At 37.3% G+C, this 109868-nt stretch overlaps 6 protein-coding genes across 19 annotated transcripts; 4 read left to right on the top strand and 2 right to left on the bottom strand.

The window, feature by feature from the left end:
• The first annotated feature begins 3687 nt into the window (after window positions 1-3687).
• Window positions 3688-41370, top strand: LOC306855746 (myomegalin-like). 11 transcript variants are annotated; one of them, XM_079394584.1, is made up of 51 exons: window positions 3688-4068; window positions 7102-7160; window positions 7586-7650; window positions 10781-10891; window positions 11019-11095; window positions 11608-11722; window positions 11806-11987; window positions 12078-12219; window positions 12547-12600; window positions 14856-14990; window positions 15460-15579; window positions 15966-16058; window positions 16628-16846; window positions 17345-17515; window positions 17583-17693; window positions 17894-18031; window positions 18149-18328; window positions 18410-18604; window positions 18728-18919; window positions 19075-19207; window positions 19384-19523; window positions 19609-19725; window positions 19909-20055; window positions 20137-20249; window positions 20344-20483; window positions 22014-22145; window positions 22229-22338; window positions 22417-22548; window positions 23110-23172; window positions 23298-23479; window positions 23560-23989; window positions 24727-26293; window positions 27064-27168; window positions 27680-28076; window positions 28177-28397; window positions 28527-28584; window positions 28795-28935; window positions 29776-29966; window positions 32324-32602; window positions 32689-32814; window positions 32912-33025; window positions 33105-33231; window positions 34963-35084; window positions 35177-35377; window positions 35903-35962; window positions 36600-36790; window positions 36888-37019; window positions 38945-39083; window positions 39163-39209; window positions 40196-40241; window positions 40669-41370. In XM_079394584.1, exons 1-51 carry the CDS (start codon window positions 4016-4018, stop codon window positions 40782-40784), a joined length of 8631 nt encoding a protein of 2876 aa, XP_079250710.1. In that variant the 5' UTR covers window positions 3688-4015; the 3' UTR covers window positions 40785-41370. The 11 variants fall into 11 exon arrangements, with proteins under 11 accessions (XP_079250710.1, XP_079250706.1, XP_079250705.1 ...); XM_079394586.1 differs by lacking the exon at window positions 3688-4068 and adding an exon at window positions 5129-5257; XM_079394580.1 differs by lacking the exon at window positions 28795-28935.
• Window positions 41371-41669: 299 nt separating this feature from the next.
• Window positions 41670-63224, bottom strand: LOC306855747 (nucleoporin NUP188-like). 3 transcript variants are annotated; one of them, XM_079394591.1, is made up of 44 exons: window positions 63142-63224; window positions 62518-62572; window positions 62216-62289; window positions 61606-61690; window positions 61285-61365; window positions 60349-60393; window positions 60171-60263; window positions 59560-59679; window positions 59274-59485; window positions 59072-59186; window positions 58286-58486; window positions 58110-58199; window positions 57926-57991; window positions 57702-57821; window positions 55275-55401; window positions 54992-55165; window positions 53918-54044; window positions 53747-53834; window positions 53590-53666; window positions 53364-53478; window positions 52572-52692; window positions 52407-52473; window positions 52194-52319; window positions 51976-52109; window positions 51717-51823; window positions 49810-50016; window positions 49551-49720; window positions 48986-49055; window positions 48838-48905; window positions 48460-48655; window positions 48303-48380; window positions 47623-47708; window positions 46861-47006; window positions 46603-46772; window positions 45968-46168; window positions 45216-45308; window positions 44727-44879; window positions 44262-44399; window positions 43507-43581; window positions 43218-43424; window positions 43016-43147; window positions 42886-42938; window positions 42671-42800; window positions 41670-42266 (listed from the first exon to the last, which is right to left on the bottom strand). In XM_079394591.1, exons 1-44 carry the CDS (start codon window positions 63165-63167, stop codon window positions 42087-42089), a joined length of 5199 nt encoding a protein of 1732 aa, XP_079250717.1. In that variant the 5' UTR covers window positions 63168-63224; the 3' UTR covers window positions 41670-42086. The 3 variants fall into 3 exon arrangements, with proteins under 3 accessions (XP_079250717.1, XP_079250715.1, XP_079250716.1); XM_079394589.1 differs by having other exon boundaries at window positions 48460-48688; window positions 63142-63187; XM_079394590.1 differs by having other exon boundaries at window positions 48823-48905; window positions 63142-63187.
• A 1313-nt stretch (window positions 63225-64537) lies between these two features.
• On the top strand, window positions 64538-66688 carry LOC306855750 (dolichol kinase-like). Its single transcript, XM_079394594.1, has one exon. The coding sequence runs from the start codon at window positions 64975-64977 to the stop codon at window positions 66547-66549; it is 1575 nt and encodes a 524-aa protein (XP_079250720.1). The 5' UTR covers window positions 64538-64974; the 3' UTR covers window positions 66550-66688.
• An 8586-nt stretch (window positions 66689-75274) lies between these two features.
• On the bottom strand, window positions 75275-95818 carry LOC306855749 (volume-regulated anion channel subunit LRRC8A-like). 2 transcript variants are annotated; one of them, XR_013782956.1, is made up of 8 exons: window positions 95701-95807; window positions 86520-87219; window positions 84729-85337; window positions 81765-82097; window positions 80547-80717; window positions 79914-80219; window positions 76689-77168; window positions 75283-76579 (listed from the first exon to the last, which is right to left on the bottom strand). XR_013782956.1 is itself a non-coding variant. In XM_079394593.1 (7 exons), exons 2-7 carry the CDS (start codon window positions 87207-87209, stop codon window positions 76893-76895), a joined length of 2385 nt encoding a protein of 794 aa, XP_079250719.1. In that variant the 5' UTR covers window positions 87210-87219; window positions 95701-95818; the 3' UTR covers window positions 75275-76892. The 2 variants fall into 2 exon arrangements, 1 of the variants encoding a protein (XP_079250719.1); XM_079394593.1 differs by having other exon boundaries at window positions 75275-77168; window positions 95701-95818.
• Window positions 95819-98314: 2496 nt separating this feature from the next.
• On the top strand, window positions 98315-101616 carry dnlz (DNL-type zinc finger). The gene is made up of 3 exons (XM_079395128.1): window positions 98315-98715; window positions 98814-98953; window positions 101342-101616. The coding sequence occupies exons 1-3, from the start codon at window positions 98434-98436 to the stop codon at window positions 101496-101498; spliced, it is 579 nt and encodes a 192-aa protein (XP_079251254.1). The 5' UTR covers window positions 98315-98433; the 3' UTR covers window positions 101499-101616.
• Window positions 101617-102237: 621 nt separating this feature from the next.
• uck1 (uridine-cytidine kinase 1) lies at window positions 102238-107991 on the top strand. The gene is made up of 7 exons (XM_079395127.1): window positions 102238-102664; window positions 104966-105125; window positions 105244-105340; window positions 105459-105601; window positions 106437-106531; window positions 106628-106676; window positions 106771-107991. The coding sequence occupies exons 1-7, from the start codon at window positions 102575-102577 to the stop codon at window positions 106968-106970; spliced, it is 834 nt and encodes a 277-aa protein (XP_079251253.1). The 5' UTR covers window positions 102238-102574; the 3' UTR covers window positions 106971-107991.
• The last annotated feature ends 1877 nt before the right edge of the window (window positions 107992-109868 follow it).

A 109868-nucleotide genomic window follows, 5' to 3' on the forward strand; every position in this document is an offset into this window, starting at 1 on the left:
TCAGACCACAAATAGTTATCATTGCAGCCTGGAGACCTACAAGTGGGAGGAGCTCATGCTGCAAGTAGGCGGGATTTCATCTTAGTTTTAAAAATGATATAACTATAACGCATTTTCATAGTATTTTAAATTGAAATTGATAGTTTTGTCATCGTGTATCCAATATCATTCACTGTCAGCACTGAAATCACATCTTTACACTTTGCCATTGCCTACTCTTGATGGTGTCATTTTAAATCCTTTAACTGTAATGTAATTCAAGCGTATTTCTGGATACATTACATTTTACATGTACAATTCTTCTACAGTAGCTTACCAAGGAACATATTAAAGTGAGATGCAGTTGCACTCGAGAGGTAAATGTATGACACATAAAGAAAATATTGCTGTTACCATCCACCTGTACTGCACATTTTTTTATTTTGCATATTTTTAAAAACTAACTAATGTTCTTCAGAACATGTTACACAACTCCATGAATTAATTTGAAATATCAGGGTGGGTAAATTATTTTATTTCTGATTAATAAAATTATGTACAATCATTCGTTCAGCACAATAGGCTTGCATGCAGTGGTCATTTTATGCATTTAAATGGTTTCATTTTCATTTGTTCTTAACAAATAAAAGAATAGCTACATATATAGAACATATTTTCTAGTAATATGAGTGGAGGTATGTCAGCTGTATTTATATCCGTGAGTTGATTGGCTTAATTGCATGCCACTTGTGTTTCATTAGGCTAAGTATCTGACGTGCTCCTCCCGAACTTTGTTAATAAAACATCATTTTGCAGGAGGTGTGAATGGTGTTTTTTCAAACCTACAATAGAACTCATTAAGATTGTCTAGTGGCCTGACTGAGCTGTCTGAGTTTTGCAGTGAACCATGGTTTGTCGTTGTTATAAGTTAGATAGTCCTGGTAGGAATGCACATATCCTCACAGAAACTGATATAAGATGTTACAGTCTCTGTGAGCTCGTCCAGATCATCAGCAGCTTCAAAAACAGTCCAATCAGTGAGGTCAAAACAGGCTTGTAAGACCCGCTCTGTCTCATTAGTCCATCTCTTTACAGTCCTTAATACAGGTTTAACAGATTTAAGTTTCTGCCTGTAGGTTGGAATAAGATGAACCAAACAGTGATCAGAGAGTCCTAAAGTTGCTCGTGGAACAGAGTGATATGTGTCCTTTATTGTTGTGTAACAGTGATCCAATATATTACTGTCTCTGGTGGGCCAGGTCATGTTTGTAAATGAGAAGTGGTTCTCAAACAGTTTACCTGGATAAATAAAGGTTAAATAAAAAAATAAAAAAAAAACATGTAACATGCTGTCTGTATTTTGGCAGTTCGCGGGAGAGATTTGCTTTATTAAAGTCCCCGAGAATGATTAAAACAGAGTCCGGGTGTTGTTGTTCACTCTCTGTGATCAGATCAGCGAGTTTCTGTAGAGCTGTGCTCACGTGCGCTTGCGGTGGAATGTAAACACTCACGAGAATGAACGAGCAGAACTCCCGCGGCGAGTAGAAAGGTAAAACTGATAGAAAACAGTAAAACTGCTAAAAAATTTGGGACCAAAAATTATTCAGACACTTATCACAGTTTATTTGCTAGATAAACTACAGTTTAGATTTAAATTGTAATAAAATATGACAAGAACTCAGAGTTAAACTGTGTCAGAACAAATTCAGCTTGATAATGTCAGATAATTTTGATAGAAAGGTATGGATTACAATAACCAAATATTGTATGACAATATACACAACTATCAATACTTTGTTGACCAATTACCAAGCAATGCTTAATTTCGTTCAGTCTGTGGTGTAAAAAGGTCGCATAAAGAAAAAACACTTAAGCAAAACATGGCCAGGTCAAAGTGTCTGAATAATTTTTGGTCCCAAATGTTTATCAGTTTTACTGGTAGTCCGCTATATGAAGAATTTTTGGGTATAATATGTCACAGTTTACTTTATTTTGTTATGCTCACTTACATAAATGACCCATAGTGTCCTGCACCCACTAGTACAAAAAAAATCTAAAATTAGATCTGGTGTCTGAATAATTTTTGGTTTGACTGTGGATTAATTCTTGTTAAAACTACAAAGTAATTCAGTCAAGAGCAGTGAGTGGTTTTCTTTCTTTCATTTTCTTGGATTGACATTAAGGACACAGACAGCAGCTAATAAATTAGGCGTGGTCACTTTAAGAGACAGTGCATCCAATATAATGACGCACATCCGATTTCTTTCTCCACTGTTTACTTTCACTCTAGATATATCCGACAGTTTTTTTTCGAGAATACTCTCCAAGATGGGTATTTTGACATAATTTTGTATTTGTCGGTACAAGAGAACGAAGAGGCAAATTCGGTGTTCAAGCGCTTTGAGACGCGTGTCTCTGCATGTGTTGAATTGGGCTCTTTCACATCTTTTTCTTTTTGCAAGTTTAAAATGCGATTTGTATTTGTTCGTTCAGGTGCAGTTGAGCTTTTCCACGTCTTGTGTTTGAATGCTTTAAAACTCTTTTGAATGTTTAAATTGACAAGCCTTGAAAACACGTGCAAATTATAAGCTTTCGTGACGATGCGCAGCAGTGGCCCATCAACTGTCCTGAGCGTCTTTTTAGGCTGGTCTCAGCCAGTCGGTTGAGATCGCCGAGGGGCCCCCCTCAGCCGAGGGCCCCTATAATCGTCACCATCTTTCACCCCCCTAGCGACGGCCCTGTCCAGACCGCAGTTCACTGTTGTTCTACTGCGCTTGTTTGACTAGCGCCTGGGGCTGAGGTGAAGTTAAAGTGCACGTCTGAAAAAAAAAAGTCTTCTGTTTGATGTGGTCATAGAGAGATATGGCGGTTCTGCGTCTTAATAAATGCATTTCTTGTCAAGAAAAAAAGGGACAAAAATTGCAGTTTTGAGTGCGGTGGCCAAAGGGGTCCCCTGGCTCCACCCCTAGCTGCTACCCATCTCTATAGATATATAACGTATGGCACTTAAAAAAAAAAGGTTAAAGAATGTCTTACATTTTTTACTTTTTTTTTTTTTGTCGTTTTCCTTTAACCTAAGCATTTCTTCTGTAAACAAGGAAAACATCCTTTGCTATTAAACCTCATCTATATTTAGTGTATTTAGTGTCTCCAGCAGATGGCAGTAGATAGTCTATTTACAAGCAAGATATTTACTGTTACAGTTGCTAATATGAAAGTTGCATCATGCTAATAAAAATTATTAATAACATAGATGAAACAGACTCATAACCTTTTTTAACGTTTACAATATTTTCTGTACTGTTATTGCTCTTAAATTAGAATTACAATAAATGTGTGATATTCACATCATTTTTAAATCTCCATTAATGTGATTAATGTTAAACTCACTCATAAATGAGTTTAAAATTATTCAGAATCTTATTCATTTAAAATCAAATTCAAATAATATCTTATTAATAAATGATTTAACGGTTATTTCAATACATAATTCGACAGGTTTTCACATTTCATTTCTGAGTTACTGTTCGGGCGGATTACAAATATGTAAATCAATTTTCCTGCTTTGTTTACAGCCTGACGCCCACAATTGACTTGACAGCCAATAGGAGTGAAGCAGAGGCGGGCTAATCGAGCTCTTCTGTCCAATCATCTTGCACGCCTCAGAAACGCAGCGCACTCATCGCCACGAAATCTTTTTTAATATTCACAAAATAAACCCTCACTATTGGAAGGTTACCAGGCAATATCAGCATAATTAATGAATATTTGTAAGTTTCCCCGTAGGATTCAATAATAACTAATAAATACCGTATTCATAAGCTAAGCGTTCTCCACAGTGGAGTTTCAAGAACTCCTTACATTTTGCGCGTGCTCGCACGGTGACGTCACGGATTTTAAAATGGCGGTTCCAACGTCTGCTTTGAAATTACATTCATAATCTACCGCTCACAGTTCAAAAATAATACAACGGGCATCATGTTTTGAGAGAAATATTGTTCACAGATAAAACAAAACACTCTTATTTCGAGCCAGAATGGATTCTGTGGTCGGAGAGGATCAAACGCTGCCGTTTGACATCAATCTGAGGTGAAGCGCATTATTTTTTTAATTTCTGTCAGGTTAGCGTTAGCATGTTAGCACGACGGGAAAAAATGTTTAAAATAATTGCGAAAACAGTTCCTACCAAATGTTTTAAATCTGTTATTCATCATTAGAATTTAAAAATGTTTAGTGGTAATCCACTCGACAGATAGAACTATAGAGATGAGCTAACGTTAGAATTACAGCACGTTAAACTATTCTCCGAAGTCGTTAAGATAAATAATTGTTTTAGATTTTCATTTAACCTTTATCATGATTTATGTGGTGAATGGGGTGCTTTCATTCTGTATTATCTCAGAAATTATGCATTTGTTGCTTTTATGTCTTACACTTTCATCCGTCTGACAGCTTGTATTAGTTGGTTTCAATTCATAAGTAAATGCACTTAATATTTTTCATTAATATGTTCTGTTTGTATTGAATCTAAAAAAGCCTGAATCCAGCTTTTGTGGTTAATATATTGTTTATTTATTTTATTTAGTCATTTAGCAGACGCTTTTATCCAAAGCGATTTACAAATGAGGATTATTATTATTATTGTTGATCATGTGTGTGGAGTTTAAGCTTGAATCTCACAGCCTTCGTGTTAAAAACAAAGTTAAATATAGCATCTGGGCACACGAGGCTGTTTTTGACATTGATCTGACTCCTGAACGTAGTAAACAATGTTTGAGGAAAATATTTTGGAGAGTCAATACATTCACAAACCGTGATCTGACAGGGATCATTAAATAATTATAATGTAATGAATTAATAACATTTTGTATGCAGTGCATTAAATATAGCCGTCTGCATTAAAGTGGATGTGTCATGCATTAAAATAGATGTATATTTGCATTAATCAAAAGTGCAGTTAATTAAGTCAAATTCAAGCAGACTTGAAGAGTTAGTTTCTTAGAGCAATGCATTAATTGCACAGAAAGCATTAAACGCATTGCATTCAGTTTCAGTTTCTAAAGTGGCTTTAGTTGTGTTGTTGAGTAATACTGACAGAAAGAGAGAGAGAGAGTCTCTAGCTGCTGTTATGTGTTGATCATGCGTTGTCATAGTAGAAAACACATTACTTCCTCCCTGAAACGGCACATAGCGGAATAGCGCTCCTGTTTATTATCTGACGCATTGATCTCTATATTTTACCTTTCTTTGGCCATGTGAACATGAAGGACTGATGTAGGTAGGTTGTAACTCCGTTACACCTGTGCTGCTTGTGTATAGAGTTAGTGCTGTAGATGTGCAGCTGTGTATTTGTAGTAGATCACTGCTTTTTTTCAGACTTTTTGGCAAGTTCAGCAGCAGGTCTCTAATGGGCAGGAGTTGAAGGACTCTTGAGTTTGATGGTCAAGTTTGAGACCGTCTGTGCTGTCCTGATGGTCGTGTCATTGCAGTGTCACCTTTATAAAGCAGGTGGTGAGCCTGTGGGGAAACACAAGACGAAAGCTGATAGCAGTCAGCTGCTTGATTCTCTGACATCTGAGAGGAGCTTTTAAGCAATTTAAATACAATTCTGAGACTAACTTGTATGTGAACCCATAAGACAGTTATATAATAGTTTGTGTGTGTCTTCCTGTGGCTAGCACAATGCTAAAGGTGCAGGAGAACGTGAGAAGAGGAAGTTGTTTGGCTGTGATGTGTTGAAGGCGTTGTATCTGTTTGGCTTCATCCATCCTGCTCAAAATACAGTAGATTAAAATAAACAGATGAACAATAGTGGTGTTGAGAGACACTGTTTACATTGTTATTGAGCATAGTTGCACCTGCTGTTGTCTCATGAATGCTATATGTATATTATGGTAGTTGTATTTTTAGGCTGCATTTTTGTAAACACACGTAGGATGTAGTGGTCATTTGGGAGTTGTGTTGGGTTTTTTCAATGGCTGATTTGAGAGGAAATAACTAGAGATCTAAACTAGAAATCAATCAGTAACCAGTCTCTAGATCTTAAAATAACACTTAAACTCAAAATATTTATATTGGTCAATATCTATTTTGAACACGATTAAACATTTTTGTTACTTGATCATTTCAGCTAGTTGCCGGTGCAACATTTAGTTAAACTTATAGCCTACTAAAATTGAAATAAATTTAATAAACTGTATAGCCATAAAAACTAATAAAGCTGAAATTTCAATGAAAATAGAAAATGTAAGATGAAAAATTAATTCAAAATATGAGTTCTTCAATCTAGTATTTGAAAAACAAACAAGCAAGGTTAATTTTTATGATATTTAAATTACATAATCCAATTTATTAGTAATAAGAAATCAAATGTATGAATTAAAATGAATGAATGCGTTCTTTTTTTATTCGGGATATTATCTTACTCTTTTAAATTATTTCAAAATAGGCTAATCATATGCATTGTTAGGCTAATTTACAAGTTAGATTTAGAAAATTATATACTTTCAAATGCAAGTATTTGAAATACTTTCAAATAAAATGACATAAATCAGCAAATGCCACTCATTTCAAATATCGGCCTATAAATTGGTCCGGTTGAGAGATTGGATGTATAAGAAATAAGATGCATCAGATGCTTAGACCTGCGAGGCTGTACTGTTTGACAGCTGCTCAGTCTTATGTAAGTCCAGTGTTCTGGGATTGAACGTGTTAGGAAGCCAAGAGTTACAGCAAATACACACAAACACAACATAAACATGCTTTTACATTCACATTAGTTTCTGACAGCCTGCTTACATCATGCTCTCGCTTGTAGCCAGTGCTGCACTTTAAAACGGTAATGAAAGCACACACACACTTTATTTCTGCTCCTGCCTTGAGGTTAGGTTATGAAAAGCATCCACAGACATATGCATTGTCCGTCCTCTCAGTGTTTGTGTGTGGCGTGCTTCCATGAGCTGGATTGTAAAACAGAATAGACGCTGTAGTGTTGAGTGTGACTGCTGGATATTTGCACCTGCTTCGTGGATGAACGCTGACAGTTTTGTGGCTTTGTTGTGGTTGCAGTGTATTTGCCTTTCTGTTTTGCTTTTTTTTAAATGTATGTTTAAACTGTTGCAGTATTTCCAGACTGCCAGAGTCTCTGAACAGCGGCAACTTCAGCATGGACGACATGACAGGTACAAACACCCTCATGTCTTATAATGTAATCTGTAAACAGAAAACACAAATGAGAAATTGGTGCTTTTTAACTGTTTTGCAGATTCTTTTAAGGACGTAGATCTGTGTACTTTAGCACATTTAGGACTTTAGCCTCTGTTGAATCATCGAGACTGTTTATGACTGTAAAAGAACATGATGAAAAGACCATTATTTTGTTCTTCCATCCTTTACCTTTAACTCTGTAATGAAGATACACAGTCTGACACACTTGTTGTATTTCTCTCTGATGTCTGTCCTTACGTATCAAACCACATGGTCTTAATCAGATTTTCATCAAAGCCTCGAAGGGTCAAATGAAAATAAGTGAGACAATGATCATTTCTGGAGTGAACAGAAGTGTGTTTGTTGTTCATTTGTTCATCTGTTGTCTTGTCGTCTGCAGCGTCTCTGTTTCCAGGGCAGAGGATGTCTCCAGCCAAAGCTCTGACCATGAAAGATTATGAGAACGTAAGTACAACAATATTAAAATGTTTGCTTTTGTTTGTTTTCTTATAATGATAGAGAGAGAAAGTTGGTGAACTTTTTAGGCAGCCGTTTTAGGCAGCTGTGCATATGATGCCTAAATGCTGTCTTGGTAGGCAGCTCACTAGGTGTCGAAACATTCTGAAATGTGAAACATTATTTTGAACAAGTTTTTCTTTTCATAGCAGACAGTACTGTTTAGGGCTGCAGCTAATGATTATTTTTATTGTTGACTAATCTATCGATTATATTTTCGATTAGTCGGCTAATCTATCGATTATTTTTCAATTAATCTATTTATTATTTTCTTATCAGTTGATGAATTGTTTAATTACTACCAATACAGTAACTTCTGCTATTAATCTTAATATTGTATTAAAACGTTTTCTCATAATTAATACTTTACAAAAATAAATAATAACAACAGCAAAAAAAGAAAGAAAATAATAACAATAAAGAAAAATAATAACAAGAAAAGAGAGAAAAAGAAAGAAATAATAATAACAATAAATGATTAATAAAAATGAAAAAGAAAATAAAAAAAAATAAGAAAAAGAAAAATAATAGCATTAATTAATAAAAAAGAAAGAAAGGAAGCAAGAAAGAAATAGGCTAACAATAACAAGAAAGAAAGAGATGAACAATAGAAATGCACATTATGGCTCCATTCACAGTTGCTGTTAGGGACTGACAGCAGTTGCTTACAGGTGAGAGACTTGAAATGTTTTATTTATTCAGCAGATTAAAACATCTGCTTGAATACATATCTGTATGAATGAACAGCTGAATCACAACCACATTCAAGAATCAAAAATGGCATCATAACACTGGGAAGTTTTATCACAGTTGACAGCCCGTTTTTAATAAATGAGCCCAGTCGAGGCTTGTCCCATCCAACACACAGTTAAACAACTAACAACGACTTTAAATGCTTTGTTAGCGAGTGCAGGGTGCGTGTTTGGCGCGCGCGTCTCAAAGAGCTCGCGCGATCGCGCCCACGGCACTGACAGCAGCTCTGGTGGATCTTAAGATGAACGCGAATAATTTGTCCGTCTCTGTGAGTGCATGAAACCCGTCATGATTATATAGGCAACTTGATGTCCCGTGGTGTCCCGTTCATTCAGTGCAGCTTTGAATGCGGTTGTGAATCCTGACAATGTAAAGGCGTCAGTTCGGCTATATGCGGTTCTGACTGTCGTATAATAATAATGCTCTATGAACGCAACTCTATGAAGTGATATTGCCATACTAGCCTTTACCTTCTGCTCTAGAGTCTTGTTTTGTGTTAAACATGGCAGAAAAACAGTCTCAAGTAGGGATAACTGCAGGCTTGCGCAATGGGCGTGGCTAAAGGTGCTAATCGACGTATTTTCATAATCAACTTAATCGATGACGTCGACGATTCACTGCAGCCCTAGTACTGTTTATGCAAAAACAAAGCAACACGCGTAGATTTCCTTGATTTCACTTTGTATGTAAACTCCTATCTTTCAGCACGTCAGTTGATTTATCCAAATCTGAACATTTCTAAATCGCATTTGAACATAGTTTTCTTTGCTTTTTGTTTATTGATTTGGAACTAAACCCTTTTGATTATGAGCTAATAAAGAAAGAAATTTGAATAAACCTTAAATTTTAGATTACAGGAATAATTTACCCAAAAATTAAAATGTGAAAAATGTAAATTTACTCATCCCCAGGCCATCCAAGACATGGATGGGGTTGTTTCTGCATTGGAAGAGATTTGGAGAAATGTAGCATTGCATCACTTGCTCACCAATGGATCCTCAGCAGTGAATGGGTGCCGTCAGAATGAGAGTCCAAACAGCTGATAAAAACATTGCAATAATCCACAAGTAATCCACACCACTCCAGTCCATTCAAATCAAAAGCTGTGTGTTTGTAGGAAAGAAATCCATCATTAAGCCATCACTTCTAGTCAAAACATGAGTCTGTAATCCATAACACTTCCTTCAGTAAAAAAGTCCATCTCCTGTTGTTCTCTCACATCACCATTAGAACTGTTTTGGAGCCTGGCTGAGACCTGATGGTTCTTGATCTGTATATATTTCTCTACTGATTCAGACAAGACAATTTTCACTGGAGGAAGTGTGATAATGGACTCGGACTAAAGTTAAAAACATTGATGGATTGGAATCTCGATTACTTGTGGATTATTGTTATGTAATTATCAGCTGTTTGGACTCATTCTGACGGCACCCATTCACTGCAAAGGATTCTTTGCCAAGTAAGTGATATAATGCTAAATTTCTTCAAATCTGTTTTGATGAAGAAACCAACTAATCTGATTTTGAGTATATTTTCAGCAAATTATTTTGAACTTCATTTTAAGAGGTCAGTATGCAACTAATATGGTTTCTTTGGCGGTAATGATATTCTGGTATGGAATATCTGCCTTTCCATTTAAGGAAAACTGTTTATTTCTTTGTACTAAGATAAAGATCTGTGTGCATTCCTGTGGCTGTGTGTGTCTGAATGAGAGAAAGTGTGTTTGTGTGCTGTAGAAACACATAGATCTTTCAAAGCAAGGTACAACTGCCCATCACTGTGGTATTTGTGGTTATTCCACATTCTCTTGTTCTATTTGTACATCTTTCTTCCCTTCCCCCTCTTTCTGCCCCAGATGTTGAAGTGAAAAACGCTTGGAGTACAATGACGCACAGTTCACTGCCCTGCCAGTCTCTCTCTCTCTCTCTCTCTCTCTCTCTCACACACACACACACACACACACACACACACACACACATTCATGCCAACCCTCATTACTGACCCACACACAGCCTGTTATAGTCTTTCCTTATGTTTATTCATGAATGAGCTTGAATATTGTAATATGGAAGAACTGCACATTCAGAAACATTTCAGTATGAAGGAAAGTTCAGCCAAAATGAAGGTTTTCAGCCTGGTTTTGAGAACTAGATCATTTGTAAGATCTGACTCAAAAGAATCACTTGCTCGTGAATCGGAACTTTCATGAATGTCACAGGAAAACTACTATTTTTTTGTGAAAAACCATATAAATTTTCTTCTTGTTTGTATTGTCTGTGTGTAAATAAGGAATATTTTGTGAATAATTTCTATGGTTCCCCTGCAGCAAATCACAGCTCTGAAGAAGGAAAACTTCAACCTGAAGCTCAGGATCTATTTTCTGGAAGAACGTGTGCAGCAGAAATGTGACGACTCCACCGAGGACATTTACAAAACGGTGACTGACACACACTGTCACATGCAAACACACGTGACACAGTTCATCCCTTCATATTAAAGCAAGCAGTTGATTTGTGTTTGTTTATCTCAGTTTTTTATTGTAAGTAACTTGTCTGTTTGTGTAGAACATTGAGCTGAAAGTGGAGGTGGAGTCAATGAAACGAGACCTGACTGAGAAACAAGAACTGCTTGTGTCCGCATCGTAAGTCCTGCCCACTTGTTTACTTCCTATTTTTACTAATTTATCATTGGTACGACATGATAGAGCATCAAGTGATAAATCCTGTTTCTTCCTTGTTCATCTTGAGGATTGTTTGCTGAAACGGTTGCTACATTTTCTCTCTTGATTTTTGTTTTTATCTGTTTCTGTTTGACAGTTTTACAGTGTAGCTCCACCCATAGTCAAATTTGATTGGTCCAAAATTAAATTCCACATAGCCATTAAACATCAGATTGTTCTGATTGACTGTGAATTCATTACCTAGTTGTAACTTTTTGCTTTAAGTGGGACAGAAAAATCACAGTTAAAAAAAAAATTATCTATTTTTTTCATTAATTTCAGTCTATTTTACAGATATGGCTTATAATATTGAAAAATAACTGGACCTGGTTATTACTCATTTGTGCTTTCAGGTGAAATATTTAAAATTGAACACATGTAGAAGGCAATAGATATAAGACATGGATCTAAATGGTGTGTATTTGTTTGTGTAGGAAAGCTTTAGAGAGTTTAGCGAGTCGAGGTGTTGATGATGGCAGAGAGAAAATGCAGAGAGAAATGGATTCACTCAGACAAGCTTTCAGCACGCGGATTCAAGAACTCGAGGAGGTAAAACAAAGCCAACAATGTTTATAACAAATGCTTGGGAATGTGTCCTCCGTCTTTAGTCATTGCTTTCTCTTTCTCTTAAGTCTCTGCAAGCCGCCCAAGAGGAGCTGGAAAGCATGGCCACCATTGCTGAACAGGAGAAGCTGAAGAATTTTGGATTGGAGAAAGAGCTGCAAGCTTCCAAACAATCAGGACCCTCAGCTGATTCAGGCTCCACCCCTGAACGGATCAGAGAGCTCCAGCAGGCCCTTCAGGAAAAGGAGAGGTGATTCAGAAAGAAATTCAATTACTGAAACATCAGTTTACATTTAAAAAAGTGTAACTATTAACATATCCCATGATATGATTTCCAAAGTGCTATTGAGCAGCTGCAGGTGTCACTCAAGAATCAAGAGGCCATGATTGGAGAGCTTCGGAGCAATGACCCAAATCAGCCAATGGCAGAGCAGATGGCACAGCTGAAATCCCTTATTGGCCAAAAAGACAGTCAGCAACAGGTTAGTCTTTTAAGGCTTCTTTACACAGCTGAGTTATGGCTGCTCTGTGCCTGCTCAAAATTCCTAATGCTGCATAAAAGACAGTTTAACTTCAGGCTCTAGTATAAAAGTATACAGTTGACATTGCTGTGTAAATGCATTTATTCCATCTCATTACACAGTCTGTCTAAAGACCCCTAATTTCCAATTCAGAAGTGCTTCTGTGCTACTTTTGCTTTGTAAATTTGGCATTAGTTTTGGAAAGCACAACAGCTTTCATACATCAAGGTTAATGCTATCTGTAACGCACATGAACAAACTCAGAGTAATGTTTTGTTTATTTTACAGGCTCTTAGGGAAGAACTAGACCGTGGGAGAGAAAATGCAGAAAGAGACAAAGAGGTAAGCAGACAGCTGGTCACATTGGGTTACCAGAATATTCCTCTTTGTGAGTACTTTTAAAGAGTAAAATTTGCTTGTAAAGCAAGCCAGCATGATGATAACGGCCTGTGTGATTCATTGGGCGGCTTTTCCCTACATGACAGAAAATTGTTGTAAAGTGAGAAAGGGGCTTGAAGCAATTGAAAGCTGATTCATCCATTCCAGCAGCATTAAAATTTCTGGGTTTTTCTTTGTGCACTCATAAGCATAATAGTTTAAATCTGTTCATCAATCTGATGCACCCTAAGTAATCCCTGTAAAATTATCAGTAAAAGTCCTATATCGTAACTAAAAATGACAGGAAAGCCAAAGAGTGTGAGAAACTGGATTAGCAGATTGACAGCAGTCTGTGACTGTGGCAAATGGAAATCAAACATTACAAGTTTGGAAAGTTGTGTGCATTTGTTTGGGTTCAGTTTTTGAAACTTTTGATGTTAGGATATTCTGGGTGTTTGACATGCTAGTTTCTGAGGTTTGTAAGTGATTTTTATGTGGTTGTTATGTGTTCTGGCCAATGTGAAGAGTCCACTCTAAAATTTCTGATATTCTGCTCTGTAGATATGGCTGAGGTCCCTCCTTCAGTGCTAATCTGTGAGATTTTCAGGTGAACAGAGATGTGCAATCTAAGATATTATTCATGTCTATAGCAAAATCATTGTGGCACTAGTTATGCATCAAAGATTAATAGTTGGTGTTTGGGGGTTTGTTCAGATCGTCAGAAATATACTGTTTCACGCATATGTTCCGTGCATAAGAGTGACCTGCAACATCCTCAGTCAAGACACAGCGGGAGCATCAGTGGCCCAAATACAACTCTTCTCATCGGATGCCTGCTGAGCTGAGTGGATTACTGTGTATGTGTGTGTGTGTTAGCAGACGTTGCGCACATCACCCAAAGGATTTCCTGTGTGTGTTTGTGGATTAAAGGGTTTAAATCTACGTGTGGGCAGAGCGTAGTCAGTTCAGATTCAGTGCACAGCAAGACGGGCAGAAAGACACACAGGCAGATGCATAGCAAGATAGCATGCGTACAGATCAGAAAATTGTAGTGTCGTCTGGTGAACATGCGTGACCCATGCCGTGTATGTGACGTGTGTGTGCAGGGCAGTCAGTGTCGCTGGTTGTTCAGCACATGTGGCCGTCTGAGGTTGGCAGTCATCCTTTCTCATGTGTTGGGCTTGGAGTTGCAACGAGATGGCTGCAGCGAGTTTCTCTGTGGAAAATGCGTGTTTTTACTCGAGCGCATCGTGCAATGTGATGTCGCCATTAGACAGCTGCAGGAAACACACGCTGCTCAGCTGCAACGGATGCAGAACGAGAGAGATGGACTGAAAGCGCAAATCACAAACAAATACAGACAACATAACCTGACTAAACTAGGTGGAAACGTACCTCTTAAACTGGAAGTTCAGACTGGAGCAAGCTTAAATACTCCAAAACAGCTGCAATGCATTCGACGACCTCAGCCAGTTCAACCAAAGCAGCAACAAACACGGATTGCCAGCATCCAGGACACTCTAGGAAGAAGTCAAGGGCTTGTTTCTGTGAATTCAGGTGGTGACAGCCAACGGGAGAAGTTTAAAGGTCGATTGAGGAGGTGTGTTAGTCTTGAGCCGCTTAGTAAAACAGATCGTTCTCACCGTTCAAAATTACATCCTTCTTCACGTCTAAGTTCAAAAACCGCTGGTGCACCGTTAACTCGACCTCGCTCTCTTAGTCGAGACTATTTGGACGTCGTAAATAAGAAGAGCGCTTTGATTTCACGGTCAACTTCCCTCCAATCGGTGGCCCTGGAGCAGTATGACCACGCCCTCATCAGTGCATCACCCCTCAGACAGACACGCCCACTGAGAGGCTCCACCCCCATAACCGTAGAAACGACCTTGCTGGTGTGTGATATATTGCAGCTCTTGAAGAGTGTGCAAGGAGTGCGGCCTGTCCCACAATGCAACCGTAGCAAGATTCCAGTATTAAAAAATCCAAGTTATTTACATGGAAACGCCCACAGTGGCGTGTCTTGGAAATTGAGGCTGGAGAGTAGTCTGAGAGAGTTGGAGGAGGATTTTAATGATGAATACACGCCTGTTAAACAGGAGGTACACCGCTTATACACAGATTTTGATGGCTCTCTGCCTTCTCAAATTATACCTAGGATGTTAGGGCATTGCTTAACAGTTTTTAGCAGCAAATTAAATGCATGTTTTTGTTTGTTGCAGGTGTTTGTTGAAAGGCAGAATGAACTGAGCAGATTGGAGCAGAAAACCAGACAGCTGACTGAAGAACTGAACACAGCCAAGAGCAGCAACCAGACCCTCAAACACACACTAGAAGAAACCGAGAGAGAAAAGAAGGTAAATACTCTGCAGACAAACCCTCTCTGCATATAAGCAAACTCTGCCAGGGTTTTTATTGTTAACTTAAATTTAAAACCATAAAAAACATTTTCCTTACTTGAAATACTATAATTAAATCATATTTAACTGATATATAACATATTAAAAACTTGACATTTATTTCAGCTAGTTTCCTTTTCATTTAGTTTAATTCGATGTACTAAAATAACAAAAACTAAAGCTGAAATAAAAATGAATAAATTAATAAAAAAAACACAACAAAGGTACTAAAACCTTAAACCAAAATGAAAACAGAAAATTAGAAAATCTCAATAATACTAAAATAACCAAAATTACATTACCCTCTTTAACATTGCCAGTAATAATTTTAGAAATTGGTTTCATGCATACATGATTTCTAAGCAGACAATTGTCATTGAATTAACAGCATTGTGTTAAAGTCTTATTGGGTTCCTCTGTGTTTTAGGCTCTTTCTGATGAGCTGCAGGACAGAGAGATTGAACTGTCTGCAGAGAAGAAGAACTCTCTGAAACGAGACAAAACCATCCAGGGCTTCAGTCTGGTTCTCAAAGAGAAGGAGAAAGAGGTATGATCCAGTCAAGCATTGAAACTGATTGATTTCTACTTTTCTTTTTTTCTATAAACAAAATAGAGAAAAAAACAAGTAGGGATATTCAGAGGAAAATGAAACAAGTACATAAATAAAAATGACAATTTATATAAAAATGTTTCTATATGCCAGATTTTTTTTACTTTTTTTAATTGGAGATTTTATCGAACTAATGATAATAGAAACACAAATCTGTTGGGTTTAAATTTAAGCAATCTTTCTTTAATGTGGTATTTACTTGACAATGGTTTTATAATGTATATGAAAACTTTTCACTAAAAACTAGAATGCAAAACTAGAACAAAAACTACTATAAAATGTGGTTTACCTGTATTTTTTCTTCTTTATTTCTGTCTCTTCAGATTGAGGATCTATCTGGTGATCTTGAGGAGAAAGATCAGGCTCTGGCTAAGGCTCGAGAGGCCCTTCATAAAGCCAAACTACAGAAATATCAGGTATGTGTGATTGTGCAATTTTCAGTGGTGAGTTCGAACAGATTGACAGCTGGAGCTACTTAGTTGCTCTTCATCACTAATATGTGACCCTGGACCACAAAACCAGTCTTAAGTGTCAATTTTTCGAAATTGAGATGTATACATCATCTGGAAGCTGAAGAAATAAGCTTTCCATTGATGTATGGTTTGTTAGGATCGGACAATATTTGGCCGAGATACAACTATTTGACAATCTGGAATCTGAGGGTGAAAAAAAAAAAATCTAAATATTGAGAAAATCGCCTTTAAAGTTGTCCAAATGTATATTACTAATAAACAATGAAGTTTTTTTTTTTATATTTACGGTAAGAAATTTACACTATCTTCATGGAACATGATGTTTACTTAACATCCTAATGATTTTTGGCATAAAAGAAAAATCTGTAATTTTGACCTATACAATGTATTTTTGGCTATTGCTACAAATATACCCCAGCGACTTATGACTGGTTTTGTGCTCCAGGGTCACATATAGTAGGTGGGTGAAGGAGTTGTGTAATGTGTGCATTATGTTCTTCCGTGTGTTCCAGGGGGCTGAAGACCAGCAGTCTCTTCTCCTGGAGCAGCAGGCTGAATTATCGCGGCTCCAGGCAGAGGCTCACTCCTTGCTGCTGGAAGCCCAGAGGCTGCAGCGTGTGCTCGGCACCAGAGATTCAGAACTGTCCCTTCTTCAGCAGGCCAAACTAGAACTGGAACAAGAGCTGGAGCAACTACAGCAACAGAAGAAGAAGGGAGACAAGACCATTAACGTGAGTAGCACAGACACACATGCTGAAACTTTACTTTACTTTACTTTTGTCATTTAGCAGACGCTTTTGTCCAAAGCGACTTACAAATAAGAAAAAGTAACTAAAACTAAAAAGTTACAACTCTATAAATACTATCTACCCACATATTTAAGAAAATAAAGAAATTAAATAAAATTAACACATGCATATAACAACAACATTTCAATAATAAACATATCAATGAAAAAATTAAATAAAAAGCTACTACTATCCCTTGCCGGTGTCCCTGCCCGGTGGAGTCGCACGGTAGAGTCGATGGTCTTTACACTCTTTGGTCTTCACACTAAGAGGGCTAAAAAAAGCATTGCGATAAACAACAGTATTTAACTAACTACTTATGTCATTACAAAGAAAAATGACATGTGACATAAATTAAAATGCTCAGATGAACCAAATGTTGAAATAATCATTTTTAATAATTTTCTTTTTTTTTTTTTTACTTTCGTTTGTTTACTGCAGGATCTTCAGAACCAGTTGAAGAAGGTAAATGGCGCTCTTGCTGACAGAGAGAACGCTCTAGAACAGCAGCGTCTAGAACAGCAAGAACAAAACCGCGCTGCTGAACAAAAACTACAGAACGCCATAGAACGACTCACAGCTAGCCTGAATCATAAAGACCAGCAGCTGCAGGTATGCACACACACACACAGAGCTAACACACAACACCTCTCTGCTCGCTCATTCCTGTTTTTTTCAGGACTATATGAACATGGTTAAAGACCTGGAGAAGAACAGAACTCAAGAGGACGGTGATCCCATGGTGGGTAAACTGAGAGCACGACTGAAGGAGAAAGAGAAAGCACTTGAGGTTTGTGGCTCTTCCTTTGTATTTATATACATCTTAAAGATACAATACCAGAAACAACCTGCTTAATTTAGATGATTCCAGGTGTTAATGATTTGTCTTTCTCTGTTTGTGTCAGCAGAATGATGAGAGCAGTTGTCAGTCCAGATATCATAAATATTAATCACTTGAGATTTTTTGTGTGCTTTATTGTCTGCGAGTAGAAAGCTTTGGATGAGAAGTTTGCAGCCGTGGATGAGAAAGAAAATGAGATCCATTTGCTACAACTGAGCTTGAGAGAGAAAGAAAGAGATGTGGAGCGTCTTAACAACCTTCTCTCACACAACGAGGAGACTATCAATGTAAGAGTGTGTTTGTGTGATATAGAGAGATTTTGCATTGGTAGATGTTTCATTTCTTCAGAGGTTTCTTAGTTGCCAATGTAGAATCAGATGCTAATGGTTTCTCTTTTTGTGTAGAGTTTTGATGCTCTCATAAAGGAAAGAGATCTTGAGCTGCAGCAGCTGTTGAACTCGCTGAAGAATCTTCAGAGGTGTAAAGACGAGACTGAGCAAAACCTTCAGAGGGTTCTGAGAGAGAAGGACGCCATTATACAGCACTTACAGCAAGCACTGGACAACAAAACGAGAGACATGGAGGTACAACACACACCCAAGTTTTTGGTGCAGACACGAGTCAGAATTTGGTTAGTGTGAAGGCATTTTTTCCTCACTTTCCAGGAGATGGCCAATAGGGTCCTAAACCAGTCAGAGTGTCAGGGTCGTGACATCGCAGAGCAGATGAGTCAGAGGTTAAAGGTCACAGAGGCGATGCTGTCAGAGACGGTGAAGGACAGAGAGAGGCTAGTGACCGAGAACCAAACTGCTGTAGAAAATCTGCTGGCCACAATCGGCAGCAAAGACCAGCTTCTGAAGGTATTTAATACCAGTGTTATTTCACTATCATTGAGATTTGATGCACTTGTACATTAATGCTTGATATGTGTACTTATAAGCATAGTTTCCAAAGCCTCAGAAATGTCGGTTTTGTGTTTGTAGGAGAGTGCGGAGCGTCACGTACAGGCTCTGAATGATCGTGCTGGAGAATTGCAGGATCTTGGTAAGGAGCTGGCAGACACACAGCTGCAGCTCAGAAACGCACAGAGACTGAACAATACAGCAACACAGGATGGTCACCTAGAGACCGCTGAACTTTGTGCAATGTTGGCGGAAAAGGATGCCCTCATCAATGTGAGACTTTGACCATTAAAGTTTGACCCTTTTTTCACACTTAAATCAATTGCTCAGTCCAGAACTGGAATTGCTTTAGTGTGCAAAAAACCTCCATAAGACAGTCGTTTTGTGGTAAGTAAATGGCAAACAATGTTCTTCTGTTGGTTTTATAGAAGCTGCTAGACCGTGGACAGCAGAAAGATCGCATCCTGTTGGAAATGAAGACAAGTGAAGCTCTTCCTCCTCAGGTGCTGGAACTCAGACAGACCATTGAGGTGCTGCAGGAGAAACTTGAGGAGAGAGAAGGTGAGAGTGTGTTTATAAGAATATAACAAATTTATAGTAATGGTCCACATATAGGCAGATAACGGTGATATTTCTTTAAAAACGGGTATTGTCAGAAATATACTATGCCTCACTTAAATTCAACTTAAATTATATCTAGACATAACATTTGTGTGTGTGTGTGTGTGTGTTTGTAGCTGAACTAAGCGTGCGAAACAGTGAGGAAACTCTAGAAATAACAACAGTCAGTAAGAAATCAGCAGTGGTTTTGAAGAAAGAGCTCACACAGAAAACAGAAGCTCTGAATGCCGCTCTGAAGAGAGAGAACCAGCTCAAGGTCTTTCATTTGAGATCTTAATGAATTTGTTTTTTTGTGTTTCAGCATTTGAAGTTTTTAAAATAATTGTGTGTGTTTGTGACAGATTTCTCTAGCAGAACTTCAGTCAACAGTTTCAGAACTAGAGACACGATTAGAGGGACAGACGGCCAATATCGAGTCCCTTACATCAACACTCAACACTAAAGAAGAAATCATTACTGTGAGTATAAATGCCACCATTTTTTATTTATTTATTGAAAGTAATTAATACTTTTATTCAGCAAGGATGCATTAAATTGATCAAAAGTGACAATAAAATATTAAACTTTCAAGCCACACCTTGCATGAGCTCTGAGGTAGGGTTACAGTATATGCTTCAGTCTTATTTTGTGGTTCTTTGCAGGAGCTGCACCAGCGTTTGTCTCAAAGAGGGGACTGCCAACTTCCTCTGACCCGGGATCAAGCGTCCCAGCCAGGTGAAAGTGAATGCAGCATTTCCTCTCTCCCTCAGAGAGAAAGAACCATCATTGGAGGAGATCGCCAACAACAGGTACATGTGAACACATGCATGCATTCTTTAAGCTGATACATGTTAGCATCTCTAATGTTGAATGTCTTTCTTATTTTGTAGGATGTTGCATCTTTGTCTGATCTACTGACTGAGCAGACAGAGTTAAACCGAGCTCTGAGAGCTGAGCAACATCTTTACTCTGACCTCATCAGAGCCTTCAAAGAGCGTGACAGGTGTGTGTGTGTGACACTTAAAAGGTAGAATCTGTTGTAATGTGATGTTAAACACTTGAGACCTATATTTTAATGATGCTTTGTTTTGTTTCAGTGTTGAGAGGCTGCAGGCACTGCAGCTGGAGCTCACAGCTGTATCACTCCTCAGACAGCAGCTGGAAAGTGGAGTCCAGATGAACACAGAGCTGAGAGATCAGCTACAGAAAGAGATCCAGAGAGCCAAACAGAGAGAAGGTGCAGTACAGACAGAGAGTGCAGAAAATCAATCAGATGTCACGCTCTAATCTCCCAAAATCCCAAAAGAACATTTTAGTTTGTTCAAGCCAGTAACGATGCAGGGCTGAAGCTAGTTCAAATCAGGTTGTTGATATTCTGGATGGCTCTTAGTAATATCAGCCCTGTATCTGGTGTAAAGCAGGACATAGTAACTTTGTGTTGATGTAACCAGATAATGATGTAACCAGCTTTTACATCATTATCATTGTTCATCCCCACATGCTTTTTTTATTTATAAGAAAGCTTGCATTTATCTTTATTCTGACTTGCATGTGTGTTTGTTCTGTTTTCTTTTGTGTTGTTCTGAAATTTTCTGCCATTCTTGTTCGTCGTCTTTTTTTCTGTCTGTTTTCTGTTCTGTTCATTCATTCCTCTGTGATTATTTGTTTATAGATAAAATATTCTTTGTAATAAAGTGTTTTAAATTTCTGTGTGGCTCATCAGCACTAAAACACTAATAATACATCTCATCCCACCCTGCCTTGTACACACATTCCTTCACTTATTCAGCCTGTTTATTTCTGTCTGTGCATACCTATGAAAACCTTTCCAATCCATTAACCTTCACAATGGTCACAAGATCCACATATGCTCACCATTTTTTAAGTTCAGTGCTTGTACATGAATGCAGAAGAGATGGATCAGACAGTTTCCAAATACACTGACTGCTGAAAATGAAATGCATTCTGTCTGTGTTTCTGCTCCATTTAACCATAATCCTCTAGTGTCCATCTGCTCTGTGGGATTGTGGCTGTGGAGATGCCCTTTCCAGCCATCAGAAGCGAAAATAAAAACCTATAACCTGCAATATTTGACTGTTATTTCAGTGCTATATATATATAGAGAAAGAGATTTTAAATTGGGTTCTAATTAGAGTTAATTAGCTTCTAGTTCAACTTAGTACTTCAACCTAAACTTTTGTCAACGTTTATAATTATGTAAAATATAATTTATTTTTTAATAGTTATATTTTCTTTTTTAATCTTTAATTGTTTTAATTACTCGGGAGCGGAGCGGTTCAAGAGAAACTTATTTATTTGATAATTTAACTTTTATTCCCACTTCAGAACTTTTGAATTTAATTGAATGTGATTCTATTTGCCATCTTTCTGTGCACACTCACAAAACAAAACAAATGTACCTGATTAACTTTCCTTTTAACATTCTCATTAACTTCCTACTCGTGTCTTCCTATGGCTCTCGCTTTCACCACTTAGTTGTCTGTATGTCTCAGTTGTCTGTATAAGTCTGTTGAAACTTACTTGACATAGCATTTAGTGTGTATTCTATGGTACAAATTTGGTTTATGTCATATACTGATTATGCACCCATCCACTTCTTATTATTATAATTTCTTGTGTTTTCTCAGGCTTTCTTTAAAGACTAAAAAAGGAAATAAGCAGAGAACAAAGTTAAAGTTTTACATGCATATATATTGAATGTGTTTGCTGTGTTACTAACTGCATGAGTATACATGTGTGTGTGCAGGTTCAAACCCTTCAGAGTTAGAGAGCATGCGTGATGCACTAGAGGAAGCCCAACGCTGGAACGCCTCTTTGCAAGCCAGATTGGGACAGATCCAGAACCGGGGAGGAGGGGTTGGACAAGCCAATGATTCTAGTACGTTCACGTATCATTTGTCCATTCTTAATTAAATTAAATTATTTTAGTTAATTTGACTTTAATTAATCTGATGATTTTAGTGGACACGCTGAGTTTGATTGGTGATCAGACATCCTATATGAGTATATGTGTTGGCGAAGGGCCAGCGGAGGAGCTCCAGCACTTGACCTTTGAACAGCTCAGAATAAAGGTGAGTGCCTAATCGCCAAGTGCTATGTCATTTTTGTCAAAATAAATTTAACGATTTACATTTTCCTCTTATTTTCAGGTTTTAGAGCTTCAGGCTGTCAATGCCGAACTGCAGAAGAAGCTGCTTCTGATGGAGAAAGACATTGTGGGTAAAGATCCAGTAGACTCTCAGAAAGAACCAGACCTCATCAACCTCTCAACTCCAATCAAGGTATTAAAGGTCACAGTGAAATCTTTTCTTAGAAATATTATTACTTTTATGTCTTATGTAAGGTTTTTGGAATACATTTGTGCAAAGCTGACATTTGGTTTGATGCCTATGTAAAACGGGCCCAATTTCTTACCTTCTTTTAACCTCTTGACCTTTAACCTCAGACCTTCTGATTTTGTGCTTTTGTGTTCTGTTTACGATTGACCTCTTGTCTGTAGTTGAGTTTCTAGTTTACTAACATTAGTTAGCAGTAGGTTGGACCTTCTCTTGAAGTCTGTTTCTGTAACATGTTTGTCTACTGAATGAGTGGTTATGTATGTTTCTGCGTTGTTGTTTTTTTCTTTCTTTTTTTCCTCCCTCTAGTTTTCTCTCTCTCTGTCTCTCTCTTCCGTCCCTGCTAACCCCTGTTATCTCCTCTCTCTGTCTTTCTGACTTATTTTCTTACCCATGATCACCTGCAGCCGCCCATCCTACCGTTACTGTGTGCTTTCTTTATATTCTGTTCCATTATGGCATTTTGTGTTGTTAAGTCATGTGTCACCAAACATGCCATTACTGTAGCAAATACCGACACCGCAGAAACCAACTTCTGAAGATGTGACACTAATGCCTCCAAACATGAAGGTAAGAGAAATGGAAATAGATCAGTCAATTTTGTAAAAAATATACTGTAATCTTGAAGTTTCAATCTGGAGACCACGGTAGTCTTGTTTTGGTATTTACTGTTGTCCCATGTGTTGATCTCTAAGGAGAGATGTGATGAAGGAGATCACTCACCAGAGGATGTTGGTGAGAGTAATCAACCATCACAGACTCAAAGACAGCAAACTGGAGTAAAACTCACATCCAGATTCCTTAGGGATGAATCAGAAAAAGCAGAACTCCGATCACTTCTCTCAGATTGTGGAGCGGAGTCAGTCTCTCAACTCCGGTATGTTTAAGATAGCTAGGTATCCACATTGTAGCATTGATTGTATGTCAAATCAAACTTTTAACTGCTGCAATTTGTAGGGAGCAAGTGGCCAAACTCCGCTTGGAAGCGTCTGAACTCCGTGGATTTTTGAAGGAGGAAAATGCCACTGAGTCCAAAGAAAGCGCAGAGAGTTCTGGAGAAAGCGACAGCCATGGAGACTTACACCAAACCGTGAAGGTGCTCCGCTCAGAAGCGAGAGGTCACCGAAAGATAATTCGACTGCTAAAAGAGCAGTTACAGCGGAACTCTGTCTCAGATGCTAGAAGTCAGCTTGACCTTAAGATGATGGCCAGCAATATGGAACAACTGCAGACAAACCATGAAGATCTGCAGAGACACACCAGCACACTGGAGAAAGAGAACAAACCAAGAGAAAGGAAAGAAATGGAGGAGAGATATGAGAGAAGGCGGCAGGGTCAAAGCACCAAATCCAGCAAGAATCAAAAGCAGCACATGACCAGACATGCAGTGAGTATCAGTCGCATATGCTGCTGGAAAAGATAGAAAGTCTAGCATAATGGTTGGTAACGGTTATGGGTTCAAACCTACCAAGAAGCAATTATGCCCGAATCTTCAACTTCTAAAGCAACCTGGAGTTAGGTGCCATGTTCAAAGACTCAATAGTGGCTCATTGCGTGCAAGAATTGAACGAGCAACCATCCAATTACCAACCCTATTATCCCAGGGTTGCCCAGTCCTGTTTCTGGAGATCTACCTTCCTAAAAAGTTCAGCTCCAACCCTGATTAAACATACTTGAACTGGCTAAGTAGGATCTTCAGAAGCACTTGATAATTACACATAGGTGTTTTGGGAGCAGGGTTGGAACTGAGCTCTTCAGGTTGGTAGATCTTTAGAAACATGATTAGTTAACCCTGCTTTATCCAGTAGGGCTAGGTTGACATTACTGAATTCTAGATCTTGATTTTAATTAACTGATAACTATTCTTTTCCTTAAGAAGAATTGACATGATTGACCTGATATATACCCAAATTAATCTATGCCAAATCAAATCAAGAGCTTTTGAATCAAAATTAAATCTATTCATGAAATACCCAGCCCTATTATCCAGTACGACACATCACCCCTTCTTCCCACTTCTTCTTGCCTTTAGTGTGAAGATGCATCCAAACCTGTCTTTACTGCTTCTTTGTCTTTTCCGAAGATGTATAAGCCGTAAAATAATCCAAATGTAATTTGTTTTAGGCATATGTAAAGTCTCGGCTACCAGTACCTGTGAGGCCCAGTAAGAGTTCTGGGCAGAGTTCAGAAGATCTGAGTGATCTGAATTCAGGCCACATTCACCCCAGAAACAAAGACTACCTGGCTGGGGTAGAAGAGTCTGATTACAGCACAGATAGCAAGATGTCTTCGAGATCAGCTCAGCACGGACACCTCGAATTAGACCATGTTAAAGATGCTATGCTGAGTCCAACTGCTGGGACAAAACAAGACACTAACATCAACCAGAATCTGGAATCTGAGCTAATGGCTCAATTAGAGTTGCTGAATCAAGAATGCCAAGAGAAGGAGGAGCTAATCTCCCGCCTGAGGGAACAGGTCCAGGAATGGGATGAGCTGCAGGCGGAGCTACAGGAGAAGGACAAGCACAACCGAGAGTACCTGGAAGCCCTACAAGTGGCAGAGTCTACTATTGCGTACCTCACCGCATGCAGTTTGGATTCGGAGTGTGGAATCGGTGAAACAGGAGATGTAACCTTGCAGCAACGTTGTGCAGATCTTCAGAAGGCTGTTGAGGAGAAAGACCGACTCAACGCTCAGCTCTTGGACTGCTTGAACTCTGCGGAATCTGCCATTGCATTGCTCCGAAATGTAGACAGTGCAAGCAGCCAAATGGATATTGGGCAAGAAGACCCAAAAGCACTTTGTGAGAGGCTTGAGGACTTGATTGGACAGATCAGAATTTCTCAGCTAAGTGATGGAAGGTCAAAAGACTGTCACAGCCCAGAGGTTGGCCCAACACTAGGACCTGATTCTGAGCTACAGCGGCAGGTGAACTCACTGCAGGAGTCGCTGTTGCAGCAGTGCAAGATGAATGCAGAGCTGCAGGAGAAGCTCTGGACTTCAGAAGCAGCTGTTAAAAAGTTAAATTCAGCTGTCAGTGCCAAGCGCAACTGCGCACCCACTGGTCTGGAGGGGAATTACACTCCTGGACCAGAAGGAAAGGTCCTGTCGTTGCAGCAGTTGACGGACTGTCTATCTGAGTGCATAATAGCTGCTGAAGGTGCGGTCAAGTCTCTCGCAGACGTTTGCTCCAAACCAAACCAGTCTCATGAGGAGATCTTGTCCAGTCCAGAGTTAAAGAAATGGTTGGAGAGGCTGCAGCATGCTCTGCTGGAGAGAGAGTCTCTGGAGGACCCAGTCTGCACTGAGAGGCACCAACAAAAGACAAGCACGCCAATTCAGAACCCCGAGAGTTCTAAACCAGAACGGCAACAGAACATTCGGGAGCCTGTGACCTCACAACAGAATCTTCATAAGAACCTCTTGATGCTTCTTCAGATTTATACTGAGCGTGCTCAGAAAATGAGCAAACTTAAGGAAGCTGTTAGTGGGTGTGGCCAAAATGGAGGAGGTGGAGATGCACCTGGAAATGAAACTCTGGAGAGGAACGGCCAAATCGAAAGTTTGCAGAAGGCCCTGAAGGAGAAGCAGAAGGCATGTCGGAAATTAGAGGAGAAACTGGCGATCGCTCAGTCTGTCATCGCTGTGCATGGCTCAAACAAGGAGAAACAGTCTGATCAACGCAAAGGTGAGAGTAAACACTGCTCAAACTAGCTCTTTTTAATGCACAAAGACACTTTTGTGTGTGTGTATGGCGCATGTGATTGTACATTATTTCACCTCAGTGTTTATGTCTGGTATTAAATTTTAATCTGTATAGAATCAGCTACATATTGGCTCAAGGGTCTGGGACCTACGTACTTGTAAAGCCTGAAATATAAAATAATGAAATATGTTAGAGTATCATATTTGATACATCAGGCTTTTATGACTCGTATTGTATTATATAGTGAGAAAATGGAGCTCATACTTGTGACAATTCAAAGAAGTTTATAGTTACATGGCTATTAATTTCTGGTAGCTTGTAAATCAGTGAGATCTTTATAACAGTATAGCAGATACTTACATAAAATGATAAAAATATAACGTCACTCTATACCTCCCAGTAATATGACATGGTAAAATGCGTTTAAATGCTTTGTTTCATGATCGAAGCTCTGTAGTTTCAAAATTTATAATGCAATGCAATACAGTGATAAATGAGAGATGAACAAATAAACATTCCTCAAAAGCCTGATGGATCATATCTGATACATTTAAACATGATTTTCATCTCAAAATATTGCTTACAATATAAAAAGTTATTCTTATGTTTACTTTATAAAAGCACTTTATAACAAGTTGCCCAATACCGACCAAATCTGAAGTGCCTTTCAGATTTATTGCGGTACTATGACAGGCCTGTTGCTTGTTTTTCTGGTTGGGGATGCCGTTCTCAACCCTGCCTGTCTGCTCTAGCACCCCCTAGTGAACGGAATGATAAAGGGGTGCAAGTGGAGGTGCAGGACCTCGGGTATGAAACGAGTGGAAGAAGTGAGACGGAGGTGGAGGGCAGTAGCACAGGTAGACAGGGGAAAAACACTTCTTTTTAATAAGACTGCATGTGAGGGTTTCTGCATGGAAAGACAATTTCAGACTCTCCTATCTCCATTGATGATCCATGCAAACTGCTACTGACTGCATGATCATAATAAACAGAAATATTTCACCCAGAATTGAAAATACTTCCATTAAATCACACTGTTCCAAGCTTGTATAACTTTTTACACCACTTAACACCAAAGTTTAACAGAATGATGGTGCTGTTTTTTTTTCCTGTGGGTAAAAATCACGAGGGAGCGTAAACAAATTTTGGGTGCACTTATCCTTTAACACTGGTTATGTGCTTGTCAGCATGTATTTGTGTGTGCTCAGTTTGTTTTAACATGGTTTGCATCACTTCCACTGCATGACCAAACCATCCCTGTAACTAATGTGGCATCTTTGAGAACTGTAACCACCATTGCTGTAATTAACTTAAATCCACCTTTTTATGTCTTTGTGTTTTCTTTGTCCTTTGTGTGTTTGATATCAGATGTGGACGGTGTTTTGCGGTTGGTTCCCACTCTGTCTCCTGTCCTCATGGGCAATCAGGACCGATTTTCACCTGACACTACCGCATCCAGCCCCTCGTATCCCAGCTCTCCTGGCCTGAGCTCCCCTCGAGTCTCTTACTCTCAAGCCGACCCCACCCTGCACATCCAGCAGCTCAGGTCACAGATCGAAGGACAGCACAAAGTCATCCAAAACCTCCAGAGGCAGCTGCGTAAGAAGTCTTTGTCGTCTGAGCACCTGAGTGTGACCTCTGACCCCACAGCAGGTGAAGAGGAGGAGGAAATGAAGATGATGAAGGCTCAAATCACCCAGCTGAGCACTGAGCTAGAAAGAGAGAGAACCCTGAACAGAAGCAGCCAAGCAGGCTCTCCCTCCAGGTAGCTTTCATAACCATCATCATGATCATCATCAACAAAGGTATACTTCATCTTGTGGCTTTTTTATTAAATGTAATCCTCTCTCTCTCTTTCTCGACAGGATTGAGTCTCTGGTCCAGTCTCAGGCCCGGGAGTTGTGTGAGCTGCGGGAACAGATCCGTGTGTCTCGTGGTTTGGGTGTGGAACAGCGTAAACAGCTGCTGGAGCTCAGGGGAGCTCTAGAGGAGTTACTTCAGCCTAATAACATGCACTCCGCTCAGGGAACCCAGCTTAGAGAGAAGCTGGATCACAGCCTGAACCTGCTGGAGAAACTGGAGCAGGGTAAATATACACCAACACGCAGAGAAACCACTAATGAAGAATTGTAGAGATGGGAAAATTTGAAGCAGAGGCAGTAGTAGCCATAAATAAACAAATTTGGAAGTATATGTAATTTCTCTTATCCTTTAGTTTCTACAGGAGGGTCTGGTATGGATAATGAAGAAGCGGAGTCAGAGATGAAGCTCAGGTGAGAACAACTTTTTGCTTCATTTCTGCTAAGACCGATGCACCGTTATCTCACAAATACTGAAATCTCAAGTATGTAATAGAGAAGAAATGGAATGGAACACCGCATTCGTATGCATGGTTACGCTGGTGTACACTTGAGTCTGTAGCTACTATTAGCCATTAATCCAGCTGGTGTTTGATGGTGTAGTTTTTGGCTTCCTCCCGACAGTGATTGTGAGTGGCTGTGTGAGGAGCTGCAGTACCTGCGCTCTCAGCTAGAGGGCGACAGAGAACAGCAGCAGATACAGATGGTTTATATGTGCAGGCAGAATCAGAATCTTGCCATTAGCACACAGCATTACATTGACCTGTGAGTGCTGCCTGCAAGGGCGCGTGTGCAGTGGAGTGTATTTCTTATCTCTACAATGAAAGTCTTTCTTAGAGTCAATTAGGTTTTAGTTTTTGTGTTGAATTTTCTCTTTGGGTGACAGTCTTAATGCCCAGATTCAGGCACATCCCAATTCATAGACTATCAATATTATATAGTATGAAAGATAATGATTAATGTGTCACAAATTACACTGCTACTTTTTTTCCAAAAGAAATGTATGTAAAAAAAAAAAAAACTTTGTGAGCAGAAGAGACTTCTTTAACAAACATTAAAAAAATACTGACTGTTAAAACTTTAAAGGATAGTGTTTATTTTTTTGGAGATTTTTAAAGTTTGGAGAGTTTTAAAGTATAGGATTTAGCCTAAAGGCTGGAATACACTACACGACTTCGGACTCTAGGCATCATTCACTTACCGACTTTAAAGTTGTTCCGATCACAACGAACTCACGCAGAAACGTGCGCCGTGTTGCTAGGAGACGCATGACAAATGAAAACATATGTGTTCTAAAATTGGCTGAAAATATCAAACGTTTGATATCCTCCGACTGGATAGAATCAAAGTCTGAAGAGTCTGTGACCATCATACACTACGTAACTTTCTGTGGAATCTGTCAGCTGTAATCTGCAGACTGGCTCTGACTTTCCTTCAGTTCAGACTGGAAAATATCGTGTAGTGTTTTCCAGGCTTTACTCTTTTACTTCCTAATTTCCTTATTATCATGTGTGTTGTTGTGGTATTGTTGATTTGTTTTATCGTGTCCCTCTGATTGTTTCCAGATAGTTTTGTTCTCTCTGTAATTGTTTGTGTGTGTGACAGACTCTCTTCAGAGCTACAGGAGAAAGACCGGCTCATTCATTCTCTGCAACATCAACTGCGAATGCAAGTTCCCAGAATGCACCAGCACTCCGACTCCGAGATGAGTGATAGGCTGTCCAACGATGGCATAACCTCCTTCCACGATAGCCCTCCTGCTGTCCGCAAACAGACCCCCAACAGACCTCATACAGGTAACACATCAGGTGTAAGTTTGTTTCTAAATGTGTCTGATTGTATCTCAGCTAGCACATCAGAATGCCAAATTAGAACCGAGCGTGTGTGAACATCCTTCCAATAAAGTTGTTCAGTGTTTTATCAACCTGAAACGGACTCCTTGTTAAAGATGAATGTAATCTCAGTTCAAGGCGGAACACCTTTTTAAATTAAGCTGAATTATTTATCCAGTTAATCTTCACATGGGGCTCTTGTTGATTTGCCAGTGACCTCTTGACCTGGAGAGATATGCAGGTCAAATGAGTTTTGGTATTTAGTGCCATTTGGTATTTAAGCCTTGTGCCATCTCTCACTGTCTCGCAGTTTCAATGCTTATGTAATATTATTCTATGTAAACTAACTGTCCAGTTCTGCATTTAAGTGATGCTGATGCCTTGTTTTATAGGTTAGGTTTAAGTAGCAGCGGTTGATGTTGTATTAGTATTATTTATGTACTGTTACATTATTTATTAGTGTTTTTAATTGGATTTATTTTTGTCTTAGTCATTTTCTATGTATGTCTTTTTTTTTCTTTTTTTTTGAAATACAGTATGTATTTCGATTATTTTTTTATTTTCTTTTTTTATTACCAGTGTTATTTTAGTATTATTTCAACTCTTAGATTTATTAATATTTTCAATTACCTTTTATTTTATACTTTCGGTTTTCATTTTAGTAATATTTTTGTGCTTTTGTCTTTTTTTTTTTTTTTTATTAAGCTTATTTTTTAGTAATTATAGTGACAGTGATATTTTGGTCACTCTTATAATATTAATATTTTGTATTTATTTTACGAATACAATTTTAGTAGTTTATTTTAGTATTTTAGGTTTTTTATTTTAGTAATGTTATGTGCTTTTGTTGTTTTTCACATTTCTATTTAGGTTTTATTTATTTTTGTTTTGAGTAATTTTAGTACTTAAACTTATTTCAGTCCGTTGCCATAGAAAGTTTAGTTTAAGTTTCTAATTTTAAGTTTTAAATTCTGCTTGTTGGTGTGATGCATAATTACAATATTACAGCGAAACATTTTTATTATTTATCACGGATTGTGTCTATTGAGGTGTTTTAGTGAACCTATGTTTGCTGTCTTGATTAAATATTTGTTTATCTATTTTTGTTAATCTGTGGTCCTGACGATTTGAGTATTTGAGTCGTGTAGTGAAACGGCAGGAGCTGAGGCTGGTGTCCGGTTACTGGCTCTTACAGATGCATTATTCAGTATGCACTGTTATCTCCTCTGCCCTCCTGAGAGCCGTTAAGAGCCCTGAGCCGGTGTGTTGCTGATTTGTTGAGTGTTTAGTATCATGGGAATGGATAGATTTTGCTCTTCACTAAAAACATTGGCACAAGATGCTGGATTAACTCTCATAGCACTACACTAGCAAACAGAAGGAATTTGTTACTCCTGATGTCTCTTCAGAACGCTCTGGTTCAGGTTACCCAGCATCTCGGACACAATAGATCAACAGATTGGAGATATATTGTGAACGCCTGATGAACTACACCGTATTTGCAGGTTATTTAGTCCTAACGCTCTTAGAGGCGAGAGTGTCTCATGTTAATTGTCGTTTAGACAGGGTAGATGTTTGTGAGAATGTTACAGCTGTGCTAAACCTTCTACTGGATTGAAACTATACTGAGATCTGGCGTTATAGTGAGATCAGGTCTAGGTTAACAGTAGCTCGGCTCTGGACATGAGTGAACAAATTGTGCTCCATAAAGCCTCCAAAGAGGAAGGTAAAAATCTAGCATTTATGTCCAGTTCTGCGTCTAAATCCTGCTGATGCCTTGCTGTCTTGAATTATAGGTTAGGCTTAAATAACAGAAGTTGATGTTTGAACCAGTGTTATTTTAGCATTATGTATGTACTATTACAATATCTGTATTAGCTTTTATTTGTGTATTTTAAATTCTAATATTTGTAATGTAGATATCTGAAGGAACATGTGACACTGAAGACTGGAGTAATGATGCTGAAAATTCAACTGTGATCACCTCAGTAAATTACATTTTAAAATATATTCAACTGTAATTTTAAATTGTAGTAAGATTTCACAATATTACTGTTTCTACTGTATTTAAATAAATGCAGCCTTGGTGAGTAGAAGAGACCTCAAACAGTTGAACGCTGATGTGTCTAATATTTAATGCAATACAATTGAATGACGGCAAAGTAGACATACACAAAATTTATGAAATGCTAATAGCATGTTTTTGTACTCAAAATTCACCAGAAATAATGGAGAACACAAGTTATGTGCAAAATTACTTTACGGCTCATGCCTATTCTTGTATGCAGTTGTAAACGAGTCTTTCTTATCGCTTCTTGCAGGGCTGAGGGGAACCAATGGCGATGCATTTTCAAATACGAGGCTGGATTTTGGGGGCGTGTCTGTTGAAGGGGGCATGGACGATGATGGGGAGGGGAGTGTCCAAATGCTAGAGAGGGAGAATGGCCATCTGCAGGAGCAGCTGAGAAGCAGCGAGGAACTGAACGCTACACTTCGTAGTGAACTGGACCTCACTCGATCTATCCTGAAGCACAACCCACAGACCGAAGACAAGCAGCCAGAGCAGCAGAACACGTCAGCGAGCAAGACCATCAACTCAGGTAGAGTTTGAGAGCTATAACGTTATAGTATGCAAGTAGCTGCAGCAACTTCATCCACATACTTATTTTCCTACTTTCTCTCTTAGATCTGTTAGCGGAACACCTGCAGGAGATCCGAGCATTGCGTCTGCGTCTTGAAGAGACGATTAGAACCAACGAGAGACTGCGAGAACAGTTAGAAAGAAAGTTACAGGAAGCTGAAAAAGACTCAGGTGAACACAAACTCGTATGCATTAATTTCATGTTTAAGTGGTTTACAACGCTCTTCAGATCACTCAATATGTGGGTGTTTGTTTATGTGATCAACAGCCACCAACATCTTCATCGCTGGTCCTGAGGATCAGGCTCACATCAGCAGTGAACTTCGCTTTCTTCTTGCCCAAAACCACACACTCAAAGAGCAGCTCAACCAGGGAGCACGAGGTAACATGGGCTCTATACTGTTAAAACCACTTCTAGATATGATCTGTTAGCTGTTGTCACAGTTATGTGTTTCAAATAGATAAACAGAAGGAGAACGACCGCCTGAGGGAGACTTTGGCCCGACGAACCGCTAAACTAGAGCTGAGCAGAAAAGAGTGTGAAACACTGAAACGGGAGAAAATGCAATTACAGGACAACCTGTACAGGTAACACGCATACAGCACATCCATCTACAGGAAAATGTGTTTCTTATAAAAGAGATTAGCTGCAGATACACAGTGATAATGTCATTCTCAGAGGGCCTGTGTAATGAGTTGCTTTAATTATTGCAATTATTTGTAATACAGGATTTAAATGTGCAATTGGCTAATGAGTTTTATGTTACACAAACACTCATTATGTCGTCCCTGAATTTTTTAGTTGTTGTACATCAGTGCTTCCTACTTCTCCATTTACATTTACAAATGAGTATCTTTAACTAGGAACAACTAGTTAATATTTAAATGGTTTTAAAACTTACAAACATTTTAGCTCAGCATTTCTCACCTGCTAAATGCCAGTTTTGAGTCTGATTTGATTTTCTGAGTGGTTCCGTTGTTAATGCAGTAAGCTTTGTGACTGAATCAGTAAGTGATGCAGAAAATGTTCTGATTCTGTGAGACAGTTGTTACTGCAGTAATCATTCTGAATGATTCAGGGAAGTGATTTAATTGTTGATGCAGAAATCATTCTGACCAATCCAGTTGTTATATTTTAATGCAGTAGACCTAGTGAGTGACCCTAACCCTAATGCAAATAATCGTTCTGACTGATTCAGTAAATGATTGTTTTTAATGTCGTAATATTTCTGACTAATTCAGTAAGCGATCAGTTATTAATACAGTGATCTTTCTGACTGATTCAGTAAGTGATTCAGTGATTAATGCAGTGTTTCTGACTGATTCAGTAAGCGATTCAGTTATTAATGCAATAATCGTTCTGACTGATTCAGTAAGTGATTCAGTGATTAATGCAGTGTTTCTGACTGATTCAGTAAGCGATTCAGGTATTAATGCAATATTCGTTCTGACTGATTCAGTTATTAATGCAGTGTTTCTGACTGAATCAGTAAGCGATTCAGTTATTAATGCAATAATCTTTCTGACTGATTCAGTAAGTGATTCAGTTATTAATGCAGTGTTTCTGACTGAATCAGTAAGCGATTCAGTTATTAATGCAATCATTTTTCTTACTGATTCAGTAAGTGATTCAGTTATTAATGCAGTGTTTCTGACTGAATCAGTAAGCGATTCAGTTATTAATGCAATAATTTTTCTGACTGATTCAGTAAGCGATCAGTTATTAATACAGTGATCTTTCTGACTGATTTAGTAAGTGATTGTTTTTGACGCAGTAATCTTTCTGACTGATTCAGTGAGTCATTCAGTTGTTGATGCAGTAATTGATTCTGTGAGCCAGTTGTTCAGTGAGTGAGTGAATTAATGCAATTCAAGTCTGATTCAGTCAGTTACAGACTGATTCAATCTGCAATTCAGTTGTTGATGTAGTAATCCTTCTGACTTTTTGGTTAAGCAGTAAGCATTTTGATCAATTCATTGAGTCAGTTAATTCAGTAATTGTGACTGATTCCGTAAGTAGTTCATTTGTTAATGCAGTAATCATTTTGACTCAATCAGTAAATTATTATTTTTTTTTTATGCAGTAATTGTTTGCACTCATTCACTGAGTGAGTTGGTTGTCCTACAAATTCAAATCTATTTGATTCAGACTAATTTGCAAATTAGTGTGACTGATTCAAATAAAAAGAATCATCTAAAAAGAACAATTTGTTTGACATCGAACATAGTTGCTGTTGCACTGTATTTTAGTTTTGCATGCAACCAGTGAGGACAACATAAAGTTATTTTGTGCATGCACTGATGTGTGTGTGGTTTCAGGTTGCAGTGTGAGAACAGTCATCAGAGGCAGCAGTTGTGTGATACCCAGCAGCTCTTGCAGTCTGTGCGTGTGGAGCTGCAGGTGCATGAGCACACAAAGAACTCGACACACACTCACACAGGTGCGTACACACACACACACACATGCTCGTGATGCCTGAACATGCTGTCGAGGGAGGTTTGAGACACTGCTGATATCCGTGTGTGTGTTCAGGTGAGGGTCGTGGCTCTGGATCTGAGAGCGGTTCAGCGGCGGATCTGAGCGAGCTGTTGTCTGAGATCAGACAGCTGCGTGTTCAGCTGGAGAGAAGCATCCAGATCAACACCACACTGAGACAGAGACTGGAACAACAGCTGCTGACCCGCACCGACCCCAGATCAACCATCAACATCAACTACCTGCTGTCCAAAACAGGTACACACACACAAAGTGTCTTTATTTGAGATGCATTAATTATTGCAGAGCAATTTTGTTAAAACCTTAAATCTGAGAAGTTAGTGATTTTTAAACCAATGTAACACATTTTCCGCTTTTTCTATTGTTCTGTCATTCTTTCAATCTATTTTTCGTTCGTTTTTTTCTTTTCCATTTTTTCTGTCATTCTTTTCCATTTATTTTTCGTTTTCTTTCTTTCTGTGTGGTTTTGTTCTTACTTTACTTTTTCTTTTTTGTTCATTCTCTCTTTCTGTCATTCTTTTTTTTTGGTCTATCTTTTGTTCTCTTGGTTGTTTTCTTTCGCTCGGTCTTTCATTCGTTCTTCTTTTTGTTAATTTTTCCTTTTTTGTTCTTTCAATCTTTCCTTTTCTTTTTGTTCTTCTGTTCGTTCTTTCATTTTTTTTTTTTTCTTTTTTTTAATCTTTCTTTTGATCGGTCTTGTTCTTTTTGGTCATTCTTTCTTTTGACATATCTTTTTATGTCTTTCACATTTCTTTTTCTCAGATGAAGTTGGTAAATCAGATGTTCTTCACTTGCATACAGATGTGTCCAATGCTGCACATGGTATGCATCTTTGGCCTTTTCTGTTGTTTGTATGATTATAAAGATATTGGTCAGTTTATGGACAGATTTACATTGCAGTGATGATTCTAAAGAGCATGAAAATGAATAAGAAATTGCAGCATGTTTGTTGGAACAAATTATGAATTACGTTGTTTATACATCATAGTAGTATTTGTTTTAGTGGCATTTTGTGGGTTTGTGAATAAGATAATTATTATTATATACTATTTGTCATTGTTGTCATTGTTATTAGATTATTATATATATATATATATATATATATATATATATATATATATTCTGTAAGTAAAATAAACCTGCTATTACAGTAGAGAATTTAAATAATCTTCTTTCATCTAAATAAAAGAGAATAAAACTAAAAACATTTAGTTTTATTACAGTAATGAGATTGCAATTGGTGCTTAATTGAGAATAATATCACAAAATCTTTATGGTTCTAAAAATAGGCTCGAGTTTTCTTTTATGCACTTTTATTTTGTAAGTCTGTTTGGATAAAAGCATCTGCTAAATGACTAAAAATATAAATGTTCTTTTATATGTGACTCTTTTATTTTTGTGAAGTTTGCTCATAAACCCTGAAAATGAAAAGGTCATTTCCACTTCTGTTTGTGTTCAGACAGCGGTAGCTCCGTGGACTCTGGTTCCCACGCTCCGTCCCGGCTGGTCCCGGGTCACCGGCTGTGGGCGGACAGACGCGGGCGTCACGTTCTGGGTCTGATCGAGGACTATAACGCCCTGCGCAAACAGATCACTGAAGCCAAGAGACTCACTGCAGATCTGGACACACAGATCCACGACTGCGGCCGGGTGAGAACACACACACTCTCACTCACTCACTCACTCAGTCTGGTGTGTGTTAGGGTCATGTTTCAGCGCTGAATGTGTTTCCTGTGGTGTGTGTCAGGCTGTGGATCAGCTGAAGAGCTTCTCTGGCAGTGTGAACACCATGCAGCAGGTTCTGGAGGAGGCCGCTCGACTTCTGAAACTGCTCTGGAGAGTCTCACTACCCTCAGGAGACGCCACACACACTCAACAGGTAACATGAGGTTTTTATTTAGATAAAGCTTAAATATAGGGTGAATTCATACCAGGAACGTCCACTAGTTCACTTGCTTTGGTCTGGACCAAATACAATGTTGATTTTTTTTTTTTTGTGCTTCACTTTCATACTACCCTTGTTGCAAGTGAACCAGAAATTGTAAACAAAACCACACGTGTGCTAAGGTCATCTATTCATTGGTTCAACCGTACCAGAGTTTGTTTGGAAGCGGACCGAGACCACCTCTTCAGCTGGGTCTCGGTACGGTTGTTTGGTCCACACCCGAGTGTGATTGCTGTATTCACACCTGCCCAAAAGATCTGTTTCATGAAGGGAAACAAACTTGAGTTGTTTCAAGATAGGTGTGAATCCACCCATAATGACTTAAAGGTCCCATATTGTACACCTTTCTGGAGTTTTATTTTAGGTTCTGATGTCCTTAAGAATATATATTTGCAGTATAAGTACCAAAAACCATCTCAATATATTTTTACAGCTCTTCTCTCAGGAGCTCTGCTAAGAACAGGTCGATTTGGGCCTGTCTAATTAATATTTACGAGCCTCTCTTCTGATTGGCCTGTCGTTTCCTGAGTGACGCACGGCTAGACCAACCACAGGTAACTAGGGTCATGTAGGGCCAACGTCACAATTACGTCCCAGCGCTAGCTGGAGGCAAAACAAAGGGAGGACTGGAGGCGACCCATTCAAACCAGCGCAGATTTGACTACATAAGGAAATATCATTTTGTTGTTATGTTGGGTGCCAGAATCGACTTAATACAGCCTCAAATTAGAAATTTGATCGCATACCTGCTGCCACTGCCTGACAAAAGGCTGTGACTGAGTACATCGGACGTCACATTTTTACGGAAGTCACAAGGGCTCGTGAAAAGTCACAGCTACTTTATACAGGCTGTGTGCATTTTACTGTGGATTGACTGTTCTGAAACTTATATGGTAGTTACACAGCCCCTAGACCTCTGTTATTATGAAAAAAGCCAGGAAATTTCAGTTTTGACAATATGGGACCTTTAAGACTAATAAAGGAAGGTAACTGACATTAAATGCATCATGAAATGTTCCTTTCATTGGATACAAATATAATAAAATGTGACATCAATAAGTGTGTAATTAATTAATTAATTATGTATTTATTTATGTGAAATAAAATACTTTTCAGGAAAATAAACTTCACTTAACTGTTGGCATATGGGCAAAAAACAATCACAATACAATGACTCTGTATAATCAAGTTAATTTTATCAATTTGATTATTTACTTATAAATAAAATGCATCTTGTAATGTAATATAGTATGATAAATTATGTATAAGATGAAATAATTCAATACATGTTCCTATCATTAAATAGAAATACAATAATTAGTGACCAGAAACAAGGTGTTACGTTAACGTTTTATTAATTTATTTGTGAAGTAAAATACACCTTGAAATGTAAAATAATAGATTAAATTAAATGTCTGACGATTAAGTTAAATAATAATAAAAAACATTGTAAAGTGTTCCTATCATTAATTTCACACCTTATTTATGGTCACATATTGTATTATATTGAAATAAATAAAAAATAATTTTCCATTTTAATTTATGTGAAATAAAATATAGCTTATAATGTAATAAAAATGTAATAAGGTGTGAAATTAATGACTTTTAATTAAAATGAAGTTCAAATTTATTTAAACAAAATACACCTTATTAAATACAGGTGACTAAATTAAATATATTGCAAAATAATGAAATACATTGTGGACTGCTCTTACCATTTAAATAAAAAATACTACAAAATGCGACTAAAGGTGTGAAAATTTAATTGAATTAAAATAGAACTGAAAGTCTACTTTTGTGAAAGTAGTACTTCTGTGTCTCGTTCATCTGTGTGTGTGTGTGTGTGTGTGTGTCATCAGGAGGAGCTGCTGAAGAGTGAGATCAGTCGTCTGAAGACTCGTCTGTTTCAGCAGGAGCGGATGCTGAGTGGAGCCGTCAAATGCCTCCGATCCACCAACCAGGTGAAAGAGGGCATGGAGCGCGTCATCATCGACCAGCGTAAGAGAGCAGCACACACACACACACACACACTCATGCAGCGTCAACCAACACTGATGTGCGTGTTGTGTTTCTGCAGTGTCTCTGACTCACGGTGTGCTGAAGAGAGCCAGAGGAAACCTGGAGGTGCGTTTGCCTTTGTGTTCTTTACATGCATTCAAACTCTCTGTTCGTCCTGGGAAAAATGTATCGTGTTTTCCACAGAAATATGAAGCAGCACGACTGTTTTCTTGAGCAGCGAATCAGCATATTAGAATGATTTCTGAAGGATCATATGACACTGAATAATGCTGAAAATTCAGCCTAACATCACAGCAATAAAGTATTTAAAGTATATTCAAATTAAAAACACCTGTTTTAAATTACAATAATATTTCACAGTATTACTGTTTTTACTGTATTTTTGATCAAATAAATGCAGACTTGGTGAGCAGAGGAGACTTCCTTCAAAAACATTTAAAAAAATCTTAGCCAAAATCTTAACGTTGCACATGGTCACACGGAGGATGTGATGCTAATGAATGACAGAATAAAAATAAAATGCTTCCTAACAAATTTCTTGGACCCAAAGTATTCAAGCAGAGTTTTGATGGTAATTTTTGTTACTCATTTTTTGGGGGGAATGTCAGAATTAGTAATATACACTATATAATAAATAGTTTTTTATATATATAATTTAAAATAAGTCATTTAAAAATAAAATAGTTATATAGTAGACTTTTAAATATATATAATAAATTGATGCAACTGAATGACATTAAAAAATAAAATACTTAAATATATTGTTATACTCAAAGCATTTAAGGAGTTTGATGGTGTATCCTTTGTTAAACTGTTTTTTGGATGTCAGAATTAATTTATTGCCATTAAAAAAAAAAAAAACTTATAATCACAAGACTGTGGACTTAGTATGACATTTATTTTCTAATTTTTAATTTTTGTTTTTGTGCCAAAACACCTTTAAAATATTTTTTGATGTTCTGTTGTCCTGAACGTTTCTTTGTAAAGGACATTTATATGGATATTTTACTTTTTTTAACCGTTTTTTTTTTCTCTCTCGTCTTCATGATATTAATACTCTGCCGCTGTGGTTTATTTCACCTGTCTTTCAGTCTAACTATCTGAATGTTTTTGGGCTGAAGGGTCTGCAGGTGGAAGGTTAGTTTAATGACGGCTCATGTGTTTGTGTGCTTTCAGGAGCAGATCTGTTTCTTTGCATGACGATCACTGCATGTTCACTGCTCTCTTTCCTTTTCTTTCTTTTTTGCTTGCAGTTGTTTAAACCCCAGTGGCCCGTATGAAGAGTTTTACTCCATGTCTCTGCTGTGTTTGTCTGAAGGGGTTTTAAGCCCTAAACACACTGCATGATTTTCGGTTGTCCCAGACGAAAGATTGACATCGTGAAACAATCGTGGCGAATCAGAAATTGCCACAGTTGTTTCACGATGCCAGTCTTTCATCTGGGACACCCAAAATCGTGCAGTGTCTCGGGTTTTATTTCAGGCTTGAGATGCTCTGCATGGATTTGCTTGATCTTTTGGCTCTCAACACATCTCTTGATAGTTTTACCTGATTGTTTCTGCAGGACGTCCCACTGAATGGCCAGTGACCAATCAGCAGTCGGGGGGCGTGGCCTGTCCTCATCAGCGTTCAAGGAGAGGCTCAGCCTGCAGTGAAAACTCCTCCCACTGCAGCTGTTAGAAACTTCACACTGACTCCAGATCAGGACTGGTGATGCCTAACGTCATGGTTATCTCACTTTTATTTTGCGTTCTTAATTTATTACTCTCTTTGTGAGGTACGCTGATGCCGTTCAGAAGTATTTGCACATATACAGTGATCATTTAAACGTGTAAAAGGGAATGTTTTTAATAGCGGAAGAGATTTTCTCTTGTAAATACTTTGAGCTTTAGTTTTAGACAGTCTCGTGTTCGTCTCCAGTGATGCTGTATTATCCTGCTTAAGATCTAATATTTTGATTTAAATGAGCTCATGGTTTAATGTAGCAAACTGTGTTTAAAGTAAATATATAAATCCTCATAAAACAGTCTCTCTGCTTTCATGGTAAACCGTTTAAATTATACGGGACTAATCAGCATTGGATTTTATACAGCTACTCAACCTTGACAGCAAGACTTCAGTCAGATTTTAATATTTGCATTTACGTAACGATTTGTTTATTAGTAAGCCTATGAAAACATTTTTATTGGACATTTTAATGGAATAGATCAATGCTGAATGTGAATAATGCACTTCTACAATATAAAAAAACTAATTATTACTTTTGTATGTTTGTTTTGTAAAGAATTTAATATATATCAAAACATTAAAATGTAAAAGTTGTTTGTTAGCTATATAATTACTGCTAATGCATTAAGCACAGAGCCTTAGAATTTATTTTCCAGCACATTTAAAATATAATTTGTGACTAACATTTTTAATCTAGATAGACTTCAAAGATAAACACAAAGTTATGCATTAAAAAATGTTTTCCAGTAATTAATACAAAAATTCCAAATCTTAAAATGTTACAGATATTTCATTATTTTCCAGCACAAGTGTCCATTCAAAAAGTCGGACCGCGTGCAGCTTTACACCCTTTCAGTTTATTATGGTTATAAGTCAAATATATGGCAACTGGGACATAGAAAGGTTTCATACAAAACAGCTATGGCATACAATCCTGACAAACATCTGTAACATGTTTTAATTATATACATGTAACTACAAAAACATTTAAATGTATTTTGACAGTTTTTAATCAGCTGCTTGTAGGACTGTCTGTATTTTTATGAGACAAAAAAAAGGAAACCGCTTTTAAATAGAAAAGGCCCTGTGTGGGGTCCAGGTCCTGTGATGAGCTTTGGCACCAAACGGGCTCACCGAAGTCGAAGCCAGAATCACTGAAACAGATTCATTGTGCTGGAGTTTTTCTTTGACTGCGATTCAGATCTCTGAATCAGCGTTTAATACGGAGCTCTAATCAGAGCGGGATGTGTGCGTCTAGCGCTGGATGTGCCGGACGAAGGCTTGGACCAGCTGGATGAAGGGCTCCTGGCCCTCCGGCGTGGCCTTGGATCCTGGTGTAGGTGGTTTGGTTTGCGGTGAGGGAAGCAGCCCGCTGGCTGGGGAGGAAGGGGAACCACGCCGGAAAAAACGGAATAATGTCGACAACAATGTACTCTGAAAGAAAACATGAAAATATTTGGGTCAATCTCACGCAAATAGGTCAAAAACTGGTTAAGGTCATATTTCACCCCAAAATCAAAAGATATAAAAAGAAAATCTAATTTTGTATATATCAGGGTGGCATTTATTGGCCTACTGCTCATAACCAGAAAAAATAAATAAGAGGGGGGAAAAATACTGTGTCCAGATAGCATAATTATAGTTTTGTGGTAAAATTACTCAAAAAACATGCACTGCAGACAGGATGATTTAGATCTTACAGTAATGAAAATAAGTCGCAAAACTTAAAAAAAAATATGTATACAAGTAAAAAATAGAAACAAATAATTAATTTCATGATTGACAAAGTTGATTTAGTGAAATAATTGAATACATCTTAAGCCCAATTAAGGACTCACCAGCTCTGAGCTGAGCTCCTGTTTGAGTCTCTGTTTGTCTCTGGGCAAAACTGAAGGATCCTTAAGACAACGAACAGCCTGAGAGATCAACACGTAGAAGCAGTTCTCCATCGAGAACATCAGCAAAGACCTGAAACCACAGAGAAAGAGCATGAGACGACATCGAGATCAAACCCACACCGCTCCGTAAACATCACAGGAGCGTTTCTACTCACTTCAGCGCTTGAGTGTCCTCAGAGACCACGAGTGGCTCCTTCCTCTTCTCAATCTACAAACACAACAACACAATCAGCACCGAAACAAACAACATTCATTACACGAGAAGAGCTGATAACGCTGCACTACCTCTCCCAGCATGCCCATCGCCACATTAATGGTGGCCATGAGAGTCCCAAACGACGGAGCCACATCGGAGTCAAAAGCAGGAGTGGTGAAACTCAACACAAACAGCGTCCTGTACTCCGCAAGGTCCATAGACTACACACAGAGAGAGAAACGTGTGATTTAACGCTCCAGCCGTGAATGTTTATATAGTGTGGATGTGTACCTGGTCCAGCAGTATCTGACAGCAGTCCGGTGTGAAGTGCTGTAACGTGGCCAAGGTTTTGCTGAGGATCTTTAACAGACTGCACTGAACCGCCTGCAGCGCTTTAGACTCCGCCTCCTCTCTCTCTCCCTCCACCTGCTCTTTGGAGGCGGGCTGTACGGCACGCTGGGGGTGTGGCCCTGGTGGAGGCCCCTCCCCATTCTTGGCCTGAGCAAACAGACTCGCATAAATCATCAACCACCTACAGCACTGACTAACTAACGATGCGTCAGAGCGTCACGTCTCATACCTGCAGGTAATGATGCAGCATTTTCTTGCTGTGCAGGAGGTATGTACACGTCTGACACAGGTAGCACAGATTTACCTGAAACACACGAACAGCACATTTTTGGCAGCTGAACCCTTTAGACAATCTCAGGGGAGACTTCAAGTAAACATTTTAAGTAGGGTTGTCAGTTCAACATGTTAACTTAATTATTCATCGAATTTAAAATAAAAATCCACATTTGAATGCAAAAACGCTGCATTTGAATTTTAGGTGTGCGTCAGGCTGCCTTATCAGTGGCACACAAGATGCGATGACGATGCAGGTGTCTGCATTTTAATGCTTTTTTTTTTTTTTTTGCCTATCCAGTTGAACCCACTGGATGTGGCGCTGCTCATTCAAAATATTCAAATTCAAAATGCCTTTAATGGACAGGACAGTAGAGAGATGACAGGAAAGCATTAGGGAGAGAGAGGGGAGTGGGATCAGCAAAGGACCTGGATAAACCGTTGTCTCACTCAAATATTGATTTTGGATCATTTGGGAGTATTTTCACAGCCAAATGTAATTTGCGATGAATTAGATTAATTAATCGACACCATGTAATTAATTAGATTCAATATTTTAATCGATTGACAGCCCTAATTTTAAGTCAATATTGAAATGAATTCAATTGTTCATAGTATTTTAACACTACAAGTTACAGTACAAATACTTGTCTTAAATCATTAACTTCTGAAATAATTTTCGAGGAAAGAAGCAGAAGTGCTGGAGTGTACCTGTATGTCTCTGAGCAGCTGCGGCAGGTGGAAGTGCCACTCTTTGCAGAAGTTGGAGAGCTGGAGCAGGAAGCCCACCGTGTGATCGGCCTCATCCAGACACGCCAGAGACTGAACCGTCCTCACCGCGTTCAGACACTACAACACACAACATTCTCAGTGACCAGTCATACACACCAGAACAGAACGCAAAAAAACTGGAACAATGTCAACAACTTACTCTAAGAAAACAAAGAAAATGAGAACGATGGAAGGATATATTTTGAGTGAATGTCAAGAAAACAACAACAACAAATGTAGGTTATATATCACCTCAAAATCAAAAGAATATATATTATACATTTATAATGAAGCCTAATTGTAGGACCTTTATCATTTTTTTTTCCAATGACAATTTCATTATAAGTATAAAGTATTTAAAATATATATATATAAAAATCAACAAACATAGGCATAAAAACACACCTGCAGGATGCGCTCCTGGTGCACGCCAACAAAGTCGAGCGCTTCATTAATGAAGTTGTAACGGAGAATTTTCAGCAGACTTTCCATCAGAGACAGACTCAGTCTGTACACACCGGGCCAGCTGGGGGCGTCCTGAGATTTGCGCACAAACGCCTGACAGAGAGAGAAAGAGATAACAGCTGCGGTCATACGGGGTTGTGGCTAGAAGGGATACAGCTAAAACCGGAAGCTAACAATAAATATAATTTTCTACCTATTAGATTGTTTTATTAATGTCTACAACTACCCCGACCCTAAACCTGCCCCTTACAATAATGCAAAAACAGTAATTGTTGTACAGTGTCACAAAAATGATGCAACATTGCTGTGCGTATGCCCAGTAGACGAATCTGTATACCATCTAGCCTTAACCATCATACAGAGTCTCTGAACCTCCTCGGAAGGGAAAAAAACAAGTCAAATTAAGATGTTGTAGTTGTAAGGCAGTACCTGCGTGGCTCCGTTAGCTGGACCCTCATACACACTGAGCAGAGGAAGACAGATGCTCTGAATCACTCCAGCACCGGCCACTGCTGCTGCCCCCTACAGGAACATCAGTTTGTTCATATATCATAATATTTATTTCATTTTCGAGGCATCACTTGATGTTCTCCAAAGTCCTAGTGTGTGGTACTTGTTCATTTTTAGAGTGAAATACATATTTAATGTTTATGATTTTAACATGTCACCCATATCACAGTCATATCCCTTCAAGTTTCACATACACTTTGCATTAAAATCAGTGGTTCATAACCTTTTCGACTCAATTCATATGGATTAGTTTTGAGAGGCCTTTATGATCTGCTAAGTTTTGGCTACCTGAACTTCTAATGAAGGTACAGAAACCTTCCAGGTTTCATAAAAATATTTTCATTTGTGTTTTAACTAAAGTCTTATAGGTTTAGAAAGACACGAGGAAAAGTAAATGACAATTTCCATTTTTAGGTGAACTAGGCCTTTAAGGATAAGATTTTTTATTTATTTTTTTTTCCTCACAGTTCAGTTACTACTTGAAAATCGAAAAAAAAAAATATATATATAAAATATATACCCATATCCATAGTTTATTAGAGTTCAATATGACTTTTTCATGTCTAGAAATCACACTTTTATAAATTATGCTACCTTACATGTCCAAGATTTCTATATCCTGGTGAATATTGTTGGCTTTTGTTGCTCTTTTGTAAAGCTGCTGCGTGTACCTGCGGTGTTCTTGCGAGTGTGAGCAGCAGATGAAGCGCTGCCTCGGTGAAGTAAAGGTTCTGTTTGGAGCGCAGACTGAGTTCTAGAGCGCTCAGAACCGACGGCAGAACCGGCAGCTTCCTGACCACCTGCAGCCACTGCTCACCATCTTCATCAGCCCGACACAACTCTTTAGAGAGATGAAGAGCTAACACACACACCTGAGACAGAGAGATATATACCGATTATGATCTAAATGGAATAATTTAGTATATACTGCCTATTAAATGTATGTGAATAGCATGCATTATATACTCAAGACTTTAAACAGTAACATGTTATGAAAGCTTGTTTCCACCAAAGAAAAAAAAACCTTCTAAAAATTTAAATTTTTGTTCCTTGCAATTCTAAGATATAAATTCTCAGTTTCTGATCTCAATTCTGATATCTCACAATTTTGAGTTTCTCTCTCACAATTCTGTCTTACCTCCAAATTCTGAGCTTACATAGCCGAATTCTGAGTTTGTATGTCAATAGACAAATGTCAATTCTTGGCTTTTGGGAGTTTAAATTGTTAATATCAGGTCAAGTGCAGTGCATCATGGGATAGCATATATACATTCTGTGTACATTATACATACAAACACACACTCACTGAGTCTTGCTGGTCTTTCTGGATGTGTGGGCTGTCTGTCTCCATGCTGTCCTCCTGAACGTCACCTCTCTGTAAAGTGTGACGTGTGCTGTCAATCAACGCCAAGGCCTCGTCCTGAACCATCTCACACACACACAACAGCAGCTGGGGAAGCTGGGTAATCTCTCCTCCTGAACCAGTAAATGTTAAACAATTGTTAAAACAAAAACAATATGCACACAGTTGGTGGAATGTGTTTCCCCAAACATGCAGACTGACCGTTGAGTCCTTGTATCTGCAGGGCTAAGATGAGAGCTGACAGGAGTTTGGCTTTGGTTCGGTCTGTGAGCTGTTGTTCAGCATGTAGAACGCTTTCCATCATCAGAGACAGGGGCGGCAGCAGAGCTGGAGCGGACACCAACACACTGACACAAACCACATAATATTAGTCAACACGCTCTTTTGAAGAGTTTTAAATATTATATAGACACAACTAACATTCAAAACCCCGTTCCCAGTTCATCATGACGTTTTTGTAGCTTATCTTCAGTAAGCATATTTTTAATGTTTAAAATTATATTGAAAAAAAAACTAAAAATGACAACAAAAACACAACTAAAACTTTAACATTAAAACAAAAAAGGAAAATAGTTATGCGTTTGTGTGTAAAATAGCATGATGCTAAAACCTTTTGTATTTTCCCCTTTTTTTATTTTAGTTAAATTTCATAAATTTTTTGTTTGTCATTTTTATTAGTTACTGTTTTTTATGTCTATGTCAGTAAAGTTCTTAATTTTTATTTCAGTTTTACTTTTAGTTATTTTAGTACATCAAGTTAAACTAAATGAAAATGTTACGTTGCTTTGGAAACTAGCTGTCACAAAATATTTTTTTTAATTTAATATTTAATTTCAGTTAACATTTGTTTTAAGTGATAAAAATGATTTCTTTTTGGTTTCAGTTTTAGTTTACTATAATAACCTTGACTTTTCTATTCATTTGACACGTGAAGCTGAGCCAATCATTTACAAACACACACACCTTTTCCACTGTTTGAGGAGGATGAGGAGCAGCGTGACCATCATGGATCCCAGACGCAGACAGAAAACAGACTGAGACATCAGCAGCTGAGAAAGAGAGAAAAATGGAAATTTAAGCTTTTTGTACCAATGTGTCATAAGTGTGTTTGTAACATAGCAATACAAAACATAAGTCCTATTTTGTTTATGCGGTAAGATCAGGATTTAAGATAACTAATTAATAAAGCGTAATTTAAGAACATTAAAGGCAATATGTAGATATATAGTCATGGGTGCTCATATGTGACCCTGGACCACAAAACCAGTCATAAGTGTCAATTTTCATTGATGTTTGTTATGATAGGACAATTTTTGGCCGAGATACAACTATTTGAAAATCTGGAATCTGAGGGTGCAAAAAAATCTAAATATTGATAAAAATCACCTTTAACCTTGTCCAAATGAAGTCCTTAGCAACGCATATTACTAATTTAAAATTAAGTTTTGATATATTTATGGTAGGAAATTTACAAAATATCTTCATGGAACATGATGTTTACTTAATATCCTAATGATTTTTGGCATAAGAAAAATCTATAATTTTGACCCATACAATGTATTTTTGGCTATTGCTACAAATATACCCCAGTGACTTAAGACTGGTTTTGTGCTCCAGGGTCACATATGTATAAGCTAACTTACCGCTGCTTTGGTCCCTTCCAACACATCCATAAAAAGCTTCTGCCTGACAGTGTCATCCTTCAGATGCATCACCTCAGACTACAAACACACGAGACAGGTTATGATAAACACCAGCAGTATAACCGTGAGATGCGTGAAGTTGAGTGTAGCTGCTCACATGACTGGTGGAGAGTATTAAGAGCGTCCTCCAGGCGGAGATGAGCATCTGAGACTCGGACAGAGAGCGCAGACCCTCCTCTTCACTGTCACATGCCACACACACCAGATCACGCACGTAATCAGACCAGAACTCATAGCGGCGCTTACTGCTGAAACTCTCCAGAGCCGCTTTCAGAGACGGATCCAACACACCACTGAGAGACACAGACAGACAGTCAACTGTGAATCTGTATTGGTGGTTTGCAAATAGAAAACAAAACACTTCTTTTACTAATTATTTTAGAAATTTTGAAGCAGCTGTTAGAGTATAAGCTGTTTTTGAATGGAAAAGCATATCCTGTGAGTATGGCCTCTTACACACTTGTGTAGATCATACCTGACAACATAGTAGATCTCAAGGGCGATTATCTTCATCACAAAGGCACAAGACTCCAGAACACACGGCTACATAAGAAGAAACACAAAGAAACAATCAAACAAGAAATAAAATACTTCGTTATTACTATTTATGCACACTAACACACCTCTGTGAACTCAGATGGGGGAGGTAAGTTTCCAAATAAAGGAGTTGTTAGGTTCTCCCAGAATTTTTCTCTGTAACAATAAAAGATCACATGGTTAGTTTAATGCGTAATTACAACCAACCAAACGATATTGACTAACCTTGACTAACGTAAGTGGACATACATGCTACAGAAGTGTAGAATATGGCCCTTCTCAACAAGGGCATTGAATTCATAAAATTAATAACTTATTATTAATATTTTAAATAAAAATGCTTAAAAACTAAACTAAAATTATAAAAATAAAAAGACAAATTACATTATATTTCTATTTCCCCCAATTTAATAAAAAAAAAAAAAAGTTTTTGAAACTATTACAAAATTAACACTGGCTGGTTAATTTAATATATTAATATTAGCTTCTTTATAAAAATGTTTGAAAACAGCAGCTTCATCATAACTATGACAGAATTACTGGAAATTGCCTATATCAGGAAGCCTCTGAATACTGCTTTGGACAACAGGAACCGTTGAGCAAAAAAGCTTGAGAAGCACTGCCCAACTGCGTCATGTGTGAGAGACTCACTTGGTCCTGAGCACCGAGAGCGCGCTGTCCCGTCTGTCCTGCCAAAGCGCGTGGAGGAAGGCCAGTGCCGCCCTGTGCAGGAGTGGAGGACACCAGTACTTCCCCTGCTGCTTAGAGTCCAACAACTCCAACACCACTGACAAACAGCTCCACTCTCCCAGAGAAAACTCCTACACACAGAGAGAGACAAACCAGACAATCACACACTGCTCTGAATCATTCACCATTGCAAACTATGAGCATTTCCGTGACCTCTGACCTTTGCCCCGTCACTGTCGTCTTTGGTCTCCAGGTTGAGGAAGAGCTCAATGAGTCCAGGTTGAGTTTCCACAGCCACGGTGAGGAACTCCAGTATGGTGACTTTAATACGCATGTCTTCAGTTCTGCTCTGTAGTCGCGTCAGAAACGCATCTCTGATCGCAGCGGCATCAGCGCCCAGACAAGCGTACACAGACATAGGAGCCACCTGAACATAGCACACACAATACACATTTCTTATATCATGGTGGGACTTCTACTGTTATTAAATTAAAATAACTACAACATAATTACCATAAAAATTGAATGACTATAAGTAGGGATGTTCATTTCAACCGTTTAACCGATCGATAAGAATTCTGTTAAATGGTTAAACGGTTTAAAGTCACTTATTTTTCAGTAATTTATCAAAATATTTTTAAAGGTTTGCTGCATGGTTAAAATAAGATACGCGTATAAAAAAAAAAATAATAAAAAAAACTTTTTTAGAGAGAGAGAGAGAGAGAGAAACATAAGTCGCCTATAAGTCACATTTTATTATTTCATTCAGAAATAGGCCGAGGTGAATTACAAACATTATAATAAATAGCTAGGCTATTTTAATTCCCTTCACTCCACAACAAATCCTTTCAATTAACAGTAGGCTATTTAGAAAAGTACAAGAATTAAAAATGTAAGAAGCTATAGCTATATAAACGACAAACCAAAAATTAATTTAGGCTAAAAACGAAACAAACCAATGTTGGGTCTCTCGTTTGACACAAAATCAAATGTTTCTGTATTCACTATGTATTTGAATGCCAAAATAGCCTATTATTTACCTTTTATGTAGGCCTACTTCCCTCGCGGTCCAATAAACACGTATAACAATGTTTTGCATAACTTCACGGCGGTACGGTGATAACGCTTAAAAGCACAGTTTACTACATATTTAAACTGAGCAGTGTGGTTTTTTTCCATATGTTTGACTGATTGTTTTTTATAATGATAATAAACAGGCTGCATTGTCAAGGTAGAATGCTTACAGGGGACCTATTATGCAAAAAAAAAATCTCTTTTATAAGGTGTTTGAACACAGTTGTATGGCCGCAGTGTGTGAAAACATCCAGAAAACATCCTATAATGGTAAAAATCCACCCACTCATTTATGATCTAAAAAAAAAATCATAGTCTCTCAGAACAAGCAGTTTCAGATTCTCCCTCTGTTTACGTCACCAAGGGGAAAAAGTCCCACCCATTTGTGACGCTGCCCTATAAGCATAGACACAGCCCTGAATGAGAAGCTGTGGTCCGCCTCTGCCATTACTGATTACTTGCTGTAGCTGCTGGTGATATACAATGTCAGTGCCAAAGAGGCATTTCAAGTGTTGTGTTTTGGGATGCACTAACGAACATAGGAGTCTCCATAGACTTCCTCCATCTAAGCCGCTGAGGACACTATGGTTAAGTTTCATTGTCTAAGGACATGTCCTGGAAAAAATCGGTAAAGTCCCCAATACGCGTAGGGATCAATACCAACGCTTCGTGCGTGAACGTCAGCTCCAGACAAAGTAAGTATACGTTTGTTTTCAAAATCAGAGCGTTTTGGCTCACACCCTAAAAGTGGCAAATTTAACAAGCTATAAAAAATTATCTGTTGGGTATTTTGAATTAAAACTTCACATACACAGAGGATATCAGAGACTTATTTTACATCTTGTAAAAAGGAGCATAATAGGTCCCCTTTAACTGTGTGCGCGCATGTGGCGCTGGAGCAATCACTTGATTTTTTTTCAGTCTTAGTTAACAATAACAACACTCACTCAAACCCCAAAGTTCAGGCATTTTACATGTGAAATTAAATTATTTAGTCCCTTTATGAAGCTGTTTTCCCATATGAAGACCACAACAACATGTCAAGAGCATTACCGTGGCGAGTCTCTTCAGCAGCTGTATAGCAAGTCGAGGCAGCGCTGGGTCGTGCTTGTGGTAAATATACTTCGCCAGCACAGCGATCAGGTTGTTGCCATGACCACCTGCAAAAAAAAAAACAAAAAAAAAACATGATCACTAGATGTCAGGAACAGACAAATCTATGGGAAAGGTTAAGTGTTTATTAAGGTAAGCAATCCCTGACAGAACAGTCTAATATTTCACATATACCATGCGCTGAAGTGTGTGTACTAACCGTGCTGTGTCAGCGCTTGCTCCAGAGGTGAGGCCGTATCAGACTGCGGTTTGAGTCGGATCACATTGTTGGTGACCGAGAACGCCAACTTCACAGTCTGGATCAGAACCTGACCAGGTCCCTCAGACCCACCACTGCAGACAGACACACAAACTCAAACCCACTGACTCATGTAAAGAGGATGAGACTGAATCCATATTAAAAGCTCAATCGCGTACCTGCTGGGCTGTGCTGCGAGCACCATGTTGATAGTGTCCACTCCCACACCCATGATGTTGACCACTGCCTGTCCTGCCTCTGTGTTGGCCAGACTGTAGATACACAACGACTGCAGACTTGGGGCGCTGCAGAGGTCACACATCAAGAATGTGAGAACCAAATGTAGACCACATGAAATAAATGAAAATGAAATATCATCTGCATCCTCTTACCTGCCCTCTGACTCCCCCTCCTGACTCAGATTTAGAATAGCATGAACCAGCTCTAGAATCAAACAACCTGACAGAGAACAGTGAGTAGAGAGAGTGTTAAGCAAATACCAGTAAATTTAAGAGAAACTGAGAATTTCAGACAATAATGTTGTGTGAGTCGCTCACCGATCCTCTCTCGCACTCCATAGGTGTTGTAGCGCCATTTATGATATGTGGGCAGCATTTCTTTCAGAACCAGCAGCACACATGGGATGAGTCCTCTGCTCTGAGTACTGCCCAACTGACCCTGCAAACATACATTAAAATTACTTAATTTAATTGAAATAAAAAAAAAAAACACTCCAGGTTTGTTGTACTTATTTGTAGGGCTGTAAAAGTTGGCCAAAAATGTTGTGATATTATTATATTATTACTAAATGAGATCAACCAAAAACATTACAGTTGTAACTTTCTGTTATACAATACAAAATACAGAAAAAAAAAAAATGTATTGATATAATAAATGTATATATTACATTAAATATTACTATTAGTTTTTCTATTGTATATTTAAATTATTTATGTAATGATGTATTATTAAATAATTATTATTATTACTATTTAGAGTACAAATTAAATTAAATGAATTACAATGTTAATATTTATGGCTGTCAATTCATTTTCAAACATTAAACTGAGACACTAAAACATAAAAATGAGACACTGAAAACTGCGGACCATGAGCTGCTCGTGTGTAAAACAGTGCCACGCTTCACTCTGAAACATGCAGTCATATATTTATTTAATTGCAGCCTTTGCAAGCAGTTTGATAATCATGCAAGCAACATCATGAATTTGGTTTCATTTCAATTGATCATGCAGCCTTACAATGTAGTCTGTGTAATGTAGTGATACGTGGTTAGCTAAAAACTTGGTCATTTTGACATAATTGGTCATAACGGGTGGTAAACGGATTACCTTGACGAGTGTGGTCACTAGTCTTAAAAAGGCAATGGTCACACTGTACTCTCCTCTGGGCTGTTCGATCAATACCAGCAGGTTGCCATAGTTACCTGCCTTCATGCCCTCTGCACTGAAACACACACCCCAAACATGTCATTCTTCAGGTTTCTCTGACGTCAACAGATGAATATGCTGCCGTTCTAGTTCACTAGTTTTGCATGTGTGTGTGTGTGTGTATCACCTGATGGTCTGTGCCATGCTAGTCAGAGGGGTGGAGGCAAACGGAAGGAAGCCGGTGTGATGCAGACTGGACCAAACCTGTATCAGGAGGAAAAGGCTGCTTAGTCCTAGACCATCACATCATATAACCCTGACTTAATATAACTGTGAACATTTACCTTCCCAGGCTGCCGAGCAGCCAGAGCGATAAGGCAGTTGACGCAGGAAGTGATCACATCTACCGGAGGGTTAATAACGGAGGTCAACCTATAACACGAATCACACACCGTCAGTTTCATTGATAATGCATTGTTCACTGTTTGGTCTGCATGTTTACATGTGCACTTCACCTCTGTAGCAGCATGTAGATCCGTGATGTGAGCGGCAGCAGACAGTCAGACACCGTCCAATCTGTGCTGATGATCTTATGAACCAGATCCAAGATGGGCTTCACTCGCTCACAGTGTGCCAACACATCTATTCGCACGAGACAGATGTCAATAGCAGGTATAAAGGCAGCAACATTTTAACAAAATGTAAACATCTTTAAATACATTGGGCTCTATGATTTACACTATGTATCCAGTCATAAAAATTTACAGTACATGTAATGGAAAATTCTGGATAAATACAAAGTAGGACTGTACACTTAATCAAATCTTGATATGGACTATTGACAATAAACCTCTGTTGTGTAGCACTTGTTTGCTAAACAAATAAAATCAATTGTTAAATTTTCATTTGATTACATTTTAAAAGATGAATTAAATTGTTAATGTTTTATATTATTAAATCAAATGTCCAGAAAAATTAAAACAGACATAGAATTTCTGAAAAAAATAAAAAAAATTCTTAAGGCCCCATTATTGTATTAATTTTATTAATTAAAATGTTAATTAAATTATTAAAATGTTGAAGTTTCATTAATTAAATTAACATTCTTTCTGATTAATTTAACTATTTAATTGAATAATTAAAAAAGAATACATACATTTTTTTAAAGGAAAACAGAATTTGAGAAAAATAAATCTTAAATTAAAATTCAAACCTAAAAATGTAATTATAAATAAACTTGTTAAATTTGTACAAGTTTCATTATTTTAAATAATTAGACATGCTTTTTGATTACTAACATTTCATTTTATCATTAAATTGGAATCCAGAGACATTACCCAAAAAATAAAAATAAAATAAAAAACTTTTCATTAGGCCATAAAAATTTCATTATAAATAAATTGTTAAATTTGTATAAATTTAATGATTTCAATTAATTAGACATACTTTTTTATTACTAAAATTAAATTTAATCATTAAGACAGAATTCAGAAAAATTCAAATGCAAAAATATTTTTTTTAAACAGGACAAATGGAATGTTTTTTTTTTAATAGGGCCCTTAATATATGTAAATTTTGAGTGTTCGTACCTGCAGTAGAAACGACGTGCAGCAGCATCTCAATCTCACAGGTAAAGAGAGTCCATGAGCTATAGCTATAGTCCCAGCGCACCAGGAAACCCTGTTCACCCACAGTCAACTGCTTTCCTTCACACACCTGTCCAAAACATCCCTGAGGCATCCGCAGGTTGGTCTGACCCACCCCTGAACATACAAATAACACGAGAAAAAATGTCACAAAGACGTTTTCATACACAGATGCAATCAGGCAAAGAGACGTCAAGACACAGGAACATATGTTTTTAGCACTGACCCAGAGGGTAGAGGAGTTTAGGAGTCTGTCTCCTCCACAGAGTGCCGTCCTCTCTGGAGATCACATCGTTGGGTTTGTGCTTATAGGCCTCAGTGTAGAACGACATCTTATCTAAAAAGGTGTACACCTGAGAGACAGACCATGAAATGTCCACCAGATCTAAAATAGCGTGTAAGTGTGCATGTACATCAGGGGTAGACAATAAGGGAAATTTGCCACTGGCCCTCCGGGCCAGTGTCTTTTGAAGTTCACTGGCCCAGGTCAACGCGTCGGGTATTGATCCCAATAATCACGAAAAAGAACAGTTTGCTTGAACAACATGAATAACATTAATTTTTTTTAAGGTAGGTTTAGTGCAAAGTGCAGCAAAACTGTGCAAAAACATGAAACAAGTGCAAATAAACCTATTGCATAGGATTCATTCTCTGTAGTCACACAGCAATTCATTATATTATGTTCATACCATAGGTTTCATACACGTTAACTTTTCTCTAACTTACTTGTCTGCATATGTGGGCATTGATCTGCAGAGCTCACAGTAAACCTCTTTTTTTCTTGATCGTAGCCCAGCTAGGGGTGGGCGATATGGGAAAAATATCATATCACGATTTTTTTTTAGAAATATCACGATTCACGATTTGATCACGATTCTTTGTCATGTTGGTTTTACAAGCTGTCTGAGCATTACAGCCAAACTAGAAAGACAAAGCCTTTCAAGGTAACAAAAAACAAAAAAAAAAGACATGGCAGATATTTAGGTCAAAGTGGGCGAAGATAAAAATCTTTGTCATCATTTTATCTTTCTTATTAAAAAATAAGAACAAAGATACACATTACAAATACACATAATATACAAATAAAACAAACTTCTTCATTTTCAGGTACAATAGGTGTATTTAGCAGAGCATTCAATGAAATTGAATGAACAAATATAAAAATAAAACTCTACATAGACTGATTCCTAAAGCAACTGTATTAAAGTTTTTCAGTCAAGAATAGAGTGATTTTTCTCTTTGCGTTTTGTTGTTTTGTTAACGTTAAATGAATAGTTCCCCCACAAATTAATATTCTGTCATCTGTCTGTCAATTCTGTCATAATGTTTTATTTTTATACCATCATTTACTCAAAAGTTGTTTTAAACCTGAATGAGTTTCTTTCTTCTGCTGAACATAAATGCTATTTTGAAGAAGGTGGAAAACCAATCAGTTGCTGGTCCTCAGTGACTTCCATAGGATTGTTCTTTCATATCAAAGTCAATGTGGACCAGCAACTGTTTGGTTACCCTCATTCTTCAAAATATCTTCTTTTGGGTTCAGCACAAGAAATTAATAGAGGTTTGGGACAACATGTGAGTGAGTAAATGATGACAGAAATTAAATTTTAGGGTGAACTATCCCTTTAATGACAAGCGGCAGCATGTTTAGTGTCCTGTCCCTTTAAGAGCTGCACGCATCTAATATACAGGCACGCATCCATTTCTCTCTTAACTATTCACTTTCATTTTAGAGATAACCAACTGAGTCTGTATGTAAACCTTGTGTGTTTTGACAGTATTAGCGCAGAAGATAAGTTAGTTGAGTAATCAGGCGCTGTTAGACAGGCTTTTTAGCGCACGTGCTTCAGGTGTATGAGCGCACGTCAGACCAGCGCGTGAATTAAACATTTAACCAGCAAGGCTTGTGTGCAAATAATGTACTTTTGCGATCGCGAATAAGTGCAGTGTCCTGTCAGAGTAACTCTACTGCTGTATGTCGTGTTGTACAGTATATAGAGACCGCGGCGCCAGAACTGTATTTGACATAATGTGTGCTGTAGCACGATACTACCATATTTCTTCAAAAGCAGATCGTGGAGACATTTTTATCGTCCACCCCTAAGCCCAGCCAATTCCAGCGGTCTCGCCACTGGGGCTGAAACTTTCTCTGCCTTTTCTTTTCGTATTCCCTTTCGCTTTCCCTCAATTCCTCTGGTGATTTTCTCTTCCTTGCCTTCTCTTTTTTACCCGGCGTTTGGCCGGGTGATGGGGGTTTCAGAAACATGTAGCCTAGCTTAATAGTAGCTATAGGTAGGTGCTGAGCAGCAGTGTGCAGTTTGCGCGCGTAACCGCGGGAGCGAGCATAAACCCGCTGCATCTGTAAGGCTGTCGGGATCACGTAACCTGCTAGCGGTGGTTACCGAGACGATTTAACAGAAATCAAAACACAGAACCACAGGTAATTAATGTGAAATTAGACTTTTTTTTTAATCGAGGCATTATTTTTACTGGCCCCACCGGGCTAGTGGTTGGAGCGATCTGGTGGCCCTGACGGTTTTAAAAGGTTTTAAAAGTACGTCCGGGCCACCGGGCCAATTATATTGTCGACCCCAGCACATATATATGATGTTAAAAAATGTTAAGAGGGCATTTTTAAACCCTTCAGTTTTACCTTCTTAGCTGTAGATTTGTCAGACAGCAGTGCAGTGAGCAGCTGTAGTAAAGGTCCAGTCTTATGTGGAAACACACCCACTGCACTGTCCAGAATCACACCGAGACCCATGTTTGGCTTCTGTAGGACACAACCAGAGGTCAAAGGTCAAATAACAAACATTTTAGAGAAAACACAGAATCTACAAATGGTTTCATTTAATGTGCATCAATTGTTTTGCTCACCGACTCCCAGAAAAGCTCAGCCAGACTCGGAGCAGCAAGAACTTCACATGCTGCATTGATCAGATGCTACAGACAGAATAATTAACAGACTTATCCAAGATGAATGCATAATTTATTATTAATGAATACCAGTAACACGATATGACGTTTTGATCTCTGTCTGTTGGTTTGTGTATTTTTGTACCTGTTGGCTGCCGAGTGTGTCTTCTTCAAAAGAGGTGATGACAAAAGACAGGAGACCATATATACACATCCGCGCAGTGCTTGCTGTACACTAAAATGAGACAGAGACATGTGACAGTATGCGTAAAGATCCACGTCACCATTGGAGAAAGTTTCTTTTTAATCTAAGCAATTTACGTTATTTCCAGTGCTGCCGAGTGCCTGCAGCATGTTGGTGAGGTACTGAAAGACTTCGAGCTGCAGCGTCGTGTGTCCAAGACGTCTGACGACAGAGCTCACTTCCTCTGGACGCAGTGTGTGTCGCAGCAGAACCCAGGCCAATAGAACCGGCCCGTGGTGAGAGATGTCACCAAATGTCAACAGCATCTGATCCACTTCCTGCACACACACACACAACAGTTGACAAACAAAAAAAGCAAATCCTCTACATTTTAAGTAAAACAAAATTGCTCATCCATTCAGATTTTAGGGCCAGAATTATCCATTAAAAAAAAAAGTTAATTTCTAAATATGCAATTTCATTCTAAAGCTTGGGGTCAGCAGGATATTTAGAAAAATTTTATTCAGGAAGGATGCATTAAGATGGATCAAAAGTGACTGTAAAGGCATTTGTAATATCACAAAAGATTTATTTCAAATAAAAGCTGTTCTTTTGAACTTTCTATTCATCAAAGAATCCTAAAAAAAAAAGTATCACAGTTTCCCCAAAAATATGAAGCACCACAATTGTTCTCAACACTGATGAGAAAAAATATTTCTGGTGCAGCAAATCAGCATATTTGAATGATTTCTGAAGGATCATGTGACACTGAAGATGATGCTGAAAATTTTGCTTTGATCACAGAAATAAATTAAATGTTAAATTATATTCAAATAGAAAACAAAATTTCTGATCAAAAGAATGCTGCCTTGGTGAATATAAGAGAGTTCTTCAACATCTGTATGGTAGCGTATGTTCAATACCTTGCAAATATCCTGTTGGTCATAAAACTGATGCTGTTCTGTTCTGTCTTCTAGAGCACATTTATGCAGGAATTCGACATCCATTCCCTCCACAAGAATCAAAGAACTGAAATAGCTGTTGAGAGGATGACAATTTAGATATTTTAAAACATTGTTTGTGGTTGTATGAGAAGAAAAGGATCAGGTGACAGCATGTTCTGACCCAATGCGTTCAACCAGCACGTCCATGCTCTTTTCTACGAGGTGTCGATTGGTCTGCCGCTGTCCAAAGCCCTGCTCCTTAAACAGTCGTGTGAAGGTGGAAAGGTCATTGGGCGGCATCTCGAAGTACGCATAATACAGGAACAAAATCTCCAGCAGCAGGGCCTGTTCCTTCAGACACTGCACAAACCAGTGGGACACCTGCCTCTCCGTCTATACAGAGTTGAACAGATCCTGAGTCAAATTCTACAGGTGATGCTGCTTTAAACACAATCATATCTTCTCACCATCAGGTTCCCATGCGTCTCCCATGTTGGAGCTTCTGATTTGGACAGCAACTCAAACTGCTGTCTGTAGTTGGACACCAGATCTTTCTCCAGTTTACTAACACAGTTGGAGTACTCTGCCTAAAAAGAAAAAGGATGTATTAAATTCTAGGGATGCACAGAAACGAAAATTCTTGGCTGAAGCCGATACAAGCAATTTATATGTGTTTTAGAAAACATAACATTCTGCAGTTTATTTACTAGTCGTTTAAGGCCATTTCGCGATTTCAATCATCACAGTAACCAGCAACAACCACCCCGTCCTCTTCTCATCGGAGACATGAGATGCAGTGCTAAGCAGTCTCTCGCTGTCGGTGCTTCTTGCTTGTAATGATTTTTGCATCTTTCTCAGACAGTTTTAAATACTTTCACACTGCAGACGTGTTCGCTGCATTAGTGCGCGTGTCTATTTGATCGTGTCACGTCATTGTTCGGTAGTTTATTCTGTCTTTTCGCTCGAGTTTTTGTTGCTCTTTTCGGCTGAGCAATTTCGGTTGCCGAACATTTGGTGAGTCCCTATAAAATTCATTTGGTTTCTGACTGTCAAATAGAATAGCTGATCTCTTATTTACCGTGTATGGATGTCTCTCATCCTGGAAGTACGTGAGGAGGTGGAGAACGCAGCGCAGAACGCACAGTCTCTCTTCATAGTAGTAATCTGCTATCTGTACAACACAATTTCAACATGGGTCACATTTCAGTATATTTTAGAGTCATTTTTTAGTGTTGAAGCAATATTTATTTTCAAACCTTCAGCAGCAGAGCTTGACTCTGTCTCTCATCCTGCAGCACAGCCTGATGGGAACAAAAGGAGGATTATTTATTTATTCACACAACCTGGGGCCAGTTGCGTAAACTTAACTTCTATGTTAAAGGAACACTCCACTTTTTTTGGAAATAGGCTCACTTTGCAACTCCCCTAAAGTTAAACAGTTGAGTTCTACCGTTTTCGAATCAATTCAGCCGATCTCCGGGTCTGGCAGGCGCAGTGATATTACGCAGTCCCCAGCTAGGTAACTAGTTATGATATAGCTGGGGACTACTTTCAAGCGCTGCGTAATATCACTGCGCCTGCTGCACCCATTGTACGGCAGCAAAGTTCCTTGATTATTACGGCGGAATGAGAGTATAGTTCCAAGCAATATCGGTCTAGAAAATCGCAACTTTTCATTGTCCGTTAGTCTTAGTACACGATGCAACTACAGAAGAGTTTTTAATAGGAAAAACATTGAAACTCTTTGGTAATTTTTGAGCGAGATGCTAATGGTCTAATCCGATTCAATGATCTATGCTAAGCTACGCTAAAAGTGCTACCGCCAGACCCGGAGATCGGCTGAATGGCTTCGAAAATGGTAAAACTCAACTGTTTAACCCTAGGGGAGTTGTAAAATGAGCTTATTTCCAAAAAAAGTGAAGTGTTCCTTTAAGATTGTGTCTTAAATACAAGTTTGACAAACTAGCAGTTAGCAAAGGGATAATCAGTCTTATTTTTGCATTTCACTTTTGTAGACTAATCTACAATTTAATGCAACTCAATTAAAAATATTATGGCCAGTCTCAAATTAAAAAATTATATGACTAACTTTTAAGACTAGTTTTAACCTTTTATGCAACCGGCCCCTGGCTCTCGACATGATCGTGCATGCTTCAGCTGTACATGGGTGTACCACATGATGCCGAGCTCACCTTGAGTGTGTTTCGTGTGCCCCTGTAGTCCTCCTGAAGGTAACACTGAAGAATCTGCACGCTTTGCCGTTCATCCAAACCCTGACATGAAACACACACACAAATATGTGTCCACTCCTGATGACGTAATCCAGTTACTCTTACTTAATCAAATAAGAGAGAGTGCAATGTTTTCAAAAACCAAGAGACATATCATCCTAGAAAGCATTTTGGGTAAAAACATGCATTTGATAAACAAAATCAATTGCTGCACTTTAAGTTGTGGTCAAAGTAGGCAGCTCACTATGTTTTAAAATACATCAAACATGCCCAGACTCTCACCAGAAGTTTGCTGATCCTGAGTCCGAAGTCTTTGAGAGCTTGTGGTGTGTCTTTATCTGCTTTCAGCTTGTCTGCAGCCAATGTGCTGCACATAACATTTCATCATTTACAACATATTCAACAACAGCAAAAAGATACATTTCATGAGGTATGTTTACATATACTAATTTTAGTGTTATTTTACAATCACATATACTATTATAGTTTTTGTTCATTTTGAATTAATCATTTTAATTGTAGTTTAATTTAGTACTTCGTTTTAAACTAAATGAGAACTGCTGCCTTGGCAAGTAGCCAAAATATTTATATGAAAATGTGTTTATGGTTTTAGTTAAAGGGGAAAGGGAAGTGGTGTGTGTGTGTGTGTTGTTAACCTAGTTGTCATCAATTAGAAAGAAATGAATCAGATTCAATGTTCTGAAAAGTCTGTTTTATGTAAACCTAAAATTTGCATATTTGTTTTCATGCACATTATATGTATTCTAAACAAAACTGTATGTGCTCAAAAGGTATACCACGGAGCATGTATATCATTAAATAATATCTCCCTAGCTTGATAAAGCCAAACTCTTCTTTGTGTGGAGGTTATTTATTTTTAATGTTGTGTTACCTGGGTGGTTTGTAGAAGGACAGACCCTGCAGCAGTCTCTCACAGTCCCGATCCAATTCAGCCTCGATTTGGGCCTGCAGGATGACAAGAGAAAATCACAGGTCACAAATGATGGAGACAGGAACATCATTGTAAAATGATACCTCATCAGCACAGTTTAATTATAAAACAGCTTTATTTATAGTGTTTCTTCACAGAACTCTCTCAAATGAACCATTTTTGTATATACACAGCTGTCCAGTTAAATCTGTGTACTCATGTTGTTATTAAATACATCAGAAATTATTGGTCTGAGTACTAACCGGTTCTCGAAGTGCAGATCTGCCCAGCAAGATAGTCCATAACTCTCGGCTGCTCCTAAATAAAAGTATTTAAATGTGCCATTATTATGCGTCCAGAACTGATATAAAGCCAGTGATATTTATTTGACATCAAATCGTGTTCATGAAATAAGCCATTCATTTTCAACTTTATAAAAAAAACGTTTTAGAACAATTATTAGCTCAATTACTTATTTTATAAACTGTGTGTATATATATATCCTTTATTAATAAGTACCCTGTAATAAGATACATAAACAAACAATGAAACTCATTCATCAATTCAAACTCCTATAATTCGTTCTAACCAAGAGGAACATTTGCACAATTAATCAGGGTTAATATATTTATTTCGTAAAATGTTTAAGAAGTTGACGGTTGTTTAAAAACGATTATAAACTGAGCAGATTATCATTTGAATTGAAGTCGCGCGGGTCTGTCAGCCAGCGACCGTTACATGCCGAGTAAACAGCACGATTAAGACATATCACCCACACATATTACGGCTAAACAGCAGGTATAAAATAACTACACATTATCCAATTACTAATTTCGTTGTAGCTCTTTATAAACAACCTTTGCAAGTTTCGCTTTCTTCCATTTTACCTGACACACATGTCCGAGTCCGCCATCTTCACCCGGATCACGTGACTAACACAAACGAGCGCTCTCCTGTCACGTGACTTGATGAAATCCTATAATACATATACATTAATAAAATACTTATTTTAATACATTTCTACATGTAAATTCGCAATGTTAAAATGTTATAATAATAAAAAAATCTTTGTTTTGACATCAGCCACGTGATTATTCTGACACCACGTGACAGTCAGTGAGCGATGGGCACGCACGAGTCACAACAAAACATTGGGAATATTCTATTGTTCGAGAACCAAGCGTTAAATCGCAGAAAAAAGGGTGAGATGAACCGTTATTTGCTGTAATTTGATATTTCTGCGTTCTAATGAACAGCTGGTGTTGCAGTGAATGAGCTGTCATTTTCTCTATCAGTAAAATAAACCCTATAAAAATAACATAAGCATTGCATTATAATTTAATATTAATTCCCTCAAATATATGTATGCAATTGCATACTACTATCCATGTATTAATAAGCTAATTTGCTTCATCAAGGCTATCAAACAATCCTATTATAATATTTTATATCTAATAATACATGTATCGTTATTTACAATACATTATACATTATATAAATACATTTTATGATCACCTAGAAATTGTATTGAAAAAGTTTGTCTCTAATATACTATTTTCAGAGTACTTATAAAATATTTTATTATATACATATTTATGTTATTGCTTTTGATACAATATTTCTGGGTGCTTATAAAACCCTAATATTTCAAACACTAATATATTATATTAACGTATAGTGATACAGGCCAGGTTTTCTCTATTATTCTTATTATTAATCACTTTAATGCCAGAGCATCCAGCCATTAAAAGCAGATCGTTTTACTTTCTCTGACAAAGTGGCACTGTCTTTTCATAATTTACCATGTTTAGAAATTGTTCAACAGTGCTAAAGTTCACAGTGTCTAGAGTTCAAGCGCTGTTGAGAAATAGAAGCTATTGTGCCCAAAAATGCTGCCTATGTAAGCTTTGAGCCACAGCCTGTCTGTAGGTGGTGTCACATTGAATATCACATAACACACATTTCTTTCAGAATTTTTACCATGATATAATGGTGATTTGAGAAAGAAGAGCTAAGGCTGTACCATGGAATAGTTTAATATCAGATGGTAACACCATAGTATTTTGACATATAACAAATGATACTACATGGTTAACATACTACATGTTTGTAATTACCATGTAAATGTTATTTAAAATAATACTATGAAATTACCATGGTATATTTGTCAAAAAAGAATGATACTGCTATAGGACATATATTAATTAGCTTCAAAATGTTAAAAAATAAAAAAAAATACAGTTTTTCTTTGTTTATTTTAGTTTATTATGCGTTTTTCTCTGGAGAAAAATACTAAATATGAAAATATAGTATTACATTGTATGCGTTTTTGTGTGGTGGAAATGCTAAAAATAGGAGAAAATATAAATTGTTTATTTTAGTTGATTGTGTTTTTGTTTGTTGCAAAAATCTGAGAAAATATTGCATTATGTTTTAGTTTGTTGTGTTTTTGTGTGGAGAAAAAAATGCTAAAAACAGTAAGAGAAAGCATTTTATTATTAAATGAAAGAATATAAAATTATTATTTAAGCATTACATTTTTTAAGTTTTGTGGTTTGTCTAATGATATTTTGGTGTGTGTTTACCCAGGTCTAATTTGCTGTGTGTAGGAGAGTGAAAATTGGACAATGTTTGTGTGTTCACCAGGAACTTTCTGAGAGACTGCCATATTCAAAGTCTCAAATTCCTGGAAACCTTTGTCACACATACGCCCCGCAATCATGCAGCTGGATCCAGTGCTGGTTGAATCCGCCGTGGTGTTCTCCATGGTGATCTGCGTTCACTGTGCCGTGTGGAACCAGCTCTCCTGGTGCTGCATCGCTCTGGCCATCCAGGCTTTTTACGTGCAGCACAAATGGGATCGGCTCATTCGGACCGGTGGCGCTGTCTTCCAGTTCCGGCCTTCAGCCAACAGCGGCGTGTTACCGGCCAGCATGGTGCTGCCGCTGCTGGGACTGGCTTTGAGGGGGCGCTGCATCGCTGTGGGGAACGTTTACATGGAGCGATTCGCAATGGTCATAACAGTGATCGGTATGATGTTGGCGCTGTTCCTATCGCTCATCGCGTTGGGAATCACACGCCCGGTGCCCACAAACACCTGCGTTATAGCCGGCATCGCCGGCAGTGCCATTCTGTACACAGTCAAGCAAACACTAACAGTCTCTGAGGTGATTGAAGTCTTGGAGGTGTTGCTTATTTTTGTGTATCTAAGCTTAATCCTCTTGTACCTCCTCCCACGCTGCTTCACTCCCGGCGAGGCCCTCCTCATCCTCGGCGGGATCAGTTTTATCATCAACCAGCTCATCAAACGCTCTCTGGCCTCATCTGGGAATGCAAACGCAGAGCCGCTTCCATATTTCCTCCCGGTCTCCGTGTTAGGCTTAGTGCTGCTGGGGATCTTCTTCGCCGTGCTTTTCATATTCATGGAATCGGAAACCTGGTCGGCGTCGCTCTTCTTCCACACCATGACGGCCGTTTTGGGATTGGGCCTATTGGTTCCTTGGCTCTCCCTGCTCACACAGCATCACCCCATCACCTGGTTGATGCATTTCATCACTGAAACCAACACTCGCCTATGGCTGATCGGATTCTGGGCTGCTTTGTTGCTTCTAGCGGTTGCCTTTGTGATGCATCAAAATAGTCATCGCTTGGCCGGAAGCAAGAAGCACCAAGCGTCGACGACCATGCGAAAGTATTTCCACCTCCTCACCGTACTAACCTTCGCTCCTGGACTCGCACTAGATCGTCCTCTGCTACATCTAGCTGCGGTCGGATGCCTCTCAGTGTTTTTGTTCCTCGAATTCGTCCGCTATTTCCGCATCCGACCTCTGGGGGCACCACTGCGGCGCCTTCTTACTTTATTCCTGGATGAGAGAGATTCAGGACCGCTTATTCTCACACACATCTACCTTCTCCTCGGCGTCGCCCTTCCAGTCTGGCTCACGCCTGCGTCCTGCACCCCTAATGGAGGCCTAGGGGGCGCTGGTGGCCTGCTGCCCTACGCTGGCGTGTTGGCAGTGGGGGTCGGCGATACAGTTGCGTCTGTTTTTGGCAGCACGGTCGGCGAGATCCGCTGGCCCGGCACTAAGAAGACCTTCGAGGGCACGGCGACCTCCATATTCGCTCAGATCATCGCTGTGGTGGTTTTCCTCATCGCCGACAGCAGTATAAACCTGAACGCCAGCTACTCGTGGGTCGTGGGTTCGATCACAATGGTGGCCATGCTGGAGGCGTATACGTTGCAAATAGACAACCTGCTGCTTCCTTTGTACCTTTACATCCTCCTGCTGCTATGAGATCAGACCAGTCCAAACAAATCAGACCATTATGCCAATGAACAGATATCAACAGCATTAAATTCATACGTTACAGTCCTAGTATTCCGAGTTTGGAAAGCAAAATGCAATAACGAAACATCATTAGAGTGTTTATGACCCTCGTACAGTGAATAGAAATACACTGAAATGTATTCAAGAATAAACGGTTTCTTATAGTATTAGAGTGAAACAAACTAGAAAACTACTTGATATTGTAATCGACATACAAAATGGCACAAAAATAGATGTTTGAAAGTGAAGTGTGTATTTTTTGCACCACTAGTGGTAATTGCAAAATGTTTGTTTGAGTCGCACATGACAGCTTTGTTTGAAAACAGAGTTGGTGCAGCTGTTGGCAGCTTTAAAGGAATAGTCCACTCAAAAAAACAATTACTCAGCCTTATGTCATTCCAAACCCGTATGCATTTCTTTCTTCTGTTGAAACGGAGTTTAAAGAATATTGGTAACCAAATACTTTCGGCTCCCATTGACTGAGATGGTCTTCACTGCAGAACACAAGATCCAGAGGGCGTGGTTGGATCTAGATCTAACTCCTCCCACCTTACATAGACCTAAACCTACCCATCTCCACCCCCTGATCCCTAAACCTACCAATCTCCACCCCCTGATCCCTAAACCTACCCATCTCCACCCCCTGATCCCTAAACCTACCCGTCTCCACCCCCTAGATGTGGATCCAACCCCACCCTCTGAATCTTTGTCCTGCAGTGAGGGGCTACTGCATTGACTTCCATAGTATTTTTTTCCCTTGCTATGGACGTCAAAGGGAGCCAAAATAGTTAGGTTACCAACATTCTTCAAAATATCGTCTTTTAATTTCCACAGAAGAAAGAAACTCACACAGGTTTATAACAGCCTGAGGGTGAGTAAATTACATAATTTTCATTTTTGGGTGAACTATACCTTTAAGTATTTTTCATTTTGATTTTTCCAAGGTGTACATGTGATAATTATGTTGTTTTTATTTTTTGTGTGTTCTCTCAGAAAGCTCTGATGTCTTGAGATGCTGTTAATATTTAATTCGCTCAAATCCTGCGTCTGTCACTCCAGTGTAAATGACAGGGATTGAATTGCACATTATTAATAAAATAAATGGAAAATCTAATACCCTTTAACAATGCCTGCACCTGCTGATAAATGCACACAAACATACGTCTTGGATGCAAACACAATACACATTTTTTGTATTTCATTTAGATGAATTTCATTAAAACATGTCTGCCTGTATTTTTTTATATTTTCTATATAATTTTATGTTTTTTTGGGAAGCACATTTCTACAATTTTAAAATGTAAAAAAAAAAAAAATCAATTACATAATTACTGTACTGTTATATATACTTTATCTAAAGCTATATATATATATATATATATATATATATATATATATATATATATATATATATATATATATATATATATATATTTTTTTTTTTTTTTTTTTTTTTTTTTTTTTAAATGACCAGAGATATTTTTATAGGATTTTATAAGGTCAGAAGGACTTTTTTTTGCATCTGAATATATTATATATAGTTATATAAAATCCTATAAAAATATCTCTGGACATTTAAAAAAATTACAATATATATATATATACACAAAATGTGTGTGTGTGTGTGTGTGTGTGTGTATATATATATATATATATATATATATATATATATATATATATATATATATGTGTGTGTGTGTGTATATAAAAAGACTTGTGACAATTATGCACATTAAATTTTATATATACAGACAAATATTGTTTGTATATTTTATAGGTTAACAAACTACTTATGTATATATACTTGGTTATTTTAATAATATATATTTATAATATTTAATTCAACATTTAATAACTATTAATTTTTTTTATTAGATTACAATAATTCGATTTATTTTTTTTACATTATGTGCTTGGAAATGTGCATATGTCAAATTGCAAAAAAATAGGATTTTATTTCAGCAAAACATAATTAATTTATTTTGATTTTGTAGTGAATATGACCCTTGAAATGTTTTATCAGATTCACCCGTTTTATGAAATTATAATTGATCCTTTCAGTCCTTTATAACAGCATATATGCATCACTTGAGCCATGGAAGAACACCATTGTTTTTCTATTATACGACACAAATACTCAAATATAATTTTGATGCTCTGAATAGGATCTGCCTTTATGTCCAATGCAATACGAAGGACTGGCAGCATAGCTTGTCGCCTTAAAAAGTGTTTTGTATTCTGAATCGTTCAATGCTATCAGTGGTTTGTCTGCATGGGTCTGTATGTAGGAGGCAGTAGATATTAATGTACAGATCACTATCCTGTAAACGCATGTATGCAGTTCAGATGTTGTCTTTACTCTGATAAAGATTGCGTAATTCAGACATTTCGTAAATTATGTATGTTTAAACTTTAATTTATTCATGATATTTGGCTGAGGCCTTTTTTTGTTGCTCTCAGCGTTTTGTGTTGAGCCTATTACATTGACAGTTGTCATGGGAACTGTGGTTGAAGCGTCAATCACCCGTTCGGTTTGAAGTGCATTCTGGGACATTTGCATGACACTCTTGTTTAAGTGTAAACTTGCTTTTAAACTACCTGGCAATTGGTAATAAATGTTACTTAATGGTCCATATTTTGACATTGGGTTATGACGAAGATTGTTGGATGTTTATTTTGTAAACCATCATTTTTAATGGTTTTTGCATTTACAGAAATTTTTTTTTGTTTAAATAATTGCTTTTACTTTGCATCAAAAGACCAGCTTTTACAACATAAGTGACTCAGCATGAAACAAGAAGTAACTTTCAGACTATTGTGAAATAATCTTTGTTGGAACTTTTTCTATGTTGATTATCATGCTTTGTTTTTTGCTATCTTTATTAAAGTTGTTTTTTCAGCAATGTCTATAAATATTATTTTTCAGATTTTCCTGTCAGAGAACTGCAGTTTGGTCATTTATTTTCTTGAAATCTCAAACGTTCATACCTTTTCTATATTGTATTGATTTTGTTGGGTACTCAGAGAATGTTGCGTTAAAGGAAATAAAGTGAATTTCTAATAAAATTAAATGTTTCTTGCTTTCTAAATTCAGATTATTAACTAGCCTTTTATTAACACTGTTGTGGTTGTAGATCAAATATACAGACGATTCCAAATGATTCACATTTTTTGGTCAATTTACAAAACTTCATATTTAAAGGGGTTATTGTTGGTCCAGATGTTAAAAAGGCTTAATATAGTCATGTGACTGTCCTGATATCTTCAGCATCATTGGTAATGTGTTATCAGGTCTGTTTTGGTGTTATTTCTGTCTTTAGTTGTAGAGGGATGGAAAGGGCAGATCTTCTGTTGGTTGTAGCCTGAGAGATAAAAACAGATTCACTTTACAAACTAGGCTTTCTACGAAGCGTCCTAACGCAAGTCCTGCATTACCCAGCATGCACTGTTCTTACCAATTCTCAGGACTCCAAACGGTGTTTTGAGACTAGATGAAACACATGGCGTCAGATGTGTTTGCAGCGCTGCAGTGGACGACTTCACCGTGAATCAGAACCGCTCCACCTACAGTACCACAAACATTCAACAAAAGTGGTCCAAAAACTAAATTATTACTTTTATTCAGCAAGGCTGCATTAAATTGATCAAAAGTGACCTTTATGTTTCATGTTACAAAAGACTTCTATTTCTTTCCTTTTTTTCAAACAGTCTTGAAAAACATTTTCCATAAAAATATGACGGTGTGGCTGTTTACAGAGTGCTGTATCAAACCATATTAAATGCAAAGTTGACTGGAAGGAATAATTTGGGTAGTAAAAGGTGCACAAGTAACAGTGATGACCGCAAGCTTGAGAATACGGTCAAGCAAAGCTGATTCAATCACTAGAGAGCTTCACAAGGAGTGGACTGAAGCTGGAGTCAGTGCATCAAGAGTCTCCACGCTCAGACGTCTTCAGGAAAAGGGCTACCAAGCCACTTCTGAACCAGAGACAACGTCAGAAGAGTGTTACCTGGGCTGTGGAGAAAAAGAACTGGACTGTTGCTCATTGGTCCAATGTCCTCTTTTCAGATGAAAGTAAATTTTGCATTTCATTTGGAAATCAAGGTCCCAGAGTCTGGAGGAAGAGTGGAGAGGCACAGAATCCATGTTGCTTGAAGTCCAGTGTGAAGTTTCCACAGTCAGTGATGATTTGGGCTGCCATGTCATCTGCTGGTGTTGGTCCACTGTGTTTTCTGAAGTCCACAGTCAACGCAGTCATCTACCAGGAAATTTAGAGCACTTCATGCTTCCTTCTGCTGACAAGCTTTATGGAGATGCTGATTTAATTTTCCAGCAGGACTTGGCACCTGCCCACACTGCCAAAGGTACCAAAAGCTGGTTCAATGACCATGGTGTTACTGTGCTTGATTGGCCAGCAAACTCGCCTGACCTGAACTGTATTGTCAAGAGGAAGATGAGAGACACCAGACCCAACAATGCAGATGACCTGAAGGCCGCTATCAAAGCAACCTGGGCTTCCATTACACCTGAGCAGTGCCACAGGCTGATCACCTCCATGCCACGCCACATTGATGCAGTAATTCATGCAAAAGGAGGCCCAACCAAGTATTGAGTACATATACAGTAAATGAACATACTTTCCAGAAGGCCAACAATTCACTAAAAACCTTTTTTCTTATTGGTCTTATGAAGTATTCTAATTTGTTGAGATGGTGAATTAATTGGTGTGTTTTTGTTAAATGTGAGCCTAAATCATCACAATTAAAAGAACCAAAGACTACTTCAGTCTGTGTGCATTGAATTTATTTAATACACGAGTTTCACAATTTGAGTTGAATTACTGAAATAAATTAACTTTTCCACAACATTCTAATTTATTGAGATGCACCTGTAATATGCAAGTCGTGTAGATATAATAAATATATTTGTAGATATAATAAATATATATTTTTTAATTGCAATTTTAGAACAAAGAACATACAAGGGCAATAACATAAATTACATAAAATACAATAATAAACAAAAAACAGTAATAAATAAAATAAAAAGGGAAAGCAATAAGAGAATTACATTTCCTTAAATATAATTACAAATTATTCAAGGAATAGATTTAAGGCTTTAAAGTCCTAGTCTTTAGTAATGGCAGGAAGAAATTGCGATGATAGTGTCCAAATCCTTTTATGCTGCGAAATGACTGCGTTTGTTATGCTTCTGTCAGCTTGTTTTCTGATTGGATATGGTTTCGTTTCACGTGATAATCTGCAGATCATAAGCACGTTTGTCCTCAGGTTCCGACGTTCTTCCGAGCAGATTCAGTCACTCTTAACACACCTCACACTACAGGAAAATCTGATAAGATTATCTTTAGACCCACCAAGATACTCGGGACATTACCTAGGATTGTCGGAAGGGGAGAAATCGGCCCCAAATCAGCCCGATTATCTTGTGGTGTGTACCCAGCATTAGTAGGACCAGCTTAAGACCAGCTCATAACCACCTTATAACCAGTTCCAGGGACCAGCTTAAACCAGTTTATGACCAACTAAGGACCAGCTTAAACCACCTGCCATGCTTCAAAACATACCTAACCAGCATATGCTGGGGTTTTTTTCTCAACAGTTAAATATTTCTGTATTTCCCATGTACCGTAGTGGCATGGTAATCTTTAAAATACTATGTAAATTCCATGTAATGTGAGTATGGTGATCATTCAGTATGTGTTTAAAAGTACTTAATAAATACTTAATGTGTTTTGGGGGAGAAAATACAGTTGATTTACTTTTTGTTTCCCTTCTTTTAAAGTGAGCAAAATAAAAATCCACTAACTTCTGTTTTGCTGTTGTTTTCAGACAAACGACTACTACTACTTTTATTTTTTTATAATTTTTTTTGGGAGGTAAAGATTTGCACATTTTTATAAAATTTGTTAATTTGACATATACAAATTTTAAATTCGTTTCATTAATCTTTACAAATGGTAGAATAAAATACATTATCCAGGTAATCAAAAACACTGTGATTGGTCCATCATCAACAGTAAAGTAAAGGACACACAAGTCTACACGTCGGGACATTAATCATCATATTAATAAATAAACTGTATAATGCTACTACTACTAATAATAATTATAGCCAACTAAAAAAAACTGTACACTTAAGTGTTAAAATATGAAATGACTTGTCTGCAAGCCCCGCCCATTGCCACGCCCCTTATTTCCTTTCACATTCAGTTCTAGCAGCTACTGCTGTTTCTAGCGTATTACGCAACTTATTCCACACGTGCTTTCACCAATATATTTTAATTTTGTGTATCTTTTGCACGCGTGCACGAGGCGCTGAACTATGAAAATTATTTTAAAATATCATAAATGCAGCAAAACATTGATTGTCATCCAACAGCATTGCACTCGTAAATCTGCGTTTTCCAGCGTTTCTGATGAGCACGTGCATAAAAACCCAACAGCTGTCGTATTGAAGAGTTGCTATTTCAATTTAGATGCCGTTTTTACCTTTTGCACGTCTTGATCTGTCAAAACATCCATGCTGATGAATACAGTCTGAGAAGAAAGCTAAGGAAGGTAGTAGCTAGGAATAGCTCACACAAAAATAATACTTCTGTCATTATTTCCTCACCTTCTTTCTTCTACGGAATACAAAAGATGATATAAAAACATTGACTTTCATTATATGGGGGGGGGGGGGGAAACATTGCACAATTATTTATTTTATTAGAAAAATACTATACATAAAAAGTTCTGTGTTTTCTTAAAGGACATTAAATTATCCATAAACCTTTTGGAACAAACTAAAAACAAAAATGCACTGAATACAAGTAATATTTTAAAAGCACTTACATTTATGTAACTTTTTCTGGCAGCTATTGTATGGGTCAAAAGTGAAATTTATACAGGCGAATCAATTGTAAATAAGTCTAATTTTTCCTTCAAAATGTCTCCTAAAATCCACAGAGGTTTGCAAGTTTCATTTTGGGGTGCGCTATCCCTTTAAGTCCATGCATATTTTGATTTAAAAGTAATATTCACCTCAGTTATAATATCTGCCATTACCTAACCACTATACTTTTTGAAGGTAAGTTCATACCGCTCAATGCAACAAGTTTATAGTGATCACTATGTTAACTCATGATCCAGTTCTCATGTTCAACTTGAAGATTTTTGATGATTAAATACTTTTGCAGAATGAGAGAACATTTATAGAAATGAAGTAGTACTTTTATGGTGGTTTTTGTATGGTGCCTGTTGTGTCTTTACACGAAGGACGCTTCTGCTTGTTCTTCTCTGTGCTCTTGTTTTTGTATCGTCTGCTTTACCACAAAGGATATGGAGGAAGCGAAAGCTTAACAGAGATGATAACCTACTAGTCTGAGAGTTTTAATCAATTAACAAACACATTTCTTATCTTAAATCAGTTGGGGGAGAAAAAAAACACGTTAGACAGCCATACAGTAACAGTTCCTATCCCTCATATTCGACGAATACTAAACAATTCTCTTATTCTAGCCCAGATTTGAGACAGAAATTAACTAAATTCTCCATTAACACATTGTAAGTTTGTGATGGCTGTGCACCATTCAGACTAGCTTTCATACAGTGTTTGAAAAAGAGTTTTAATTGGCTGCCATTTAGTTGGAAGTGCCCATGACTTCACTAATGCAGAGAGAGAGAGTGAATGGGAGCTTTTATGTGGCGTGGCACTTGTACTCACTGCTTACTCACAGAAAACAGAAAGAAAGGCCTAGTGTTCACCGACACAAGGTGTGTGTGTTGTTGAGAGATGTGGTACTAAAGAACTTATGGGTCGGTGTCTATGGGTCTTTTAGAAAACAATGCCAAGCGTGGCTATAACTTAATATTATGAATAAGGTTTTGAAATTTTGTCACATTATTTGATAAATTTGATAGTAATTAGTGCACAACGCTATATACATGTCATTAATAAAACTACTTTAAAAAGCAAGCATTTCATCAGAATATCTGCCCATTTGCACACACACATTCACCATTACATTTAAAGGAATAGTTCAGCCGAAATTTAAATTTGCTGAAAATTCACTCACCCTCAGGCCATCCAAGATGTAGATGAGTTCGCTTCTTCATCAGATTTGGAGAAATGTAGCATTGCATCACTTACTCATCAATGGATGCTCTACAGTGAATGGGTGCCGTCAGAATGAGTCTAAACAGCTGATGAAAACATTACAATAATCCACACCACTCCAGTCCATCAAATAACATCAAGTGAAGCAAAAACTGTGTTTTAAAGAAATAAATCCATCCAGACATTTGAACTTTAAAATGTTGCTTCTGGGTAAATTACAAGTCCATAATATTGCTTTCTGCAGTGAAAAAGTTTGCCTGAATCAGGAGAGAAATATGGACAGACAAGTGCAAACAGGTCTGAACAAATATGGGTGGATTTTGAAGTGAGAAACAACAGATGATGGACTTTTCTTTTCTTTCTTACTGGATGAAAGGCTACAGATATTTCGGCCAAAAAGTGATGAACTGAAGTCTCTTTTTTGGGGGTGAAATACTTCGTATTGTTAGTTTTATATTGTTTACTTTTATACTTGCATCATCTAGCCTAATAATTTCAGAATTAAGCTTGTTATGCAAAACCAAATGCTTAAAAATTATGACCCATTTCTGTGAAAAATATGAAAACACATTTGAATGTTTATCAGAAGTCTTTACTTGGTTTTGTTTAAAGCCATACTGTGTACATTAGGCAATCTTCCGAACACAAAGAAAAGTTCAAATAAAAATCATAAAATAAAATCATATGAACACATACATATAAAAAAAAGACACATTAACGCATAAGACTGTTTTTTTTTGCAAACACATGAACAGTTTGCATGAGTCCGTGCTTTCTTTTTGTTCTTTCTCTTTTTTTTGTAAAATTATAAAACTTATAAATGCAAAATGTACACTTTATCTTTGAGATGAGCTCCAGCATACAGCTCAGAGAGAGGTAAGGCCATGATAGTGTGGGAACGTTGCTATGACATGAATTATTAAGATGTCATCACTCCCTTTGAGAAGTCGACCAATGGTATGTGACATGCAGGTCACATGATCCAAATGAGAATCCGTACTAAATGGTAAAGGTTTGTTCTTTCGACTCTTTGTGTAGAGTCTGTAGAGTGTAAGATTTCAGCAAGACATTTGTGGGATCATATTCATAGTCTTTAAAAGCATATATAAGTAGTAGATTTTGTATATGACCTTTTTGGCATTTAATTCTGTGGGTATTGGCTTTAAAATGTACATTTTACATATTCGATAACTCAGCTGGCACATTCATCAGTCGACTCTTCCCTGATTGGATGCAGCCGCTAAGTAAATAATGCACAAACCACATATTGCTTGTTATATCTATTCATTCCAATAATGCCACTGCTTTAACATAGGCACTCACATTCACATGTTAACCATGTAGTCCTCATTATATGCATGCCCCTCCGTGCCTGTAGGGGGCAGTACACAAATAACTTGACCTTGCAAAAAAGTGTTTGTGTATGAGAACATTTGAGTGAGTGTATCAGTGTTTGTTTCTAAGCACAGATGGCACTGTACTGTCTACAACTTTCCTTCATATGGAGAAGAAACGTTATTGCCCAAATAAAAAGTATTAAAAATTATTTAAAAAAAAAAAATGAATTGAAAGCAGAACAACCACTTAGTTTACCCAAAAATCTAAATTGGCTGAAAAACTTCTCACCGTCAGCATATCAAAGATGTAGATGAGTTTGTTTCTTCATCAGATTTGGAGAAGTGTAGGATTACATCACTTGCTCACTAATGGATCCTTTGCAGTGAATGGGTGCCGTCAGAATGAGAGCCCAAACAGCTGATAAGAACATCACAATAATCCACACCACTCCAGTCCATCAGTTAACATCTGGAGAAACGTTGCTTTTGGCTAAAATATAAGTCCATAATATTGCTTTCTCCAGTGAAAACGTCATCTCGTCTGAATTAGGAGAGAAATGTGCACAGATCAAGCACTGTTTACAAGCAAAAATATATTAAGTTAACTGATGGACTGGAGTGATGTGGATTATTGTGATGTTTTTAATCACCTGTTTGGACTCTCGTTCTGACGGCACCCATTCACTACAGAGGATCCATTGCTGAGCAAGTGATGTAATCCTACACTTCTCCAAATCTGATGAAGAAATGAAGAAACAAAATCATCTACATCTTGGATGGACTGAGGGTGAGAACATTTTCAGCAAATGTTTATTTCTGGGTGGACTATGCCTTTAAGAGTTCCTCTGTCTCGCTCAGGCTTGTTCTTTTTCGGTTCTCCACAGCTGCTCCTTGACCTCTGGCGGCAGGGTGTTGAAGAGGTCCTCTTCTACAATCAGCCCGGAGCGCTTGAGAAGGCGACACTCGGAGAGCTCCACCGGTAATCCCTCCAGCCGGTTTCCGCGGAGCTCCAGCTGCATGAGGCCGGTTAACTCTCCGAAACGTGACGGCAGCGCCGTAAGGCAGTTATTTCCCAGATTCAGCGTCCGCAGCTTCTTACACTGGAACAACTCGGGTGGCAGCGCCTCGATCTGAAACAGAAAAACATGGTTCACACACAGCGCTGCGATAGGATTCTCTTTAATTAGTGTGCAAAATGTAATCTAATGACCTCTTGCACAGGTCTCTGTGTGTTTTTGAACACTATTTTTCTGCAATAAAAGGTTATTACACACAATATTATTTTCAGTTTTCACCAGAAAATATGTAGTTTATAAAAATAGTCAAATGTAATCTATTGACAAAGATAAACACTTAAATTGTACATAATGTTTATGAAAATGTAGTTCAGATAAAATGTAGTTTATTAAAACTGCAATTGCAACAAAGTGTGCTTTGAGTTTGTTTGTAGCAGTGCTATTTTAGTATAATTTGAAAAAGTTTTTTTTTTTTTTTTTAAATGTCTATATACAGTTTATTTTTTATTTTAGATTGTTATTTCCAGTCATTAAGTCATTCGATCTGTGTGTTTTGTGCAGCATGTAACGGTAATGTACAGTCAGCGATCAGTCGGGTGATCAAGTGTCTTGCTCAGGGTTTATTTTGCGATAATGACCAACTGATTGATATGAGAAACACAAAATCAGCAGAGCCATGCAGGCAATAACTTGTGTGGGAAAAGGGTCAGTTATCCAGTTTAACTGCCATTATGCAACAATATTTGACCGTAGAATGTCATGACTGACCAATCAGAATCAAGTATTTCAGAGAGCCGTGTAATATGATCTATCCGTAATAAACGACGTGCCCCATTTAAAGCCACTCACTCAGCAGGGCGGAGACCCAGGAAACATATTATACACAGGAAAACCAATTATCTCCAGAGTAAGCGGCTAATTTTGGCCCACACACACACACTCACTCTCTCACTCTCCCTCTAAAAAAAGCAAACATGTGCATCTAGTTACCGTCCGCCTTGATTCTCAACAAATAACACAAATTACACAACTCATTTAGATAACAACGAGCTAATGAAAGAACCGGGAAGGTTGTGTGTGTGTGTGTGTGTGTGTAAGTGCACACACTCCTCGACAGGAGGTCCCATAAAGCCGCTATTTTCAGAAACATGCCACACACGCTCTCCAACATGCCCATTACTAAAAACAAGCACAAGTGCCCATCAAACTCAAAACACATGAGAGACACAGGTTGTGTGTGTTGCATCAATGTTCCTGGACTTTATGTCTGTATGTTCCCTGTTGACTCGCATCCAAAGAATCCAGATTAAACAAAACAACGGCGCCGTCTAATGCCGCTTACGCCCCAGAGACAGCTCTGATGGCGTCTGACGGATAGGTATGCGTAAGACGTGATTCGAGGGTGTGGAAAGACTGGAGCTGCTGAAAATTCAGGCTTTAAAGCAGCAAACAGGATTTCCCAAAGCTCAACTGGAGCCGCCTTTCTGATACATTGTCACTAGCACTGTGAGTTTGCGTAGGACTGTGGACGATTGCCGTACTAAAACTCCACAGACACGCTATTTCATATTACAAATCTCAAAAATATTTGCTATGATTTTCCTAATTGTAATTTAATTAGCGTTAATTAGCATTATATGGCTGCCGCAATAATTTTAGAAAGGATGCGTAACTGCAATAGTAAGCAAAAACAATGACTAAATGGCTATTTTGCTAATGAGTGACATTAATCAATATGTCTGCGCCACTTAAGTGACGCCATATATATACAGTGGCATGCGAAAGTTTGGGAACCCCTTGCAGAATCTGTGAAAATGTAGATAATTTTACCAAAATAAGAGAGATCATACAAAATGCATGTTATTTTTTATTTAGTACTGTCCTGAGTAAGATATTTTCCATAAAAGATGTTTACATATAGTCCACAAGACTAGCTGAAATTATTAAAATAACCACATTCAAAAGTTTCAAACATTCACTGATGCTCCTGAAGGAAACACGATGCATTAAGAGCCGGGGGGTGAAAACTTTTGAACAGGATGAAGATGTCCAAATTTTTCTTATTTTGTTGAAATATCATATTTTTCCATTTAGTACTGCCCTTCTGACGCGACAGAAGATACTTGCATGTTTCCTGGAAGACAAATGAAGTACAATTTACCTTGATCTTCAAATTCAAAAAGTTTTCACCCCCGGCTCTTAATGCATCGTGTTTCCTTTAGGAACATCAGTGAATGTTTGAATCTTTTTTAATTGTTGTGTTTGAGTCCCTCAATCATCCTCAGTGTGAAAAGATGGATCTCAAAATCATACAGTTACTGCTGGAAAGGGTTCAAATATGCAAAAGATGCTGGAAAACTGAAGATTCTGCAGGACCTGGAGGATTTTTCTGAAGAACAATGCTCAGTTTAACTGTTCAGAACAAACAAGGGACTCATGAACAACCATCACAAAACAAAAAAACAGTCGTAGATCATCCAGGTAACCACACACAGTATTAAGAACCAAGGGTTCACAAACTTTTGAATGTGGTTATTTTAATAATTTCAGCAATTTTTTTGTCTTGTGGACTATATGTAAACATCTTTTATGGAAAATATCTTACTCAGGACAGTACTAAATAAAAAATAACATGCATTTTGTATGATCTCTCTTATTTTGGTAAAATTATCCACATTTTCACAGATTCTGCAAGGGGTTCCCAAACTTTCGATCCCCACTGTATGTACCATATATATACTCATATAGCTCATCTGCAGATTTACAGGGAAAGATAAACCCAAACTCAGATATCAGCGTCTGAGGGACTCTCACAGGAACGCGAGGTGACGTGTACGTGCAAGTTTATGCTCAACTCACTCTGTTGGCCGTCACTGCAAAGTACTGCAGGTTCTGCAGGAACCCGATGTCCGCAGGGATGCTGGTCAGGTTGTTGTGGCTGAGGTCCAGGTAACGCAGCTTCCTGCAGAAGAAGAGCTGGGCAGGAATCTTCTCGATCTTGTTCCTGTTCAGGTAGAGGCGCTCCAGGTTGGTGAGGGTGCCGATCTGGATGGGGATGTAGGCGATCTGGTTGTACCAGAGCTTGAGGCACACCAGTCTGTGGAGATGCTGGAAGCTGATGATCTCCTCGATGGTCTTCAAGTTGTTATCTTTCAGATCGATCTCCTGCAGACAGAAGTTGATGTGCATGTCAGAATAAGTGAACAGAGCTTGTTCGAGCATGAAAATACCTGTGGTAAGATGCCAAGCATTAAGAAATGCACAGCATTTATACAACGCAGCAAGTTCAAGACACTCAATAATCTGGTTTTACATGCAAATGATTGCATCTTTTAAAATAACAGCAAAAAATGCCCAAATATTACATAATTTCATGATGCAGAGTTCAAAAATTCTAATTAAACTTTCCATAATGTATGGAAAATACATTATGGCCCAAGCATAGGTATTATGCAGAGTTTTTGTGCTGCTAGATGGAGGATGACTGATGACCTGTAGATTGTGCAGGCTGAATATGGAGTGCGGGATCCGCTCTAGATCACAGCGCAGCAGCTCCAGCTCCGTCAGGTTCACCATCTTCTTCAGACTGTTCAGAACCATCAGTTTGGTCCCTTCGTTATTGATGGAGAGCTTCTGCAGGTGAACGCCAACGTCCGTCACCACCTGCAGGGGGAAAAAGATGTGCTGGAATCATTATTTGGTCCTAAAGGAGTTATAAAACACAATTCTGTGTGAATATATTCCGCTGTTAGATTAAAAGCAGCTCCAGAGGTAAGAATATTAGGATGATTATTAGAATTTCCACATCGGTCTTATATTTTCACTTTTTTAATTTAGTAAATTACATATAAATATATTTTTGTAACATTTTGTTCTGAACATTTACAAAAATACCTACAATAAGCATAAAACACCTGCATACCTACCGAGTATCACAATGCATAAATACAGAGGCTATTTATACTATTGGTAAATTTAGCAGATTATCTCTGAAGGAAAGAACAGTTTATTAAATATCATACAAATAATATACATTAATATATAATTTATTATATATACACTATTTTTTATTATAAATGTTAAGTAATATTATATTACATTTATTATATTAATTTAAATTATATAAATTCATAACATTCTATAAATATTTTAAGTTATACAAGTTTATATAAATGATATATTTTGTATACAATATTTTATAATAAAAATTCTATCCAATTATGTTAATAACATTTTTTGTTTCTATACATACATATATATATATATATTTTTTTTTTTACACACACACACACACACACATTTCTTTTCTATTACATACATACTATTATAAAGACCATTTTTTTTTACCAAAAGATAAAAGGATAATTGTATAAAAAATTTTTAACAATATTATATTATTGAGATATAATAAATAATAAATATATATATATATGAACAATATATTTCTATATTATTTAAATAGCAAACCATTTAAATTATACATAAATATTTTATATATTTATACATTTTCTTTTAATTCTTTTAAGATTTCAATAAAATATCTTTTTTTGTCTTCATAATAATAATGCACTGTTAAACCAAGCACAACAAGACTAGGAACATGTATTAAGAAAGCAAATATTTTGAATCTGTACATTATGCATACAGCACGAGTGACAGCCATGCCTTTCTGAATGCACTGATGAATTTCTGAGAGTAACACCATCTCACCTGAGGCAGTTTAGTGAGGTTACTCTTCAGCCGCAGGACCTTGAGCCTCTTGAGCTCCCGCAGGCCGTCGATGACGATGAATCGGTTGTTATCTGCGCTGAGGTTTCCGGTCAGATGAAGCTCGTTGAGGTTCTTGAGGCTGTAGATCCACAGTGGGATCTCCTTAATGTCTGTGAACTTTATGTGTAGTGATTTGAGGTTCTCGCGGAGGAAGGCCAGAGCAGGAGCCTCAATTTTGGCCGGCGTGTGGTAAAGCCACATCTCCCTCAGGTTAGACAGCTGTGCAATTATGGGCGGGATCGTAACATCAGGGATCAGCTCCAATTTCAGCACCTGTGGGAAACACAGAGAGTACATTTACCTGAGTGGGGCAGGACTATCTTTTTTTGACCAATTACATAGAGCAACTTCGGTCCTGGAGGGCCGGTGTCCTGCAGAGTTTAGCTCCAACCCTAATCAAACACACCTGCCTGTAACTGTCCAGTGGTCTTTAAGACACTGATTAGCTTCTTCAGGTATGTTTGATTAGGGTTGGAGCTAAACTCTGCAGGACACCGGCCCTCCAGGACCGAAGTTGCCTATCCCTTGCATAGAGGATATCATTCCAGAAAACACATTTTTGCAATTTCACTGGGTGACAGTGGCATAGAAATTACGCAGTTTGCCTTTAAGAATTAAAAACCTGACAGAAAAAAGCAAGCCATGTGTGTGGAAACAGCACTAACTTCCTCCTAAGCAGCTGTGAAAAGTAAAACGTGATCTTACAGTGTTATCTTACCGCATGCGAGCGGTTACTTAAGGGGAAGCTGAAGTGCACTCGTGTGTAAGTCTGCATGATTTGGGAAAAAAAAAATGAAATACGACTTTTTTTTCGGCCAAATTTTACAGCCCTACAAATGATCTGTTTTAATAAATAATTTAAAATAATAATAATATTTTCAATTACTTATTTAAATTGGTCAGTCATTTGGTGAATTCCTCAATATGACTATAAAACAATAATTTAAATAAATCAAATTAAAAGTATTTAAAAAATATTAATAGTATTATTATAATTATTTTAAATCATTTAATTTATTTAAATGAATCGTTTTTAGGGCTGTATAATTTGACCAAACATTTGGTGATTATATCCATATAACTATAAAACAACAACATTAATAATTATAAATATTATTATTATTATTTTAAATTATTTGACTAAATTAGGGCTGGTAATGAATTAAAATTTTTAATCTAATTAATTACATGATGTGGCGATTGATTAATCCAATTAATCACAAATTAATCGCACATCAAATTTGGCTGAGAAATTACTCCCAAAAGATAATTTAAAGTCATTGTTGTGTAAAGCATAAAAAAATTAAAAAAAAGCTTCAGCAAGAAATATTTAGTTTGATCAAATTTATTACATATACTCTTTTGGACCATGAGGGTGAGTAAATGATGACACAATTGTCATTTTTGGGTGGGTGAACTATACCTTTAATAGTTTATTTTGTTAATTTTATTACTACTACTATGGAAATGATTGCACATATTGCAGTTTCAGTTTAATTTTGATGTGTGAACTCTGCAGCCCTGTGATTAGTGAGGAACGTGGAAGAGAACAAAAACAAAACGCCGGTCACAAATTAGAAGCACAAAACAAGAATCTGTAAAGACAAATGTCAGAGGATTTCGATATAAGCCAAGAGGAGACTGGTTTTCCTTTGCTAAAGTAAGGAAACTTTGCTACCTTTGCTCCTGTAAACAAACTCGCGAGACTAGCATATCTCACCGGCGAGTGCGCGCGACGCATACGTCCTACATCATCCGCCGGAACGGCTTCCTCGTACGTCAGATAGCGGAAGTGACACAAAAGTGTTTATAATGTTTTAAATAAGCATATTTTTCTTACAAAAACGCATAGATTCGCTACAGGAGGCCTTTACACACACCCCGGAGCTGTGTGAGGCACGTTTTATTATGGATGGATGCGCTTTAAAGGTGCTGTATGTCAGTTTATGACTCTACTAAAGCATAAAAATACCACAATGTTTGCAGATATTTAAAAAACATGCTAAGTTAACATACTTGTTTATCTGAAAAACAATGCTACAGTCAGTTATTCTCCTTTGAAAATGTGCGTTCTGGGCTGGAATGTCGGTCCTTGTTTTGGTTTGTGAAACCTGCCCTCTGCTAGTTTACTCAATTGTATTTCGGCACGCCGGGTTGCCAGTTGCCGGAAAACACAGCGCATTTCATGTCAAACATCGTCTTTAATCTGGCAACCTGCGTGTGCGTCAAGTCTGGATTCAAAAATCCAAATTTTTGAATTTGGACTGCAATACCTAGTTCAACTGCTAGGCGTCAATCAATAGCAGGACAATTTTTAATATAACTCTGATTGGATTCATCTGAAAGTCATATACACCTAGGATGCCTCGAGGGTGAGTAAAACACAGGCTAATTTTCATTTTTGGTGAACTAACTCTTTAAATATGCATTCAGTAGGAGTGTTACCTATGTGACCCTTGGACACAAAACCAGTCATAAGGGTAAATTTTTCGAAATTGAGATTTATTCATAATCTAAAAGCTGAATAAATAAGCTTTCCATTAATGTGTGGTCTGTTAGGATAGGACAATATTTGGTCGAGATACAACTATTTAAAAATCTGGAATCTGAGGGTGCAAAAAAATCTAAATATTGCGAAAATCGCTTTTAAAGTTGTCCAAATGACATCCTTAGCAATGCATATTTCTAATCAAAAATTAGTTTTAATATATTTACGGTAGAAAATTTACAAAATATCTTCATGGAACATGATCTTTACTTAATATCCTAATGATTTTTGGCATAAAAGAAAAATCGACCATTTTGACCCATACAATGCATTGTTGGCTATTGTTACAAATATACCCCAGCGACTTATGACTGGTTTAGTGCTCCAGGGTCACATATACAAACAGTGACACACACCTCCAGCTCGACCAGGTCGAACACTGTGTCCGGGATGCCGCTCAGCATGAAGAGGTGCAGCTCCAGCTTCTCCTGCGAGTTTTTGGTTATCCTCTGTCGGAGTTTCTCCAGAGTCCATTCGTTATTCAGGTTCAGCTGCCGCAGTTTGTTCTCGCTGACCTCTGACAGGAAGACGGCGAAGCGCTTGGAGTACAGCGGGTCGTACTGATCAATCATGTGCAGCATGAAGGCGAAGTCGTTCTTGACGTCGGGGATGTCGCTGTAGCTGCTCTCTTCGCGGATGGACTCGAAGGAGTAGCGCTTTAGCGAGCGACTGATGATCCAGTAGAGCGTGTACATGCAGATGAGGCCGTAAACCACCACCAGGCTGATGTAGAAGCAGGCCAGGATCTTAAAGAGCGTGGCCAGAGGATGGGCACAGTGGTACATGCGATAACCGGTCAGCCGCTCGATGTCCACGGTGCACGGCACGCTGAACTTGATGTGGTGGACGTAGTACATGGTGTAGCAGATGATGATGATGAACTGCATGACTTTTATGATGATTTGGCGGATGTAAAGGCGGTGAACAATGTCGCCCTCCTCCACGTGGATACGGAACTTCTTCACCTGAACAGAGAGAAGGATGAGATGAGACGATATATACGTCCAAAACCTAGTGGACTACCTCCTTGTTCACCACCTACATAGACAGCATCCTCCAAAGGCATCCTAACTGAAATGTTAACAATGTGGCAAACAAAATAAAATTAAATACATATTTTATTATATTTATCAATACCTATGTTTTATTCAGCAGCATATGAAATAATTATACTGTTATATACACACACACACAACATTAACACATTAAATTATATTTAATAAATATTTTTCAGCATTGGATTAAATACCTATATTTATTTATTAGTATATGAAGGAAGCAAAAATGTACAAACATTTATTAAATATATTAATATATGTGTAATATATATAATATAATAATATTTTCTCTCTTTTTTAGCATTGGACAAAATAACTATATTTTATTAATTAATTGATTAAGTAAGCATTAATATATAAATATATTTATTAAATATATAGTAATATATAAATATGTTTTTTTTAATATATTTAGCTATTATTTTTAGCATTGTATATAATATATAACAATTATTTCATTTATTAAGTAAATGTGTGTGTGTGTGTTAATACTTTTCAGTATAGGCTAAATAAATATACTAACAACATAGTTGAGTAAATATAAATTATAAATATATTTATTAAATATATTAATTTATAAATATTTATCAATAATTTCCTGCATTGGCTGAAATATTAAGTAAGCATAAATGTACAAATTATAAATATTTACTAAATATATAGTAATATATAATTATATTTATCAATACTTTGACAAATAACCAATTTATTTATTAGTATATAAAGTAAATATATAAGTAAATTTTAAATATATTCAATTTTTGTATAAATATTTACATAATATTATTAATCGATATTTCAGAATTGGTTGAAATAGGTATATTTTATTTATTAGTATATAAAGCATTAATGTACGCATTATAAATATTTAGGCACATTTAAATCACAATGCAAATCTATGATTGCACTCTACACTAATGCTGCCTTTGAATTTACCCAAAACAAGGCATTTTGGACGAATAGATTTAAAAAAAAAAAGTGCACCTACGATGCATTGAAATGCTCACTAGGTTTTGGAACACAGCGCTGTTCACTAGACGCCCCGCTTGTGACTTGAGAGCAACTCTTGAATAAATCATATGCACACACCTTCTCAAACAGCGCTTTGGCCTGCTCTCCTTCCTTCTTATCCAGGACACCCGTCTCCGAACGGTCCACAATGCCCTGCTCAATGCGGGACTTGGTCCTCTGCAGCATGGGAACGCTCGCCTCCACATCGTGGTCACTGACGCTGGAGGTTTTCTTATCCATCGAGCCGTTCATCTTCCCCGCCGGCTTCGAGTCGCTCTCCTCCACCACCGTCTCAGAAAGCGCGCGTGTCGTCCATGGTGAGTCGAAACACTTCAGCAGGATAGACACGAAATGCTCCAGCTTCGAACTGGTCCGCGGAAACTTAAACCAGAAGTTACTACATGCTAGGAAGATCAGTGTGTGCAGCAGCACCAGATATGGGAAGTACTTTGCAAACCAGTGCAGCTTGTTTTCGTAACACACGGCATCCACGTAGTTGTACTGGTGTCGGTCGAGGTCGTACTGGATGCCCTTGGGCTCGTGGTTGAGCGGCACGCTGACATTGAGTTGTTCGCAGGTCTGGTTGACGACCCATTTGCACGGCAGGCAAATCATTTTGTCCTGTGTGACCTGTAGCGTGCCACCGAACACCGCGATCATCAGCATGACGATGGAGATGTAATCTGTGAACACGTCCCACCATGGTTTCAGAATCCGATACGCCGGCTGTGTATCAACAAAGTATCGCAACTCAGTGATGGGAATCATGACAGTTTACCTGAGAAACAGAGACAACCAAGAAATGACAAACTGTAAGTGACAGGCCAATAATCAATCAAACGCCCATGACATTTCCACTTAAAAAAATTAATAAAAATTAATTAAATTTAAAATATATTTAGCATAAGGTAACTAAGCCTTTCATATCATTCTTAACCTTTTGCAAATATTAATTTCCTCCAAAAAATAAAATAAAATGAATAAATAAATAAAAAAAATATTTTGCATAGGCAGGGTAATTTCTATGCCTTTCACATCATTCTCTCAACATTATGCAAAAAGGTCTACCTAAAAATAAAATAAAATAAAAATATTAATAATAATAATCAATATTTTGTATAGGCAAGGCAAGTTTATTTATATAGCACATTTCATACACAGTGGCAATTCAAGTGCTTTACATAAAAGGAAGTTAAATATTCCTTAAATTATAAGAATCACAACAATAAAAACAAGGAATTTAAAAAACATTATATTCAAGCTTTGTTCAAACTCTTCCGCACTAAGTGAAAAAACCTTCCAAAACACCTAGTTATTCCACTACTTGTCCCCCTACTTACTTTGACCATCATCCCTGACCTATTCGCTAAGACTCGGGGCGTGCCCCTGTCTGTAATGGTAGGAATTTAGAGTTGGTAGAGCAATTTACGACTAGAACCCTGTATAGGCAGGGTCATTTCCATGCCTTTCACAACATTTTGCAAAAGGTCTAAAATAAAATAAAATTGAATAATAATAAAAAAACATTTAGCATGAAGTAATGATTCTCAATCTTTTGCAAAAGGTAATTTCTACCTAAAAAAAAATTAAGTTAAATAAATGAATAAATAAAATCTTTTGCATTAGGTCATTTTTAAGTGTTTGTATGATTCTCAAACCTTTGCAAAAGGTAATTTCTAAAATAAAATAAATAACAAAAAAATACAATTTTAATTTTTTTTTCTAAGCCTTTCATATCATTCTCAATCTTTTGAAAAAGGTAGTTTCTGCCTAAAAATAAAATAAAACATAGATAAATAAATAACAAATTAATTTAATTAATACATTAATTTCCAAGCCTTTCATATCATTATCAAACATTAGGGATGCACGATATTAGATTTTTGCCAATGTCCAATATTCTGATATTTTTCAACTCATTTTCGTCGATACCGATACCGATATATTGCCTTTTGTTTGGAAACAACACCAAGTCTGTGCAGAAATTAAAATATTTTGCATATAGACAATGAAACCATTTTGCATTGTGAGTGTGACATTATTTCCATGACTATCAAGCACATTCATAACACAAACATTTTCCCCCTTGGAATAACATTCACTGTTACATTGTTCACGGAAAGACCTGGAATGCTAAAATGGTAAACAGAGAAAAAAAACAAGAAGTAAAAAACCTACTGAAATCTTTTTAACGGTGTACGAAAACACATTTTCTAATGACCTTTAACCCTGTTCTGTCTGCTGCCCCCTTCACTTTATACACAAAGTTTCCCTTAATCGAGTCTCCTCTTTCTCTTACAGTAGCCGCGAGTCAGAGCTCAGATCATGGACACAGGAAGCGGCTGGAATGAGTCAGCAAACCATCCTCAGCTGTGCGTGTTTGCAGGAGTACAGTTACAGAGAACAGGAAAACGCCATTAGATCTCACAAACACACGTCCCATAAACACGGACTAATTTTAGCACTAGCAGGCATTTTCAAGCTACATGATGCATATGTACACACACAGTTGTGTGGTTAAATCCAGCAGAGCGCTTGACTTTATAAAGGCCGTTTATGACTAGTCTGGGGACTGATGTTTTGGAGGCAAGGGTTGCCAGATTGGAGCTGAGAATTACCAACGGCTGCCTTGTCTGCTATGAGCCAAACACAAAGTGTCCCAAATCATAGCTTGCTGAAAACTATTTCTGATGGATTTTTTAAAGTGTGCGTCCATTTAAACATTATTCCTCAAAAAGCAGAGCACGATTTCAAAAGAATGTATCAAATGATTAAAAAGAAAATATGTAAGTTGAATAAGTGTCTGCCATGTGTGTAAATGCTCATGCAATTCCTTCCTGTTTTCAAAAGTTTGGTAAGATTTTTTTCTGTTTTTGAAAGATGTCTCCTCTGCAAGGCTGCGTTTATTTGATCAAAAATACAGAAAAACTGTGAAATATTATTACAATTTAAAAATAACTGTTTTCTCTTTGAAAACATTGCAAAATGTAATTTATTTCTGTGATCAAAGCTGTATTTTTCAGCATCATTACTCCAGTCTTCAGTGTCACATGATCCTTCAGAAATCACTCTAATATACTGATTTGCTGCTCAAGAAACATTTCTGATTATTATTCATGTTGAAAACAGTTTATTTTTTGTGGAAACTGTGTTACATTATTTTTTAAGGACTCTTTGATGAATAGAAAACTCAAAAGAACAACATTTATTTGAAATAGATTTTCTTGTAACTTTTGATCAAGCATTCTCACTGAATAAAGGTATTCATTTCTTTAAAATAAAACTCTTACTGACAACTTTAAACTTTTGAACGGTAGCGTATGAACCTTAAAAAAGTATAATATTTTTATATAATATTTACTATTCAGTAATATTTATTTAGTAAAAAGTGACAGCAATGGCGGTAATTTGAGCATCATTTTTACATATATGTAAAAATAAAAAAAAAGGACAATAAAGGAAAATAAAAGAGGTAACTTTCCTCCGCCTAGTATATAAGCAAGGACTAAAATAAAGCAATGTATAATATCGATTCTGGTATAAAATTGATTTTAAAATCGGAAATTAAAATCGCGATAGTTAAGTTCCATCCCTACTGCAAAGTGGGTATTATTTTGATAACCCCAGTGAAATACACAATTTTAGTGCATTCGCAGATGACTTAAGACACAAACCCATGACTTTGACTATTCAACCTTTCTTGATGATTGTGCAATAACAGAATGAAAGCTAAAAAATGAATAATGTCCTCTGAAAAAGCCTTGTGTGAGGAACAATATTCCTTTAAATAATGGCAATACAAAAGGGTTTGAATAGCAGACAACCATTAGGAGACCGATGAAAGGGAGAGGAGGGACGGGAAAAGGAGAAAGAGCTGGTGAGTTTATTAGCTGGGAAAAGGCTAATAGAACACAAGTGAAGAGATGAAGAAAGAAAGAGTGATATAATGAGGCATCCAGACAGATAATTCCTCATTTCCTACCCTCAATCAATCATTCCAGCATATAGACGACACCAAACACACGCCAGTGGAGACCGTACTCTGGAGTCAGTGACTCACTATAGGTCGGCTAACATCTATACTTAAGAGTCAGAAAGGCTGGGAATTTTCCGTTCGGGATTCAGGAGCTGGAGTGAAAATGCAGAAAAAGCCCCTGCAATTGTTTATTGAGAGACCTTGTAAAAATTCCACGTTGGGCTAAAATGACTCCAAGCACCTCCGTTTCAAAACAACCTTCAGCGGTAATACAAACCTGAAATACGGGGGAAAAAACTAATCGCTCAAAAAACAACTTAAAGGAATAGTTAATTCCATAATTTCCACTTCTGAGTCTTTTGTTGTTCAAATTACCATATTATCTGGAGTCCTCATCTTTTATGCATATGAAGGTAAAAGCTGTCAAGCTTAGAAAATGGCAATAATCTACACTTATGCACAATATCTAAGGATTTGATATCCATTTATATCCACCGTAGCTCAAATCTCATTCATGATTGAACATGTTAATTTGGTGCCTCAAGCCATGTTATGTTTAAGACAATTGATCACAAGAGCATCTTAGATCAGTAAAGAAAGCTAGGTAAAAGACAATTTAATATATGACTGAACTATTCCTTAAAAAAAAAAAAAGTGCACTGAGATGTCTGAAAACGTCCCCCGAGTCTGAGCTGAGAGTCTATTAACAATTAACAAACACCAACCTTTGTACACAGAGACACAAACACTTCACATATACACAAAAACTGCCTCCCTCACAAAGCTGGAAGTACTTTAATAAACTTCAAGTATTCCAAAAGCATCCTCTAAACAGACAATTTCCTCACATCCTACAGAAAGTAAACAAGATGGTGTGTGTTGACGATCAGTTTCTATCCTTTAGGAGCGTTTGGAGACGTGATGTTTTAACACAAGGCCCGCTGAGAGTGTTAGTCTCCATCCGGCTCCTCACACTGTCTGCCGATCCAGTCTAGACGAGCGCTGGCCGTCCATGAGACGTCTGTTCCATCACAATAACCTTTAGCAACACATTCCCCCCATTTAACGTGTGCTAGCTTGAGATAAAAGCCTCTTTCTTTGAATGTAATTACACTTGACATTTCCCTCAGCATTCTGGATTCCACACTAAACAACCCATTCTACATCACAGTAATGAGGATAATACTTCATACTGCAAAAATAGCTCAGTTCTTTCCCTCATAATGTACGTTAAAGTTATAAATACTTTCATAAAGTAAGCAGTATTGACTTCTCTCATAACCTCCAGAAAGCAAAGTCATCTCACCGAAAAAAGCCCATCAGCAGGAAAAAGCTGAGAGAGAAACTGTATTCTCGGTGTATGCTCCTATTTCTCTGAATCTGAACATTACGCCGTAATAACAGACGGTTAGATTTATGTACATTATATTCTGTGCTCCCTTGAGTTGCCAACAAATACAGGACAAGAAATGAGACTTCAACATCAGAATATGGCAGAATATCCTCTATAATGGAACTGCTAAATACTAGATGGCCAAAAAAGTGCTATAGTGGAACATCTTGATCACTTTATGGCAAAGAAATTCAAATTCAAATTCAAATTCAAATTTTATTTGTCACATACATATACATACGTAGTACGACATGTAGTGAAATGTATTGTACGACTGTCCAACAAATTGTCCAACAAAATTAGAAAAATTTGTTGGACAGTCGTACAATACATTTCACTACATGTCGTACTACTTCTATAATAGAGCAGTTTGATCCCTGTGTAGCAAACAACCATCCATAATGGAACATCATGATCAATACAGCAAAGAACTGAAGGCTGATGGAAATAGTTTTGTTTTTGTGGACAGCACTAGAGAGGTACAATAAAAACAATCCCCGTACTTGTTTGCTGTATCTAAAATAGGAAATCTATCCTCGCATTAATGTATATTTGTTACTGGAAAAACTGCACAGCATATTACAGATCATCAATACTTAGAGCTCTTCTCATACCATTCTGAAAAAAGAACATAATTATTGATGACATCTCATGACTGTATCTGACCTGTTTTAACTCACTGTTAAAAAAATTAACTCTTCTTCCGTACAACATTTTGTCCCGAGTGCCGTGAACTCCAGGTGCATCTCGCAAACACACACAAAGGGTCTGTTGTTAAACTCACTCTCTGTTTAGCTTCCCCAAGGGCATGCTGTCCCCATCTGCTGCTAACGGCTGGTATTAAAGATGGACACAACCCAAACACACGATCGTGCATCATCCCCAAAACCATCACACTCTGTCCTGTCAGCAAAAGAGCTCAACAACACTCAGATACAGAGAGAGGAATGAGGTTTTAATATGTCAAACTGTCTTCACAGGCCCATGAGAGCAATCTGACAAAATGATCACTTACAGAAATCTAACATGATGATTTGTGTCCGTTGAAATCCTATGGCTCCTATATGGAAACGCTTTTATAATAAACGCTGGCGATTTCTCACCACTATCCTAAATGCCAGCAAGAGTGACTCCAAAGTATACAGATGGAGTTAAACCACTCAAAGCAATTAAACATGTACATTTGAGTATTAACCACACTTTCAGCATGTTTCCAACTACCACAGAGAATAATTTGCACTCATCTACTAAGCAAAAGCTGCATTTACAGTAACGGGAAAAAACATAACACTGAGAAATGGAACGAACCAATTCACTGATCCGAATGAAAGAATGATTCATTCTCGAATTAGACATCTCTACTTTTCCCATGAACATGCCAAGGACAGCTAGATATCAAGATTTTCAGTAAACAATGGCTATACTAACTTTACTACTTCTTACAAAAAGCACTGCAAATGTATACAGGCTTTTTTTCAATTATTTCAAAATGTCAGATTTATTCATATTAAAATATCGTAGATCTATGACACTTGTTTTAGTGAATTTGATATAAAATTCGATATATTTTTTTATTTTATGTTATATAATAAAAATTTTATTTTATATAATTACTATATTTTATATTAATAATATATAGTAGTATTATATTCATGTCATTTTATTTATAATATATTTTCTAATTTTGAAATATTGTTTTGTTAGTCTTTGATACTGACCTTATACAGTATATCATTACATAGAGTTTTATATAATTTTACATATAACATTTTTTATATTTAACAATTTCTATATTTTACATTTAAAATGTCATATAATTTGTTTTACATATATTTTATATAAAATGTGTCTAGGCGGAGCCGCTGAGATCTCAAAAACTGGAACAATCCAATTTGTGAATGAATTATTTTGAGAACCGGTTTAAACCGATTCACTAAAAAGATCTGACTCAAAAGAATGATTCATTCACAAATCAGACATCTCTAGCTTAAATTATAGCCCGTTTCTCACAAAAAGCTATTATATGACTTCAGAAGACTTAGAATGCAGTCAAGAACTACTTTTATTGATTTCCATGCAAAAAAGACATGATCGTATATACAGTTTGTGCATTCGTTCTGATGTATTTAGTGAGTTAATGGAGTCAGAGATGTAGTGTGTGGCGTCCCACAGACACACAGGCTTTGGGTTTTACACACCACACTGCGTGCAGTCAATTACGGGTGTGTCCTGCTCAGATCAAGCATGCTTCCTGGAACACATGCTGCTGCTCCAGCTAAACAAAGACAACTTCACACACGCGTGGAGAAAAAACATCAGGCCCGCACTTGTTCAAAACACACATATCTGTCGCCTCAGGGTCAAACTTTAGAACAAATACCATGTTCTAGGACAAAACAGACTAAATTACAATGGAAGCGAATGAAGGAAAAGGCACTGTAAAGGAATCAGCTTTGGGTGAAAAACACAGTAGTGCACAGTACTTGCGTAATGATGGTACACCATTCACCCTTCTGAGGTTTAAACCTACAACCAACAGGTTACTAGCCCAGATTTTAAACCACAACCACTCAAAATCACTTTATTTCTACATTAAGTAGAGAAAAACACGCATTTTTATTTCAGAACCAGCTTTATATCAGTGCCTGTAATCTAAGAGTCTAAAGCAGGGGGTTTTCAATAATTTAGGTGCTCTGAACCCTCATATATCATCATTCTCATGCAAGGGACCTCCCATCCTAAAATTTTAAATGCAGCTATATATTCCTATGTATGATCACCCAATTTATACTATTAGAAATATGTGCGATATTTGGAAAATATGTTTCCTTTACATTACTTTATTGCATTTTTTCTACACATTATAGTACTGTTCTGTTAGATGTATTATTTAATTAAATTTATTTTTATTTATTTATACATTTGTTTTAGTAATTTTCAATTTGTTTTAATTACGTTTATTTATTTTTACACTCTTTTTCTCTGAACTTTTACCCCCTAGCGCTCCATTATGGGTCTCCGGGCCCTTGGTCTAAGGGGCCCTATAATAAAAATACATGAGGTGTTTTAGGATTTAGATTTAGGGTTACAACACATAAATACACAACCACAGGAAACACAACACACAAACATAAGAATATAACAATAATTCATTGCCTCATAGAATCATAACTTAAGACACACAAAGTTTACACTCACTCACTCATACACTCTCACTCACACACTCTCACTCACTCACTCACTCACTCACACACACTCTCACTCACACACACACACACACACTCTCACTCTCACTCACACAGACTCACACACTCTCACACACACACACTCTCACTCACTCACACACACACACACACACACACTCTCACACACACACACACACACACACACACACACACACACACTCTCTCACTCTCACACACACACACACACACACTCTCTCACTCTCACACACACACACACACACACACACACACACACTCTCTCACTCTCACACACACACACACACACACACACTCTCTCACTCTCACACACACACACACACACACACACACACACACTCTCTCACTCTCACACACACACACACACACACACACTCTCTCACTCTCACACACACACACACACTCTCTCACTCTCACACACACACACTCTCTCACTCTCACACACACACACACACACACACACACACACACACACACACACACACACACACACACACACACACACACACACACACACACACACACAGTGCTAGGCCTGCATTCTAATGGGTTTCCGTGGGTGGAAAATTAAAGCTTGTCTCTTTGGTCTCTTAAATGCGTCTTGTGTTGTCGAACACACCCTAAACACACTCAAAGCCCTGAGAAACACACACATCCGGCGCAACTCACCGTCCTCTGAGTGGATCTCTGGCTCCTGTGGCGCATAACTGATACATGTCTTTCCTCCGGTCCACGATCCACAGCGGCAGCCTTACACTCCCGCAGCCCGAGGAAAGAGTTGAGGAACGCGGATAAACCACGCCCAGGAACTGGCGTCAGCCGAACTGCCCGGGACGCGCGCGCTTCGAATTCTACTACAGCGAAGGCTCAGCTCATTAACATCAATGAGGTAACTTTACATTGGGAGCGGTAGACGCACCTGATTGGCTGATAGAGACTCTATGGGCTCTAGCAAAGACTAGTCTGATGCTTAACGAATCTTTTCAATTTAATGGAGCTTTATTTGCATGGCAATAGAATAGTGTCGTCAAAAACAACAACAACAACAAAAAACACTGCGAAATTACAGTTATTTTTTTAAACATATATCTTACATATTATATTTGTTAGTGTGTGATATTTCCTTTATTATTTTTTTTTATTATTAGTGTTGTTGTTAAAAATTGCAAAAGGCAAGATTAAAAAACATATGCCAAATGCATAAATGTAAATGTTTTTATTATTATTATTATTATTTTGTTGTTGTTAAAAAATTGCAATTTGACATCACTTGGGGAAAAAAAAGCATCTGCCAAATGCATAAATGTAAATGTTATTATTATTATTATTATTTTGTTGTTGTTAAAAAATTGCAATTTGACATCACTTGGGGAAAGAAAGCATCTGCCAAATGCATAAATGTAAATGTTATTATTATTATTATTATTTTGTTGTTGTTAAAAAATTGCAATTTGACATCACTTGGGGAAAAAAAGCATCTGCCAAATGCATAAATGTAAATGTTATTATTATAATTAGAATATTTTATAAAACAACATTTTATTTTAAATTATTTTATAATCTATAATCTGTTTAAAAGAGAACAATGTAATTTTATTGCATGGTCCTCTTTTTTAATGATATGTTTAAAATGTTATTAACCTCTGTTTTTAAGATTTTTGCCCTTTCTTGTGACTTTTCCTACATTAAACCAAATATACAATATATTGCCAAAAGTATTGAGACGCCCCCTTTCAATGAACAGGTTTGACTGCTTTAATAATTTCCATGAGTACAGATCTAACCCCTGGTTTCACAGACAAGGCTGAAGCCTAGTCCTAGACTACAATGTAAATCTGAGCTATTTCAACTGACAGAAACTTGCATTGACTGATCATAAAATATATCAGTGCCTTTGTTTTGTCTAGTAATGTTTTTTTCTAAGGCATGTTTATAAAAATTACTTAAATGTCCTAATTGAACTATGACCTAATCCTGGTTTAGGTTTAGCCCTGTCTGTGAAACCGGGCCTTAATGTTTAAGCATATAATGATATTATATGCCTTGACCTATCACCAAACACCAATGACTTGTACATATGAGTACAGTCATAAGTCATTTTAGACACTGGAAGTGCCTTTTTCTCTTCTTATACTTTTGTCCACAAGTCATTGGTGTTTGGTGATGAGTTTTTGGCCTTTAAAGTCACACCGGAGGTGTTCAGCTGGCTTTCTGCAGACCAGTCAGGTTCTTCCACACTGACTCAATCAATAATTTCTTTTTGAACTGTGTCTTATACACAGAGACACTGTCATGTTAGAATAGAAAAGGGTTCTGTCTAAACTGTTGCTATAAAATTAAAAGCACACAATTCCCTAGAATATCATTATATGCTTAAACATTAAGATTTGTACTCATAAAAATTATTAAAGTAGTCAAACCTGTTCATTAGAAGGGGGTGACCCAATACTTTTGGCAATATAGTGTATTGAAGGCAGTGAACATGAATATTTAATTAGATGTGACTGACGCTGCCACAACGTTACTAAGCAACGTCAGCGTGAGTCACTTAATATTCATGAGCCAGATCTTCGCCATAGTAGGATTTGTACTTGCGGCGCGTTGCGCTGATCCAGCACGAGCGGGCGTGACTGACGCAGCGCGGAGCGGACGCTGCAGACTATCCTTCTGCGATGAAGGTCGTTTACTGGAACCGAAGGATCTGTCGCAAGACACGGACGCGGGGGAAGCCAAGAAGAGACGCAACTGTCGAATAACGGAAAGTTACTATGACATCATACATTTTCGTGTATTTACTAGTATGATGATTGCATATATCTGGACCATATGTCTATATCATCATAAAAATGAATAAATAATAATATTTAGTAAGGAAAGCAGCAGAGGATATGTTACAGCCACACCCAAAACAACCTAATCTTTTAATAATTATCACATTGTCATACGTTAAAAAATATGATAATTAAGATTATTAAGTTTATGTGTATGATCCTTTTTGTTGTTCTCTGGGATGATTTTAAAGAAACAAAATGTTTTCTTTTTCTTCAAAAACAATTATGTTAAATTTGTATTTATTTATTCAAATGAATCAAATATCTGGATGCCAAAGTTCAAGCTAAATATTAAATTTAATAATATAAAAAATACAAAATAACAGAAAACTAATCCGTGATCTGCCTCTCATCGTTTATTGAGAATGTATTTTTTAATAATATATATATAATTTTTTTTTTTTTTTTTTTATCTCATATCTTCCCCAAAACATCATGATGGGCGGGGCTTCGGTGCGTCTCTGTCGTCATCGGCAAGCGACGAGTGATTTAACTCGCATATGACATTTCAGCGTTGGTAGAGAGATTGCGTGTGTTTAAAAAGAACAGTTTGCTCGGTAACGTTTCGATAATGACTTCTCGATTATGTTTCTTTTTATTCAGACAGAGAATACCCAGATCACGCGGTGCGGTACCCAAAACATCATGTAGTACTGCTAGAGGCAAGCATGTGGAGTCACAGAAAACAGCTCCGAACACCTCTTTAGACTTCTCTCATTCATTACTGGGGACTTCTGTGTCACACAGCGGAGGCAGATTGAGTTTCTGCAGGAGCTTCACTACTTCTGGAAGCAGGACTGAAGCCATTGGACAGCTGCAGTCAACACACTATCACCTGGTTTACACCTGCAAAGTAAGATTATACTTCTGTCTGTGCTTGACTTCTTATTTAGGGGAACTTTTGACTACTTGTGTCATGCTCAGTCATTTAATTGTATATTTTGTCTCTAGGTGTGCTCCACTCGCTCTATGAAGAAGATATCCAAGATAGCCTATCACAAGGGTGTTGTCATTGTAACTTGTCCTGGATGTAAAAACCACCACGTGATCGCTGATAATCTGAAGTGGTTCTCTGACCTGGAGGGGAAAAGGTGTGTATGTTTTAGACTAGAGCATGAACGATTCATTAGAGCGCGTTATTTCAATTTTTAAAAACTGAAAAGAATGAACTGCGACACTGTTCCATGCTGTATTTGATTATTTTCTCTAAAGCAGGGGTTTCTCAATTTTTAGATATCATTTTGGGAAATATGATGTGAGGGACCCCCATCCTACAAATTAAAAAGCTTTATAATGTAATACAATTTATAAAGTGAAAAATAAATGATTATCAATGTATCTAAATATTTTTTCTTTTTTAAAATCTGTATATATTTTAATTATTTTAATATATTATTTTATTATTAATATATATATATATATATTATTATTATTTAGTCATTTAGCAGACGCTTTTATCCAACAGAAGCAATCAATTGTAGTATTACAACAACTAAAAACAGATCCAAAACTAAAAGCTAAAACTTTATTTTTAAAATGTGTATAGGTAGTATTTATAAAGAAATTAAATAATGACAAATGCATACAACAACATTTCAAAACAAAAAAAATAAAGCTAAAAACAATTCAAAATATTAAAGAATAAAAGGTATGAGTATAATATTGATTCTAACGTAACACTAAGCCAAACACCAAAAAACAACTATATATATATGTATATGTACAACCACACACACATACATGCATACATACATATATATACATACACATTTATAAATTATATATATATATATATATATATATATATATATATATATATATTTAATTCCATTTCCATTTAGTTTGTTGAAGTATAACTAAAACTTAATAAAATACCTATACAGACATAATAAATTCAGACATTATTTAACTAAAATTAAAATAGATAAACACAAATCACGACAGTATAGTTCATCAGTAATCCTAAGAAATAACACTACCAAACACACATACTAAAACCAATTTACACACAGTAAGAAATGGCTATAAAAACTGAAACAGAAGTGAAACAAGTAGAAAAGAGGAGAAATAAGAAGCGATACTTATATCCTTTGCCGGTGTCCCAGGCCGGTGGAGACGATGGTCTTCACACGAGAACTGCCGTGACCGCTGCCGCGTTAGACTAAGCTTTTTTATACCCATCTAACAAAATACTAATTGAACTTAGCTGGACACACTTTACTTATTTTTCCACAACAAATGGCCAAGCAAGCGCAGACACTGACAAGATACGCGAGACAGAATGAGATATATATATTATTAATATATTAATAATTACATAATATATGAATATTATATACAGTGGTGTGAAAAAGTGTTGGCCCCCTTCCTGATTTTTTTGTATGTTTGTCACACTTTAATGTTTCAGATCAAACAAATTTAAATATTAATCAAAGATAACACAAGTAAACACAACATGCAGTTTTTGAATGAAGTTTTTTATTATGAAGGGAAAACAAAATCCAAACCCACATGGCCCTGTGTGAAAAAGTGCTTGGCCCCTAAACCTAATAACTGGTTGGGCCACTCTTAGCAGCAACAACTGCAATCAAGCGTTTGCGATAACTTGCAATGAGTCTGTTACAGCGCTGTGGAGGAGTTTTGGCCACTCATCTTGGCAGAATTGTTGTAACTCAGCCACATTGGAGGGTTTGAGCATGAACCACCTTTTTAAGGTCATGCCACAGCATCTCAATAGGATTCAGGTCAGGACTTTGACTAGGCCACTCCAAAGTCTTCTTCAGCCATTCAGAGGTGGATTTGCTGGTGTGTTTTGGATCATTGTCCTGCTGCAGAACCCAAGTTTGCTTCAGCTTGAGGTCACGAACAGATGGCTGGACATTGTCCTTCAGGGTTTTTTGGTAGACAGCTGAATTCATGGTTCCATTTATCACAGCAAGTCTTCCAGGTCCTGAAGCAGCAAAACAGCCCCAGACCATCACACTACCACCATATTTTACTGTTGGTATGATCTTCTTTTTCATGAATATCACAGCAAGTCTTCCAGGTCCTGAAGCAGCAAAACACGTTTTCACACCACTGTAATATTATTATTTATTAATTAATTACTATTTATTTTTTAATTTAAATATTTAGGTTCATTAGATTTTTTATTTACTTATTTCTATATAGTTTTTTCCCCTCAACTTTTCCACTGACCCCCTAGCAGCCCCCTGGTGAACCCCAGTTTGAAAACCCCCCATTTAAAATGATTAATATTTAAAATTAATTATATATATATATTTTTAGTTTCTATTACATTACAGTATTATTTCTACTAGCTATAGTACTGTACTGCTGGATTTATTATTTATTTCAATCTAATTTTTATTATGTATTTTAATCTAAATGAATTCCCTGGGCCCAAGTTGGAAAACCCAAAGCATTATGACAAAAACTGTACTGTGACGTTGACTGCTGTATGTTCTGTCTTGCCACAGAAATATAGAGGAGATCTTGGCTGCTAAAGGAGAATCAGTCCGAAGAGTTCAAGGGGACGAGGCCCTGGAAATTGTTGCTGAGGAATCCATAAAGGAGGTGTCAACAAATAATCCAGATGAACCACCACATCTGACCGATGGTTCAGACAAAACATGATTTGTCAGTTGCATCACTGGACATTTATTATTATGTTTTTAATAATCTTCTTAATAACGCATTAAAACAACCATCTAATCACTTTGGAGAAGTTGTTTTTAAGTGTTTGGCCCCTCTTGTGGTCACTTTGATATTTTCAAACTCATCACACTTTATCAGCGACCTTCGACTGGTAAACAACTAAATCAATACTGTTATTGCAACACCTTTTTGCTTTTGTTTACAAGTTACATACGTATATATTAATTTATTTTTAAAATATATTTTAAAAAATCTTAATGTTTTTCCTTTCAATTAAAGGGAAATAATGTTTGTTTATTAAAAATAAAGACCTTAAAAATTTATCTAAAAAGTGTGGAGTTTGCGTAGCGTGCTGTGACGCAGTCACTTTCAGAGGAGACCGCGTATAAATAGAAAAAACAGGTAGAATGGAATCAACAGAAACAGGGTTTCGACGATGGGCGGGGCTTAGCGGCCTGCTCTTATTGGTCAGCGTAAAAAATAAATTTCCTACTTCAGTTCTATACAATCTATTCTCAGTTCAACATAAATAAAAATTTCCAAGTATCGTCTCCCAATTGTAAATTATTTTCTAGACCGCTAAAGAAACATGGCATAAACAAGGTCACATGACATCTGTTACTTTTCTCAGCGCTGCACTAAACGGACCAATCACGATTGTTAGCAGTTACTAACACGGCTGCTTTAAAATAGCATTCTTCTGAAGCGGCTTCCACTCATATCACAGGAATCAATCTCGGGCATGTATAGATTTAAAAGATTTTACTTTCTAATCTACAAATGTCTCCAGTAAGACAGAAAACATGATGACATTTGAATGAGCCTCAATGGGGACTCGCCTTTCTGAGTCACCTAGCGCCCCTAGAGCAACAGAAATGTCCCATAAACATTTACAACTAGAGCAGTAACACTGGAGTATTTAAACCAGGCAGGCTGAATCGATCATACACCGCCCAGACAGCTTCCAACTGATGACCGATCATCTACAGAACGAGTTTATGCATTCACCCGGACTCCATACTTGAAGAAAACGCAGGTTTTGTTACTGTACCAGCATGAATTCAGCCGGACTGCTGTGTGAGACCGAGCGGCCGCGGCACCGTCCTTTCCTGATCGGGGTGAGCGGAGGAACGGCCAGCGGAAAGGTACATGCATGAAGGAAACTTATGCATATTGCTGTTATAGGCGTTTTAATGCATGCAAACCTACTGTTTGCTTTTAGACAAGTCACAGTCAATATGTAAGTTACCTCTTTTGTGCCTTAACCCTCTAGTCTACAGCATAGCAGAAGGGTTTTCTTATGCCCCATGTTCAGTACATGTTTTTTTTAAATGATTGCAACCAAATAAAATGTTTGAAAAGTATAAAAGAACAGTCCAATAAAGTGTGCAGTCACTGTCATGCACTATTGGAAGACAGGACTTCCATTTCTGACACACGGTCACAGGAAAGCATGGTGTAAAAGGCGGTAAAGATGCAAGATAGATGCAAGGTTCCTGGGTTCCCAAAGTGATGTGCAGAAAGTGTAACGTGCACCTCTGTTTCACAGCAGAGAAGAAGTGCTTTTTGAGTAAAAGCTTTCCATGAAGTATATGATATGACACATCAGGAATTTAACATATGCTTGTGATGCTCTTATTTTATCATTTTAATTTTATAAAAATTATTTCAGTTTGTATTTACAAAGTGTGTAGATATGAGAAATCTGGCAAGAACTTGCTGTTCAATTTTGTAATTTTGACAGTTCAAGTCCTGGAGAGCCACTGTCCTGCAGAGTTAGCTTCAACCCTAATCAAACACATCAGAACTAGCTAATAAATGTCTTTTAAGATCACTAGAAAGCTACAGGCAGGTGTGTTTAATTAGGGTTGGAGCTAAACTCTGCAGGACAGTGGCCCTCCCAGCCCCGCACTACAACACAAACCTACGTCTGTATCAAATGCAATATATCAATGTGTTTCAAGTGTTTTTCCCCTTTCACTTAATGATTTTTTGACAGATTTGTGATTTTGTATTACTCTCTGATCATTGTCTTGGATGGAGAATTTTCTCTGTGATTCTACAGCATTGTTGCAGAAGGATTTTTTTATCATGTACCATCAAAATGTGTGCATTAGAGGCTTAAATATATAGTGCATGTTTGCATTTAAGTGAAATGCATGGAAGAATATTCAGGACTTTTTTTCAAAAGGAATTGCAAATTGCATTTTCAATTGCGTTTTCCACATGTGGGCGCATAAATTGTGACATAATCCAAATGCAATTGCAAATCTTGCATTTTGCGAACGCACAGTGACTGCCACATTTCAAATGAAAAAGCAAAGTCCATTTGCAACTGTATTTCCCATGTCTTACGAGCTATGAGCCTGTTATATTTAAATAGCAATATTAATTACCACATTTGCCTTTTCACTTTGTCTGCGTCGTGCATGTAACCTGCCAAAAAGTCAAATGGAATCGCAATTCCTTTTGCATTTTTTTTATAATAATAATTATAATAATCTTTTTTTACCCCAAATGCAGCGGTTATACCTTGCTAACAGTAACGATACGCACAATAGGTCAATATTCACTATTACCCAAACGCTTTTCACCTGTCATTTATATTTATTTACCCATTTTCCACCTTATATATTGTATATTATTTCATATTTTAACCGTTTTAATCTGTTATTATGGAGTATGCGTCACATGGGCAGTTGCAACAAAGCATCGCGCAAGTCTCAAGATCTCTCACTGATCTCTCCCCACCGGACACCGCGACTGATGCACATGATTTTTAATATTACTTCACCTCGGCTGTGGCATGTTCTGTGGCAGCTGTGTCTATCGTAGGAGTAGCAGCATTTGCTGTTTTGTTAAGTGCATCAATTGGAGTGTAAACAGACTGAGAGGTCTTGAGGCAGGTGCTCTATTATAAGATAGGAATAAGATATAGGTGACAAATAGGTAAATATGTGCAGATTTGCACTGTTTGTTTGCTTATGTGCCTCAATCGGAGTGCAAACCGTAAAAGATTTTGAAGCTCTCTATTACTACGGAAGTTCTAAGCAGCCATGCATTTTCTTTTCCTTCTTGTTTTCTTGTGATCTCGGTTTGGGACAGAGGACCTGATTTGCAATTGCATTTGGATTATGTCACAATTTATGAGCCCACATGTGGAAAATGCAATTGAAAATACAATTTGCAATTCCTTTTGAAAAAAGTCCTGAATATTATTCCATAGAAATGCGAGAACAGCATGCAAAATGTAATTACGAACAGGGAAATGTCATTTTTGTAGGAATTTACACCGATAATCTATAGCAATAGCAACAGGCCCTTGTATTATTAACATCTAGTGTCCACTTGTAACAGCATCTGTAATGATATTCAGGCTGATGCAATTGCAAATAGACACTATATTCGTCAGTCCAGGACAATAACTGCTGTTTTTCTATTGTCAGTCCACAGTGTGTGCAAAAATCATGGAGCTTTTGGGTCAGAATAAGGTGGATCATCACCAGAGGAAGGTCACTATCGTCAGCCAGGACAGTTTCTACCGGGTTCTCACTCCAGAACAGAAGGCCAAAGCTTTGAAAGGCCAGTACAACTTTGACCATCCAGGTAGAAAACAATAAGGAAAATGCTGTGATTTGATCTTTATGTCCTTAAAACACAAAAGCATTGCAAGAAAAGTTCATAATGCCATTTTTAATGCACTATTATGTTTTCTCTCTCTCAGATGCATTTGATACAGAGTTAATGTGTCAGACGCTGAAGGACATCATAGAAGGAAAGGTGGTGGAGGTTCCCACGTATGACTTCATCACCCATTCCAGGCAATGAGACACGCTTTTCCATCATAATGACACGTCGAGCACTGACACACTTCGTACTTTGATAGCGTGTGTTTGTCTGATAACAGACTGTCGATTGTGTGTGTGTGTGTGTGTGTAGGCTGCCAGAGAAGATATGCGTGTATCCCGCTGATGTGGTGCTGTTTGAGGGGATTCTGGTGTTCTACACACAGGAAGTCAGAGACATGTTCCACATGAAGCTGTTTGTGGACACAGACTCAGACGTACGCCTGTCTCGCAGAGGTAATGCATAAATTAGCATAAAAAAAAGGATCATACAAACACACAAAGTCATTTCTGTGCAGTAGATAGAATCTTTTTATTTATTTTATATAATATCAAATATATTAAAAAAATTTAGCAAGGTTTTTATTTTTGCATTTTCAAATGATTTCTAAATTAAAAAATAAATAAATAATATAACATACTGTGTCAGGTTTTGCTGTATCCAATTTGTTTTATTTCAGACATATTTAAATTTTGTTTTTCCAGATATATTCTTATTAATTACAGTTACGAAATTGTATATTGAGTTAAAGTTTTAAAATATTATATTAGAGTTTTAAATGTGCAAAACAAAAAAATGATTATGTACATTATATACAAGTTCAAATATTTGAGGTCAATATGATTTTAAAATGTTTTTAATTTACTCTCTAATGCTCATCAAGGCTTGATCAAAAATACAGTAAAAACAGTAAAACTGTGAAATATTACTTTTTACAAGAACAGTTTTCTTTGAAAATGTTTTTTAAGAATTTATTCCTGTGATGCAGCGCTGAATTTTCAGCATCATTACTCCAGTCTTCAGTGTCACATGATCCTTCAGGAATCATTCTAATATACTGATTTGCTGCTCAAGAAACATTTATTATGTATAATATTGAAACCAGTTTTTTTTTGTGTGCATGGAAACTGACACTTGTTTTTTTTAGGATTCTTTGATGAATAGAAAGTTCAAAAGAACAGCATTTATTTAAAAAATCAAAATCTAAATTTCATATTTGTAATTTTAATTGTATTGAAATCACCCTAGCTGTATGTTGCCTGTATAACAGCATGTATTTTGTGCGTTTAGTTCTGCGCGACATGAGAAGAGGTCGAGATCTGGAACAGATTCTCACACAATACACCACGTTTGTTAAACCAGCCTTTGAAGAGTTCTGCCTTCCGGTGAGAAAACACACATAACAAAAGCTGAACTGACATTGTTGTGTTATAGTTATATGATGCATTCATGACATCTGAAATCTCGCTCCAACCTCTCAGACCAAGAAATATGCAGATGTCATAATACCTCGTGGAGTTGATAACATGGGTAAATATGAGTCAAAACTAGGCAATAAATATTCAAAAATAAGCCTTGCTTTTCTAAACCGTTGCCTCTCTTTTGTCTTTTGAATCTTCTTTAGTGGCAATAAACCTGATTGTGCAACATATTCAGGACATCCTCAACGGTGACATCTGCAAATGGCAGAGGGCTTCTGTCAATGGACACGCCCATGGGCGGAGTCTAAAGAGGGGCGTGGCCGAACACAGCGAGAAATCTAGTGGAGGCGGGAACATGCCAGCGAAACGTCCCCTACTGGAGCCCAGCACGCGACCGCATTAACACACACACAGAGTCATACCATCACAAAACCAGAAAGCTTGAATTAGAATTTTTCTGCATGCTTCCAACACACAAGCTGTCAGGTTCTTTAGCTAGTAGACTTGGTCAATATTTACCATCATTGATTGATTCGGTAGACATATTTTCATAATATACGCACCGTGTTAAATGTCATACACTTTAAAAAAGAAGCCCTTGATACTGCTTTACTCTCCCTAGATGCCGAAAAGTATAGTAAAAAATAAATAAATAAGTAAAAAATATCTTTTTGATATCCTTTTCCGCTTTGGTTTCGGTCCTTGTTTTCGAAAATGGATCAATTTTATATTCAAATATTGACTAATAATATAATCTCTAAATCATTTCAGCTTTCACGAGGCATGCTCCAGGGATGCCCCCTGTCACCGTTCCTTTAGCTATCGAACCTTTGGCTAGTGCAGTACGAAGAAATAAAGATATATCAGGGATTACAATTGAATTAAACATTTGGATCTTTTTCAGGCTATAAAATAGAGTCCAAATCTATGATTCTATTTCTTAAAGAATCGGACCCCCCCATCCAAACCCCATTTAAAAATGCTCATGAAGGTTTTAAGTATCTTGGCATTAATATCTCCCCAGACCTATATAATATAGCCTCCAGCAATTATAACTACTAAATTAATCACTGACTCAATTAATAAATGGTTACTTTTACCAATATCTCAGATTGGATGTATCAGTATATTAAAAATGAATGTACTCCCCAAGTTCTTGTATTTATTTCAATCAATTCCCCTGCCTCCTCCACAGAATTTGTTCAGTAATATGAGGAAGCTTTTCTCTAATTTCATTTGGGCAAATCGACGTCCCAGATTGAGGCTCTCTCTTTTATATTTACCATATGAACGGGGAGGGTTGTAGTTGCCAAATCTTAAACGGTACTACTGGGCAGCTCAACTAAGAGCAGCAATGTTTTGGTTCACGAATGAAAATTGTATTCCTTGGGTACGGATTGAAGCGTGTACATCCGGGCAATTGCCCTTGAATCTGTATTTGTACTCAGCACCCCTGCCCAAATTGAAAAAAGCCACTTTCAATCCCTTTGTTAAAAATATTATTTTGGTATGGTATGAAGTCTTGAAACATCTTGGAGAGTTATCACAATTTACCCCTATTTGGGGTAACGCTAACTTTACACCTGGGACACATGATGCTGGATTTAAAATTTGGGCATCAAAAGGTTTTCAGGAATTTAGACAAAAGTTTGATTTACCTAAAACACATTTTTTTTTAATATCTTCAAATTTTATTAATAAGACGGCATCATTCTCCTCTCTTGCCAGATCTGTCCCCTTTAGAAAAAATGACTTTAAACCACTTCAATGGCAAATTTCTTTATTTTATAGACGAATCTCTACTAATTGCAAGGAAAATACAGAAAATAAATGTGCAGTCAAGATATAAGTGAGAATATAACAGAAGATGAATGGCAGAGTGTCTGTCTAAAGACCCAAACCCAGACAATTAATCAAACTTCTGCAATATAAATGGATAATGAGAGTATACATAACTCCTGAATTACTACACAAATTTAATCCCAACATTCCAGATCAATGTGTAAAATGCAATCAAGAGATAGGAACTTTATATCGTTTATGGAAGTGTCCCCAAGTTGAATGCTTTTGGGGAAAAGTTTTAAACTTTTTATCCATGGTATTGAAACAAAATATTCCCAAATGTATGCTAAATATTTTTCCTGTAACGTGCACTTTTACTAGCTCTGATAAGAAAGTGTTGATATTCTGTTTATTACAAGCAAAACTTATAGTAGCTCGTCATTGGAAAAACAGAAAGCCCTCACTTTAAACACTGTAAAAAAAAATCCGTAAAATTTACGGTAAAAAACTGGCAGCTGTGGTTACCAGAATTCTACCGTTAAAAATACGGTAGCAACGTTTTAGGTTTTAACTTAAATTTACAGTTAAATACCGTAATTTCTTTAACTGTTATAATCTTAATATGCCAACCTATTATATATAATATATATATATAACCACCAAATGCAGGTGATGATGAGAAAGTCACATGATGAACCAAAGCCCATCACAAGCAACTTTTAAACAATAGCATATACAGAAGGTGCACAGTATCATTCACACAAGCACTAAACACCATCATGGTGAGACTCATTAAACTGAAATATGCTATAAACATTCATTTAACAACATTAGATGTAACATACAACCCTAATAAACATAACTGATAAGACAAAACTAAGAAGAAACATAGTTATTTCAAAGAAAAAACGTCCAATTCAAACAGAATGGTACGCAGGGAATTCTGGGAACGTCAGTTTACGGGTTTTCCCTGTAAATTTTACAGGAACTTTCCGTCGGTTTTTACCGTAGCACTTTCACAGTTTTTTACCGTTAAAAATCACGATCATTTTTTACAGTGTGGTTACAATAATTATCTCATTGCTTGGCTTTGGAAAACTTTTCAGGTTTTCCCTTAACAATATATGTGAGTTTTTCCAAAGTATGGAACCCCTTTATAGGATTCTTGAAGGAAGCTGATCCTAATCTATTTTCTGTGTAATTTGGCATATCATGCATCACCTGCCATCAATGTATGATTGTTTTGACACCTTTATATTGTGTGTGTGTGTGTGTGCATGTATTTATATTCATTAGTAATTTTTATCCCATTTTATCCCGGCACCCATTCACTGCAGATGATCCACTGCTGAGAAGTGATGCAATGCTACATTTCTCCAAATCTGATGAAGAAACAAACTCATCTACATCTTGGATGGCCTGAGGGTGAGGACATTCTCAGCCAATTTTCATTTTTGGGTGAACTATTCCTGACCCTCAGCGTGAACTTTAACCTGTAGTCACATCTTTCTCAACTATT

The sequence above is a fragment of the Barbus barbus genome (assembly GCF_936440315.1).
Source record: "Barbus barbus genome assembly, chromosome: 36".
Classification (NCBI taxonomy): Eukaryota; Metazoa; Chordata; class Actinopteri; order Cypriniformes; family Cyprinidae; genus Barbus; species Barbus barbus.

Coding starts and splice junctions, on each gene's coding strand:
- LOC306855746 (XM_079394578.1), top strand. CDS start 13,704: ATGCGTGACCCATGCCGTGTATGTGACGTGTGTGTGCAGGGCAGTCAG. Junction 15,580..15,965: donor TCAAAGAGAAGGAGAAAGAG/GTATGATCCAGT, acceptor CTGTCTCTTCAG/ATTGAGGATCTATCTGGTGA. Junction 22,339..22,416: donor TTGAACAGCTCAGAATAAAG/GTGAGTGCCTAA, acceptor TCTTATTTTCAG/GTTTTAGAGCTTCAGGCTGT.
- LOC306855747 (XM_079394589.1), bottom strand. CDS start 63,167: ATGGCGGACTCGGACATGTGTGTCAG. Junction 60,264..60,348: donor GTCAAGCTCTGCTGCTGAAG/GTTTGAAAATAA, acceptor TGTGTTGTACAG/ATAGCAGATTACTACTATGA. Junction 58,200..58,285: donor TCGGCAGCACTGGAAATAAC/GTAAATTGCTTA, acceptor GTCTCATTTTAG/TGTACAGCAAGCACTGCGCG.
- LOC306855750 (XM_079394594.1), top strand. CDS start 64,975: ATGCAGCTGGATCCAGTGCTGGTTGAATCCGCCGTGGTGTTCTCCATG.
- LOC306855749 (XM_079394593.1), bottom strand. CDS start 87,209: ATGATTCCCATCACTGAGTTGCGATACTTTGTTGATACACAGCCGGCG. Junction 85,338..86,519: donor CCAAAGCGCTGTTTGAGAAG/GTGTGTGCATAT, acceptor CTCTCTGTTCAG/GTGAAGAAGTTCCGTATCCA. Junction 77,169..79,913: donor TTGCAGTGACGGCCAACAGA/GTGAGTTGAGCA, acceptor TTTCTGTTTCAG/ATCGAGGCGCTGCCACCCGA.
- dnlz (XM_079395128.1), top strand. CDS start 98,434: ATGACTTCTCGATTATGTTTCTTTTTATTCAGACAGAGAATACCCAGA. Junction 98,716..98,813: donor ACCTGGTTTACACCTGCAAA/GTAAGATTATAC, acceptor TTTTGTCTCTAG/GTGTGCTCCACTCGCTCTAT. Junction 98,954..101,341: donor TCTGACCTGGAGGGGAAAAG/GTGTGTATGTTT, acceptor GTCTTGCCACAG/AAATATAGAGGAGATCTTGG.
- uck1 (XM_079395127.1), top strand. CDS start 102,575: ATGAATTCAGCCGGACTGCTGTGTGAGACCGAGCGGCCGCGGCACCGT. Junction 105,341..105,458: donor GACTTCATCACCCATTCCAG/GCAATGAGACAC, acceptor GTGTGTGTGTAG/GCTGCCAGAGAAGATATGCG. Junction 106,532..106,627: donor TTGAAGAGTTCTGCCTTCCG/GTGAGAAAACAC, acceptor CCAACCTCTCAG/ACCAAGAAATATGCAGATGT.